This window comes from Osmia bicornis, chromosome 14 (genome assembly GCF_907164935.1).
Source record: "Osmia bicornis bicornis chromosome 14, iOsmBic2.1, whole genome shotgun sequence".
NCBI classification, from domain to species: Eukaryota; Metazoa; Arthropoda; class Insecta; order Hymenoptera; family Megachilidae; genus Osmia; species Osmia bicornis.
Genome location: NC_060229.1, coordinates 4,987,457 through 5,131,635, shown reverse-complemented (window position 1 = coordinate 5,131,635; position 144,179 = coordinate 4,987,457). Strand labels below are relative to the sequence as shown.

The following is a 144,179-nucleotide window of genomic DNA, read 5'->3' as shown; positions in this document are numbered from 1 at the left end:
TATCTGCGGACATATCATTTTTTTCTTCTTCCAACCACTCGAAACCCTTTGCAACTATGAGATTGTTCGTTCCTTTCTTTACTTTGTTGCTTGCGTGTACAATTATCGGTGTCAAAAGAGTGTACAAGGTATAATTTGATGCTGAATAACTGGAAGATGTTCGGCTGAGATCAGCTTATAAATTTGCATCCCATTTTCTAGAATATCTTTCGCGATGATTATCGATAGATAATACCTTGCAAATTTTCTGCAGGCTACTTAAAGCAGATAACAGGATGCTGAATATTAATCATTTCCATTCACCCGGTATCCGCGCTCGTTTCATTCAAGCCGGTGCACGTCCGGCTGCCGATCGGACCCGGCAATAAAATTTTCACGATTCCGTATAAATTATCGAACCCCCGAGGAAGCCGGTCATCGAGGATAGGTGTGTCCATTGTGAGAAAGCCGACGACATTATTCCCGTCGTCTTCATTCAACCGCGTAGTAAAGCGTAATAAAGGGGCCGATAAAACCGTACAGCGAGGGATTCGCGACTAGGCTCAACGGCTCATAAATGCCACAGTTAATAAGCCAGGTTAACGAGCCTAACACAAGTTTACCTGGCTCGAACTCCGCTCCGAGAGAATTCGATACGCGTGCCATTTCTGACCTGTTACGTTTCTTTGTTCGGTAAAAAATTTCAGGACAAATTAATCATATTTTAATTATCCTAAACCGTGTAATTTACAAAAATAATATAGACACTCGATTAGTCCAAGCTTAACACAAGTTTACCTGGCTCGTGCCATTTCTGACCTGTTACGTTTCTTTGTTCGGTAAAAAATTTCAGGAAAAATTAATCAACGTGTAATTTAAAAAAATAATATAGACACTCGATTAGTTGAATTATTCTGAGAAACAATTCCAGCCTTGAACGTTTCAGTTCCCAGAAACTATTAGGACTAGTTTAGAGGTTAAACCTAACGCTATTGGAACGTTAAAACGTCGATTGATCATTGTGGCAAGAGTCGTAAAGAGGCTGATCCAGAGAGAAATAATTCCGTTCCCTGGCGAGGCTCGATATCTTAATTCCTCGAAGGTGGTGAAGGGGTCACGTTACGAGGTAGAAGAGAGCACGAACGCGAATACACCCGGTTCCTGGTTCTTGATCCAGAAGAGGAGAGGCCGGACGTAACTGACAACGACTAATGGTCGAGCTGAGACTCACGAAGGGTACCAGATAAACCTGGACGGACAAGGGTAAGCCAGCTCGTTCCGTTTTCTCGTTTACACGTGGACCACGAGGGCGTTCTGTCCCGCCAATTGATCCGGTACACAAACTCGATGAATTTATACTTCCCTCTAACAATTATTTTCAGGGGTTTCTTTTAACGCGAATGAAATCACGAAGTAAAGAATTATAAGCTATTTGGGATTAATAATTTGGTAACAATGAATAGATTTATTATTAAAAATATTAACCGACGAGGCGATGGTCACAGTGAATCTGCCGTTCTTCGGTACTTTCCCAGGCCTCTTCGCTTTCTCAAAAATGTGCAGAGAAAGTTTTCCCTTAAATATTTTGTTCACCCCCAAGGCTGGCCTCTCAAGAGCCCAAAAGTGATGGTACACGTTCGGTCCAGCTAAATTGAATTCACGATTATTCGGGTGGTTGGAAATGAAAATTACCGCGAAGAGGAGCGAGCCCGTTCGCGAATAAAGACATTAATAAAGGTCCGCGAAGGAACGCAGAACGCAGCCAGAAAGCGGTGGAACACAATACGCAGTCGGACGAGCTGGATAATGGATGCTGCCTCGCGTTGGATGCTGTAACGAATGGTGCTCCAGATGGTGGTGCTATCTTGGGATACTGATGGCTGCTCGGATATACGGGCTATCGGTAAGAGAATCGCGAGGATCGAACAAAAACGTCCGTACTCCGGAAGCTGCGCCCGAGATGACAGGGGGATGTTGTCTTCATACGAAACTTTATGAACTATGTAAGTATACAATTGAACAAAAATATTTTCATATGTAAAATAGCACTAATATATTAGTTTTATATTTCGTTGCTGTTCAGCGAGAATGAGGTCTACTTGTGTCAATCACAGCGAGGATTCGCTTTCACCGTGCTAATTGCATTCGTCGGCCAACGGGAAGCGGGAACGCGATTACAGAAGCAAGAATTCGGGAAATGGGATCGCGTGGGTGGCGACATTAATCAAGCCGACACTACGAGCCGAGGATCCAGCGAGAAGTTTTCACGGTGATTTGAAACGCGAGACAGTTCAGAAGGAAGCGGAGAGGAGGTTCACACCGCGTGCCAAGTGCGATGATGAAAGACCGAATTTTTTAACCAAGCATGCGGAATTCGAGGAAAACAGTGACATGCAGCGATATAAAACAAGGCGTGAATAATGAGATGGTTCATAAATTAGAATACGTGGACAGAGGAATTCAGCTATTGCAATTCTTAATGTGCGTTCTATTATAGCAATTAGTCATCGAATTTTGAAATGTTAATAAAGGAATAAAAATTGCGTTAAAAACAATGGGCAATTTTGCATACCCCTAATAATTCATCTCCTACCGTGCTGCTGATGCAATAGGTGCAACGCTTTGTGCAGCGGTAGGAAAGTGCAGAAGGCACGTTCACCGGGCAATCAATGAGCGATTATCGTAATTACGCTCACGATTAACGGTTCGTGCACGGATTTGCCTCCTTCACGCCCGCAACCGTCAGCTCGTCTTCTCTGTTCAGCTCGAAGCCCGACTTTCTAATACTTCGGTGATCCTAACGCTGAAGTCCTCGAAACCGGAGGATGGGCAAAAATTAAATTTGAATAATTTTAAACTGAATATGATAATTTTCACAACGTTTATCATATCTTCCGGTTCTACTACCCCTGGAACAAGATTAATTCTCTTTTCTTTTATTCCTCGCTGTATTCACAGACGCCTCTATCATTAGGAGCAATAACTTATGTCGCCGTTGCGATGCTAATAAGGACTCGTCGCAGACGCGACAGTCGTTATTTACAACCGCATGTATTTTTACTATCACCCTTCGTGAATCCTTTCTGGTCTCGCCCAGAGTTTCCTGTTTTCACACAGCGAATATCGACCGGCTTTGGACGTCGATCCGACAGCAACCTACACGACGAGCAAATACTAATTGCCACGGCGCGATATTAATTTGCATGTTACACGTGTTACGTTGTAGTGCGATTGCACAACAGCGGAATCTGCAGGGACCATTTGACCGTTTAATACCGGTTGCTTTCCTGGCTACATGACTGGCTAAGACTTTGATATCTGGTCTCCCAGTCATTCAGAAAGAGAAATCTTATTCAGTGAGATTAATAAATGAAGAACGTTAATGGTGATCATTTCGGAAAATGCAAATTAATTATTTATTCAAGGGGAATTCAATTGGGATCAAAATACGATTAAAATTGGATAATTTTTGGATGATTTAATCAATTTACCCACCCCAATCACATCCAATTACCCGGAGGATCCGAAACTCCTCCCAAGGGAAAACGTAGAACACGTGTACTTTTGCTCCACAGCCCGCAGCATAATCTCGTTAGCGCGTGCAATAAATCCATTCCACTCTATATCTCCTCTGAATTAGTCCGGCGAAAGAGTCGTCTGGTTCGCGCCTATTGCGACCACTTCTGATCCAACAATGCCGATAAAGCCAATTACAATCGTGGACCGGAGCTCTGGTGTCGAACTCGCCGCCGGAAACCGGCGAGTTTCGAAGCTGGTTCAACGCGCGCGCCGCACGGAAATAATGAAAAGCCGAGCGATAAATAATGTATTGGAACCGCGGGAGGCGTATAACTCATTCCAGGAGAATATAGCCCTCGCGTTTGCTTCAACTGAAAGCGGTGGTCTTCTTCTTCTTCTTCTCCTCTCGCTTCCTCCCTCCTCGTACGGTAGATTCTCCAGCTGCCATAAATCCGAGCGCTACCATCCGAGGCTCTAATTGCATTATAAATTGTGCATGCGCCTGCACATCCTGGCGAGCGTGGAGCGCAACGCGCTACCCTTGCCTCCGTGTCGAATCGCCGCTTCCAGGATGCTGGCTGGAGAATCGAGCAGCAACGAGAGGTGGCCTACGGCCTCTGCGACCTCGGGAATACGTTTCCACCGGCTTGGAGATTCAATTTCTTGGCATATCGACGTTGCTCGCCAAGCAAATTTACCGACGATGTTAAGCTTGAATGCTGGCCCATCAGTCTGATTGATGCCAGGGGAATATTAAGCTCCGACTTCCGGGTTAACCCGTTCCTCGCTAATGGGCGAGGGTGTAAGGAACGTTGTTTTATCAATTCGATAAATACTCGTACTCCGATTATTTTCGATCTCCAGTTCCTTATTTGAATATTTAAAAAATAGATAGACTGAATCTGAGACTGCCTCTCGCATCTCTCCCACGTTCTAACGAGGTCGGAATAAAAATCACCGCGAACATAACTCCGTCACTGTTGCCGCAAACGGCAGTGATCGGAAAGTACCATATTTTCAAGGGAACCGAAATCGAACGATCTCGAGCACACACCCCGTAATCGTTACACCAAAAGAAGCATTTCTAATCTCCTTTTTCTGTCGGTGATGAATGTTAACGAAAGCGAGGACTCGTTTCGTGACGAAACAACGACTCGGGTCCGCTCCCATAGCTGACAGAGCAATACGGATTGAAATCGTCTAATGACACGCGAATCTATCTCAGTGGATCATCGTCAACTCCTTATTAGGAGACGCGTTGCAGAGAAGTGATCTTTTCGAGCGAAGAAGAAAAGAAGAGCGAGGAATGGATTGTTGGAAAGGTGAACAGAAAGTTTATGACTGCGATGTAATGACAAGTCATCATCAATGACCGCATATGGAAAAACTAATCTAGGTCTGAAGTTGAAATCCACGAATTCTTGGCATATCAAAATCTCAATTATCAATTTTAATTTTATGTATGCAATTATAGATCGCGTATCCGATCTAGAAATAATTCCAAGCTCCATTTATCGCGTACTCGTTAAATCCGTGCCCTACAAATTCCCTCGACCAGCTCGTCGGGGGAAAAAAATCCTCAGGGTGATTTATCGTCGCGGATCAGATAAGACGGCGAACAACCAAATTGCTCGAGCTGGAACCTCGAGATTGCTCGTCCACCTTTGCGAGTTAGTTTTACCAAAGGTCGACAAACCAATCAGCCAGAAACGAGCGGCGAACACCAAACTGAATCTCGATGACCCGAGCGAGCATGAAGGAAACAGAGACTCTGTTCTGTTGCATCGGCTGTTGAATGAATCCGATTGGCGAGGTAGGCTGGGTCCTTGTTGCACTCCTAGGCTGCCTACTCAATGGGCAGATCGTTAGATAGGATCGGTGGCCGGACCAGCTCTATAAATCCTCCGCGGGCACAATTATGTGGGGGATATAAGGATTATTGTTACGGTCCCGACCGGCTACGCAGCGGCTTTCGTATGACCGCGGGGATTACCCTCATAAATATATTCAGAGGCCATTATGCGAGCCGGAGGACGTTGATAACGTAATAATGAGGGCGTGGGCTAATGAGACGCGCGCTGAAAACTCATCCCGTAATCGTGATTGACGTTCGGATCTCGACGTCTGCCTTTATTTGTCTATTTTCTCGATCGAACTGAGTTACTTAAAACTATCTACCCTGAGTGAGTCTTCGATTTAAATTTCACGCTCTCGTTGAAATGCTACGGTATAATATTTACACGATGACATTTTCCATCCCTTTCCTTAACCTTTCTAACGATAAATCCTAACTATCTTAACACGCGTTCGAAATGAACTCACTGACGAATCATTAGAAGTAACGAGCACGCCTATGCTGCAAGCCTAAGAATAATGATCGCTGCTTGTAACGATAATAAATAATCGGTGAAATATCAAGCAACGAAACGCGAAACGATTCGTTCCCCTGATAGCAGAGCTTCTCGAGACAGAGAATCACCGAGACTCTGGTGATGTCTTCATCCCAGGTAATTAGAGGCAAGGATACACACAAACAGGACGTTATTCTCGAGCGAAACGGATGTCTCCGGTCTTTTCCATGTTGTGGACGAGTCGACCGATGGTATTTCTCGAGGTACCGAGCCGAGATACAGGGTGGGAACGAAGATACGATAAAGAGATCTTTGATTCTAAATGGAAAGGAGGATGGGACGATTGGATTGATGGTCGAACTGAGTGAATATATATTGACTGATGCAACGTCGATGGGAATTTCTCTACTGGATGCACTCGTGTAATTAACTAGTCAACTCTTTCCTATAATGTATTAGGCTGTTGAATATCAAATGACTAAATTCAAAATGTGAAAAGGCTGACACGATTTGATAAAATTGACAATTTGAATTAATACAGCATTAAAATTAATAGCAAAAACTTGATATAAATAAATTTTTGCCTGTATAAATGTTATGCAATTTCATAAGGTTTACAGGAATTTTATAAAATATAGGAAATAATATAAAGAAATCATGCAAGTACCAAACTCACCATTGTGAAGTCTGCTTTTGGAGGTGCGTAGGTGTTCGATAATGGAGGTGAGGGGTCTGCGGCCACTACCGCTACCACCCCCACAACTCCAAGGGGAGTCACGCTCCGAGCCGTCCGCCAGGTTGTCACAGTCCTGGAAGGCAGGAAAAAAAAGAAAATTAGAGGAGAACGACGGAAAGACGTCGGTTTCTACAATTTCCCACGCTTCCTCGTGCTCGTCCACCGTATAGTGATTCGAGCAATGGGATTCTCATTGAGCAAAGTAATGAGGGCAAAATAAAGCAACTTTGTAGGAGAATAATGATATTTTAAAAAATGATCAAACTCTATAACGTTGGGTTTTCAATTTCAACTTAATTTAAAAGTACTTGCAATTTTATTTTCTTTCTTTTGCACAAATGATTCCATGAACAAAGAATATCCCCGTAAACCATTACAGGGAACCAGGAATCATATGGTGGAAGTTATGAAAGAAAAGAATCCCATAAAAAAGGCAACGAGTTATGTCCTCTGAGGCGATGGTAATCTTAAATCTCCCCAAATCATTTACGCGTTGGATCACCATAAAAATGCAATTATAGAGCCTCGAGAAACTACAGATACAAGCTGTTATATAGCTTTTCCAGGAGGGATGGATTTAATCAAATTCCAAATCTCGAGATTTTATCCATTTACATATTTTCTTTTTGCTTCTTGAAACAATATTCTCTTGAATAATCTATTAAATACTGAAATTTAAGTCTATGTATCCAATTTCAAATTTAAACGGTTGAATACGACTTTGCCGCGAGCAATAAGACCGCCATAAGGGTAAACTTTTGAACAGACCTTCTTCGGTCAACTGGGCAGTGTCGTGTTTAGAATCCCTGCGAATCGTAATTCCCAAGGGCGACGAAGCGCAGCGGAACCGTTACCAAGAAATCGTTAAGCCTCGTCGTTAAGTCGATTATCCTTAGCCCAGGACGAGGAGGATCGTCGCATCGAGTTTCCTTGCTGCGGGCCGAACCGCGTTTATCGACTGGCTACGTGTCACGGCTGGAAAGCGTTATCCCGGATCCAGTTCTATCGATCGTGTTACGATAAAACGCGTCCCGTCGCGGCGGATCGCGAGCGTTAATCTGTACGCGCCTCGCCATACCTGGGAATTTATGGGGCCGAGGATCGGGAATTTGTCGATCGGTAACGTACGACGAGCGCCGCGAACCCGGTACACGATGTACCCGGATGATTCATGGTGCTCGTTGCTCGCGATCTCGTTGCTTGTTAAGAATCAAAGGAAAATAACAGCTACAAGACCGGTCAAAAATCTTTCGACATTTATTAAGCGTCACGCAAATCCGGGTAAAATTCTACAATCGTTGTACCTTGCTACGATATTGTAAAAGTAGTTCTCCTCGTTGCTAATGGCGTGCAGGGACACTTCAGAAATTCGCTTGCCATTTGTTATAGAATGGCATAAAACGAAGACTCAAGAGAAAGCAGTCTTTAGACCTAATTTTGCTCAACTGCTGTAAGCTTGTCGCTAAAAGTAGCGAAAGCTGCTATCAATATTATGTAGGTAACAGGTACAAATAAATAAAGGAAATTTAAAATAAAACGACAGACGATCCCTGCCTCAGATGCCTATAATCCCGCTTTTTGGAACTCGTGCCGGGGGACCGCTAGCGAGAACAGACTCAATCCCGCTGCCACCTGGTGGTCGCCGATCCAAACTAAGGGCGCCCGGGGAGACACCGCCTTCCCCTTCCACTAAACGCCCACATGTTATAAATTATAGTACTTAAACGGTGGAAGTATTAGGTTTATCAGAAATCTTTTTAAGTGCATTCAGGTGCATTCTCTTATTTAGAGGAAGCATTAGACTTTCCTTTTCCTAAAAACAAGGGCTCAAACTTATCTCTACTGCAAATCAAAGGGTACACTGGCAGGCATCCTAGCAACCTGTACGCTCCGTCATAAATTTTGCAACAGGCGTCAGAGGGAAAAGAAGACTGAAAGCCGACGCGTCGCGTCGTACGGGCTGACGCAGGCTACCAGCTGTCTCTTGCGGTGCCACTCGAGCTGTAATTGCCGACGAGAAGTCGTCGTAATCGTCCCCGTCGCGGACGACAAGGGTCAAGCCTTTTTCGAGGAACCTAAGCACCGCATCAGCAGCTCGTTCGAGTGGCGTCGAGTGTCATCAACGGTTTGCAACGGCGACGACAACGGCCGACAGTTTTCGCGAGAGGCTCGAGTCACGGAGCCGTCGCGACGCGGACGTGGCGTGTTTGCCATTACAAAACGGCATACTCGACGAAGGTTTGTCGAGCTTGTTCCTCGTCCTCTCGAGACATCCTGCCGTTAATAGCCGCGAGGAACGAACGCGAAGGAGGTATGTCGAGCGTAGCCACTCGTGAAAATGATAAAGACGCGAGCAGGACGCGGCTCGAAAGTGCTTTCCAGGAACGATAAACCCGCGAAAGATTTCGTCCGGCTCGATAGAAACAACGAACACCGGTTTTAATGTCTTCATAAGACGGGACTCGTTAATCGTGCTTTTCACGCCAACTTCGTGAAATTCGCCGCGGTTCCTGAACGACCAACAACAAATGAGCGGCGATGCTGCTTTGTGCCGGTGCTAATGCAGAGACACATTCTTGGGCAACATGGTTGACAGATCGTTGGCAACCGAGTGAGAAGCGTCGAGCAACTGTTGTAGCTTTTCTGCGGTGGAATTAGTGTTTTTGTTGTGGGTGAAGTGGAAGTTGCAGAAATGGTATTCGCGGTATTCCTCGTGCTTTCAACATTTTCTAATTATCGATGATGAATACCTTTAACAACGAATTTCCAGGCTTTAATTTAACTTTTGTTGCAACAATCTTAACAGTTGGAAGAAATTGATCGTTCCAAACCTCTGCCTCCTCGTAACGTTGCATGGAAAGGTCTGGTAGGGTACGCTTTAACTATCTATCTGTTGGTACGCGTGTTCATAATTCTTTGCACCGGGAGGAGATGCGCGCTGAAAGTTTTTCGTAGCCGGAGAACACGCTGGATCTACCGGTGGTTCGCAGATGTTACCAGCGGGTGTTCTTCAGCCACGTATTTGAAGAACGACCGGTCATTTGAGGCCAGGTTGGCTCCCACTGCGACGAAAATTCAAATGTTCAGATATGTTTTTCACTGTAAAGATCAAAGACTGCTCGGTCGCTTGTTTGCTTGCCTGGCGCTTGAATTAATCGCGCCTTTTGTTCCCTTCATGAGTTTCCATTTGTCGAAGACGATCCCCTTGCACTTTCCTTTTTATCCTTTTCCAGATATTTCTTTCGGCTATTGTTCGAGGTATTTTAATTCGCATCAATATTTCTGAAGCTAATTTTCTTATTTTTCTCTAAAAGAATCATCCTTCGATCGTCCCGTAGAAGCTTCCGAGCCAATCCTCGAGAAAGTAATTCGCTCCTCTGCTATTTAGTAGGCGATACGTCGCGATAGCATCTCGTGCACGCTCGCTTTCATCTCTCCCCGCAGAAGCGGACGGGTATCGGGCAAGTTTCCATACGAAGCGGCCACGCACGGAGGAACAATCACCGGGACGATTTCGCGGAGGAACGAGAGCCTGCCAGTAAATCGAACGCCAGGAATCGGGCTGCCGTGTTAGCGGTTCTCGAGCGATTAGCTGGCTCGCGGCAGCCACCGTGTAACCGATGAAACCTTTCCGCGAAACTGTGGACGACGGGCTACATGGATGTATCGGTATCGAAGACCCCCCGTGCACCTCGTGCCACCGGTATGTCGACACGGCATTGTGCGGCCGATCCTCCGCAATCGGCATGTAATTAGCTGGCCCAGGCTACCAGCTGGTCGACGAGTGGCGCACGCTAATGTGCCTCTAATGTCCTCGCTCCTCCCTCCTTCACCCTCGCCGGCGTGTTATGCTTTTAAAGTTAGCGCGACAGCCTCTAGCGATTCGAATGGAACTAGTGGGTACATACTCGGTGATGTAGGCAAGGGTTTGTTCGGATACTGGATCGAATATTAAGAAGTTTCTGGTAATTAAAGTAGTACGATATCCGCCATTTATTGTTTATAAAAATTATCTAAAATTCCCTCTGAAACGAAGACTAGTCCCATGTCTCTCAAAATGATGGAATATCAACACGTTTCTGTAAAATTTAATTAATTTCTGATAATATTCGCCATTCGAGAGTATAATAATAAAATTATTGATTATAAAAATCGCCCAAGATTCGCCATCGCCTAAGACCACCTCCGTCTGAAACGGATCATTTTTCATCCGAAGATTAGTCCGATGTCTCTGAAAGAGAGCGTCTTAACTGCTAAAGAAGTCTAGAAGAGATTATGCCTAGCTAGTTTGCTAGCGTAGCGGGCCTCTATAATGCTGTCAGGGGAAGTTAACAACCAGGTGACCCGCAGAGACGATGACGAACGTGATGAGCAAAATAATCGTTCGCATCGATAAACCGGGCAATCCAGGAGGGAGAGAAGGGAGGAACCTCTGGCAAGGTTAGCTCTCATCAAGGACACATTAGGGAAAGGCTCGACAGACGTCCCGTAGGGAAAGGGTGAGAACGTGCGGCTACCGTCGTGGAACAGTAACATCGATCAAGTCCACATTCAGTCTGTCTAAGACTGGTCTCAGAATCCGGTCGGCTTGAATAATTGACAAAAAATCGACGGTAATCCGTTCTCTGGAACTTCTTTATGGGAGTTCTTGCGGGTAACGTAATATGAAGGAGCGAGCTGCTCGGAAATAATGATGATTGGGTAAGTGTCTCTATTGTCAGAGTAGGGGGATGAAGGTATTGCCGGGCGTGTTAATAAAATGACACCGTTGCGATGAACAATACGAGTTTTGAAAGTATCAGCAAAGCACGCAGGAACAAAACGTTACAGAAAGGCGGAAGAGATTTTTCACTTCGGCTTTAATGTATTCTAACAAATCACCGGCGTAGATGGCTGGAATGATGTATCAAATTTTGCCACGCTTTCACCGCCACTTTCTAGAATGTTGCAGCCTTATCTTGATGGCGACGGAAGACGTGAATGTTGAATGATCGACAGTTATCGACCGGAACAATCGTCGGGAAGTGCACCTGCTCTATCGAGGTCATGGTCGGCTGTTCCAGCGAATGGAATTCCACCCTTTCTCTAGACAGCCGAGCTGATTTCCGCTTCCCTTTCGTTCCATCAGCTTGATACTTCGTATTTTTTCTTTAGCCATTTGCAAACTTTCATTGACACCCACCGGAGAAATTTTTAAAAAATTTGAATTCAATTTTGTTAAAAAAGAAACGTTCTCCAACGATGAACCAATAATGGAACATCGACTACCGCAAGAAATTCCACTATTTTTTGTATTCACCACTACTTCCTTGTGGTATCATGCAAAGAGGTCGTGGTTTTCATGGTTCACCGATCCCCATACCGCATCCCAAGATGGCAAACGCAAAAAGCTTGATCATTACGTAAACACCATAAAGAAATATGCGTCTTTTAACGCGCATTAGGTTTGAGAATCGTCAATTTAATTCTGAATAGGGTCTAATTACGTTTATTCCCTAACGACGACCCTGCCATTATTCCTCCACCTCTTAACGAAGGGTAGACAACGGTAGCCAATCAACGAAATGATTGATCGAGCAATCACCGAGTGTAATAATCGATCGTAATCACGAGATTCAGACAATAAAGTACAATAAGGAATGTGACGATAGAAGAATGGAATGATTGAAGTGGTAAAGAAATGGCGAATGATCGATGCAGTCGCGACGAGGCTCTAATTGTCGGTTTGTTCGCAATTAAAAATAATTAAACGGCTGCTTGTGCAACTACAAAACTCAAATTTAAATCGGTCATTAAATAACGATCGCTAATTATTCATCGGTGAACTACAATGTCGAAGGTGAAAGCATTAACGTTCAGATTCTCTCGGCTGCGCGTGCGATTAAACTGGAATTCCAGGAATCAGTTCTTGACATTCAAGTACTCGCGACGCGTTTCTTGCGCCGCGATGCCAGCTGATTATGCGGCCGGGCAATCGATCACCATCATTATGCGTCTCGGTTCTCACCGATACGCGTAACCTTTCGCATTGATGAGGAAAATAGCGTTGTGACTAATAGTAAAAAGTGGCGCAACCCACGATATTAACGACCGGGGTCAGAGTTTACTGGCGCCCTTTAACACCCAGTGCGAATTAAATGGACCGTGATAGGGAAGTTGAGAAACCGGCCGGCTAATGTGGAAAAAAGTGTGAGACTATGGGGGAAAAAGGAATACTCGGGTAATTTGCAGAGCAAAAATAGCCTCGAAGCCTTCGAATGAATTAAAGTCTAGCTGAAAGTTCTCCTTGCGATATGGAAGATCAGAGCGAGCATGATAAATGATTATGGACTTTTTCTATAATACCTTTTACGTTGATATAAGAAACGTTCTGTTCTGAGTAATAATTATATGATCATAATTGCTTCCTTCTACAATTATGACGAAAAAGATTCATATTTTTATCATTTCTGAAGATTCGAATAGTGTCACCGATACTTGACAATATTTATTCAATAATTCAGAAGAAAATAAACAAGTTATTATCTGGAAAATTGTTTCCTGGAAACGGTGATCCTAGAAACAAAGGTGAACAATGAAATTATACGCTAGATCGAATTCCATCGAAGACAGAATTATCATAATACTTTTCCCTGAAACATTAAGTCATCGATTATCGATTCAAATGACTTCTTGAAAGATCCGTGTGTAATTTATGACACCTATAATCGAAACAGCTTGATTCTATGATTTCCCAGACACCACTACTTAATCTATTACAATAATTAACTCGTCATCGAACCTGTTCGTATCTCGATATTACCTAATCAATCTATTCCATCAATAAATTAGCATATACATAATTCTTTAACTATTCATACGTGTCAGTGCAACCATAAGTACACCACAATTAAACAATTAACGAATAAATATTCCGGTAAACGTGAACGATTGCGAATGATAGATAATTTTATACCCTGTATGTAAAAAATATTTCCATGTAAATTGATTCGAAAGGAAGATAATGTAAAATGAAGGTGAATTGTTATCGTCCAGGTACGAGCGATTCAATTGTGTTTCGCGGGGTCAAGTATGTCTTGAGTACTCGGGTGTGTACGGTTCATAAGTTTCACGGTATTCCAGGCTACATTCAGCCGAGCCTTCGAATACGCTCTCGTGTCAAGAGGTGAAGGTCTAACACGGCCTTGAAGAGGATCGTGTACGTTCTGCAACACGTTCTCCACCATTTCCTCATTGCAGCTCGTTATTCTCTTCCGCGAACACCAAATCGGTCGCTTCTCCGCGCGCTCGCCTTTCCGCGGATGCAGAAATTGCATTCGTGCCAATAATAGGGAGAATAATCAGAGATATGCATGCGAGATATAAATTTCGATCTTCAAGGTGAAGTATTTATCGTACATTCAATTCTATTGTGATCCTATATTTCTCTCTAATCATTTTCATATCATTTGTATTTTGATCCAAAGCTCAACCGTAATCGCTCTCCTACGATCACGAAGATTTCATTAACACCTGCTTCACCGAGCAGAACCAGATCGAACGGAGCGTGTCTGATTTCTGTTTTTCAATTCCCGTGTTAACGTCAAAATGTCAGTGAACACGGCTGAATGCTCACAGAAAATGTCCGATAATTACCACGATCGCAGACATACATCTACCTGTGATACGTTCTCTCGTAATCGAGCTCTAATACAGTCGTGGTCACGTACTGATCGGCGAGCTTCACGCGCAATTTCCTTCGCGTTTACAAATGGTATCGTTGCAAAATATACTATGCTTTACTGCCGTTGCTCCGGAGAATTCTTTGTTGATGACATCCGACCAGCAACGCCATTACCCCAGTTTAAACAATTTAATGCGAGGCATCGATCATGAGAAGGAGAACGGGTGACAGGTGGGAATGAAAAATTATCGATGAGAGGAATCGATCGAAGCGAAAATTGAATCTCCCGCGAATTCAACCACCTGGTAACTTCATTCACCGATAATACAGGGACGCGGATGGTCCTGGACTCGGGGGAAACCTGTATGGCAAGATTTACGAGACTCGTGGGTCGTGTGTCGAATCGATTTCACCGATTTCACGAATAGCCAGGATCCAAGCCATTCTATGCGTACCCTTTCTCTACTCTTCTTCTTCTTCTTCTTCTTGGCCGCACGTCAGCCAGGACAGAAGAAAATCCCGTGACGTCCCTGACTGCCGTGTGTGCGCCCCGACGCGGTGCAAAAAAAGGTGGGTTCGGTTCTCTCGATAACTACCGTGCACGCCGGTGGTTACGCCGACAGAAAGGGAAGTGGTGGGTCAGAAAGGGAATCGTGGAACGGAGAGGAAGCCCTACTGGAAATACAGAAGGAGAGGAGGAATCGGTAGGAAGAGGTTGGCGAAAGAAGAAAATAAAGAATGATAGAAGGAGAGGAATGGAACGGAGGAGACCCTTCCTCCTAGTTGGTCCACATTAATTAACCTGCTCTCTTAATTGCGCGGCTTGTTTATTGCATGGCCATGGCCATTTGTCGATGCTTGGCTTGCCCTTGCTGCTGCATAGACGGCTATTATCCAATCTCTACCGTACACTCTCTTTCTCTTTCCCTTTGCTCGATGTGCATCCTGGAGTTCTATAATCTACATATGTACATTGAACTGGTGTATATTGATCCAGGCAGAAGATATTTAATCACCGTCTTCATTTGCACTTTCATTTGATTAATCAGGTTATTGCAGAAAGACAATGGGACCAACATGACTGATTCTACTAAAGATAAACTATCTCGAGAAAACAAACATACCACCTTATCGCGTTTAAAAATGACTCTGAATCAAAGGAAGAAAGAAAGTGGCGGCCGAGGGTCAGGGAGCGCTGATGAGCCGGCGACGTGAACGCTAATTAAGCCACGATGGCAATTAGTAATTACGGTAGCCTCGATCGACGCCGGCTGCTTCAGAGGGGCCAACCAGGCCACGGTTTGCTGGATTCGAGTACCGGCGAAGCTTTCAGACCCGTGGTGTTATCATAAGTCGGGTTTTTCATTGACGCCGGTAGCCGCGGGTCGAAACCGGTCCATGGAGGTCGGACCGCAAACACAGCAGCAACGACAGAGGGAAACGGAAGAAGGGAGATGACAGAGAGGTCTCTGGATCCCACCTTGTTGCACGGCGACTACGAGAACTCGTGGTGCTGGCCAAGCCTCAGCCGATCGCGTCCATAAAATGTTGAAACGCTCAGGGTAGAACGACACGCGATATTCCACGGCAGAAGATTCTTTTCACCTCGGACCAAACTGGTCGATAAGTCGATTGAATCGAGACCGAACACGACTTACGGTTCGCGAAATTGAGAACTGGTTCGTGGAAAATGTTGTTTTCGTACAGCGAACTTGAAGAAGGGGTTTATAATGTTTAACCCTTCTCCAGATTTCCAAATTGTCATATTATAAGTCAACCTTCAACAACAAATACACCCCAAGTCCTTCCTTATATTCTTGATTCATACAAACTCTAGTCGTCATCTTCAAACGTTGACCTCATCACCTCATCCCTTACCTAATCCCGTACCACTGGACTCGCGTGTAGGAAAGGGGAGAAAAAGGGCGTTTCGTCTCGGGATCTACCGCAATTTGAACTGCATGCCAGGCGACCGCCAGCGAGAACACTGATCCACCGATCATCTCGACGCCACCTAGCGGTCCCCGGACTAAAGGCGTCCAGTGAGGCGAAATCCTCTCTCCCCCTCCACTAAACGCCTACACACGATAACTCCCATCTTCCTATTTTTCCGATCCTATAAAATACCCAACACTTTTCCCCCCGGCGCAGATTTTCCCGAACCTACTTTTGTCACGACGAATATTTTATTAAAAACTTCGCTTGTATTTCGCGTTGCGATTAAAATAAATAAATGATTATCTGGTACCAATATTTCGTTCAGGTGCCATTTAAATGAATTGGAAAATGTAAATTAATTTAACCGATAACGATGATAGGTATTTCAAGCTTTTCAGATGAAATGTTTGTTCGCGAACACGTGTGTCAGTGAGATAACTGCAGACGGTGCATCAGAGCTCGTTGGAAAGGTTGCGGAGATCGAATAATACAAAATTCAGCTGCTTATCTGCGTGCTCGCACGAATGGAACCGCCGCCACGCAGCATTTGTTCCAATCTAGGCGGCCTGGGGTAATAAATATGCCTCTCCGGCTGATATAATGCGAGCGTGGGTTGGTACCACTGGAATCAGTCGTCGCAGCTGCTTGATTTACGCCATATGCCGCGATGCATCACGGGACTATCGTTCTGCTTGCATTTTGCGAGGACCGAAAATAGGTTCGCCTCTCGTGACTCGACGCTGTCTCCTTCCGTTTCGCTCCTTTCTTTCTTCCTCTGTCCTTCTCCCTGTCCTTCTTCCTCTCGCGCACCCCGAAGGGATTTGTTTCAGAGCAATCCATTTCCTCCTAAATCCTCTTCTTCTTCATTCTTATCCCTTCCTCGAGACTTTGCTATCGGGCGTCGTTTGTTTCCCGACGTTGTTCGCTCCGCGTTGTTCTCCAAAGATATTGTGCTAACACGTTCGCGGGGTCAACGATGAATACCAGAAATTTCGTTCCTTAAAAATGTTCAATTTATACGTGTACTCTGCACCAAGATCATTGCAAGCACAAACATCGTAAAGTAAACTACCCCTAGTCTAAAAATAATCTTTTGTGTAGTCTGTGAATACCAGCAGAAAATACACATCAATGCCTATTATAATCTTACGTTGTTTCGTAAGAAGTTACAGTGCAAAAAATTGTTAGAAGAAATTTAATTTCCTGTAGACGTACAATCGATTCATAAGAAATCATCCCCATAAAAATCACGAGTAAAACCTACTTCCTTCCAGCATCAATATGATAAACTGGCAATTCATCGCGTTATGAATAAAAAGTATCTCCCCTCGATAGCTCTTCATCATCATCAATTTATCACAATCCCGAATCTGGTACTTTCTCGCGAATCGAACGGGGAAACCCGTTCCCTCGCACGCGACCCTCGACGAACAAGTACCAATAACTAACCGAGGAATATTAATAACTAAATCAATATTTATGCTAGCAGCTAACCAACCGACCAGTCGCTTTCACGTTAATAATACGGTCGCTCGAGGAAGCTTTCTATCCGAGCGAAACCCTTCCTTTTTATCGTTTCTTTTTTCTTCTTCTTCTTCTTCTTCCTCGTGCGGACGACATCAAAGAACGATGGAGAAGAATAGCCAGGCTCGTGTAAGTTTCATACACGCGAACTCATATTGATAATAATGCGTACGGACGGCGAGTGTGCACACGTGCATACGATAAAGCCGTGCCAGCCGGAGGGTACAAGGAAGTCCGGGATTTGTGGTACCAAGAAGCCGTGATTGCAGTGGCCCTCGCTGCCACGTTCATTACCGATCGCGCCATTAATCTGGAACGGTCTGATGGCTCGCAGGCCAGTAAATATCTGGAACGATAACATCTGCGACTTAACATTCGTTCCGTGGATAGCAGAGTGGCTGCTGCCTCTTGGTCCTCGACTTTTCATACCACCGGCAAACTCATTCAACTCGGTGATCAACCTCGGGAGAGAACGATCGGAGAACAGGAAGCGTACGAACGGGAATCTGTTATTTCACTGATGGAACCTCGATCCTTGATAATTTCGGTTTACTCTTGATTTTTCTTCCAGGAATGGTATTTTAAGTTCGCGCTTCTTGGAAATTAATTTATCACTTTGGGTCATCGATGTTCTCAGAAATATTATGCAAATAACAACACTGGTGGAATTAATTCTGGACACTTTTAATTTCATATTTGTGCAGAAAATGTATATTCTGCTATGCTAAATTGATACAGTAATATTTTTATTGTTGATACTTAATATTTTCACATAATTTGGTTTGTAAATGTTTGAAAATTTTAATTAAAAGAAATCTAAACTGTGTTGTTATTTTTGTTTTGACAAGAAAACAAATTTAATAAAAAAACGCCCTAAAATTAGAAAACAATCATTAGAATATAAAATATAAATGATTATATTAAATAATTTGAATCAATTCCACTAGTGTAAGTGTTATACAATAAAATATGTCTAAATAATTTAACAATTAAATGAAAAATAAGATAGAGGAACTGGATAAAAGTGTTAGAACAGTTTCTCCCCTAACATCTGTACCTACAAAGGTGTAGCTTATGTTTCCCCTGGGTACATCGATCGGTGTTGTTCGCGAAAATAGGAAACACCGTTGTCGTGGTGGTCGTGCGCGTGAAGGCATTCAGCCTTAGATCGTTCGAGTAATTAGATATCCCTGGAAATACGTTAAGGAGTGACTAGCTAGCCAGGATACTTCGGTGAGTTTATACGAGAGCACGAGAAGCGTTTCGCACTGTTAGGGAATAAGCGATATTGGCTTACGAGATTGGGAAAGTGATAGCCTCGCAAGTGTACTCCCTTGTGGTTGTTCGCAAAGCGCGATCGTACAGGTAGAACTCGGTGTCGCGAGCCAACGATCGTACGCATAATTCATAACGCGAAACTGTGCCGTTTTCTTTCCACGGATTGAGCCGAGGCCGTTTTGCTTCCACTCTACGTGTATTGTTTAGTCGAATGAAAATGGCATTGGTTAGGTAGCAGATCAGGACGTGTCGCGTTTACCATTAATATCTCAATGACGTTTTACTTAGAAATCATTCAAGAACGCCATTAAGTCAGAAATAAACAAATAAACAAATATAAATTTCAAGCTAATAGGATTGAATAAAATTTGCGGAATTTATCTAACAAAAATATCTTCAGCTGACCTTCTTTATACTCCATCGACGATGTTTGTATCGGGTTTTTTTTAGAAGAGTATAGATTTCTGCCTTGTACCCAACAGGGAAACGAGGTAGCTGCCAACTATAATATTATTGGTAAATATCGATAACTTATACCGAAGATAATTATGGATAATTAAATTTATGATGATGAAAGGAAATTTCAAGTTTTAACGAGTTAACATGAAATTACTCTCGAGACATTTGCACCCGAAACTTGGCGGATTGTTAGCTTATACCAAAACAGAACGGATCGGAGTTAACGCGAAACGACACCTGACCCTAAACCCAGCCCCGTGGAACAGGCACCCAACGCTCTACCTCCAACTATCGTTCGAACAAATATCTACTACATCAACTTGTAACAGATACTGGTGCTACATGCCAGAGAACAGCGTCGATCCAGCTTTCCACGCCACACGCACCGTGTTTACGGTGTCCCCTCCCGTATCCGTGCCTCTCCTCCCCCCCGTAAAAGGAACGGGGTATCGCGATACGCGGGCAATTAAATCCCCTGGACAATAATTAACTCCCGGCGTCGTAGGCGCCCGTGATGCACGGGGAATTGGAAAACGGCCTCTCCGCTTCTCTCCCTTCGCTCGATCAGGGCCGTCACGTGAACGATTACAAGACGGTACGCGAGCAGGGCGACAAGCGGTCGCGACGGCGGAATTATTGGCGAATTTGCATCTTAATGGAACTACCTACCTACCAACCCGTACCGTGCGGCCCACGTCATAATTCCTCCACGCTGCTCGCTACCGTACGCGCCGAAGAAAAGGAAAACGACGCCTATGAAAATGTTTAGAACGTACAGGGTGTCTTGAAAAGATGTCGAAGAATTTTTATTTTATATCGCCAGAATTATCGTCTGAACAGAAGAAAGTTTTCCGAATTTTCAACGGAAATTCAGTTACCGAAGAACGAGGAAACGCGTATTCCAGTCGTCTGGCGCGGTTCTTTCCGAGTGTCCCGTGGTGTGCAAGGGGGGAAAATTCGGAAATAGAAATGCAGAAGAGACGAGCCAGGGAACGAGAGACTATTTCGGGTGAGGTCAGAGGCTGAGGTCAGTCTATAAGGCCTGGTCAGCCTCCCACGAGTCCTGGAACCCTGCCAAGCACGACACCCACGCGAATGCGAGCTAACAGAAAACCTGCGGCAACTCGAGCAGCCTGCGTTTCGTGGATCGTGATCTACGAGATCCGCGAAACGAGAATTCATCTTGCGAGCAGGCACCGTTGCTCACCGGTGTTCACCTATGCAATTTGTCGGAACGTCCACCGGTATTCTATAAATAATCCAACCGCGTACGTCTCTCATTAGAAAATAATCTTGGCCCCTCGCACGCACACCGTGTTCTCCCTTAACGATTACGAATTACGGGGGAAAGTTGAACGTAACACGTTGCAATTGAAACTCGACACCCGCTGTTGAATCGTTCCTGTTACCATTTTCTTTTTCTTTCCCTGTCAAGTACCATTAATTTCAACCCTTTCGCTGTAGAACGAGCAGCGATCTCTGGCAATAACCGGGACAGCGTTAAAGAACAAACAAGTGATAAATTATCGCGAACGAAGATCCACGGTATTTAGCAGCCGACGAAGATTCCGGTAAGTAATTTGTTAGAGATAGCCGATTGATAGCCGAGGTATTTAGTAGATCACGATCTACAAAATACCAGGGGATCCATGAACAGGTAACGCTCGCGTGTCTACCACAGCCACGTGGGAGAGTGCAAAAGGTAAAGTACAACGGAATTCTTCGCCAATGGAACACGACAAAGAACGGAGGAAAGCCGATTGAAACGCCCTGTACGCTCCCACTGGTACGAAAGAATTTATTGCCACGTACCGATGAAATATGGTAATAGCCGTCAACAGAGGAGATATTAGCAGCGATTACCACTCGCGCCACTGGTCGATGGTGTATAGGAAATTTCTATTGACTTCTTTGGGCAACGAGACGTGAATAATGATGATATTTCGAGAATACTCCAGAATAAGACGGCGGTAATGGTCGTGGAAATGGGCTGGCATGGGAAAATGGCCTTACTGTTTACCAAACAAGATTCCTTGTTTGAAAAACCACTTTCAATGATAATCTCTAAACCTTCTTATAAGGATAATGGAAGATAAGGATCCTAAATTTTGTAACGAATTAAAAAAGAAATTAGTGAATACCTCTTCGATTAAATTGCTCCATTTCCCGAATGTCTGGCGCGTGAAACGATCAAAACTTGAAACAGAAGAAGGTATTGGCTCGTGACTGAACCAGCAGAGCAAAGACTTTCCTGCAAGGTATTATCGAACGCGATTCTACCGGGTTTCGAGCACGGAGGCGACGCGATTCGTTGGAGTATCGCCAAGAAAAAAAGGGTGGCGTGGGTGACTCGCGTGAGCAAAGCGAGCTGACCCGAACTCGTCGCATGAGATTCGACCTCGCTCCTCCTCCCCCTCCCTCTCTTCACCCCCACAAGCAACTGACTCCTCTGAAAATAACCTCGCTGCCTCGTTTGACGTCACCGACGATCCGAATCAACCACCCTCCGTCCCGTAGCCGACTTTACGGTGTGATGAAGGCACAATTAACTCGGTGCATCCACGAGATTTCCCGAAATCTGGATTTTCGCGAGAGGTATTTATGGGTCTATTTAGACGAGCTCTTTCCTCGAAACGAACGAGAGCTCACCGAATAATGCGGGTATTTCTGTGAACTCTGTGTGTCACTTGTTGTCCGAGTGCATTGTGCAATTCTATCCATAATTTATTTTTTCATCCTCTGGCACTGTTTTCGAATTCTAAAAGAGTCAAATGCGCTGATATTTTCAGAGAATTATGGATACTTTTTCTTATTTTTCGTTTAAAAATATTTTCAAGGAACTAACAATTTTCGTTCTTAGCAGAGAATCGATGTCACTGAGCAAAGCTGATCGTACAAGTCCCGGAAGCAAGAGCCAGCACAATTTCAGCGAGAAAATAGGACACGAACAAGAGGATCGAGGCGACACGGGCGAACATGTATCCATAGGCAGGAGAGAGGAACGAGATCGACACGACGATCGATCCTGTAGCGGGGTCAAACGGATAGTGCAATTTCAACGTAATGTTCCTACACGACCGGGATCACGATCGATACCGATTTGCTGGAGGAAAGATGGCACGAGATACGCGGCGCTGCTCTTGGCGAATCAAACAACATAGAACTTGGAGAAGGGAGGAAAAGGAAGGCAGAAAGTGTTGGAGAAAATTCTGATAATCGGTTTATAAGGCGAATGGAAATAACAGAAATATTTTCAACAGAAAAATTGTAGAAAAATTTATCCCAAATAGAAATAAAAAAAGAATTTCTCATTAGTCCAACTTTCCTTAACATTTTGACTGCCATGCTAGAACCATTAAAAATTCCATTAAGTATTACTTTTGTCTTCGCAAATCTTATCTATATTATTTTCAAAATACTTCATTATATTTTTATCCATAATTTCAAGTATTTAATAGGAGTATTTCCAATTAAGTAAGTCAAAGAATTCCTAATAATATAAGTGATGAATTCCATATATGGGTGACGTGGGGATTAAAGTGTTAAACGACAGATAATTTTCTAATAATTTCTTTGAACATAAGAAATCCTAGTCTTACGACAATCACCAAGGAGAAGAACGATCAAGAATAAAGACAAGCTCGTTTCCTATTCTCGCCAGACCGGATGCGTCGTTCAGCAACGAGGTAAAACCCAGTTCTCGCGTTAATGTTTCCAAAGTAATAAATTGCTTAGCTTATTGGAAGGTATAGGCAAAAAGCGGCTCCATTTCGTCGATAGAGACATAGAAAATCCGGTGCAATTATGCGAACAAGCAAAGGGGGGGCGAGTGCACGCGAGCACGGCAACGCGTAATTTCCGGAAAAAGCCTCGGAGCAGATTGTTAACGACGCTGGTACACGTTTGTACGTCGTTCGTTCGTCGGCTGGAAGAAGCACGGTCAGCTAAGTGCTTACAGAAAATGCTCTGCCTATGCATGCCAATAAATAATTGCTTTACTAGCACGCGGTGATGGCGCTCGAGTTCCGGCCGGTTAATTAACGAGGCGGTTCGCGACGTATATCGCGAACGTCACTAAAACGTACCTTCATTACCAGCCTGCGGCATATCTGAGCGTGATCTGGACCACGTACGAGCGGATAAAGTCGATACACTGCATTAAAAACCAAAACGAAAAAGATTTGGCTGCATATGGCGTTCGATGCATCACGCCGGAAGCCTGACATCGGATGGCAAGATCTACTGCAACGGTGCATCTCAGCCTGCGGGGGGTTCTTTTTTATTTTCTGCTATTTTTTTTTTAACACGGTGTCGAATAAAGTGGATATTTATTCCGATTGACAATTGAACTCAAATAAAATGAAATAAAATAAAATCTTGCAATAGTGCAACGAATGCAATTACAAAACCTCTGTGACAATTGAACCCAACTACAATAAAATAAAATAAAATCCTACAATAGTGCAACAGATGCAATTATAAATCCTCTGCAACAACTGAATCAAAATAAAATAAAATAAAATAAAATCTTACAATAGTGCAACAGATGCAATTACTAAACCTCTGCGACAATTGAACCCAACTACAATAAAATAAAATCCCACAGTAATGCAACAGATACAATTATAAATCCTCTGCAACAATTGAACCCAAATAAAATAAAATAAAATCCTACAATATTGCAACAGATGCAATTATAAATCCTCTGCGACAATTAAAGCCGAATACAATAAAATAAAATAAAATCCCACAATAGTGCAACAGATGGAATTACAAAATCTCGGTAAGCACATAAATAACCAGAAGTAGCATTGCGTATTGGAGAATCCCAATTAGTATCATTGGAACAGTATATCACCTCGGATTGAGCAACATGAAGCATTACGAGTCGCGCAACACGCGACCGTACGACTGAAACATTAAAGATCGAACAGCCGTGTTATTCGCCATCGATTCGATTAATTAAACAAGATCCACTCTACTTCTCTAGGATCTATGTGTACACCTCTATCGTTCGAGTAACGACAGCTGATCAAGCTACACGATATCACGGCCAGGAACCCGGTGGATTTCTATGAACAAATCTTGCCTACGAAATTAGTTGGATTTTACGTACGGTTCCAAGACAAATTGCCACGGTTGCAGGTAGCTGCCTAATTAATATACCAGAGGGAACATTTTGTCCCGGTTAAGAGTATGTTCTATCACAGCGTAACGGCTCTCGCCAGTGAACATTTCAATTAATTAGATAGCAAACGTGACCACCCACCGGTCTATCTAGCTGCGATCTGAATCATTTAAAAGCGTGCATGTGCATCGAGCGACTTGAAAATCAAAGGTCATAAGAGAGAAGTGCATAGGAGAATTAATGCTCGCTACGAGTGTATATCGCGGCAGACAAATTGTACCGGCGCTCTCGCATCAGATATTCAACTAATACGGGCAACCAGCAATATTTTGCCAATTAAACGATATCGAGAGCCTGTTCCCCCCTAAGCGTTTCCATTAATTCAACTCGAAACATTATCTTAACAAAGTACAAATTTGAACTGATTTGAAGACTTAGGAAGTTAATAAGTAATATCAATAATTGTATTCTGGCTTCGATTTTAATCATTCGAAATTTCACCTGCTTCGAGCGATGTAAAGAAATATTATTCACTGAAATCGGTTAAAAGACAATCGCCTTTCATAGAAATACGTTCTGAGATCGCAATCGTTCTCCAGCACGATCACTGCAACACCGGCAATAATACTTGATACTGTACAGAAAATGCTTTCTACGAAAGAAACTGCATCACAAATACATATCATCGTGTCAAGGAAACAGGATATTCGTACTAGCGCGGTTAGAGCTCTAGTCGGTGATAATCTTATCAAGGTGTAAAAACTAATAGCGGAATACAAAGTATGGTAACGGGCGCGTAAATCGCGTAAACGATCCGAGCGTGGCAAAAACGAAACGTTTATAGTCGGCCACGTCCGGACTGGCAAGGATATTATTAATAAAACTTCGGATTTTTCGATACGATCGACCCGTTCGATCTCGCAATTACGCGGCCGTATGATCAATGATATCGGTACCGTCCACTCTAACCGCTCGAAACACTGAAATCGCCGGCCCTGCAGACCGGTGCAACTGCATTCTTCGTGCACTTTACGCGAAAAGAACGGCGGAGCCAGATGAGAGGCTCCGGTTGATTTTTCACGCGTGGCACTCGAGGTGTCACTTTTGGTTCGACACACTTTCCATCGGGTATTTAAAAGAGGACGTCGACTGATGCCGGAGAGGAAATCGTGGGCGGCGATAGAGTGACCGGCGAGAAATCGAGCACCTCGAGAAGGTGTTTCTAAAGAGTTTAGACGGAAATAGTATCTTAAGAAAATTTAATATCCATTTATTCTAAGTCGATTACAAATTATTTTTAGAAAATAAGGTTTTATAACGAATAACACTGCTCATAAATCTTCTTAGTTTCATCCCATCTTTCATCAAAAAGCAACCGTTCTCTTTGCTCCTCGATGTTCCGATAAAAGGAAACACGATTCTCGATGCTGCCCGTTGATTGAGAGAACGAGAGCGGTTTTTTTCCCTTCTGCCAATATTACCTATAAAAGGAGTTTCCTATCAATTTGTTACCGCATTCGGTTTCGATTTAGCTTTACCATGGATTGCACGCAATCGTGCTCGATTTTCTAAGCCGTGTCCAGATGATCAGACCTACCGTCTCCCCCGTTTATTCCACGGTGGCAGTAATTGGCTATTAAAACGAAATCTGTTATACACCGAAACGACTTGATCCCGAGGTAAAAGAGCTAATTCGATCGTGTAACGATTCTAAACAGGAAACCTTGTTTTCTAAAATAATTTTAAAAAAAAGAATGCAACTTGCCTACAAGTAAAAATTACAAAAATAATAAATTTCAGTAGATTGTAATTTTTAATTATCAAACGAATGCTTTGATCACTGAAGGTACCATCTTTTTAGCGAATTAAAGGACAAATTATGGGTCAATCATCACCCATGGGTTAATCTCTGAGATACGTTTCCATTCCAGTGATGCAAGTCAACGATCGGTGAGTCGCTTTATGGTTCCTTTGATCCCCATCATGTCGCAGGACGAATGATACGAAATGACTAATTATAATTTTATATACCGAAGGGAGGATAATTAGAAACAGGTGTTCGTCCAACTAAATTCCTACCGTCCACGTCAATGTCCTTTCAGTGAAATAAGACAAGCAATTGACAAACAGTCGGACAGAAGGCAGGAGTCAGCGTGCATTCGTTGTATCTAATTAAGCATCGTCGTATAATCAGTAGTGGATATGGACCTCGTATACCAGGAAGGTTTCATCAATTAAAGGATCGATCTTAAATGACAAATGGCTTTCATTTATCAACGATGTTACCAAGCGACTCGAAGTGGTGACATGAAATATCGACGCGATTTTCTGTAATATGATCACACTGAAATCCGTACGCGTACGTAACAAACAGAAAACAACGCTAGCGAAATTAATGATTCCTCGTCGCGGGGAATAAATATACGTGCCGGAACTCGCATACCACCGATATCACTGAAACCACGTATTATAATGTATTTCTTATGGTCGTGAATCAGACAGGAAGCACGAAAACAAATCAATCTGCGTGATGTTTGTACGCGGAACGAGTACGATCCTTTTTCCTTCGGCCACCACTTTGTATCCCGTATTGAATTCCAATGGAGTTTGATAAGTTGATTGATTCGATCGAAACGTAGGAAAAAAAAAAATGAAATACAGAGAAGATACCCGGAAAAATGATTTCATGACGAATTCGATGGTCAGAAGCAATATCCAACATCGTACGTTCGATTAAACGAATGATAATAAATTCGTGTTTATACGACCCACCCTGTACAGAGACTCTAAAGTACCATTAATCAGCCGGCCTCTGACCTACGTTTCCAATCTACTTCCTGCACGATAAATAAACGCCAGGATATTCGGAAGAAATTCGGTGCAAAGGTGAGTGGATGTGGTGCACCTGCAGCGGGAAGGTGACACGGCGACAGGGGACGATCCTCGATCCCTGTCCACGACGCTGGCGTGGCGTAAGGGCACGCGTGGGCAGGCGTGAAATACTGCCGCACGAGGAACATTTTATAGGTGGAAACGAGGCAGAAGGTGGGCCGAGGTCGGGGCCCGGCAGACCGATTAAAAGTACGAACATGAGGCCCACGGGTGATAATTAATTCACGGCGCTGTGCACGCCAGACGGTTTATCCGTGCGATCCGGACGGGGCCCGCTCTTTTTCCTCCTCTGCACACGGCACACGAGCTGCTGCCGACGTTGGCTGCCTGCTGCTGATGCTCCTCCTTTTCGTCGTGTCTCCCTGCTAGCCAGGATTTAAGAGTACGGTTCACCGAGCCGTCGATGGCTCTCTTTTTAATTGCACGGACCGTCGATCTTGATTATGCTCGCGGGGAAGAATGTCGCTCCGGAGGTCGACGTACCGGATCGTTGCTCTTCCAGACGTTTCGTGCCGGCTGCAAAAGCCACGGTATTGTACCTCGAAGTGACGTGCGGCTCGGAGAAGGAGCGTGTGAAGAATTTAATGAATATTTTATATCCTCCCTATCCGAATATTATATGCACGTTTACCACCGGGAGTATTATCCCGGTTTCAATCCAATTTAGACGATCTCAAGTTAGATATGTCACTTCTCCGTTCGCAAGATCCTTAAATAAGTTCCTTCCTCGTAATTAACGAGGCTGGTTTCTTTCTTGCGTACAAGCCGGAGAAAAGCAGATCAATCACAGACCGCACGAATCGACCTTTTTTCTCGCTTCGAAGACGCATCGGTCCACGGTAGAGCGGCTGACCAAATGCAAACGAGGATTCGTCTCGCCTTGCCAATTGGATTCACCGATTCCTTTTCGCTAATGAAGGAATCGTCGGTTCGACTTTGTAATTAACCCGCCATGGCCACGTCAATGAAACTCTCGTTACCGATATACAGAGTATCGTATTATCTTCGTCTTTCTCCCATACTTTGCCCCGCGATCGGCTCATTTCTGTCTCATTCTCATTCTCGTTCGTTTCCTTCCTCGTCCCCTGCCCCTCGTCGCTGTTCCACGGGACCCAGAGATCGTGCCTCTCCGCTTGGCCACGTCGCAGAAAGTAATTACAATAATGAATGTTTATTTTCGCAATCAGCTCGACCGCGGTAGGTAGACTTATACCATTCCGCAAGCGAACTTCTTGACTCTCTTTCTCAACCCCTGCGGCAAGGTGGTCCCTTCCTCACTCTTCGTCGTAGCCATCGACGTGACTCTCGCGCTGATCTCTCTCTCTCTCTCTCTCTTCTTCTCTCTTAATCTGCTTACAGATTTCGTTTTGTCGGCCGCCAATGTTCACGGTGGACCGGAGGGACATTGCGAAACCTGGAGATCGGATTCGCGAAACCGCAATACATTCCCTGTCGCGCATCATAAACGAGTCAGTTTAATATACAGGGTGTCGTGCGAAAGATCATTCCCGTAAGTTGAAAATTATTAGGTGCACAGAGAAATAATAGTCGTTAGCTTTAAGTTGCTATTACTATTTCCTCCGGCAATTTTTCTTCTGTTGGAACAACCTTCCCTGGACTTTCTTTAGGATTTCTCTAAATTTTTTCAAAATTGAAGACAGGCGATGGAATTTAGTAATTCTCTCTGCACGTTTAGTAATTTAAAAAGGGCTTTCGAGATCCAAGAAGACCTTTCCCGGAAATCGTTACCGCGGCAAGGCTCCGGGTAATTTGTAGCTGGGTCAAGATAGATCGCGAAATCAATTTCATGAATGAAATTACGAAATCACTTCACCAAACGAACATCTCCACCCTTCATTAATTCTTTCCTTTTTTTTTTTGCCCACCGGAGATTTACGCGATTACTTATCTGCAGCTTCGTCCCGTTCACGGTGTAGAACGACTTCTGCCCATTTATCCCCGCCGATCGTCGACGTATGTAAATTTACGGAGCCGTTAATTGCGGCGAACTTCTTTCGGCCCTTTCGGACCAGAAAAACCGCCGACGTTGCAACAGGCATGCGCCTCCACTTATGCCCCCGTGTAGCGAGCTACACGCGCTTGTATTCCAGCAACAGCCACCACGTATTTACCTGTATTCGGTTGGCCAGGTTAATGGCACACGGGCCAATGTGTTCGCGAACATGGCTCGAAGGGAACGTAATCGATATTTCGTTGATTAACACGTTTAACCGTGCGTGGGTCAGCGTTGACCTATGGTATTTCATTGCAAGCAAACGGTAACGGTGGAAATATTTCGTTAAAGCGTGTTTCGAATAACTTCGATCGAAGAATAATTCATTTCCGTCTCTAAGCATTCATTATATTCCACTATCGACAGCGTTCAATGCGTGCAGTCGTGTTTCGAGCATCGCCCACGCTCGTTCCAGAAACGCTATCGACTTTATCGTCCTCATCAATGATCAGCCTGCGTGTTTCAAAGTATCCATTACAGATCGTAGTCGTTTTTTGCGTTCGCGGGCCCTTGCAATTGTATCGATAAAACAAAAGGGAGGCTATCGAAGCCACTGGTACCATTAATGGTCACCCGTCCCGTCCTTGCTTCTGTTATGCGATAATCCACAGAAGCGACGCTACCCCGACGTTATCCTTTTGTATCCATTAGCAGTAGAAGGGTAAACTAAGAAACCATAGCGGCGGCGCGATCAGAAAAGTACCATATGTTCCATTGCTCGGCACAGTTAAGAAGGGAAATTTATATCGAGTCCGGACAAAGCTCTTTGTTTGAAAATCTCTGCTAGAACTTCGTATCAACGCGAAATTATCGAGTCTCTTTAATAAGAATATTTCTTTAAATTTCAATTCAGACTCGTTGTAATTGATAGCAACAGGTGATTCGAAGCGTGATACGCAAAAATACATCTTCCAATCGATCTTCCTGCCTTAATCATTTTGCACCGATCAGATGAGCGTTAAAAAAGTGTAACATTCAATCTACCGAGTCACTCGAATCAATCATCGATCCTCGATCGCGTTCACCGTGTCCGAGATCGATGTTTTTCCAGGTCACCAGCGAACAGGTAGTAAATGTCAAAATATATTCCAACGACTTTTGCTAGGACGAGGTACGGCATACTGCAAGCTCCATTAAACGCGAGAGGGGAGAAGGCTACCAGTAGTGCACCTCTACGCTAGGCAATATGCATTTGAACCAGTTGCACCGGGCTGGCGAGGTCGGGGTGAACGGCCAACGCCTTTAAAGAGAGCACGCAGATGCGATACGATGCGCCTTGCCCTGCTTCTTGCATTGCCTCCGGCGTAAGGGTGCGTTTCTATCGGTAAGCAGCGTTTACCTAACATCCTCCTCTGATAAAACCGAATGAATGCACGTTTATCCTGATAGGAGGGCTATGCTTCCAACGATAATGGTAATTGAGAAGCTGATAAACGATTTAAGTGGCAATGGAGAGAAGATATTTTTCAAATATATTATACTTTTCCTGCGATTATCATTTTTATAACGGTTTGGTAATAAAGTAAGTCATAGGATGATCAGTTATCTAGAGTTAAGCAGGATGCACGAACGTGTACAGGTGGACGGTAATAAAATGAATTATAATGATACACGATGGATCAGGATATTACCCACGCGCGTCCACGCGTCGTGGCTGACTGACCAGTGGGAATGTGCCCTAACACGTTGCGTCCAATTCTTCGCGGTCGCCAGGGACACACATCGTGGATCATGGAATGCGATGCACTTGGTCCTGATGCCAAATTAACGAAGGATATCACCGATAAAATTGACGAACGCGTGAAACGTTTAATTTTTTATCGTTTACCTACACGTAAACATTTTTAATAAACGTTTTCCGTCATAGTCAATTGGTCGCAGGAAGTATTGCTGCGAAGCAACGAGGCATAAACATTCTAATCAAGAGGCGACCAACAAATCTCAGATGTGGAGCGCGAAAACCGCACCAGACATCCATAAGTACAGTCCTCGTTACCATATCGCACCGTTGATAAAAGCGTGTTCCTTGATAACGGTGCACGAGTATCGCTCGTTTTGTCGTCGACAGCGAGTGTTGTTGGAACCTAACAACGGCTGGACAAATATCTTTCGGGCATGCGAAGTCGTAAAACCCGGGGAATGTTAAACCGACCTGATCGTTCTTTCCCGTCAGGATCGTGCAACAAATCATACAATAGACGAGACATAAATGTGCAATAAGTTAAATTCAATTATTTTTAAATATCTTAACTAAGAGAAAGATTTAAATGAGATTAGGTAACCCGTACAACTTCGTATATTAAGGAGGGAGAGCCAGGGTGAAAGATTCACTTTTCAACGTCAACAAACTTTCGTTGGAAGCTTGGCGAAGGCGAGTCAGTGGAATCGGCAGAAGCAAAAAGCAGCCGGTTCGAGCTATTTTCTTAAACACGTCTTAAATTCCAGCTAATAATTGAGCAGCTGAACGGCTGGGCGGGGATGCTGGAATTATGCAAATCGCGTCAGATCGGGATCGTGTCCCGAGGGCGCGACGTCCAAGAAGAAGGAGGTGGAGAGTGGTGGACGAAGGAGAAGCGCATCAGGCGAACGAGAAGAGCAAGAAAAGTTGAGAAGAAGAAGAAGGAGCGGACCAAGGAGCAACGAGAGCGTACATCACAGGGAGAAGGAGACTCGCCCCATTGTGATTGCTATACCCAAGGGCAGAATGTTTCTTCGGTGTGCCGTCTCATGCCGACCCGCAACCAAACCCGAACGATTCTCATCCTACCGTTCGTTTCTCTCGTCCCAGCAACGGAGCAACAGGTTGCACAACCTTCCACCTGCCCCTCTTGTTTACCGGCCGCCATACGTATACCAGGATCCACCACCGTCCCCTTTGTAGCAGCACCGAACGAGCTTGGTGACTACCAACCTGCATCAGCTATGTGTAGCACGGTGTACGAAAAGTGTTCGACATGTTCGAGGGGGGAAAAAAAGGCAGCTTCTCGACAACGCACCGTGATATTAAGCGCCATCGTATGACGGATAATGAGAGGACCACGAGGATATCTTAATGTCGGCCAAGAACGTTAAGTGCTTCTATTAATCTCCGTATAATGGAGGATTCCGAGAGGTACCAAGAAAGTTCATTGAATTTTTGGAATTTTATGATTTCGGGTATTTGGGGGAAACGAATGATTCTGGTACGAAGAATTTTGTGAAAGAGGTATACACCGAAAAGCAGTATAGCTAATTAATTATTTTGATATAAATCCATACAAATTCAATTGGATCTGTTCCAATTTTTTATAAAATAATATAGTTTTTATCTTCTATTTTTGGCCGTAACATTGTGGGCCGTAAATCGAAAAAGTGCCATAATTAAAAAAGGCATCCGGTCAGCACCATAATCAACGCAAGCATTTTATGCAATACAAAATAAACCATCATCCTCGACATCCTTTCTAGTAACAGAACACCGATGAATCAGCGTATTTCGCTACATGAAAACACGGATAAAATTCCTAGCATAGTCGGCAACACTATCGACTCCCGATCATTGTAAGCAGTCAGGGACTTCGGCTTCTTCCCTGTATCTCAAACATTTCATCTACTACGTTTCGACAAGTGATTACGTTATCACGAGGAAGAGGTGGACGTAAAGTCACGCGTCACCTTCGCGCATCCGGTGTAAGGAATCGCGACGACTTGTTCGACGAGTGCGAGTCGAACGCGAGTATCTTTTCCCGGCTCGATCGAGCTTTCTCGCGTGTCAATACGCTCCGCGATACACGATAGCAGAAGAGCCACGAAAAAAATAGAAAGAAAGAAGAGCAGCTTAGCGCCATTCGAGACACGATCAAGATACCATTCTCGATTTCCCGGCTGGTATCACGCGGTTCGTTGCATTTCCTGGAAGGCTTCGATAAGCTCTCTTTCTCGATACACGTACGTTGCTATCGAAGTAATGACGCATCGGGATAAGCGTCGCGACGGTCGATAAAAAACTTTACTAGCTACAATGACAGATAGTTTCATGATTCCAAAGCTTTTTCAGATTTTCAATTATCGCATTTGCTACACCTGTATTTTTCTTTCAATCAAGTAAATACAAAATAGATTCTAAACTCCGGTAAAATCACGTCGACACTTTAAGATAGCGAATCAAAACACCAGATCAAAGATTATTATGATCACACTAGGCGTGGCTGCTTCTACTACCTGTCTCGGTAAAATATAATTACAATAAATGCAAAAAACCAGGATAATTTTCTTGAAAACCTAATATCAAGGTTTGAAAGGGGGCTAAAAACGCGTCGATCGAGAAATCCTTGCAAGAGTGCACCTGTCGCCGACCTGTCGCCTCGGTGAAATGAAAATATCGCGTTATCGTGGAAATAACGTACGATCTCCGCTCGAGATCGCGAGCAGAAAAAAAGGCGACCAACGCAGCGAGAATTTACTCGGCCATAAGAAGCGTGCACGACGCGTTGCATCGCGGATCCGGACGCGAGGCACGCATCCTAGATGCAAGAAGAGAAGTAAAAAAAGAAGCGTGGTTATGACGTTCCACCTGAGCAGGAACGATTTTTTGCGACTCGTCGAAGCACGACGAGGAACGCGAACGGTGACGGAAGTCCTTCTAAGCAGAAGTGGAGGATCCCGAGGAGCGAACGAGATTCACCTTGCAAAAGTGTCGAGGGCGCTGGTGGAGGAGAGAGGACGAAGGAACACCACCACCTTGCGCTTACACCGCGCCCTCTCGATTCAAATTTTCTTTTTTCTCTCATATTTTTTCCCCCCTACCTTCGCCACCTATCGCGCGTTCCTCTTCTTCCACGTTGAAATAAGGAGGAACGCGCGACGCACGGCGTTCTCGAAACGAGATCGACGCGAGCTCTGTGTACGCGTCGAAGGCGTGGTCGGTGGACAAGATCGCATCTTCGTGGTACGGGGAGAGAGAAAAGAGCAGGGTGGCGAACGAGAAAGCAGGGGAAAGGTAAGATCTGCATGGCGGGGAATGGGAATAAGACCGAGGTAGGGACGAGGACAGAGAGCCAATCCTGGAAATTGGAACGAGCTAACGTGGATGGTAGGTGGGTCGTCGGTGTATAACACCGTTCCGATGTAGACATTACGGCGTAGCTGTATCGTCGTGAATACTGCCAGACGTCGTTTCGTGTGGTTAAGCGATATCAGACGTGCGACGGCGTACGGAGCAGAGGTCACCGATAAAAGGCCAAGATAAGAACACCTAGGACGCAGGTGAACCGAGCGTAAGCGAGTCGATAACCGGCCGCTATCTTATCTCCTCGCTCCAACGCGATACACCGTGCTAGCACGATAGAACAACGGGGCTAGATTCTATGCCTCCACGCTCGTGTCGAGCTATAACGTCGATCCTTGAAGACTCGGAACGAGGCCCTGTTCAACATGCACGTCGATTCGACTGATCGAACCATCAACGATCCCACGAATGCTAACCATCGGAATAGTGTTAAACTGTTGAAAAAATGTTCGATGAACACTGTTTTCTGTCGGTGATTCGAACGCGATCATTCGCACAGTAGATACAGACGCGTCTGATACTTATGCGACCGCGTTCACTGGCGCAGTGAAAATGGACACGTGTAGTAAGACATATTGGTATTCTAGTTTCATAGTAAGAATATGAATAATTAATTTAATATTTCCCTCCGCATTATGTTCAGTTTTAAAACTACAAAGAGAAACTCAATTACAAGGCTAACACTCCTCGCTGTAGACGATGGTCGATGCAGTTTCTTTTACTTTAGAGCGATTGTTTTTCTTTCATTAGTATTTGTTGCAATTTCGAAGCTAACAAAACATATAGAAATAGAAAGAAATTTGATTTGATTGTAAGAAACGATAGCTAAGTACATAAATCATTTGGCAAACAACGATAGTCTTAATCGTATTTGTAAAACATGCTGGAATATGCTGCGCTAAAAATATATTATTTTTTCCTTTAATATTCATATTACTTGTGCTAGTCAAAGAAATCAATCACTACGAAGAAATTATTTTACTTGGGTCTAAACGGACCCAGGCAGAGCCGTTCTGCGGCCCGTCGTCCGAGTGTTCAAAAAAGCGTGACTAACGCGTCCCAATTTCCAGCTCCGAAAAAAGCCAAGCGTCGCGAAAGAAAAAGAGAATATCGTCTCGAGTAGAGCAAGACCGAAATAACTTTTCCATCAGAATGTACGCAAACTGTGCGGCTACATGTTCACCTCGAGTTCCGCTATCAGCAGCCTGTACTTCCGCCGCCAGCTGCCTCTATCTCTATATAACCTTACAGCACACGTTACATAAAATAACAACACAGAGATTTTCCGCGAACTAACGATGCTCTTTCAACGGCCAATAACGCGTCTCATCAGAACCGATCGTTAAATTACGATAAATAAAAATTGCGATGGGTACACGTGCGCGGTGTTACCACGTAACAGAGGTAGTTGCAGGCCAGAGAGTACACGGCATTCCTGTGCGCGATTCAAATAAGAATTTCCTGACATAGATATCCAACGTCCGAAGGCCGTCGCGTACCTTTCACGCTCCAAAACAATCGCGTCGGCCGTGATTCCGTGAAAACGCGATCAAACGCGCGGCCAAGGAAAGAAGGAAAGGAATACTCACCGGATCGATGCGAAGCGGTGTCCACTCCAGTCGCAGGCTCCTCAGACCGCGTCACTGGCTAAGGATCGTCTCATTTTCCCAGGAACGGAAGGTCACACGCGAGTTCTCACCGCACCGTGCACGCAGCAGGCCCGCGAAAGAGCACGTGAACGGCGATCACAGACCACGGCACACGGATGCACAGAACCGACGAGATCGTACACGTGACGCGACGCGACCAGCACCGCGTTTCCCGTCGCAAGATCGGTGGTCCGGGAAGCGTAACCGACTCGACGATTACGCTTGCACGCGCGAAACTCGACTGTTAACGGACGGACACGCGATTTCGAAGGTGGCGAACGGAGCGACGATACACACCGGGGACGATTATGGGACCGTCCCGGACTGATAGCGTAAACAAAACAGAACTTGCGATCGTGCTTCTTGCGCTTACTAGCTGACGCGACCTCGAGGCCAGGTTACGCACGCTCTTCTATGCGAACGAAGCCGTACGAACACAACCGAACGCCGGAACCGTCGTGCCGCGAATACGTTGAACGTTTCTTTCGACCGTTTGCGCATACCGCACCTCCTCAGCCGACGCTGATTATCAGGTTAATTGCACGGAGAGGTTGCTCCTTTCATGTGTTGACGGAGGAAAGGTGGGCGTGTTGATACACCTCATGATACTTCCAAACGGTGCTTAACACTTTAGCGCCACGCCGAGATTTAGCTACTTCCTCCAGGTGCGCGTTGACGTTCGAAGAAACCGGGGCAAACTTGGAAGATGCTTCCTCGACGATGATGAGGAAAACGGAGTTATTTCAAATTGATACCTTCTTGCTTATCTCTCGAATTCTATCGTCTCGTTATATACAGACTGATCGTTATCGCGGTGCTTCCCATCAGACGTTGATTATCGCGATATCCACGCGAAGGATGCTATTTCTTCGATATTCTTGAAAAAACACGTACACGCTGATGTTCCAGGTTTATCATGCTAATTGATGAGGCGTGTAGGGACATGTCGGTTTAAAAGTCCTATCTCCTTGGTCATCTATCAAATATCAACTCTGCTGCTGATAGACCAGTTAAACGAAATGTTCAACTTGTTACACTTTCCAGGGCGATTCGAAAAATCGGACACGTTTGACGTCCTAGGAAATTGGAGTAATCTTCGCGTCACGTTGTAAGCTCGGTTTATCTATCGAGCGTGATCTGTTACATTCGTTCCGCGCATACGCTAATTAGCATATTAGCTGCGCGAGGCTTTAACGATGATGGAGCAAACTCAGACATGTTGATTCGAAATTGATATCCTCCCTGGTTATCTATCGGATGTTATCTGGCCGATCGGTTCGCACTGGTTCTGACCGAACTCCGATTATCACGTTAGCTATACGAAGGTCGATGCCGCCGGCGTGTGCACGATGATATTTCAGGAAAATGATCCAACGCTGATGTTCCCCAGCGAACTTGATCCCCTTTCGTCCAAGCGAGCAAGGCTGATGTTACCTATCACAATAGTGTAAACGATCTCTGTCAGTCTGATCGGTAACATCGGTCGCGGGGATCGATGGAATGGAATCTTGATAGAAGAGGAACTCGTGTATCGCGCCTGGTCTAGCAGCTACGAGAGGCGTCGAATAGAAGGGATCGGTGGTTCGGTCGGTCTGTATCGGTAGCTGAGCATGATAAACGGCGCCGCGTGTACCGGACGAGACTCGTCGATCGTTCACGCTCGATTCGATCCGCGTTTCGAAATAATGCCGGACAGAATCGCGATCCAGCCGAGGGCCGTGTTCGATTAACGAGCGTCCGTCCCGTTCCCGTCGGTATAAACAAAGCGATTCTGTCGCGCTGACTGCCGCGTCGGTTGTATCCGACTTACGGCCACGGGTCAAACGGGCACACGATGTACCGCTCATACGAAACTTGACGAACTCAACCGAACACCGGGACACGAGTAGCGACGCTCCATTTGATTTCGCACGCGAAGCCAAAACCGGTGTTCAGCGCCACGCGGCAATTACGCTTCGATTCGGCCGAGTTAATGGAATTATTCGGCAGAGAGGGAGCGCGCTTTCGGAGGGAAACGTTTTGAATAGCGGGGAAGCATTTGTTTGATCGTCGCTTTAATTATAGAACCGCGATATGACGCGTGTGCGCGTCGATCCAAGAAACGACGGACGGCGGATTACGAGCCGACGATGCGACGCTCGCGGAAGCGGAACCGCGCGAACGCGACCCGAACCGGGCCGAAATTATTTTCACACCGGCCAGGATTATTTGAACTGTCCAAATAACGGTGATTCATGAATCTGCCGACCTTTGTTATGACTCCTTGCCGTCGCGACGCCTCGCGCCACCGTACCGAGGGCGCGCAACCACGCAGATTATTTATTGGACGACGTTACGATAGAACGTAGAAAATTGGCGGAAACGAATTACCCTTTTGTTCTTTCTTTTAATCTCAAATAAAATTAAACCCTGAATTTCTTTCAAAACCCTCAATGAATACGTTTATTGTCACTAATTCTACACTGAAGATAAAGCTAGAGAGCTTAATGAGATATAAAATCAATATTAGAGCGTAATCTTCAATGTACTGATAAAATATAATTACACCAAGTTTAACTTGTTTGGAACATATAAAATAAATTTGTACATGATCTACCAAAAGTTTTTAATATCTGCAATTACAGAGAAGATTAATGTTTCATTTAATTTATCATCCCTAAAGAAATAATTATTCATTTCTAACAAGAAGCAAGGTGTTCCTATTTCTTTTCGACTATGTTTCATGGCACCTACGAACTAGAAAAATACTCATGATTTGTGGTATACAGACCGAACCAAGGCGTTTACGTTTGTCACGAGGAAAAATTCAAAAATAGATAATTAACAGTTCGGGAGGAGATACGAGGCTGCTCAAGGCAACGCGACAGAAAAAGAAACGAAGAAGGTAAATGAAGAATACGATTTCATAGATTGGAATTTAAAAAATCAAACAGGCTGAGTTTGCGGATCGAAAAGAAAGCAGATCGTCCGCGGGGAGATACAGTATGAAATATATGTGTTGACCATATCGTGATACTGATTAAAGTCATAAAACACCTTTGACGCGGTCGCTGATAGCGTGCAAATGGTAAAATGTAGACCATGTGCAATTTACTAGGGTAAAGCTCGAGCAATAAGTGGAGAGGGAAGTTATAAATTATCGACACGACCGTAACATGTAATTGATTTATCGGATCTACGCAAATAAAGATACTGTTCCATTCGATATTTCCTGATACGTAACGCACCTCCGCCACGCAAACGTACACATTCTTCGATTCTTTCCTGCATTGTACATATACATACGCGAATTTGATCGATTAATCGAGCGTCATTACGTTATAATTACAAATAATAATTTGTAGTTAGCGAGGAGATGGAAGTAGATCGCGGCATCCTATCGAAGCAACTGATAACTCCAAGATCTAGATTCTATTTAGATTCTATAATAACTAAAAGAATAAATCTAACTTGTGAATTAAAAAATTTTTAATTTATCAAATTCTATACGAATATTCTAATCTACTTATTACAGGATGGAAGAACTATCTCCAAACTCTTACCCCGTTCCCTTTACTCGAGCCACCGATTGAATCGCGCGTAACCCTTGACACGGTTAGAAATCACCGTCATAAAATAACGCGTCGAAAAATGAAATTCAAGCCGAGTGAATTGCCATTGAACGAAATAAAAGTGTTCGATGCCTAACGTTGCTCTCGTAAAACTCAACCGTTGAGGCAGCAACCTACGAGAATCCATAATAGCAGCAATAAATTACACGGCATTCAGGTATTTTTCACTCGTACTTTTCCTGCTATCCGCGTGCTCGTTACAAGAATGCCGGCCAGAATCAATTAATCATTGACACGACTGTTAGAAATCTTCATCGCAAGTAGACCAGGTGTGCGTGCCACCAGAAAACGCTCGTCAAGAGTTCATCAGCCGTTTTCACTCTGCAACACATTCTCTTCGGGAACGTTTAACCAAACGAATATTTCGAATAACGATCCAGTGTTTCGCTGAATTGCCCGGCTGTTAATCGGAAATTGCTGGCAAACAACGATTGTCGTGTCAAGAACTTGATACGGTAGTTGGTAGCTGCACCGAGTCACGACTGGTAATGGTCGTTCAATAGATTGCCGCTGGAATATTCAATCGAGTCATTCGGGACGACGGTGGACTGGTATTAGCGGTGGAAAACTTGAGAAATCGTTCGGAAAGGGGAAACAGAGGCGTTAATAGCGACAATTTCGTTTTATTTCCTATCATTCTATACTTCCTCCGTTTCCATGGATTCGCGTAATCGCTTATTTATGCAAACCTGCGCAGAGTATTCAAATGTCACAGAGATGTACTAGAATAATTACAGCAGTATCGCGGAGTTAATTAAAATTTATAATTTACTATGGATTAGATATATTATATTATACTGGAAGTTATTAGCACTTTCTTTTCCGCACCTAATAGAAAATTATTTACAGAATTTATTGAGAAAGGAAAAATACACCATTTACACCCATGGAAATGAAAATTTGCATACCACTCCCATCGATCGTCTAATATACAAAACACATTTGTACTTTGAAGATTGTTCGTTATCTAAGAAAATCTATAGTTCGCGAGGGATATTTTATCGGCATTGTCAAGTGAATCGATCCTCGGTATTCCTGCGATCGCTTTAAGAAACCTATCCCTGTTAAGCGTTCCCCGAGTCCCCGAGGAATTTCCACGATGGATACGAATTGGTTCCAGTCGTACTCGTGTCTATCGTTAAACCGCGAATGAAATGGTCGATCGGGTAATAGTAGTGGTGGCATAGCTATGGGCAGCCATGCGGAATGGTGGCAGAAACGACTTCCACGTTTTCACGTTCTGAACGATGGTAGCGATAGATTGAATCGTAAGGCGCTACTATTGTATGCATTGCTGTGTTCCGTCCTTTTGCAATCACGCTCTCCTCGATACAACGAAAGAAGCAGGATAATTTCGATCGAAAGTTCGCGGAGACGGGGACATACAGAGGGAAAGTTCAAGATAACGATTTAACCGTGACTATTTGCAATATCTTCGAGGCAATCTAGAACGGTTGTCCACTATCGCGACAAGTAATTGCCCGCTTTACAAAGCCAGTTAATTGCTCCTGATGATTATAGATTATGGATCGTGGAGCGTGAAATTTTAGTCCTGCTACGAGATCTCAATTGAACTTTAGAGACCTGGCTCTAAAAGCGTCGAAGTAACTGGAATACCGATCGCTCACCCTCGACAAAATTATTACTCCCTCTGTCCCGTAATAATAGTAGCAAAAGAAAATAAATATAGAACGCAACATTTATTATCAAAAAGCTAGATTAAATTAAACAATAAATTAAAAATATTACTCCTAATTTTTATTTTGAGCGTTCAGATAGTTTCTGGACTTTCCAATAATTTTCCAACAATTGATAAAATTAAAAAAATAATTATAATTCGTAATAATTAGGTTAATCGAAAAAATTGAAAGATGAAACATTGATTTTAATTGAAGGCTTCGCAATTTTGCGCTGCATTCCCGTTTAAATATTCAGTTGCTACTATTATTATGGGACAGGGGGAATATTAAAATTTATTAAAAATTGTCTGCCTTGTGTATAAATACCGAAGATGGTACTGGAACGTAGAAGAAAGAAATATTACACGACTCACGCATCAATTTAGTCAAATATCGCGTGATGTAAGGAGCTGGACAAGCTTGCAGCTCGTTACAGTGTCGCCAACGAGGCTCTCGACTCCTCTGCACAAGCGTGTCCTGCTGTGTACACAGAGACAGGCGGAGAATTTGAAAATCACGTACTTTAGCGGTTGTTGGTTACGTTGTTAAGAACATGCGAGGCGTTGTCGAGGTGTGATGGCCGATCGGAAGAAAGGACTGTCGTTCGCGCCTCGTAAAATGGCCACGATCGGCGTGTAACCGAGGTTAGACCTCCTTTAAAACTGCTTGAATATCGTTATCGACTTCTAACGGTCCCTCCTGCAGCTGCTTTCGAACAACCTCCACAGTGGACGAGAGAATCGGACGCACACGTGTGTAGACCAGAGAACAAATAGAACGTGCGATTCGTTCTTTTGCATATACGGACGTTGCTTGTGAAAACCATAGCCAACACGATACCGATAAGATCTTTGCTACGACCAAAGTATCCGAACAGCTACATCAAGGCGTGCGTTAGGTTCCTACCCTTCTATCGACATTTTTATATTTCTTCTGGTCGGTTCAAGTAAGATGTTTGGGAAAGTTTGAGAAGAGAAGGTGCTTCGAGCATTGGAAAGCCAGATATTAAATATTTCTTAAAATTAAATATGTTTCGCTTTAAGAGCGCCTTGATTTAAATTAGGCATAGTTGCTGCAACGCGGCGACTAATTCATTATCTCTTAACGAATTTAAGTATAATTCACCCTTGCGAACAGTATTTTTATTTAATTTACAGACTATATCCATTAAATTAAAATTAATCATTCGAACATTATTTATTGCACATTCCTTTCCTCTGCTAAGTTTACCGGTGTTATTGCCCAGGGATAAAATAATTCTCTACGCGCAACAAAATGAAAATTGATTGAAAATTTATGAAGATTAAGCGACTCGTTTGCAAATTTTTTCATAAATTTCTTTACCAACGTTTTGATAAAGAATTAAAACCGCGACCTTCGATCGGAATCGAGGAACAGGTTGGGTTTCAAAGGTTGTAACGCGTATTCTGAAGATATCGTCGAAGCTTTCATAAACGAAGACGAGAAAGAAGGTCCTACGTCGCCAAACGAGTTTGAAACTGGACGGTTGAGATGCATAAATAAATATTAACCGGAATGGTCGACGGATATGCGTGGATATATCGATTTATCTCGATGTCAATGCTCCTCTGCTTGCTCTGCTTACATTTATTAGGGTCATTAACATCTGATAGACGTGAAAGATTATCAGACCCTTCGTACGACCTTTCATCCCGACGTTGGACGAGTTTCTGACACGAGTTCGTATCTTCATCAATCGGTATCATTCTCCGAAGTATAAAATCGAAATTGAAGCTCGTTTGCCAATGATCGAAATAACGAGAGCTTCGTAATTTACATAATCACCGTACGTCCATCTTAATCGTTTCTTTGAACCACTTCATAGGACGCCTGAGTACCAAAGAAGAGGTAAAGTAGAAAATATCGGAATCGGTTTAATAAGTAAAATTAACTCGAGTTATGTGCTTTCGTTTCATCATTTTTATAACGCACCCATCGTTTCCTGCAATTTAGATATTTATTCCTTGGACGAAGGAAGAAAATGGACTAACTAATACCTCTTGATAAGACCGACTTCCATTCTCATTTCGTGATTGCAAGAAAGATGAGCTAATAATAGGTGGGAAGAAGAAGAAAGGTAAAAGTTGCCGAGTTTACTTTGATTATCGAGGAAGAGCAAACGGGAAAAATTATCAAAGAAATGCTTTCATGAGATCCCATGGAATTGGAAATTTCCAGTATTCCCGTAAACGGCGCACAAGAGTGGCTCGTTTACCGTACCCTCCTAATTAAGTTCCTCTCGGTCGAAGCGTTATTAGTGGATCGCGCAATGCGTCGCCGCTAAGAGGGTGGCGGACGGTGCACGGGGGAGGACGGCCAGCATTAAAGTCGACGCGTTGCCCCGTGGAAAATATCGCGCGACGTCGCATAAATATCGCCAGCGTAAGAGCCAATAATAAAATCGTAAAAGTGGCTGGGAAGTTCAAAAGGGAGGCGCGGTGCGCCGAGGCCGGGCCTTCGTCCGGTTGAACGGTCGCGCTATTTAAGTCTGGTTCACTTGCTCGCTCGTACTCGCACGCTAATGGCACTGCGGCCGCTTTTGCGCGACCGACTCGTTAACAGTCTGCTCCTCCTCGATCCTCTATTTACCTGAGACCGCGAAGAATGTTTCGGAACGTCTGCGTGTACAGCGGTCCGTGTTATTCGGACAACATGATATTTATGGGACTGGGCCAACGTCTCAAAAAATAAATTTTGGTAAAAGCAGATGCACGAAGAAAACGTCACCTGTATTAATTAATTATTCATTTTTCGAATTTTTCACTATCTGTGTCATTAACCTTTCTAAATCTTGAAATATAATTTCTAAAAATTCATTCAATTGTCAGCACTGCTTAATTAATAAACGATACAGAAGCAATCGCAGCCCTATTATTTCTGTCGTAAAATCTTAATTTCCGGGAAGAACAATAAATATTTTCTTCTTTCGAAGATGAGATTGCAACAGGTCACCCAGTATACCCATAAACATCGAGGAAACACGTGTACGTAACCATACATAGTAAAAGGATGAAGGTGTGTGGGTTTATGCGACCTCGACCGCTCCAATTCGCCGTTAATTGGGCGACATTTTCGCCGTGCACCTTTTTACGCTCCTGGCCTATCTCAACGAGCTTATATCCTGAGCAGCGGGCATAAATTACAGCGATTACCGCGGCCACTGAGCTACTCCTCCCAGCAGCCGATTCGGCTCGCTAATTATCGACTCCGTATAAATTTCCATGGTTCTCTGCCGACGATGGCTCGCAGCTTCCAACGGATACCGCCGATAGAGAAATAAATGCCCGCGTTATGGTACCGACGTTAAATACGCCCCTGGTCAGACGGCTTCACGCTTGCCTCGCTATCTTCGCGACCCTAACTCGTGTATCTTAAAAGAAACATTTCAATTTCATTTTTTTCCTACGTAATTTCAATAATAAAAAAGGATAGCTCACGGGAGCTTGACGAAACAATAAAGTCAGACGTAAGAAGGTTAATATCTTCCGGAAATCTGGCTCGTCCCGTAACAAAGTTAAGAATTTACATGGAGCAAAACCATCTACAGAAGCTGAAAGATTATCCGATCGGCATCTACATTGCTGTAATCGAGTTCGTAGCCCCGTGGAGCTGCAAAAAGCAACGACCGTCTCTCATTCAGAAGATCATGCCTGTCTTCTCCCGTAATCATCAGGCGCGATATCATCCTGATGGAAATAAGAGAAAGATCCTCAGCCTCGACACCGACAAGACAGTCTCGTCCTGGCAAAAACGAAGCTACAAAGTACGGAACGATTTCTCGCCAATCGTCGTAGCCGGCATAGCTGGTCGCGCGCCGGTGTTAGAAATTCCAGACGACGGTGTATCGGGTGGTTTCGTTGAAAGCTTGATAGATTTTCTGTCGTCCTCTGTTAGCCGTACTGTCACCAGCCACGGGGAACGCGGCACAAAAACGGCAACGAACACGGCCGTCCAAGCAGATTCAACGGGGGGGAGATCCTCCAGGGTTGTTTTTTCCGATACACCGCATATACATCTTCGTTGGTACATAAATTTATCGCGGGGCTGATCAGTGCTAATAAGACAGGCACGCGCTGCCAGTTTCCCTCGATATAAACAACATTTTTCCTCGCTCTTCCGGCGATTCCTCTCGTTCCTGAGCGAAGCTTTCGACAAGCCACCCCGATCGCTTGAATGGAAGCCAATGGTAGGTAAATTTCACGTCATCGAATCGTGACAGACTTCCCGCATTTCGGAATCCTCCGTCCTAATAAATCTACCTTCGAGCGGACCTTCAACATTCCTCGCAACACCATTCTTCAGCTCGCGCCGCTCGTCACGACGTCCTTCCGCGGGCGGTGAGCTCGGAGTAGGCGAGAACAGAGCCGCAATTTGCGTAATTGCGATGCCCACCCTTCGAGTCCCTTCTTGCGAAGTAGATGTGACTCTCCGAACCCTCGCGGCGTCCTTTATAAAACGCTTCGGATAGAAATTTCGCAGCTATGCGATTCCCTTGAGCTACCAGTACGCGGCTCGTGCTACGCCAATTAGCCGTATTCGCGCCTTCGATGCCTCTTGACGGCTAATGCCTACCCTGGACGCTGATTTCCGAGCCCCGTCGACTGTAAATTCAGACGACTCGTAAGGGGGAAGAGATCGGCCGCGTTTTTTTCTCGTCGTTCACTCGTGCATCCCGGTATCTGCATAATGACACGCCGTTTTACAAGTCGATCTCGCTTTCTACGCGCACCGAACGAACCCAGCCTACAACGACGCGGTCGGACTTACGTAAATCACCCGGTACTCGATCTTTCGCGAGTGTCGATTCTATTCGACGCTGACTCAACTATGTTGTACACCGGACTGGCAAATGTAAATTACATGGCTAACGAGCGGCCTCGCATGCGTTGTAAATCGTCGATCCGCGTGCCTGTTCTTGAAAAGAAGACGCGTCGAACGAGGGGGATAATTAATTGATCTGAATGGAATTTAGGATATTCTATTTCCTCCTCTTTTCTAACGATCTTAAATTTCATATAAGAATAACAATAGAACACCTTCGTAATGACAGAAGTGAACGCAGATAAATGAAAGAAAATAATAAAAAATTTGAAGCAATTTCCTAGTTACGCAATGTACCTATGAATATCTCGCAAGCATGCCCTACAGGACGTTGCAGAAAGAGTTCCTTGTTCGAGGAAATCGACTGGAACCGAGGTACAACTGGAACACTTTTCTGAGAAAGTTGCCTGACATTTTCCACTCGTAACAAGTACACTATGGATATGTAAGTGACTAGGCTTTCACAGATCACGTTACCGATACTATTATGTCAACGGGTTATTAATCCTTCAATACCAAAGTGTTTTAAACCACATGCCGTTCAGTCATTGACGAAACCGATGAAGTTTGCGACGAAAGTAAACCAGATCCTAAACTTACAACGCATTACAAGAAAATTGAATTTCTAACGGGTGACAAATCCTAAGAATCGTACAGATATCATTTCAAGATGAATCAAAAGTCACCGATAAGATAGCCATTTCCGTGGTCGGTGATGTAATCGTAACCACCCAACGATCCACCCATTCCTCGAAAAGGTGCAACGCGATGTGTTGCACGCGATAAATCGCGCGATACACGGGCACGGAATCAATCAGAATTACCGAGACGGTGCGACACGAAGGCTCAGCCTCTAGGCTAACACCCCTCCTCCGTGTTTCCCTTGCGGGTCGATTATTGAAAATCATTTCTCGGAACACGGTCACGAGCATCGTCCGGCCCTTTGTGTATCGCGTGCGTGCATGTGCAAGCTGCAGCGGCGCACACGCGAGCAGAGCCGTGCCCCTCGGTCAGGCGGAGCGCATCCCTGTGTGTCGGTGCACTGCCGGGATGCGAGATCAGCAAATCTAAGATCGTGCAACTGGTGTCCAGTGGCGTGTCCGCGGCATACGTTGCCAATGTTCGCCACCGAGGAAGAGACGGAGAGAAAATGAAGAAGAAGAAGAAGAAGATGAAGAAGAAAGAGGAGGAGGAGGAGAGACGGGTTGCAGTTGGATGCGAACGAAAAGTGAAGGATGAAGGGGACCGATTGGCGAAGAAGCGAGAGAAGCAGAAGGAAGGAGGTGGAATGCGCGGTTCTCGAAGGAGGAGCTGTCGGCGGTGAAAAATCACGCACCCCGCCACCATTGCCAGCATCTGCTCTACATACCCTGGCTCTCAACCTCTTCGGCTCGTCTTTCGTCGAGAACCCGTTCAAACGATCGTGCCTCGATGCACCTGCGTCTACGTTCAACGATACGTATCCTCTTGTTCGACATCGATTTTCGATGTTTGCCCGCCGGCTAATCTCATTACGCCTCTTTCGAAGAACTGGTTTCCCTATCCGTCGCGGATCCACCATGGAACGGAACTGGTATTAAGATTAAATTAACGCTCGCGATATTCGCAAAACGGATTTTCATGATGTTCGATATCGCATGGAATGGTACGGGACTGGTTTAACCAGGGGCATAAGCCCTTTGCCGGGCGATGAATTAATAATTATACTAATTAAAGAATCCTCCGCTCTAATGCATCCTTTCAAACCACCTACTCAATATTACTGCCCCTTATCTGATCCTCTTCTTAAGAAACTTCGACCGTTCGGGGATGAATAGTAATCGATTTGTAATCATTTATTATTGCTTTCTGTCGAATTGAACTCCACGGATCGCGTGCGTTTGCCGCGCAAAAAAGAGCCAGAGGTCGAGGGCAATTCGATCGGAGGAGAAAACGAATTCATCAATGAGAACCTCGAAGAATCAGCGTGCGGTGTAGCAGAGCAAGATATACGTGCTCTGGCTGGGCTACCGGTCGATCGGGTCGGGTCGCTGTTCTGTGCTTCATCTTTCTCTTTTACTCTGTTTTTCTGTACCTCCTTTTGCCCTCCTCTTTTCACCTTCCCGGAGTATCCCGCTCGCTAACCCTTTCCACCTTCCTCTACCTTTCCTTCTCTTCCGCCGCTACTCTCACTCCGCACAGTTGTTGTCCGACTGTTTTATTACTTTTATAAATGCCGCCGCCGATGTGGCTACCACTGCCACCGCCACCGCCACCGCCGCCACAGTGGCGGGCATTTCCTTTGTTGGGGCACCATGGCCCATTGTTGCTCGCAGAAAGATGCGAATTTTAATTCGATATTGTCTAATATTATTTATGTATGCACGCGCTAGAGAAGTTGACCATTTCAAAGCGTTCCCTTTGCACACCCTTGTCGCCCTACTGCCGCTTCCTCCACGCGAAACCGAACCGTTTGTATCGCGATGAATCGACTGCTGCGCCGCTTTCAGACTTGCGCCCTGAACGCCTGCACGTTTCGTCTAAAGACTGTATTTTATGGAGATATATGCGTTGTTTGGCCCTGGAAAGGCTGAGCAAGCTTGCCGAGGCTACCACTCAGAAAATATATTATTTCTCCCGTCTACCATCTTCCAAAAATTCTATGTGTACCGTACAAACAAATTTCTGTCATTCCAGAAATTGATCATTAATTCGCCTCGAACAAAGCTAATTTATCTGAAAGCCGAGACTCCGGCGAATAAGCTATTATCGCGAATCGACGATGAGGGTTGTTTTAATCCAATTTAAACGACAATTAATTACCGCCAAGTGTTCCCTCGACAGAAGTGGTAGGACTTGCGCGTACGTGGTCGCTCTACCTGGAAATCAATATCAGCCGACATCCAGGTTCACTTGGATCTGCAGTCACAACAGGATGCGCAACAGTTGCGTCCGAACGAAAGAGAGGGAGGGATATAATCGTGGCTGATTTTATTGTTTAACCCGACAACCGATTGTAAACTTCTCGCAACCGTCGTTGTACGGGAAATCATGTAAACAACTGGAGCAAAGCGTATCTAACTTGGAGAAAACCATTCGACCGAGGAATTCGATATGAACGTCCACCAGTCCAGGGAACTGGGTGCTACGAGATGCAACGTATATCCAGGATAAACGTGCTGTGAAGAGAATTCAGTTTGCAATATTTCATCAAGATGTCAGAGAAACGCATTTCATTGGGCATCAACGTCAGCATCCTTGTGATTCTAACGATATTCGGAGTGCTACTGTCTTTGCCACTGCGATTGTTGTTGAACACCAACTACGGTAGAAATCAGACTATCTGTGAGAATAATACGATAGAGGCAACGGAAAATTTAACGAGTATCGAGCCAATAGTTCCATTGGATCATCGAAGATTGAAACGTTGCCCGAAATTGCCGTACGAGGATCGTTTGAAGTCGGTTTTTCGTTGCGATTACGATGGAAACTGTACCTACGTTTCTCTCGCGAAGGATGATTTAAAGGAAATTAATAAACAGAAGACGATCGAGGAAGGCGAGATAACTTCGAAGGTCTCGAAGGAGGTTATCGATGAAAATTTATCGGATAACACGGAGGAAAGTGTGAAAGATCATCGAATGAAATCGGTCCCGGTTGCTGGACACATTCTCGTGACGATGCTTCTAATTTCAGCGATCGCTGCTCTCGTTGAAGTGCTCAGAATACGTTTCGCTAGAGACAAGGTATTTCAGCGGAAACTATTCTTGCTTTTTTATTATCATCTTGATCAACACACGCCTCATGATATCTCGAATTACGCTTTTTCGTGTTAGAGTACACTTGTAATTGAAATTAGAATATGTTTGCCTATTGATTTGTCATATTCCAAATTTTGAAACAAATTAAATTATAGTTAAATTGATTTATATTTTTCTAATCACAGCGTACAAGAAATGAACCTAAGCATTTAGAATAAATATATCTCTACGAAATCACACAACATAACTCTCAGTACCGAATCAACGAAAAGAACTCACTTCACGATGTCCATAATAAATACACCACTTTAACAGATTACATTTTCATAATTACAGTCAAGAAAACAGAAACTATCGTTTCGCAATATTACTAAACCACACAAAAAAGACACTTCTAGAACTAGAGCCCACATGTTACATTAAACAAATACCAAAATAATAATACAACAACCCCTATATTATCAGCCAGAAACATAATCATCAAAACAATTGAAACGTTACACTGATCGACTAACAAAACGATTTCATTCTATGCCACTAAACAACGACACGAGTTATACGAACATGTGAATATATTTTTAAAAAAACGCATAAGGACTCGTCTAAGGCAGGTAGTGCCAGCTCAAGGAAAACGTCCACGGTCGAGCTTCCCGTTCAGAGGCGGTTCATTCCAAGGCAACCAATAAGGAGTCAGAGGTCATTCGAAATACAAGGCATGCATCGATCCGCTTTACGCCTATTAGGTAGCATATAATTAGATCAGCATGATCGTCGAGTACAAGAAACGCACGTAAAACGGATTTACTAAATCGAACCGTAGGTGCGAAACCACCGCCACTTATTCGTCGCTCGTCCTTCCCAACGCAACCCTCTAAGCAAAATTCTGCCTCGTTTAGTGGCACCCCGAACAATTGGATATCACGTCGGCAATCGGCCGAATCCGACGAAGAGATCGGACTTCTTATTAGTGCACTTCATCATCGTACACGTCTGATTCGACGGCATTAAGGTAACGCGAGAATTGTAATCACGTCGTCATAGATAAACAGTCAGAGATGATTTCATGACATAAAAGTTGTACAAAATAGCACTTGTGGCATAGCAAATTGAAGCTTGGAGCTTCATAAAAATGATCGCTTAATTATACTTATTTCAGTAAGGTCAATCAATCGAATTCTTTGAAAATTTATTCGCGTTAGCACTAACAGGGTACCCGTCTGAGACCAACTGGTAAGTGATTTGTACTAAAAATTTTCTATCATTTGCTTTGGAGGATAATTACTATGAAACTATTTGTTAGGTTTTATGCATCGCACAACGATCTTGTTCACGATTTTTTCAAAGATTCTTAGTATTTCGTGAACCTACCATCCAACTGGACTTCCACGAAATCGTTGTTTCTTCCAGTTCGTATTTTTCAACTCTGACAACTTACTAGAGACTTAATTAAGAAAGAACCGTCTAAAAGTTTTCTTGTTACTAAGATATGTAATAAGGCTGTATGCTAAGTTTTCACAGCACTCGTGACTTTAACGATTTCCATCCCCCATATAAGGTAATTTTTATTTCTTATAAAATTAAATCTTCTTAATTAATGTAACGTAACTGTATTTTTTTTCTATTTTAGATAACACGTCCGTAGACTCTACGTGTCATTAGATAATTGCAAAGATTCGTAATAGCAAATGCAACAACAACGCTTGCACATCCTTGCTTCTCCATGTTTCTTTCATAATATAATAATATAAAACGGTCGTGTAAAAGTATCGATAAATGAGTGTATTTTCGGAAGAATTATAAATTCTTTGAAGCGTATTTTCATAAAAGTTCTCACACCGTTTTGAGCAGCGAACACTTTAACACTTCTGTGATCATTATCGTGTGTTATGTGATATGTACAACGTTAATTATAACTTGTGAAATATATATGTACATATATTGATGTTCAATAAATAAATTCTTTCAAACTCAAGCTACTCATTTCATAGACTATATTCTTAGACTGTATGTTTTTCAAAATGTAACGCAAATATTAATTAACACGTTGATTGCCACGGTGAAAATGAACATTTTTTATGAGACATATTGAAGCTCTAATTGTTAAGAATGAGAATAGTCAATTTTCAAATTTCAAGCTTTCTATTTACTGTTTTACATTATTTGTACAGTAGCAATATTATTTGAAATAAATAAATATGCAAATATGAAATAAATATGTATAATTTTGCAACGCCGGTCACCGCTAATATCCATAGCATTCAACGTGTTAAAATATTATAATTCAAGTAAGTACTTACCTTGGGGTACATCTTGGAAGAGTCTAAGGAGAATCAGGAAAACCAGGAATAGCCAGGAAGATCCAGAGAGATACAAGAAGAACCAGGAAGATCCAAGGAGATGTAGGAAAATCCAGGAAGATTCAAGGAAAACCAAATATGGCTGCCAGATTCTTGAAATTAAAACGAATAGGTTGTAAAAAATATGTAGGGTTATGAAATATTGTATTAATTGCAACAACTCAGTAACACGTATATTAAAAGTTTCATAAGTTCTCGTAATATAATGTAACATAAATCATTACTTTTTTCCAATTAAATAATTCAAAACGTGTTCGAAACGAAATTTTCAAATATGGAGTAGCAACGAACGCGAACCTATTATGTATTCAAACATAAGATCGTTCTGTTGCACGAAATTCTTTCGTATATGCAAAAGTTATTAGAAATTACTAAAGTACTTCGAAAGTACTTCAATTTTATACCTTTCCTTCGTAATTCTGTTGCCTCTAAGCTTCTACAATTGTAATTTTTGTTGGATGTTTGTACAGGTTCGCGCCATGCCTCCATTTTCCTTCACTACAAAGTCTAGGGAGCGTTGTATCTTCACGATTGGTAGTGTTGGAGCTTAACGCGCGAACTAAACAGGTGTCGCCACCTTCAAGGCCGCCATCCAACCTTACACGAGAGAAACGCGCAGAAAAGTGGAATCATGAATTAAAGGTATCTCGATAAACGGATCGCTTGTTATATCGCGTTAAAACAGTGCTAGCGGTGTTATATCGTCCACGATCTTGAGCCAAAGAACTGTGCAGTAAGGTGAGAAAGGTGGATATTTGTGAGGAAGTGTTTTGCTTGTTGCACAGTTGCCAAGGCGACTACAGTACGTGCGTGCGTGTGCGTGCGTGCTCCAAAAGTGTGTTATGAGAGAATAACGATTATTCTGACAAAGATTCGACAACTATCTTCGTATTAAACGCGATTCGATGCTTGGGAAACGAACGGCCTGAAAACGGGATTATGGACTACCCGGTTTTAGGCCACTACGACCCATCCGTAGAGGCCACGGCTGAGAGCACCGCTGACGAACAAGAATTGCTTTGTAAGTATTTCCTCTATTGTTATTTAATGTTTCTTCTTTCTTCTAAAGGCATCAGGTATCTCATGGCATTAAATTGCGATCACTTCGAGCGAAAATTCGAAGGCTTGGAAAGGCGCGAAAACCGTTTCGCGAGACTCGTTGCCTGAATCATGGTGCGCGATCTGGTGTCCTATTATCCGTTAGTATCACGATATCTTTTGTCTCATTAATTCTTGTCCGGCTATCCAACGAACTGTTATTGGCTGCTCCCTCTCTTTCCCTTGTTTTCGAAGCCCGATGTTTAGTTTTGATCAGCTGTTCGGTAACGAATGGCCCAGCAAAATTTACGGGTTAGAGACGATAACTAAATCAACCGTGACGTTGCTGTTTTCAACGTGAAAATTCGTCTCCTTTGTTCAAGTACAAGTAGAGTTCATGTAAACAATGATAAGAAACGTTGTCGACGTTGATAATCAGTAACCTGTATACAGTACCATCATGTTATCACAAGTTATGTTTAAACATTTCATCGATTAGCAAGCTTCAAAGATTTTCAATGTCAATTTTTACATTTTTTCTTACAGGGGAAGAATCAAATTATGTCTTACCTGGAGATGAATATGTACCTGCAGCCGAGCAGTTTGGAGAAGACTTTCTTGGAGCTGAATTCCATGAAACGCGTACTCTTCTTGCTGATGGGGGGGATAGATTTGGAGTATCCACTGCCACTTTTGATACTGTCGAAGAACTTATGTGGATGGGGAATCAAGGGGTATTATGATGTTAATTATTATAGAAATATCTAATAAATTATCTGTCCAGTCCTGCTTATTATTTACTTCAAATGGCTTTAGTAATACTTATATGATTCGATGTACCTGATAAATTTATAAGATTGTGAATATGTTTCAATAAAACCAGATTTGAAATAATTATTTAACTGAACAATGCATGGATGAAAATAATGCTTTATAGGGTCACGTAACATCTTATTATGGAGCCGGCTTACAAAAGTACACCTCTTTTCAAGTACACTCTACACAGGAAGTTCGGCATATTCATCCATTAGATGAGGGAATTTTGGTTCTAACGCAAAGTTTGTTGAGATGCCAATTGCGACGTGGCATACCAATATTTACCCATATGTATGTCATTATTGTATTGTTTGTATCAAATAAATGGACACTATCTATAAGTGAAAATATTATAGGTCACCAAATATGATAGACATGCAATGCATGCTTCAAATTTCGCCAACCAGATTACTTATGGGGGGACATCAGGAAAAGATAATCGATTTTAATCTTACCCGCGGAAAAGAGACTGGATTAGTAAGTTTCTTCCTATACTTGACGAGACTACTAATGCTTATGCACATGTTACTATTTTTCCTCTACTTGTAGGTGCACGTAGGGGAAAATGGTTGTGCAATTTTAAGACAGCATAGTAGGCTCATATGTGCTGGAAACCCTGCAGGAAGAATCGATCTCAGGGATCCAAACACGTTATCAATAGAGCATACTTTTGATACCCATAGCGGTTCCCTAAGCGATTTCGATGTTCAGGGAAATTACCTTGTTACTTGTGGTTTTAGTAACAGGTGAGGTTTTAGAATTTAATTAGTATTAAGTACCATGAAATTAATTCTAATCAATTTTATTTATGGGTTTAGCCGCCAAGGCCTATCGGTTGATCGGTTCTTAATGGCATACGATTTGAGACAGATGAGAGCCTTAAGTCCTGTTACAACCCTAGTATATCCTCTCCTATTAAAGTTCCTACCCAGTTATTCCAGTCGTTTAGCGGTCGTATCGCCATTGGGACAGATGCAACTACTTGATACTATCTATGCTAATGTCCAGCCACCTATGACATGCTTGTATCAGGTAAAATATACAGAATGGACTTGGAGAGAGAATTACCAATACATTGTATATATGAACATTTTTGTTCTCATAGGTTGCTACCGGTGGTGCAATGATATTATCATTCGATGTGTCCTCCACGTCTCAATGTCTTTGTTTCGGAGATTCGGCGGGTTCTATACATCTCATGTCTACAAACACGCCTGAGCCTCAGTTCAATACATTTTCTCGGTTAGTAAATACATCGACTTCCAGGAATCAAAATGTATGCAGAATGCAGAAAAATACGATTCTGTTTTTATTTATCTAGACCAACAGAATTCGCTGATCCAGTTGAATCATTTCAATGCATACCGTTTGATGATGATATTACACCATTGAGTTCAATACCTATTATTTATACTGGGCATCCACTATTAAGCGATTGGCCAGAAGAGTATCTGAAAAAGGTCTATAGGTAAATATTTAACCAGAAGAAATAATTAAAAACTACAGTGATGCCTCGAATGGTGAACGTTGCTACTTCCGCTTTCATCTCTCTTGAAAGATGACCACTTCCGGTCCCGAGCCGCCATTAACCTTCAAGGCACTACTGTACAAACGCAATGCCACGATTAATTTTAACTTACTAAAAATTCGATACAAGTATCTTTTACATGATTTTACAGGAAAACACCAGCGATAGATCCGGAAATTCTGCGCACAATGAAGATGCAAGGAACAATAGGTTATGCCCCAAATCCTCAGGCATTTCGCAGAAATCAAGTGAGGAAACAATATTCTCCCACTCTTGTACAATATACTACCCCAGCTCTCCTAAAGCTCTCCTAAAAATCCTCGCTTCCTGTTCTTCCTTTGTATGAGTGTCTCATAATTTCTATTTGATAATTATGTAAAATAAGTTATGCTATTATTGATGTTTAAATTCCTTATTGCTAGTTGGAACACAACGAATCGTCACTGCCAGTCGTTGTGAATCTCCACAGTTTATCTTTGAATTGTTTGAATCGTTCTTGAAGAACTTCAATTTTTTGGTTTCATATGAAATGTACAGTTGTAATTTTTAACTGTACATTTCATATTTATTGGCACACTCAGTGTGTTAATGATATTTTTTACCTAAGAGGTATATTATGCTCATATAGCAATTGATACAATCAGAGTAATGTATTGTAACAAATAAAATTCAACATGGCTGATGCTATTAATTTCGTAGGAAAGCCAAAATAATACGATGTGATTAAGACTGATAACGTTTCGTGATAAACATTGTAGTCCATAAACAACTTGAGAGATCGTGATATATTTTCATAAACTAGTCCACGGTATTCTAATAATTTCTTTTACGATGATGTATGAAAATCTATACTACACACTGAATGTTCTTCTCCTAACTTTAGCGAACATCTTCGGTGATATTATACTATTGTTGTGTTTAGAAAAGTGAAGATACCACAGAAAAACGCGTTTGGTTGATCTCATTAAAGTATAAACGTTTGTAATTCGATTACTTTTTGAATCGTGGAATTTAAAAAAAAAATTGTTCTATCGAATCGAGCATGTTCGTAAGGTTGTACATTATCCAGCATACGTAAACCTATAATTGACCTTTATTTTAAGATTTCATATAATGGCTGTGTAAGTATGCAGTGATTGTATTTGCCTCAACTTCTTCAGAAAGCAATAATTTTCTAACTAACTTTTCATGAATACAGATGTGCCTGTGCGCAAGCAGAAATAATAAACGTGCTCCAATAATGTACATATAACAGCATTGCATAATTTTCAGTATAGTTTAAACATGTTAAATAAGTCTGATTCTGATATATTTTGAGATTTACCCTAAGTACAAGAAACGAAGAGATGTTATAAATAATTTTTGTATTATAAATATATCATTTGCTCGGTGCAAATTTATGAAACTTAATTAAATTCGAGGCTTTAACATTCAAATAATAAAAGTCTCGAATTTAAAAATCCAAGAGAGATATGCATGCATAATTTATCTTTCTTTTTTTTAAATATGCATTTAAATCGTGTTCGTGCAATGAGAATTAATTATTGTTGAATCTCAACCAGCGTGACAAAAAAAAAAAATACCATTACTGCCTTTAATTCCGTTAATGCGTTTCTGTAATCGATGCATTTTTTTGTTCAATGATTTATGCTCAATTGATAGTTTTAGTACACCTAATGCCTATATAGAATATATTTCTCTAAAAATGTAATAATCGAAGTTGTATTTGAGTGAAATAAAGGTTGTAAGACATACTACGTAAGCCTAACTTATTGGCTCGGTCCCACGCGTCTTCAATAGGTATTATTTATTTTTTCACGGGTACAGATTACGTTTGCACTATCCATCGAATTTTATAATGTTTACCGCACCGCGTACAGACCTTCCAATAAAAAAAGAGAGAGTGTACGACAGTTTGAAGAAAAATAAATAATACCTTTTTTACAGATACCTTACAATTTGGAAAAACGACGTGGCGTAGTTGCAAAGCTTTTCGCGGGGGACTCACGGTCCAAAACTGATGACGGCACCTTTGTGGCCATACCTAAACGTTACCGTAAAATCGAGGTGAAATACTCACGTCTCGGTTACGACGAATTTGATTTCGATCAGTATAATCACACCAGCTTCTGTGGCTTGGAAGCCACACTTCCCAACAGTTATTGCAACGGTATGCTACAGGTAAGCAAAATCCAATCCTCAAATTAATTATTCTTTCAGCATCAGATGACACTTAATTATTTTTTTTTTTTTATTTTCCAGTTACTTTATTATTGCGAGTCTGTAAGAATAGCGTTGCTGTCTCATTCGTGCCAAAGAGAATTCTGCCTCTCCTGTGAACTAGGATTTTTATTCCACATGTTGGACACGTCTCGGGGATTGCCTTGTCAAGCTGCTAATTTTCTTCGAGCTTTTAGAACCGTCCCGGAAGCGGCAGCCTTGGGACTTATACTCAGCGACCAACATCCGGAAGCGAAGAGGAAGACGAACTTGATCAGATTGATACAGGTAGAGTTGTCCCTGAAAGAAATATTTCCAAGTTAGTTTGGAGAAATGATATTGAGACTGTGATAATGGTATTTCACAGAAACGTTTGTGTTCGAATGTATTAATCCTTCTTCGCAGAGCTGGAATAGGTTTATTCTTCATCAAATCCATTATGAGATATTGGAGACAAGGAAACGACAGCAGAAGGAGGAGGAAGCTGCTCGGCTTAAATCTAGTTCTCAGTGTCCACCATTCGTCTACAACGAACAGGACTTTCCTAGTATTCTGCAGGATATTGGTTCTCGGTACAGAAGTCACGACGAAGAGAGGAAGAAAAGGAGGAAGAAAGAAGGGGATGGTAAATATATGTGGATCACATCGAAAGGTAAACACAATTCACGTGTAACCTTTTCATTGGGCACTTTTTGTGTTTATTTTTCATTTTGTATGTGATTGTTTATCCAAAGAATATAAAAAGAAATTTTTGTTTAATGTCAAGAAGAAATATATCTTGATTCCTGTGTTCTTGAGATACCTTATTTTAAGATCAATGATAGACCTTCCGGTTGTTTGTTTAAATATTTTTCTTGTTTTAAACTGATTTTTTTACTTTTTTTTTATAGGAAAGGAGTATTGCTTTTCGCGAATGCATGGCCTATTATGTAAAAATTCCACGAGTATCGGCAATGCTTTAATTTACAAAAGAAAAAATTCTTTAGTACACTTCTTTCTAAATCAAAATGTTTTTAAACATTTTGTTCTTTACAGTGCATTGCCGATACAAATAAAAATCCTTTGAAACATAGTTTATTTACCGCAACGCTGGTGAATCCCTGTAGAAGAGTATTACTTATTTTCTTTTATTACATAATTTTGCAAATAAATATAAATCCGTTAATATCGATTTACTCGATAAAACTGACACCACTATTTATCATGGATAGATAAAAACAACAAAAAGTCTATCGAAGAAAACGAGGTACGAGACGAAGAGACAGAGATCAGTCGTCTGTTTGGGTCCGAACAAATGCACATACATCGTTGTCTCAAATGTGGGCAAGAAGCAACGAAACATTCCATCATGTTGCTGTGTAATTTAGTTTATCCAGAATTAAGTCACCCTTGTAAGCCATTTATCAAGTTATACGTGTGCATATCGGTTACCTTCCATCTTTCATCCCCGATTGAAACGAATGAATTTTACCCTTTGTAGCTGAGGAGGTTCCGTTTACGAGTGTTCTTGCCCGCAGTTTAAGACCTGAGAAAATTACACCTGCATGGTGTGACAGTTGTCAGAAATTTACACCCACTCTACAATCTCGACAATTAACTAAACTACCTCAAATACTGGCTCTGAACTGTGGCCTAGATACACAGCAGGTACATGGAACACAAACTTATACATCACTTTATAAACCTGAAAAATAAAAAAATCGCTATAGATTTTCTAATCATTTCAAATGACCAATATTTTAGGATAAAGTGTTTTGGCAAACGCAAATGGACATAGTGGTCCAAAAAGTGTTAAGCGGGAAAGAAAGTAGCCCATCTTCGAGTCCCGTACCTGTTACCGTGAAACCTTGTCGATATGGTAACAACTGCACCCGAATTGGATGCAGATTCAGACACGTTGGTAGAGATTCAGGTACTGTAATTAATTCACACCTGTTAATATTTCAATTAGACAGTGTTCCAGAAACTTTACATTTGTCTGTTCCACAGAAAATGTAACAACCCCACCAGTTACACCACCCACGGTCTCTTCGACACCTGTCGCCACACCACCTAGTCACCTGTACTATTCTCATTCATGGATTCCCCATAACATTGAAATTTCTCTGAATAGTAACGGTGAATTGAACGTAGAAAAGATCAACAGTCCGAGGAACGATTACAATGAAAGTAGTAGCAAACCTTCGGAACAGGTCGTAGTAGAAAATGGTCAAGGCGATGGTAAAGATAAGCAAGATTTGGAGGGTTCTCATCAGAATCCCGAGGAGAAAACGGCTGAAAATCACGTTTCTGCTGGGGCGGACACTGGAGATGCGGAAGGATCGGATACGATCGAAGAAAACTCGGTTAAAACTAGTAAAATTCAGTATAGCCTCAGTGCCGTTATTTGTTACATCGATGATAAGAGTAACGAGGATAGGAGAAACATTGTTGCGTTGCTGCGAGTTTCACCAAGTTATCATGAACGATCTACTGGTAGCGCAGTGTCGCAGTGGTATATTTTTAACGATTTCTGGTACGTAACTTGCTTATTCCACCTTTTGATTAATGGTAATTATAAAATCTATAAGCAGTAAGGTGTTAACATCAAAAGTAAGGCTCAAAGCAAACACCTAAATTTGTGTTTTTAATTCAGTATATCAGCTGTAACACCCCAGGAAGCCGTCTGGTTTAATCTTGACTGGAAAGTCCCTTGTGTTCTTCATTATACCGCTGTACCAGCACCCGAGCCAGTACCTTTCGTCAGTCCCCTTACTTACGACGTATTTGGGGAAGATAAATGTATAGCTCGTAGTGGAGGAACGAGGGGTATCACGTTCACACCATTGACATCCGACGAAATGCCTAAAAAAGGTCTCGAGCAAAAAAAGAAGTTCTTGACAAGCTAATTGAAGCGTGAAATACGTATGATAGTTACTGAAACTTTTATTACAGGGGAGTTAGTAGGTATCGATGCAGAGTTCGTTACATTGAATCAAGAAGAGTCTGAGCTTAGAAGCGATGGGAAAATGTCCACCATAAAACCGAGTCACATGTCTGTTGCTCGGATAACTTGTATACGAGGGTGTGTATAATTATCGATCAGTTTAATTTTAATCAATCAAATTTAATAAAATTTATTTATATTTCTCTCCATTCCTTCTCCCTTTTCCTTACCTTCCATAATCTCTGTTTAATATTTCTGATAAATTTTGAAACAGACAAGGTCCTTTGGAAGGTACTCCCTTCATAGATGACTACATAAGCACTCAAGAGCAAGTGGTCGATTACCTCACAAAATTCAGTGGAATCCAGCCTGGCGATTTGGACGCCAATTTCAGCAGCAAACATTTGACAACTTTGAAATCAACGTATCAGAAACTGCGGTTTCTGGTTGATAACGGAATCATATTCGTTGGTCATGGTCTGAAAAATGACTTTAGGTAACCGTTCAAGGCGTGCACAAAGATGCAACATAAAACCAAGTGTTTTTAATACTTTTTGTATTTGAATAATTAATTTTTCTAGAGTGATCAATTTAGTCGTGCCACCGGAACAGATCGTGGACACGGTACTATTGTTCCACTTACCTCATCATCGCATGGTGTCACTTCGTTTTCTGACATGGCATTTTCTAGGAAAAAAGATTCAATCAGAAACACATGATTCAACTGAAGATGCCAGAGCTGCTCTAGAATTGTATCGTAAATACAAAGAACTAGAGAGTTCTGGTAAACTAGCTGAATCTTTGAAGGAGCTGTACAATATTGGCAGTCAAATGCAATGGAAGGTAAGAGGAATTAAAATACTTCACTTTCTTCTTTTCCTTATCCATAAATTAAAAATAGAAGAAAATCATTATTTATCTCCAGGTGCCGGACAGCTGATACGAGGATAATTCTATCGAGGAGGTACATGATTCAGTCATATTATGTAACGATAATGAAACTTAGATGACTTTGAAGTATAATGTACATTCAATCGCTATACTTCAAAAGACATCATCCGTTCTATCGTTCCGCGACAGAATCATGCGTTACTCCTTTTCAAAACAGGTTTTTCGTGTGTAGAAACTAAGGAAATCCTGAGGGTAAAGTGTGCTGATGTCTCAAGTGTTAAAATGATTACGGGTACAATTGCATTGTCATTCGTGTTTAGTATTCCTGCGACTGTACAACAGAACTCCATTTATTTTTTAGAAATTTCACTGAAACTGTTGTCGAACATCATTGACTTTTTAAATGAGCTCCTATTATTCGAACAGAAAATTATTGTAAAAAAGAAAAATTAGTGAGCTCATTATCCATAACGTCTCGGTTTCTTACACGTGGAGTTCTATTGTACTAGTACGTTAAAAAATCATTCACGGTATAAACGTTAATCACAATTCTTTTAGTTAGATCCCGTGTGATCGGTCATCGTAAATTGTGCAGAGATACCATACGAAAATTCTTGATCACGCTTTTTTCTAGAAACGAGTTCGCCATGTCAGTGGCAACCTTGTACATATTGTCCGATAGCACATTAGCGTTTTGAAGAGCAGTGTCGATCCCAAAAATCTCCATACGACTACACGTATCACATATTTATGTATCTTAATTTTTCCATATTTCCAAACGACAGATAACACACGTGATCCATCCTGGCCGGTAAACTGAGTTAACAGTAAATGTATATAATTAATAGTTAGTGTTTCTAGCAATAATTCTGGATGGGATATTACCTTTACGGAGGTGCACACATTTCATGATTTTTCGTTTTATATATGTATCTTTTCTATAGAGTATCAACTTTTGTACCGTTTTAATCAAACGACAGTTCGCGAGAACGAGACAGAGAGAAAAGAGAAACATTTTTTTTTTTAATAAGATTTACTTCGTCCAATGATGGATTTTCATTTCTGCTCGCGAGATCGTTTTAATTCATTGATCTATTGACGAACAAATCATTGAGAGAACCTAACATTTTTCTAAACGGTCCTTTTCTACGAGACTCTCCAAAACGCAGAATATTTAAACGAAATGCGGTAGTATATTTTACAAAACGATTGTATTCATAGATTATTTTTATATATATTTTATCAATGACAAAAAAAAAATGAAACAAGAGAGAAAGTGTGAGGAAAAATACCGTCAAAAATCTATTGAACGAAACGAGATTATCGAAGCATATATTTTTTTATATATGAACAGATTTTCTTATCGTTTGGTGTATAGCATAACTTACCACATTGACTACAATAGAAGGAAACACAATTTATACAGCTGACGTAAAAAGAACAATGGCACATGTTAATAGTAATTATGCATTTGATTTATGTCCACTACTGTTACGTCATTGTGAATTTTTTAAAATAAACGATAGTATGAACAATTAATCTTCTATTTGTATGATTGAATAAAAAATCCTCCACTTTTTATTTTGTTATAAATTAAACACATATCCAGTTTGAAAATAAAATTTATCAATCTTCGTATTAATAATATTATATATATATTTCTTTTTTCTTTTAATATTACATCTTAAGTCTGTATATACAAGTCAGTTCTACCTTCCCGTTTTTTTTTTTTTTCAGGAATTTTTTTATTCTCTACACAATTATTATTATTCTGCGTTAGCTAGTTTCTCTCTGAACAGTTTTAGTAATACAATTAATAATTTACAAAATTGTACACACATCCGCACGGGGCTTGCCCCGTTCATGTTACGGCGCTCTATCATACGTTACATATACATAAAATAACGTAAAAATTCAATAAATAATCGAAAGTTCCCGTTCTCGAGACGATTTCTGTAAAACACAGAAATTAAAGAAAAATAAAACATTGATCGTCTATCGATGACGACAATGATTGAGATCTGTCAACATAAATCGAATGATTAAGCTTTCCCTGACGAAGATCAAGATCTAAAAGTTGTGGTAAAAATATATTTTCTTAAATATTATTTATGGCAGTTTGAACCGTTCTGTAATGAAATGTTTTTTTAAATTAATTCTATAGATGACCTCATGGGCTGCTAATTAATTTGTCCATTTTCTACTCTAAAATCTTCAAAAACAGATTAACTTCATTATAGAATAAAACTTTAAATCGATGAACGGGCGGTTTAAGTAAGTGTTACAGGTAATTAAAAAAAAGAGATAAAGAAAGTAATAAAGGAAAAAGAAGATGTCTCCTGACTAGAAACTTGCATGGTCGAGCTGCAGGAGCTGGAAGAGTATTCTGTGGCAGTAGAAATAAAAATAATCGCATTAGAATCTCCACAATAATCACTCTAGCAGTTTCTTCGTTCTGGCCTGGGGATCAAGGCACTCGCGAATTGTTAATTGAAATTATGCTTCGTTACTCGCCACATTACAGTTCGACGAGCGTGATGTACATACAGCCAGTGCATGGTTCCGTTTCTTCGCGGAAGTTTAAGGCACTTTCTTGCTCGTTCGTTACGATTAATGTCGTTCGACAATTTTTTTTCTTTTATATTCGATATGGATTCCACTGATTAATCCTTGTCAAATTAAGTTTCAGTGGTCGTCCCCTTGCTGAAAGTGGCCATTTCTGTTAAGGGGTTGTCGCTCTGGGGCGTCGGACGGTCTATTCCTCTTGAAGAACCCGCACTGTGAATAAAAATGAAAATTAATTGTGTATATTTTTATTTTTTCATTTTATAAATAAATTTCAGTAAACAAACCTTGTGAAGCAGGAAGATAAGTAGCAACAGGATGATCGTTCCCGCGCAGGCCGAGAGAACCACAACCCATAGCGGAACGACATCCGGTACGGATGGGGTGACGCTTGGCTCGACGTTTGTTTTGATCTCGTGACTCTTAATCACTTGTTCAGCAGGCGTGCCAATGAACGGCTGCTTGGTAACTCGAGCTACCAGCTTCGTGGAAACGCGGACCTTCTCTTGAAGAGCCACCTTCTTCAACGTCCTCGCGTCTACCCTGTACCTGGCTCCGATCCACACTTCCTGGTCCTTCTTCAGAGGACCCAGTACGCACCTCAGCATCACGCATCTCGCGGTGTCGCAAGGACTGCTGGGTTCCTGCGTCCCGAGATCGTTTTCGTAATCAGTCTTACCATCGAATCCACTTTCCCCTATCAGAGGATCCTTCGCCAGGTCTCTGGGACTTCTATGAAGAGTTTCGAATTTCCTAAACTCCTTCAAGTCCACCATGTCGCTCTCGCGTTTGAACCTGGTTCCATCGTTTGGAACATTAGTCACGGTGTCTTCGTCGAGGCTTTTGCGATTCTCCCTTCCGTAAACCCTACTGGTCACCTTCCTGTCCTCTGTCCTCCTCTCTTCGTGGGAGCTACTGTACCTAGCCTCGTATTCTGCTTCAAGATCAGTATGATTAGATCCCTCGTTCCAGGTCCTGCTGTAGTTATGCGAACTTGTGCCCTGCTGATAACGTGGATCACCTAAGTTAATCGTCCTCTCCTCGGTGTAGCTGAAGGAACCTTGCAGAGGGAACCTGCGGCCATCTTTGAGAACGATGAACCCTTTACCAGTGGAGTCTATCAAGAGTTCACCTTCGATCCTCAAGAATCTACTGTCCCTGTGCTGGCCCTCGGACATGTAGCTCTGCCCTCCGTAGCGATCTTGAAGAGGGAACGTGGAGCCATCCTGGAACTCTATGTATTCTCTATCAGCAGAGTTCCTGAATCTCCCCATAAACTGTACGTAATTTCTACCCTGTCTATTCTGTAACTCGTAACCGACTGACTTCGACAGAGATCCGAATAATTGTTCCAGTTCCTGTTTAGAGCTCACGTTACGTAACTGGAAGCCGAATTCTCCTCCTCTGATGGTCTCCTCCCGGTCACCAGTGACGAATCCCTCCTTGCTACCATAGCTTCCCGAAGAAGTACTAAAGCGTCTCTCTTGCTCGATTTTGTACGCTTCTTCTTCTATCCTTCTTCGTTCATCCTCCTGTCGTCTTCGAATCTCTTCGTCCTGTTTCCTGCGTTCATCTTCCCGTCTTCTCAGCTCCTCCTCGTGCAATCTCCTTCGTTCTTCCTCCTGTCTTTCCTGGTAGTACAGGCGTTCCTCTTCCTCTCGCTGTCGCTGACTAATCAGCTGCTGCTCTTTCTTCCGTTGACGTTCTATCCTCGTTGCTTCCTCTTCTTGCTGACGACGTTGGTGCTCCTGTTGCCTCAGTAACTCTCGGTACCTCTCCTCGCTTTCTGACGAGGAAATGCTGTGACCTCTGGACACGTTGATCTCACCCCATCGGTTTTCACCTGCTTGATTCGTGGAACTACCGTAGGGTCCCTCAGGAACTGGAGTTCTTGAATTCAAGCTATCCTCGCTGCCATGGAGAACGCCCAGAGTTCCGGTTTCTCCGTAGCCACTGGATTCTGTGTGGAAAATCGCGCCTCTGTTAGCAGAGGTCAAGTCTCCAGTGCCGATGGAGCCGGTTCCAGAACTGTTTTGCGTGTACGTCGTGACGAGGACGTCTGGTTTATTTCCACTGTCTGATAACTGTATCCTCCTAGTCTCACTAGTGACGACGTTCGATGATGAAGAAGACGAATGACGAGATTTCTGGATGCTCGAACTGTCTCCAATGTTTATTTCACTTTCTTCTCTTTGACCAGATTTGTTTTTGTCCTGATCGAAGCCTCTTTGCACATTGATCGTTCCGCCTGATTGAGACTCGTCCAGGATCACTCCTGAAGGATCCGAATAATGGGAGTAAATCCTTCTGCGTTGGTCCAACTGAAATAGATGAAAGATTTCAGACATTGTTTAATTACATAGGGTACTCGATGCATACCTTCAGACTAAGATAATTTGCATTCGCAGGTTCGCAGGCGATGGGTCCAGACGTTTCCGGTTGCTCCAGCAGATAGAGCAATTCATTTCCAGCCAGCGTCTGAGCTGGCCAAATGAGGAAGGCTTCCGCTTCGATCACGTCTGATGGTCCCTGATTACGGATCGTGTAATTATGCGTCATGGCTGGTCCGAATTCCGTTTCCGTGGTCGCATTAGTCTCGCTGGTATAATTATCTGGGTTATAATACAAATCCTTTGGTTTGCTTTCACCATCTACTCGCAGATCGGTCTCGATCCATATGGGAAGCTTCATGGTATATTTATTATCTTCAGTGGTCCAGGAATTCTCCGGATTGGTCGTGTTCACGTCCATTTCGAATTCATAGACGGGTTTCATCCCGTGGGAAGTGACTGGTTGCAGAAGGACCTTGAACTTGATCAACCCATTCTTCTGCAACGGATTGCCAATGTCACAGCGAAGGGTGTTGTTGTTGGACTGCTTCGGTGCTGAACATTGCACGGGAACCCCCATGGTCTCGATCTTCTCCACCTTGATGTAATCGATACCGGAGGGTAACTTCAGGTTGTACGACGATTCGAACGCGTCCTCGCCCATGTTCTGCACCAAGACGTTCAGCTCCAGCCGCTTGTTAGATCCCAACAGGTACTTGTGCACGTTCGACGTCACGTTCAGCTGCAAGTCTGGGATGCACACGTTGTCGGGGCCGCAGTTCTTTCTGATAGACAGAGAGTCCTTCCTGGACGTCGTCGAGCCGAGGATCGGGCGCAGGGGGATTCTGGGGTCCCTCGGCCTATTGTCCTTGATACGCTCCTCGTCGAGACTCATACGCATCTCGGCGTCGAGGGACGTCAGTTTGTCGCGAATGTTAGGGGTTACGTACACCTGTATTGAAAGCAATTTTTAATAATTTTCAATTGATGACATTGTTGAAAATAAGAGTACAATTTACCTGAACTGTACGACAGAATTCTCGGTCCTGTTCCACTGTGATGGTGCGATTCAACATGTTGCTTCCCTCCAGCTCCAGGAAGAACAATCTAGGACTCTTCGTCTTCTTCACGTCCAGTACGTATTGGATGTTGAAACTGTGCTTCGGAAAGACACCCTCCCCGCTGTACCTAAAGCAAGCCCTCAATGGAAGACATGTAACCCTGCTTCCATCGGAGAGCGTGCAATTCCTGTCGTCCAAGGAGATCAACTTCGACTCTAATCCAAACGACACGAAGGAATCCATTTTGATGACCGGTCGAGATCTGAAGAAAACTGCTGTGGCAGAATCGTATGCGCCGACTACCAGATCTGGATATTGATTCCCATCGAGATCAAGGCCACCGGATACCGAAAATCCAAAGGTATCCACTGGTATGTCGAGGTTCTCAGCATGGATCACCTGGGAATATTTCTCCAGAACGCCGGTTGATGAACCGTGATAGATGTACACGGCTCCATGACCACGGAGACCACCGTAAGGAGCACCCACCACGAAGTCGCCGTACCCGTCACGGTCGATGTCCCCCAGAGAGGCCAGTGACAAGCCGAATCGTCCGCGGTTGCTCTCCCCGTCCCTGGATAACGATAAGTAATTATCGCGAGAGTTCAACGATCTGTGTGGTCCGTTTTTGTTTGATCGTTAGGATCTTTCTGAATGAAACTTTTGAATGAGAGGGAAATGATGATACTATTTTTTATTGTCTTCAGAGTAGTGCTTAGGATTTTTGTGCACGATGATGCATGAGAGTTTTTTAAAGTTTGAACTACAGATTTAATGATCAAATTTTAGATTTATCTTCTAATAATAATATTGCACTTACATACTTTCTTATACAGAATGTCTGAAAGAATCGATCTACGTAAAGAAAAGTGCATGTGCATCAGGTAAGTGCATCGCAACAGTTGATGTGAAATATTTTTCAAATTATTCTTTTTTCAACATTTTACCCTAATACTTTCTTGTACAGAATGTCTAAAAGAATCGATCTATGTAAAAAAAAGTTCAAATCTCCATTTCTATAAAAAGTGCATGTGCATCGCTGCACTTAATTTGAGATATCTTCCAAACTATTCTATTTTCAACATTTTGCCCTAATACTTTCTTATACAGAATGTCTAAAAGAAACGATATATGTAAAAAAAGTTCAAATCTCCATTTCTAAAAAAAGTGCATGTGCATCGACAAGTGCATCGCTGCACTTGATTTGAGATATTTCAAAAAACTATTCTGTTTTCAACAATTTACCCTAATATGTACATATTGTATTTAAAAATAGGAATGAAATACCTGGTATCAACTTTGCGGAATTTTTCAGGTCCAGTGCCTTGATAGATAACATACACCCTTCCGGTCTCGATGGTCATTTCCGGGTTATCTGGTACAGTGTACATAGGCGCACCAACTATAAGATCGTCCAACCGATCTCCATCGATATCACCGGAAGCGACAGCGTAACCGAAATACGCTCCCATTTGTTCGCCAGTGATATTACGAGGATTCGTCATGTTCGAGGTGAAAAGAATAACCTGCAATTAAATTTTCAATTAAATAATATTCTCCTTAATATAATTTCTGAAGAAACATTATTTTCTTCAAAGTTTCTCTCAGAGAAAGGAACAAAATCTTCCTCGTCACGACATCTTTGATAGAAGAATTAATTTCAACCGGTGGCATTCTCTTTTCTCTATTTTCTTTTACAATAATGTGTTAATATTTCATGAGCATACTTTGCCGAGAAGATCAGAGCCACGAGGTACACCAACCGCGGTGCCGCTGTCACCGTTTCCAGTAAAGTCACCGGTCGTGACGGAGTAACCCATGTAGCTATCGTCCTCTGTGGCTGGCCCTTCCTTCGTGAACATTATTTTCGAACGACTGTTCATCGGCTGTGAAAATGCTTGGCCTGTAAAGCAAGCGGCAATCGATAGAATCCAAGCAACCAGAGTCTTTCGACACATACTTTCCCAAACATAATTCCGTTTCCGACTGCGATCCAGGAAATAGAATTGAAATCATTTCACCGCTATTTTGATTATTAATTTTCAATTAATCTACACCATTTTCGAAATCGCAGTCGGAGAACGTTTGAAACAATTACACGCTGGGTGAATCGTTAAGCCACTTTCTGATTATTAATTAATCTAGCTTCTAAGCGCATCTCTATCCATGAGGTCGCTGGTATTATTCCGTTCAGCGCTACTGCCAGGCAGCTATAAATAAATAGCGTGGCTAGTATAATGTTTTCATTTCAGCTCGATTAGGTATTACTCGTACAGCCTGGCTTCGGTATTATTCTGGCTGTGGCCGCAACGCGAAGCTGCAAGAAGCGGGCCTACACCTGTTAAACACAGCCACCCTCGACTCACCTGGCAGTAATTAACAAACAGTAGCACACGGTGAATTAATCGTCAATCGGATATTAATCACTGAGGTAAGGGAGGCTTCTCGGGCCTCGAACTGTCAAGCATAGAAGAACCACGTAACTTGTTCATTTCTATTATTTTCATTGTTTAAAAATCGAAACAAAGGAACACAGAAAACTATCAACAATGAAAATAATAATAAAATGTTACGTGACGCACTCTGTGTAATAAGCTAATTAGCAAATTAGCCAACGTATCGTACAGAGAATCTCTTCTTGTTTTTACGATGCTTTTTAGCGTGACAGTTGTGCGTGGCTTCGTATTATTAATATCACAGGCGTTTTGTTAATCGCGGTGAAACCGTATGAGTGGAAGCCGGATGAATATGTAATTACTGGAAATTAATCAGGGCCACTGCCAAGCAAGTGTGAGGAAGGTACGAGAATTGCGATGGTGTACGTTTGCTTTGGATGGTATTTAAACACCATCAATGGTGGATCGACATCTTTATTCAGGATGAAGCGTCTAGGAAAATAAACTGAAGTACATTCGTTGCTTTTTAGATTAAAATTGCACGCATTCTAAATGAACGACGCAAAGGATTATCAGAGTCAAAATATTTCAAACGCAAAGAAAGCAATTCTTCAACTAAACTCATCCGTTATAATTACACTTTCGAGCCGTATGATTTAATTCTCGATTATATACTTATCGGTTCATGAAAGCAACGAAGATATTCAAGGCATGAAAAGTATTCGTTATTAGACGCTTCGACCCGTCAAGTTTCATAGGCTTTGATGAGGAAATCGTCTTCGAGCGTCAAGCAACACTTGTTAATGGGCGCCGTCGTTAACAAAATGGCAGCTGATTAGAGGTTTCAAATACGGATGGGGGTACGGTGGGGCTTGTTAAACGACGGCGTTTCTGTTCATTTCTTTTTTTTCTAGCCTGTTTGATTAAGGACGCCTGCAAGTACGCGGTACCTGATGCTTCTGCTTCGGGGTTGGATATCATCGACGCTAAGAACCTCAACCTCATAGCGGTGCTGATCGAGTATATCTGACCTGTAATCGTTTAACGAAACTCTCTAAATTTCATAGAAAAGACCCATAGAACACGGGTGTGTCGCGATATTCGTTTTGGTGTTGCTGTTCCATCGCCCAGGCGTTATGAAAGCTCGAATTCCGTTCGTTCAATTAGCGGCCCAATTTTCACCGTCCAATTAGCGAGGATTGATTTAATCGAATTGCAGTTCTCGCTGAGAATTTTGATAAGCCTGATTTGCATTTGGGGATTTTGATCGTTGCTTGCAATTATTACCAACCTCTCGTGGCTGAAGATTTGTACAGAATTTAGATAAATAGTTGTGAGAATAAAATTTTAATTACCGAATTATCAAAGAATCATTTAGATCTCGAAGAAGCTGATTGAAATTCTTCAGCTTCTTTGAATATTTAAAAATAAGGATAGATACATGTGTATTTATATTTACAAGTGTCTTTTTTAACAAGGTGTCACGTTTTAAGGTATCGTCGATTATGAAATTTTCGACCTGAATCGAAACTCCGAGACGGTGAACCGAGAAGAAATCTTACCTTGCCAGTACCAACTTCCTGGCGCCCCGATGAAGAGCCTCTCACCGTTCTGAAACGAATGGAAAGGTGTGCCATTAGAGAAATTAATCGACGTCAAATAACTAACGGTAGGAAGCACTTTACTATGCACGTTTTTATCAGTGAAATTTATTCGGTTTCTCCTTCGTTTCCGTTCGCCTTTACATTTCTTCCACCTGCAGCCGTATTTCAATTTCAAAAGCAAGGAAATTGAATAAATTTACAAGACGATCTTGAACTGTAGCTATAAATTTTTGAAAATGATTTTAAAAGGAATTTCAACGATACAAGGAACTCGCGATAAAATCGAGTAATAATCAATTTATCAAAGTTAATCGAAAAAACTTTCCTCGGCTCGTTCTTATGCATTGGAAAGTTGCGGCAGGCGCGTGCGGCAAAGCAGCGGAACAACGGTCGGGATTTTTGTCAGCCGCGGGCTGTGCAACGAGGAAACGGACGCACCCACGAAAGTTTAATTTTTCTTTAATTCAGAAGATAATGGCGGAGATAAGGGACGGCAAACTCGCGCCAGTTCGAGACGCGATAAATCAGCCTCTCGTACGTATGCCAGCCGCCGCTTCTATGCGCCGTGTTGAGCGCACAAATGCGTTGAGCATGTTAAATCCTGCCCTCTGCGATCCAGGTCTATGTGGAAAAATCCTGGATCAATCGTGGGATTTTACAAAAAAAAAGGAATAAAAATGCACCCTGAATTATTATTTCACATTATGTCTTACGGGGTTCGAAGTTTTCTTATTCTCAACAATCTTCCTCGAGCATCTTCATAAAAGCAACGTGTAACGAATTGCGCAACGCTATCGACGTCTATTTACGACTATATACCAGCTACACTGTTATTTTAGACCCTACAAGCAACGACGAGCGTGCGCGAGACGAACGGTCAATCAAAGGCCAATAAATTCCTCGGCTGTAACGTTGAATCGGCTCAAGAACCTGTCGCAAAGGCAGCACCGTGATAAAGCAACACTCATCGGCCATGTTCACACACGCTCCATCGACTGTGCACTTAATCGGTGCATGAGTTGCTCGAGTGCCACTCGAAATCATCGACATACCTTTATTGCGGTTAAACCCTTCTATCGTTCGTTCCCATGCGTGGAAGAAACTTTTTCACCAAACTTTTACACGTCCGACGTGTACAGTCTTATACTACTTACGACGATGGAACAGGCAACTTAATGTGGTAGAAAAATGGAATTTCAAATTTCTTTTATTTTTGACTGTAGAATAAAATCGTGTATCTTGAAGAGGAAACCTGATGCAGCATATGTAATGAAACAGAATTGTTACATCCTCTAAATTCTAAACAGCAATTTGGAAAAAATGAAATTTTTTATGAAAACCGCAGTCATGCATTTTTATATTAAATTTCAAATTTCTTTCATTTTTGACTGTAGAATAAAATCGTGTATCTTGAAGAGAAAACCTGATGCAGCATATGTAATGAAACAGAATTGTTACATCCTCTAAATTCTAAACAGTAATTTGGAAAAAAAGCTCGTTTTACCGGCTCGATTCCGCCTTAGTCTCATTCATATTGCATGATATTATCGTGAATCGTGCTCGTGCATTCAGCTTCTTGCGATCATTCACGTACCACGGACCGTTGATTAATATGTATGCAGGACATAATCTCTGCCTACTGTTAGATAAGACTGTAGGAGGTTCACCGTTACAGCCTGTAAAATGTAAACGCATCGTGTGCAAGGAACATGTCTTTACGAGCCTATTGCTCTTACCAACGATGCTGACGAGAGTTGCATTCATCAACAGACGTGTAATGGAACGTTAAGTTTCAATAACCAAGGGTACTTTAATGAAACACTATAAATTAATCGAAGCGATTGCTACCTGGTTCTGGTATTATTTATGGAGTAGAAAATGGAGGATGCGTTAAATTATCAGTAATCTGCTATAATTAATAAAAGGTACTGTTGCAATTTCTGTGTCACTTTATACAAATTCACTAACTTGTGATACTAAATGAAATGCATCGAAAATTAACGAAATTACAGTGACCTTTTACGACACCATTCCCTAAATCGAATCCAGCCAGAAGTCTACGACCAACTTGTTTAAATATCACCGAGATCAAAGTGTTAATCGTGGTGCAATGTTGGTATGCTTACTCGCGATGCACCTAAGCGTGCAGTCCACCGCCCACGCACGCACGTGGTGCATAGAGCGTTTTGCAGCGATAAAAGACACGGATTCCATGGATTAAATGACCAACAAGAAGCATGGAAACGCTGACAGAGATTAGAGGAAGACGCGAGCAAACGAAGGGGAAAGTTATTGCCTGGTTCCAGATGATCGGTGGTTGGATCTGACAGGGACATTTCTTGAGAGAACGATAGATAAATGAACAATTTATTGAATAAAACAAGAACGAAGAATAATCAAATCAATGATTCCACGTTTCACGTACTTAACCCTTTCGTCGTTTTGAAATTTAAACACCGAGCTATCCATAAAACCGGAAACAAAGCAGCAGAAGGAGAGTACATTTCCTACGAAGTAGGACGAGGGTACGGCGATATGGTCGCGAAAATGTGACGTCCCCGACCGGATTCCCGGTTCCGTTGCGGCGAAAGGGCCGTGTCTAGTTTCGTTTTACTCTGCTTATCATGAGAAACGGCGGCCGTTTATAAAACAATGCTGCCGCTAAGGGAGGAGAAGGAAAAGGTGGAGGAGGAACGGCGCGTAGGTGGCCTGCTCGCAAGGCAGGCCGACGGTGAACACGGAACACCGTGACAGAACGAAATGTCCGTGCCTTAAATGGCCACCTGAGACTCCCCTGTCGTTGCTATTGCTGTTCGCCGCTGCCGTGTCGCGAGTGCCCTTTTTCCCCATCCCCTTCGCCCGTCTCTTTCCACGCGTGTAAGCGCCTCGAACAAGCGTGCGACGTCCGGGTGACAAAGGGCCCCCGTGACTTTTCGCCTCGTTGGACCAGGTGCGAATCGATCGTTTCTTAATCGACCGGAAGCCAGCTAATCGACTTTCCGATGGCCGATTATTGACTGAGAAGGGACAGAGACGTTTTGTCGTTTCATGATTGGTAACTCAATCTAGATTTTACCATGGACACATCGTTAAGGAATTTTATATTTTATTATTATAGTATTCGATGTTATGCGTTAGCAAAGAACCTTGAATTCGTAATGTACATTACGCAAGTGCATAGGGAATGCAACGTAAACTGCAGGAAGAATAATAGGAATGCATTTTCACTGCCCTCTGATAAGTAATCTTCGCTCCATTAGAATCCATACGATCCTCGTAACCAGTGCTGTGTTACAGACGACAGGGTTCGCGCTGTAATTCTGTCGGATCGTAGAGTTTATGCTGTTGAGTCACTGCATTTGCATTGGGTGCTCCTTTCCAGCACCCTATGATTCTTGTAATGAAGATTTATATAATTGAAGCGGTTCATGCAGCAATGTTGGAGTTTTATTTTCAGAATTTATTATTTATTTTGAAGATCTCCCGAGCGTCCCATTAATTTTCCAGGCCAAGCAAGAACTATCACGTCCAAGTCCTCGAGGCTATCGGTGGAACATCTCGGTTACGTCAGTGCATCGCAAGCGCATGCAGTCTCTGTATGCAGCGCAGTGGCGCCAGGCCGGTCCACTTTAGGGCCCGCTTTTATATTTATTGTCCCGCAGAAATGTTATTATTTGTGAGCAGGCATGCCGATCCATGCGGCGATTCGCACGGTAAGCGAACAATGGGGCCCCCTCTTCGTTGGCCAACAATGTCAAACGTGCGACCAAGTCACGTGTACGCCCAGCGTCCCGATGCGCTCTGCCTGCATGGGTGCAATAACCGTGACTTCTGTGTTCCGGCGCCATCCGACGAACCATCGAGACCTTTTCTAAGACGGAACACTGGAGGTGCTCTAAACGAAATTGAAGCCATAAATAGGAGTGTTGAAAGTAATTACTGCGGCCAACGATGGGAAATTCCATGGTCATAAAGCAATAAAACGACCTTTTTGCAGATTAGACGTTTTCTTTAAAATTTAGTCAATAATTTGGGAAATGGCACTTATGGCACATCAATTTAGAGCATAAGAATCGATGAAAATGAGTGTGGTAATCAATATTCTTAAAAATTGCCAGTTCCTCGTTGGAATAAACAATGAATCGAGCAATTTAAAGTCTGCAACCCCGTGTCCGGAGGAACGTGATACAGCGAAGGTATTAGCGAGCCAGGTAGCCAAGCAAATACGTGCATTTGTCGAGCGGACTCGTACGACACGGCCGTACACAGAAGCGGTCTGGAACAGGCTTTACAGGAGGAGAAACCGACACGATGTACCCCCTACGGAGTAGCGCTGCCTCGATGCTCCTACACGCGAAAAATTTGCAACCGAGACAATGGCGGTCGTATTCTGGCCGGTCTACACGAAACACGAACGGCACGAGTTGTATTCTGGCGCCGATCGCGAGGCGCAGGAAACGGCCATACGAGATTGAAATATAACCGGTCGCTCAAATATGGATGGGAGCACGTTGAAATTTATGCCATCGGTCCCGTGTATTTACGTATGTATGCATGTACACGCGTATACCGGACCGGCCAATAAGTTCTCCGACGACTTTCGCGACTTCTCAAAGAAATCGGCAAGCATTTATGATGATTCGGTATAATGAAAGTGAAATAAAGGGAGCCTGAGTTCGATAGATGTGAGGTATAGAAGACTATACAAAAATTTGAAAAATTATTTTATTGGGTATTTGATTGTTAAGGAAATTAAAAATTCCACTGTCAGATCCTTTAATCTTATAAGGAGAGACAGATTTTCCTGAAAATTCCAGAAGATGTCTCCAAATTTAATTTGCCAAAGCAGTAGCGCGCGCCTCTCATTATTTTCCAAGAAAATTGCATGAAAATCATTGTACTCCTTTATAAAGAGTTTGCGTAAGGAATAAACAGCGATTCGAATCGCTGAAGGCGTAGGCGTAACGAGGAATACTGTTAAACAGTAGATTGATGGTTCGAGTCTCGCTGTCGATATTTTTTTTTATTTTCTTTAATTGATACCTATCTCAATTTTAAAAATAATACAGAATGTTATATTTTGTTTGTGTTTAGGTGCACCGTTTTTCAGTCGTTTGATCCGTGAGAGCGTGATCAAGCGTGAGAGATAAATTTCTATCAAATTCGAATCTAAAATGATTTCCCGAAACCGGAAACCTCATTGGGGCATTGAGATTTCACGAAAGGACCTCCCCAGAGTTATTTTCGATCCGACGAACGGAGGATACAGGCTCGTCGAAGCAGAATCGATGCGCGTTCCGAGTCGTATAGATCGATATCGCTCGGATATCAATCGATCTTGACTAGATCCTCTGTAGATCGGGGGATAACGCGCGGAACCAGGTACAACAGAGGTAGATACCAGAAGCGGCGGTTTAACGCGAAGATCGATGGTCGATTGCATACTCAATGGCGTCGAGGAGGCTTCTAAATCACTGGCCTCGAGATTTAGTGCACCGGACTGACTCCGGGAGTTGCAGTTTACTTGATCGGTTCGAGAAAATACTTTGTGTCAAGAGGAAATCGAAATTTGCCTAATATCTTCGTCGAGGATTTTAAAACGAAATTAAGGGTAGGAAAATTAAAGGTGCGCCTTTGAAATTAGCATAAAAGTGGAAATGTTTTAATCATGAAACAGAAACGTGTTTGGAAGATAAAATAAAAGTAAAGACACAATTTTATAATTAACGTAATTACGACTAAAAGGCGAAGAATTATTTTATAAAATTCTGAAAGACCTCCGCAGAAATCTTCCTAAAGTCCTGTCATCGAAGAAGGGAGCCGTACGTCTTCATTCAGGGTTAAACGCTCCATTAAAATTCGCCAGCGGTGGCCAGCTGTTGGCGAACGGGAAAGAAAAATGGAAAAAGAGCAAATGGAGGGGGGCAAGGATCGAATTTGCCTAAAATCATTGCGCCAACGTCGTTTCACGACTGACCGTGGGTACCAGTCGACGATTGACCGTTCGTCGGATCGCGGGGGTGGGGTATTAACATTGAATGCTGAAGTTAGAAGCAGCCAACGGGCCGCAGCATGCATTAAACATCTGCCATATAGCCGGACAATTCTGAATTATACATCCCCGGCAAGATAGCCGGCTGAGTGGCCGCGGAATTGTCCCACTATTTCTTTGCCGGCAATCGAACCTGTCCCGCTGCGAGATAACGTTACTCCCCTGTTCGTGGATTGGTGAACAATTCCTTGCGAATGAGTTTCTTGCTAGTATTCGGATTAGATCCGAGTCTCTGGGTCACGCGGTTCAGGAAAAAGGGAGCGAATGATTATTCTGGTCTGGTACCCTCAAAATGAGAACTGACAATTCATTTACAAAAAATTATTGGAATAAATAAGAATAGAAATTCGTCAGTTTATATAAAATATAATTTTACACTCCTACAGATTTCCAACAAAAAAGAAAAAGAAGAAATATATTCTTAAAGACATCTCAGTTTTCCAAAAACCTGCAAGATTAACTCATCCCCAACGAAATCAGAATCTCCCGGTCGATCTTGGACCCTGAAGAACGTATTCTTCATACGTTTCACGTTTACCATGTCCCACTCGTATCTCCGTTGGAACAACAGCGAAATAAAACACAGACGTACCAATTTCGAATTCGTCGTGCCTATTGGCCCTGATACTTATCGGGAGTCAGAGCAAACAGAGGGCAGAGAAGAAGGTATCACCCGAGGATCGCGCAGGTGCATCGAACGTGTTTGCGCCCTTTAGGTGTTCGCCAGCGAGATGCATCTCTCTGTTGGAAGGGAATCGTTTAAGAAAAAAGGAAGGGAAAAAGAAAGTTGGCCGACGCGTACGGTCCATGGGCCATCGGTCCTCAGGATCTGCCGACGGCCAGAAAATCGAGCTTTCGACAAGACAATCGTATAGGAGAGACCGCCGATTGCCTCTTATACCCTCGCATGCACCACGAATACGAATGCGGAGGTGCGTAAGGTAGGAATTCACATTCCTGGCCATATTCGGCTCTCGCCGACCCCTCGTGTCGCCTCTTAACTCTTTCAGGACGTGGCAACCGCCAGGACACGTGGGGGTTACCGTATTTATATCCCCCGTGGGCCTCTGTTTACTCGTCGACTTAAAACAGTTAGACCACGCTAAGGGAAAGCTCGTATTTGGACTCGCTCGTTGACTTCAATAGTTTCGAAGACTGAATTTTAATCCCCTTACCACGACCCTCCTACCTTTCTTGTTCTTTAACTCTCTGGTTCTCTTTGATTGTGGGATTTCTACGGCGTGTGCCGTTTTTGGACAGAGATTCTTTGTAGATTTTTAAGGTAGATCAATTTTGAATATAAATTCCTTACTTGTTTATTAAAAATAATTTTTAAAAAGAAATTAAGGGTAGGAAAACTAAATGATATTTTTCTTTTTCTTTAGACTTACCTTGGACATAGAAGCGCCCAATCCAGCTTGACACGAACCCTGCCTGTGGTATCCCCAGAACCCTGAAACGGAAACACGCAATTATATCGTATCGTCCTTCGCTGCTCGAAACAGAGACATCATATCTCGGTCGTTTCGTTTGAACGGACCCTTGCCCACGTAACGGGTGCCCTCGATAATTGAGAACGTTCCTCGGGCCGACCCTTCGTAACAATTCACGCATAATTGCATTGGATAAATGAAAGATGATTCGGTAGCGATTTAACCTGTTGACCGAATGTCGTGTTCCTTAATCGTTCTGTCAGACGTTGAAGATTTATTTCATTTGTTTTATTATTGAAAGCACTCGGGAGAATAAATTGCACTCCTCAGCTTCTCAAATTCCAATCGATAAATTTCTCTGTAAATATTTTTAAAAATTCAAATCCACGCGCTCGACGCAGGGCCGGAGCTCAGTTGTTTCCAGTTTTTCAAACGTTTCGATCGAAGTTTGTGTAATTTGAACGCGTTTCTGAATTTCTACGCGTTTACCGTCTCGTCTCGTTGGATGAAGTATAGAAGGAAACGAAACCCGCGCGATTTTATCCTTTAAAAGAGAAAAAGAAGGCGGAATTCCGCGAGGGAACTTATGCTGATGTCAGGAAAGGTGAAACATTTAACGCGCGCATTCGCAGGCGTCTTGTACCGTGACACGGAGGTCGTATGTCGAGTTATCGACTAGGAAGTCGAGTTAGGAATCGCTTTAAAGGCCTATCGCCACGCACTCTTGCACATGTTCGAAAGGAATACGTGTATGCATCATTAATCCTGGATCGATCTTGCACCGTGACGCATTCGCGATTCGTTTGCCTCGATTCGAACTATCGATCCATCGGCTTCCCGTTCGAGGCTCTCGTACGGTTTCCGAGAAACTGCCTCGAGCTTCTCCTACTTCGAATAAACTTGGATTTGATTAAAATCAAACTTACCCTCGGGCAAACCTTCGAAGAATAATAGATCCTAACGCGATTGGAAAATTTTAAGAAATTCAATTTTGAAAAATTTAATTTTTAATAAAAGTCCTAGGATTGTTTTTGCGCTCGACGGTACAATTTCATTTTCCGCGTGACGGAGACAGCCCCTGAAATTATTACTGGGAGCCCAAGGCGGCGAAGAAACGCGGATATTTCTACGATTGCAAAAGGGCATTCCTGCAGGCGGAAAGAGCAGATCACCGTGCTGAAGAACAGCTATAATAACCCCTCGGTTTTTCTCGGCGACACGTAATTGCCGCCACGGCACGTGAAATAGCGTATCAGTGGCGGATAAAACGGTCTCTGTCAAACTCGTACAAAGCTGAGCGGCTCGAACTGGTTCAGTTGGTTGAAAAAAAAACGGGAAATTATAGGAAATCTCCGGGCAAACCGGGAACTGCGAGAAAAATCGTCATTGCAGGAACAACGCGCGAAACGCACCGATTGAAAACGAGAGAAATTGATAACCGTGGAAAAAAAGTCCGTCGTGTTCGATGAATTATTTATTGATCGAAGATGGAATACAATGCACTTGGCTGCCGTGACTGTTTTACGGATTAATCTGGATGGGAAACGTGGAGGAACGAGCTACTTTGATGATAATCTACAATGTCGAAGAAACTTGTACGAAACGGTGTAGCTAAAAGTCTAAATTATTTTTTATTTTACCACACGACGTGTCGAGGTGTATCAAACGCAAGTGTTAAACAGAAAGTACACTAGGAATAAAAGTATGAAAGAAAAATTAAAAAATAGGAAACACGAGAATCGCATTTACTTTTATGACAGTTAAAGTTGACGGAAACGATGTAACGCGGTCGTAAATTAACCGTTTGAATACTAAGATGGGCCATAAAATTATAAGACTAAAGTGTCAAGTAATACAGCAGACTCACTCTCAATCAAATTACAGAGATATTCCAGCACTTCGTAATAATAAAAAATAAAACTGATCAACAGTACCGCTGCTAATATTTTTTATTAATCGCCGGGTTAGGCTTATTAATATCCCGATGAATAATAATAAAATATTAGAATTGGCACGCAAGGTGGATCGCACGGTTGCTGCCGGAAAGATTAATCTCGCTCTGACACTTGGCATTAACATCAATAAGCTCCGCACACCCGTCAAAGCTCTGCCAACGTAATCGCAACGAGTTGCTGCCATTAACCGACAATCAGCCATTATCAGTGAGCACGAACAACAAAACCCCCGTTTGCTATTCCACGGCGGATTCACCATTAGCTCATCAAGGTTACGTCCGATAATAACTTGCCATCATTAATCGCAATTTATGGATTATCAATGGAGAAGACACGTTTGAGAGGTTGAGTCAGTGATGTCTCATCTGATCCAAATTTCTTCAACTTTTACAGAAATATATTTCTTGATCAACATTTCAATCGATGATTATTCAAACACCACAGTGTTTTCCATAGTTTCATCTAAATTTAGTTCACTATGAATGAACGATGCAATCAGTGACTTAAATATTAATTGTTGGCTGGTTACAGCAACAGATTAATCACGAGTCAGTGAACCTTTGCCTTGTTTTATTGCCTCAGATTTCCATAGCCAAACAGACGATATCGATTGACTGACAATATTCCTATTCAATTGTATGAAACTCTTTATTCCCTTCTTTTATTTTTCACCTAATTGCAACCTCATTCGAAGCTGTACATTAAAATTGATTGGGATCGGTAATTATCCTTTTTCTTATTACTCGATACGTCGTTACGGTGTTAAAAACTGTCTAAGCTGTTGGTAAAGTGGCGTACAGTGTCAGTCAGCGACGTTCGAAGAGAGTTCGTGAACTGCGAGATCTGTGGTGTGCAAGCCAGTAAGAAAACAACATGTGTATGGGAGAATATCCGGTGGGATCCCCATACACCAGGAGGATGCCTTCTTCTACATGGCCACGTACCACGTACATACGTTATGAGCACGACGAAGGGGTCCCTGACGGTCGATCGGTCACTTTGGACGAGCTGCCAGTCACGCAATTATATACATCAATCGGTCGTTGACGACGATCCAGCCGTGTCGAGCAAGGAAAAAAGGAGTCTCGAAGCCCGCCATCGATTGGCGCCGCCGTTTTCTTCGCGTGCATGCGAATGCGATCTCGGTCGGGAGAAAACTTTTTCGCGCGATTACCATTCCACCTGATTTCCCTTTCACGCCAAATTCGAAGGCGTTTTCAAACTTCTTAATTATCTCATTAAAAATAATTATTAAGAGGGATGAGTTATCCCAGGAAAATGGCACCACTGGATTTTCATGTCATTGACATTTGCGAATGCTCGATTTGCATTACTGCTTTGTTTAGAATCCAAGCACGGTTCGTGCTTCGAGCCACCGGTCGATGTGGAGTTTATTTTCAGCTTAGGGTTTTCCATTTTTAACAAGGGAAAGCTATAACGCGCGAGACGACAAAGGGCAGGTTCGATTAGATAATATCGCCGTCGGTCGATCTATTTATAATCCTTCGTGTCTCGATGCCTTGCAAGGGTGCTATTCTTGTCAGTATGAGAGTGCTCTGCACTTGGATCCGCGACAAGTGCCATGAAAGTGTTTTCGTACTGAAAGTGCTGTTGAAAGTAAGCAAACGAACGCTGTTTTCAGACCCTGTTGCAAACAATTGCATCCTTCTTTCGAATCGCAAACACGAGCTGCTTGAAAATCGCACTTTGTCAGAAACGTTTAAAAATATTTCATATAATATGATTAATTATTTGAAAATGATTTTGGATTTGATTTCGAAGAATGAAATTAGAATGCTACGGTGAACACATTCGCGATCTTCGTGTGATGGTTAATGCAATGAATGGAGCTACTGTGGTTCTGATTCCATGTAAACGTCCAAGCGTATTGACGAGGGAATACTCTCTTTATCAGAGAAAATTTGAAAATTATTTAAATACTTAAAATGTGTAAAAGAAAAGCTGATACCTGCGAAAACAATTTCTCTTTCTTCATAAAATTCATTGCCACAGAAAATATGTGCTGATCCTGAAGAACCTTGCAAGAACGAGGTTGGCAGAGAAGAAATTAAGTTTATTTCGCCGGAGCAATTTCAAACGCGTTGAACGCGCTCGAAGCAATAAAATTGCAATAAACTTGGATCGTTCTGATTGCGACAAAGAATTCAAGATCTTGTCACCAGCATTCTTGCCCCTAATACTTTGCTCCGAGATAAGACATTCGTTATTTTAATTGACCCTCGCATAAAGGGAAATTTTCTAAACAATTCGTGGCGAGGAGGAGATAGAGGAATGGATCGGTAGCGCGATCGTAATTCAAGCAGGATCAAGTGTTAATTGGCCTTGTTAGAACGGTGCTGAGGCCCGAGGCAATGGCGCCTTCTAATTAGAATTTTTTCTCAGACCGCTTTGACGAGTGGGCGGCTTTCATCGAGGAATGCAGTTACTGCAATTCACTGCGACTTTCACCCAACGTCGATGCTTCTGCCACTTGTCGCCATTCTCAAATGCGACAATTTATCTTTTGATTGTTGCCTAACTAACGATGATTCGTTTATCGGCATGATTTAGGAAATATTTCGAAGAAGACTGCTTCGTTTTAACCCTTTATGGTGGACATTAAAGACAGGCTACTTTCTCGACGCAACGTAAACAATTTTAGTTCGATACCAAATTTAGATAAAATCGTAGTTCGTTTAAAAGGAAGTACCAGAGAACTGGATACCGTAATAACAGACCGATTTCCGTGGAATCGCGATCTCAAGAAGGATGGATCGGACACGTTCTGCTCTGTAATCACTGCCTTAACACGTCGAAGGAAACGTACTTATAGACGAGTGTGAATCATAAATGTCGTGCATGCTTCTGCAAGACCTACGTCGTGGCTCTAAAAGCTCTTTTTAGTAGCGCTCAAACGTCCTCGTTTTTTCTCCTTCCAGTACACTTAACACTTTGCAGACCATTAGTCGATTGCTCCATTTTCAGAGTACAGTGTATCGAATGGAAAATCAATAAATAAAAAGTAATGGAAAAGGAATAAAATTTCTCTAAGTAAATGAATTCCAAATCTTATGCGATATCCCCAAAATATTTTTAATTGTAATTAGCATATTTTGGAACGGTGGGTGTTTGAACACCTCGCTGCAAAAATGTGATAATTGCATATTTATGCTGACATAGGTGTTACTGGGAGTACTTCACCACGAGCGGAAACGTACACGTGAGCAAATGTACGGAAATAAAAATTACGTAGTCTCAGATGTTTGTGAACGTCTGCCTTGCAAGTGAAACACGAAGGAACAATGGAACAGAAAATAATACCAAGATCTTACTTTAAAAACAAATATATGTAAAATATTACGCTCTAAATAAAATAATTAAAAAATGTGTTAAAATTAAAATTGGCAATGAAAAACGAATGAGAAAGATTCCAGCTTCTGAAGATTCTCTCGTAATAAGACGACCCTGTCCTCGAATTGGTTAATGGAATGGCTGCAAATACGCAGCTGCGAGAGAGGACAAGGAGAATGATACCTATGACATTGTAAACGCCGACAAATGGGAGACGCAGACGGATAAGAGCGGGCAGAAAGAACGAGCGGAGCAATTCTTGTCCAGAAAAGGCAGCAATGGAACAACGAGCGATAGCTAAGAGAAACGACGTTACACGACCACCAGGACGTGATCATAAGCGATCTAGAGCTAAAAACGCGCTACGATTCTCGAGAAAAGCGACAGCAAAGCGGTTCGTTCGCTTCGCTCTTACAAATTGTTTAATTGCTTGCTCTTGCCGAGGAATTTCTGGACGATGAGCTCACACGTCGGCGATTCTCCACATTTCCGCGTGGATATTAACGTTTTTACTTTAGAAAATTATCAATTTGATCATCTACATTGTAATAAATTGAAAGACCAATATTATTATCCGAAAAGCATTTTTCTGCTCGCGGAAGATGATCGACCGGAATGACTTCCGAAACATCCGAACAATGTGGGAGGCACGATACCGGGTAGACATAAATAACTTCCGAAATCTGCGCTCACTGATAACCGACAGATAATAGAAAAGTGCAGCGCGGTTTCGAGGTAGCTTATCTTTTGACAATGGTACTGCACGAACATTATCGCGGAGAACAGAAGAAAGTGCATTCCTAGCGATGCACTTGGACCACCGAAGATTGCCTACTCTTTTTCTGTAGAAACAAGCCACTTGAACACAGTGTTCTTTGTATCACCGTGAAACAAGCAACCGTGTAGCAGGAAAATCGATACGTCTTTTGTCATTAAAACGCCATGGCAGAGCTGCACGAGCGACAGGAAATATCCTGTTACCGAGCGTATTTATGGTGGCCATGGTTCGAGGACACGGCCACATGTCGCCTCGGATCCTTGTCCTCGTTGGAGGAAATTCGTCCCGTGGGATTCCTCAAAGGACGAACGATTTACCTCTCGAGAAGAAGGAACTTGCTGCTCTTGAAGAAACAGGCGAGCGACAACCGACTTCTTGGATTCAGGATGCTGTTTGTAACTGTTTATAGTGGCGGACTGAGTACAGTCACAAAAGTGTTTCCCTGACTTCCTTTTTTTTTTTTATAAACCGAGCTAAATCGGGAACGAGAGCGAGGCGTACTCCATAAATTTTGGAAGCACGGTTCGATTCAAGTGGCGAAGATACAGAAGCTCGAGAAGTGGTTGAAAAATTATGGATTTCTACTGGTTCAGGGACGCTTTATTTATGTGTTGCGTCTTTTTTTCAAGTGGGATATGAAAGTTAATTTTAAGTGTATTTTGAGAACAGCCGGAGGAGAATTTGAAGAACAATATTTCTCAGAGAGCCAAAGTTACTAACAATTAACGTAAAACTACTCACTTGTTCGGCAGGGTGAAAATTCCTGCGATTCGTTGAAATTGTTGGTAACGACCCAGCAGGTGCCAACGGGTTCCCGTCGATTTCCTACGGTGGATTCCTTGTTCCATCGATTGTCATCGGTATCGTGCTTCGGCTGGGACACGGAGAACCAGATGTACCTTGGCGCGCACGCCTGTAACCATAAAACAGAGAACGTTTAACGTCGCTCACCTCTCATCATCAATGTATTGTTAATCACTGCTCCATCGCAATTACACCTAACGACCATCTTGCCGACTCGTTAAGCGAACTTTCTGCTAACCGACAAATACATCCTTACCGATTGAAATGGTAACATACATGGTCCAACATTTATGTGACGAGAGGATATCAAATTTGTGGCAATTGCTGATTAAAAAATATGATTGTTTCCATTAAAATCATTGGTGTTGAATATTTATTTGCTGAATAAATGTATAAGTTGAACAAAACGAAATGCTGTTCTCAGCTTGAAGGATTACAGAGAACAATAAAAAAATGTCCTCCTCAGGTAATGCTGACTTTTCCAGAGAGGGGCTGCACCAGCGAACACAAATTTTCCGACCATTAGAAATATTCTCAACAATTGGAAACGATGAAAAATGATTAATGGAAAATTCAAGGAAAAGAGACTGGTGATTTCAATGCTTTTAGCTGCATTTAAATGTTTTGAGAGAGCCACTTAGAGGGGCTAAAAGTGGCTGCTTCTGGAGAATGTTTCCAGTGATTAGAAGGGTACTTCGTTTCTACAAACGTATAGTCTACTACTGTAATTTTTAAATAAAGAAACACCGTAACGCAAACATTGTGTCATCTGTTTTCCGCGAACCGGTCGAGTTAATTCGTATTTTTGGCAATGTCGTCGCGGTTAGAACCGTTCGCTCCGTGCCTCTGCTCCCGGGACAAGGTTCTCTCACAATAATCGGTAGATTACGTCAATCATCTGTACTTGACCAGAGAAGCAACAGCAGCTGATGACCTTAATAACGCTACATCGTATAAATATACATATGTAACGACGCACTTCGTGTCGCTCGTCGACGGGAATTGCAATCGGGAAGGATTTCCTCGAAACTCGTTACGTGTCGCTCGTTACAAGGCGTGGTGAACGTTAAAGTGGTAAATTAAATTAATTACGAAATATAAGGACGTTTTGACGACGGTGCCGAGATTAGCGGCGCGTCAATCCTCGTCGGATTAAATATGATAATCAACGGTGGCAGTGATCGTTATCTTTTCATTAATCATTTTCATTTTTCAGCCGTTTCAAATGAAATATCGTAATAAATTTAATGAGCATCTGGTCGAGGTACTTACTAACTTCCTCTTGATATTCATTCTGGATGACAAATAAATTTAAAATCAGATTAATATAATTAAGGGTAATTTAAGATAGGTCAGAACTGTTATTAGTACCAATCACTGTTTATTAACCTTAATAAAAATAATGATTACCTATCCACCGTTGCAAATTACAATATCAAAGTTTAGTTACTCTTAATGGTTACGTATCTAAGGCTTCATTGAACGCAGAAGACCTTAGCAACTGCTAACTGGTGGCTACCAATTTGAACAGTGTTGTAAATCAAAGGCAAAAGGGAACAAGAGGCAAGTTTAACTGCGCGTACATGCAGATTTAAGAGAGAACAAACGCCAGCGAACGCGGTGGACGTGGCCAGGTAACATTTTAATCGCTTTCCAAGGCTTGCCCCGTGTAAACGAGCCCTAACGAGCCGGACGGTGATTCCCCATGCAGGAGGATCGTGTGTTACAGCTGAACCGGTGCACGCAACGTTTTTAATTAATTGCGAGCCAATTAAGCGGCGTTACAACGTTACATGCTTCCACCATGCGAATCGGGATGCTAGCCCAGCGTTAATCGAAAATTAAACGAGCAAAGTCGATTAAGACGTTACTGATCATCAACGGGAACCTATTCCTTTATTTTAACGCTCAGACGATTCTTGATGCGAATCTAAAATTATATATTACAGAGTTTTGTAATTAACGCCAGGATATGAAGATGGAAAATTTGTTTTCTAATACTCAATTTTTAACGATGTACGATTAGTATGTTTAAAATTGAAACGAAGGAAATAAAATAGTAAAACAGCCAGCAGGAACGAGGAACACGAAAAAAGATGAACCGTGTCGACGTGTACCGCAATTTATCCATTGCGCCAGTTTAGCTCAATCGTTCAAGGATCACTGTCTAGAATTACGCGTGTGACTCTTTTGAAATGGAAAGGGTTCTGCTGACAAGCATCGAATCAAGCTTATTGCAACGCTGAATTGAGTTACCAAACCAGCGTTATAAAGTTTACCCATAAAACTGTGAAGCAACGAAAATGTTTCAACAAGAAACCATCAGGAAAGAAAAGAAAAGAGGAAGATCCACAAATTATTAATTAATGATTTTAACCCTCCTATTATTCTATAACAGCACCAAAGGGAGGAAAAAATTTTGATGGATCTTTACCCACCAAACAGAAGTACAATAAACAAGGAAGAAAATAAACGTACCGATGAACCAGCTGCTAGAACGATCCAAAGGAGGGAATAAAAAAAATAGGCCCGAAAATAAATGTATAATGGGGCTGGACAGCAGCTAAGAAATACAAGAATGAGTTTGGTCATCGTACGTTCGAAATAAAGCGGTCTTCAGTGAACCCTTTTGAATGTGGCTCGTTCAAACGAGCACTCGACGAGGAAAGAGAAGGAGGCGCAAATCAAGAGGGAAGTCTGGATTATCACGATTACAGCTGCTCGAACAGCACCGCGAAGAGGAATATCGATCTTGCCACCTTGACACGAGCCTGCAGATGTATCTTGATCGCGATACGCGGCCGAGAATCGACAGCTGATCGACGCGTGGACGATGATCGCGCACGATGAAAAAGCAGATCATCGGCAAGATTTCGACGAAGGTTCGTTCTTTTTTTCAGGGATTAAACGTGACAATGTAAAGGGAAGCTGCTGCGAGGGTGGTTGAAAGATCGCTGACGAGTCACGAAGGTGAGAATCTCGAAAGAATGATCGTAATCCTCGTTTCGTTCTAATCGTCGGCGAAATTAATCATTTAGACCTGTCGTTCAAAAGTGGAAAGTTATGAATTGCACCACGCGTGGTACTTAGCCAATGCAATTTGCTCGTCATCAGAAAGCCCGGAAGACGTTGAACACTTTAAAGCCGGCTAATGACACGTTTCCAACGCGGTTTTCACGACCGTGAGCAACGGAACCGTTGCACTCGAGCCACCGAAAGCCAGGTCGTCCCCTCTAATTAAGAGGAGGAGGGTGAAAGAAAGGAATAATAATTCGAACGATGCCCGTGATTCTTCGAGCGTGATTGCACCGGCTGTATCTTCGTTCGCTCTTCATTAAAAGGACCACTCGAGAGAACTTCGAGCCGACTAATGGCACGGTTCCTTTAATGTCTTCAGCCGACCACTTCGCGGCCTTTCAACGCCCGCGAGTATGGTACAATTTCGTTCCTTTTTTTTTTCTTTCGTTCCTTTCATACGTGTCCAGCAAGAATAACAAGTATATTAATTGAGCTTTTATTCAATTTCGTTGGTAATCGTTATTTTCTAAGGTACTTTTGAAAAATTTCTGTCATACATCATCGAGGAATTAATTTATCCTGAAAACACCCTTTCGTATCCCTTTCCTGGCACGAAAATCCCATAAAACAGTCATATTTTTACTCTCATCTTTGAAAAACGTTTTACCTCGAGGACGAAAGGAAAGAAATAAAAGCGTAATCTTATGCTGGGAAAATACTACCATAGAATACTAAAATAAGGACGTTGGTTGCAGAAGACATTAAGTATCCCACTTGACCGTTTTATAAGCGATTAAAGAGAGTTAAGATCTACTTAAGAACGATAATCCGGAAGGAATGAAAATGAAGGAAATAGAATCCTAGAAAAATCTTCAGGTTTATAGACCGTACAAAAAAAATGATTTACCATTGGGTCATATTTGTATCAGTATTCGTGGTGCGTGTGACTATCGTGCCATCCGTTTTCCAAGGGTTAAAATGGGTGTTTTTATGGACTCTAAAAAATTGTATCCTTTCACTGAACATTCTAATTGTATTCTTATCATAGGGAGATAAATAATATCTTAATATGGCGAAGGATAGAAAAGAGCTTATCTGGAAGACTATAAAATAGTCTAACTACCAACAGGAATTTTTTATTTTTCATTTATTTTCATAAATTGAAGCAAAAGTATTAAAGGTCCTCTTTTGAAAAGTATTATTTCTCAAATTTTCCACTTCTTCTCCCCAAACTAAGTAAATCAATATTTTTCTACGTTCAGAATAAAAAAGAATTAATTGCCAGAAAATTTCCCGCAAACAACCCCGTACTATTGTGGGAGGTACGAAGCTTTTACGATATTCCGTCGAACTTTACGAGGGAGCGATTGGACTCGGGCCAACAAAAGTGGCCTACCGTAAACCCTTTCCGTGTTTGACCTTTATTGTTCGAAACGTGTAACGCACGTGTGCACGCAGGAAATTCCCGTGCTCACGCTGACAAGCGCCGCTATTACAAGAGAATCGTATCTTTCACGTTGGAAACGGGACTGTAAATTAAAACAATGTACCACTATTTTATCCGTCGCAATATTCCCTGCAATACTTAATGCGTTTCCATTGTAAAGCGGCTTGGAGAACACGGTCCCGTTGAAAGCTCGTCCAAGATCGGTTGGAAAATATGAATTCCTTTATCGAGTTTGTTTCTTCTTTCCGTTGGACAATTTACTTTTTTTTTCTTCTCGTGTCCGCTCTTTTCTGTCAGTCGATAAATTTTTCGGGGAAAAAATGGTCAACTCGGTGGTTTCACGAGAGAACGAACAGGCAGGCGTGAGTTATTTTCGAGCCGTGAATGAGGTCATCTCGGGTCGGCTGCGCCCAGACCTAACCACCGAGGATAAATCGGTCGTATTTTCGAGCAGTCGATACGGGAACGGCATCCGTGGAATCGACGTCGCTTTTCGTGGAAGCGGTAGCCCCATTTTTCGGGGACATCGATGTCCCCGAAAATATTCCAATCGAATATATAGGGCGCGAGAAACAAGAAATGAATCTGTTTTGGTACCGTTGGTGGTCTCGTAAGCCGTGTTTGCGTCGTAGAAATAATTATTGCATCGTAAAGCATTTTTCATTTCAAACAAAAACGAACGGACCAGCCTAGGGAGGGAAATAAGAAGATAGAAGGGAAGAAAAAGGTGATGGAGTTGTACAAGGATGAAATATCCCCGCTAAATTTGTCCGCGCGGAACGGCAATATTTTTCACCTGGCTTCACCCTTTTGCCCGCGAACCAGGAGCTCTCTCCTGTGACAGGATAACAGAACGACGCCACGGTCGGATATTTACGTCACCAAGGTGGAGACCGAAAGACGGAGGTGCTTGCACGGAAGACACGTTTGCCTCAGTTTCGTGGTTGACTCACCTCTTGCACACTGACAATGAGTCACTGCCTTATTTATACCGTGTTATACGGACAAACGGTATGATCCTCTAGCAATATGGTACTTTATATGGTGTCAGATTCGAGCGAGAATTGTCGAAACATGGAATTCAACCCTTCTTTTGTTAAAGTTTCACTTTCTTTTTTATTTCTTCATTTCTTTTCCATTGTTTTATCACACCATTATAACACATTTCATTTGATTATAATTAAAATACACAAGAAACAAATTATGTGCGCCCATAGTAGTCAAAGGGTTAATCTTTTACTGAAGAGCTCGTAGCGAAAGGGTTATTTATGGGAATTGCTTTAGAGATGACTTTGGAAATTTTTGCATAACCCAATAAAAGCGAAGATTTGTCAAATGGACGAAGATACCGAGATCCGGTGCAGAGTTCACCCTTCCCTGAATGCGTTTCGATGTTAGGCGACTGGTTAAGAACGCTAGGGGTAATATTTCAGATTCGCGAGGAGAAAGGTGTGAGTTATCGCAACTCCTCCTGCTGCGGCGTGTACAGTTTGATGGTTGAGCGGTGGGCTACATTATGGGGAGCCTTGTAAAAGCTGTTGGTCAATTCTGGCGACAAAGTGGCGCGTTTTAGTTCGTGCCGTTTTGCTGTTATTCCTTCGCCGAAGAGAACGGCGCCTCGGTGTTCTGCTCTTGTAGTTAAGCAGAAATTTGCATACGTTGATGAACGATGCGGTTTTGCTTATGAGGTACTTTGTAATTTCTTCTTCGTGTTGTCGCGAGACAACCAGCTCAATTATAATCAAACTAAGAATAGCATTCCGGAATAACGTTTCGATGATTTTCGTCAAAGTCATCAATCGTAATTAGAATCAGATGAGGTAGCCGGTTCATGCGAATGTCCTTAAAAGCTTGAAAGCCATGCCGCAGGCAAAAAGCGATCGTTTAACGGACATTGCAATTTGTCCCGTCGACAAAACACACGAGCGGAATGCGTATTGTCTACCCATCGGATTATCCTCCTACTTTGGCTCTTTCTTCTTAAAAAAACTCACCCAGAGGACAAAGGAATCATTATACAGGGTGTTCCACTTAACTCTGCCATCATTAATTATTTAGTTATTTTTAAACACAGAGAAAATCCATCAAAGGAAATCAATCTAATTAAAATTTAAGGAACCAGAAACCATTCATTTTGGTTGGTTAAAAATCACAGGTACTATATAAAAGATAAAATTGAAATTTTTTGGAAAGTAACACTGTCGACATAATTTTACATCAAATCACAAGATCCTTAGTAAGAAACAATGCAGAAAAGTGCAAGAATTATTCAACGACGTTCACCATAAAAAAGAAAAGAAGAACGTGGAATTCACACAACCTGAAGTCGAAAGACAGAATGATCAACCGTTTCTCACAGTATCTCTCACACGAGCACGAGAATTTCTCAAACATTGTCCCGTCGATTCCCTCTGACAATGGTATTTCCATTCTGCCAGCCGACAAACGTTCGATCTCCCTTGGTCCCATCGATCCTAACCGTTCCATGGTCTCCAGAACCCTTCCTCTGGTTCCCAAAATGGGCGATCCTGCTCGAAAAAGGACCACGGACGATCGTGGACGGGAAAGGTCGTGGTTGAAATGGAAAAGGAACGCGAATTTTGTATATACAAGAATCTGCTCTCAAGTTGGGTCGTTTAAGTCAAAGTTTTAATTTTATTGAGATTTTTTAAGATCTTGGATTGATTAAAGCATATTTCAACTTTTAATTTCTTTGCCATTCTTTGTAAATATTCCTCGAAAAATAAAGAAAATCTACTGATGCATATTAATGAAGATAGAATTTCCTTTTAAGGAGAAGATTTATTTCCCAAATTTTAGTCACTTTTAGAGAACACCGCAGGAAGAACGAAACGCCAGAGGCAAAGAGACAATGAAAGCGGAGCAAAAAGTCGAAGCCACACGAAAGAAAGTCCGAAGAAGGCAAAAACCATGCACGTACACGGTCCATGGGACCGAGGGAACAATCAGCAACAATAAAATACGGCTGAGTCCTCGCGATAAAGCCACGTCGCGAATCCTCGTGGAGAATCCTCCGGCAAAAACGCATCGATTAAAAGCTAAAAACGTGAACTGACCAGTCTAGAGAACGCTTATAGATATATCATTCACTTTGCACTTCAATAAAGTAATTTAAAATTTCATCCGAATAATTAACAAAGTCAAATTAACAGATTTTGAAAATTTATTTATTATTTTAATTACTGTGTTCTGGAAAATATTCCTTTCTTCTTAGTTTAGATTTTGACATAAAGGAAAGGACGATGCTCTTATTTGGAGAAAGGAGAAAAGGGAGAAAGGTCGGGAACATCTGGCACCAATCAAGTAGCTGTATCTTCGAAATGTCGGCAAATCGTGAAAGAGAGTAGAACTACGATGCGGGAAGAAGAAGATGAAGAAGCATCGCTGAATTGGACAGTAACAAAAAACGATGCAGCGACAGTCCAACAGTGGATGGAAATATGAGACCAATTTATTTTGCAGAAGAAAGAAAGACGGGGATACCAGAATTGATTCGACTAACTTAGCTGTTTTTCTGACAGACTGTAATTTTGTGGAATTGAAACTAAACAAGTGGGCGATAAATCACGTGGCAGCTGAACAAATCGTTTTCAAAGTGATACCCGATCAAGATTTTATACAATCGATAATCGATCTGGTTATTATTATAATCTACTGCTTTTATAATAATCTTATGTCGTCGCATCTTGTCTAATGATTAATAATTTAAACTAAAAGATAGGTGTACTCAAAGCCACTTGAAATAATTTATTTTTCGCACGATCAACGATAATATCGTCGTTTATGTCTAACGAACATAAGCGTGTATTCACGCTAACGTTAATACGAGTTCTTGCATGCGAGCTGATGCATCAAGAGCGAATTACTTGCATCAAGAAAACGATGTCCTGCAGCGATATTGCAGTGATCGAGCTCTGCGATTGACAGACGCTTGAAGAAACTCGTACTACTAGATACTCTGAACGATGCATATTAAACGGGTAATTTGTTCGGTATATTCTACAAAAAGTACCAAGTGCAATGTGTTTAATTGCATCAAGAAGAAATTATTAAGTAAATTATTTAAGTAACAGCAGCCTGCAGATATTTTCTTTGCCAGGAGTATTATTCTGTTAAGCATAAAGCAATATTTCATGGGAAATAATTAAACAACTATCCATATTTAATGTGATTAATGGAGAAATTGGAAGGGAATATCGAAGGAGATATTGATTGAAAATTAGACCGCACAATTTCATTTAATTAATGATCCTCCTCGAGGGTTGATCCTTGTCTTTCGGCACACATCAAACTTCCAAGTAGACGTCACCCGTACGTGACGGGAATAACTTCTTTCCACCATATCGTTTTAGCACCATAGACGATGTGTCGAAGCATTCGGCAGGATTACACATGATGCTCACGTAACAACCTCCGGTCGTAAAAGGAGATAGAACGAAGCTTCTACTTGGTCACACTTTTAATTAACAAAAACTTGAATTTCTATATAAATACCGTTCCCGAAATTCCGAGCATGGTAACTTTATATCGTCTCGAAGAAAATTCTTTAGATTTGTTCTAGATTTCTAAAATGAGAAAATTTCTAAGAAACACGAAAACTTTCCCTAGATTGCAGCTACAGGAACCTATGCATTTAACCGCTTATCTTCATTCCCCATATCACGGTTGTCCGCTGCGGGAAAGCGAGGAAGATTGAGCATGGAAAAAACATGAAACTCGTACTGGCATTCTGGAGCAAGTAGATAATTCCCGCATAGTGCTGCGTCCATGGGGGATGAGAATGCCATGGGGACATTTTGCAATGCGAAAATTACACCAGCCTGAGAATGATGAATTACTAAAACTTCTGAATTCGAGGAACCAATTCTCTGTTAACTGCGTTTAATCATCTTATGCACCTCGTCGGTGTGGTGCAACGATTGCATTGTGAAGTGAAAGTGTGTCGGGTCATGAGAGATTCTGCATTCTCAAAGATTTATTCGAATGCTGCTTAACGAAACGAAATAATTACTCTTTTAGAGGCAATTATAATCAAAGTCGGCAAGTCAGACGAGGCTGAACGAAAAATTGTAGAAACTTCGGCGTCTTTCTCCTTGTCCCTTTCTCGTTTGTTCAATTTTCCCAGCCGACGCACCGCAACCGTGCGTGATGTGCATCCGCACGTGCGCGCAGGATAGATCCGGCCAAGTGCAACGCAGAGAAAGATAAGGGCGGCAGTACATCATAGAGGCCGCATCCCGAAGGAGAAGGGACCGGCCCTTAGGAAAGAGCAGAGATCTTCGCACTAGATTGATATCCGGACCACACTCGGGATGCGTGATTGCGGCTCGCATTTGTGGAGACGGACAGGGTGCTCGAATGAGATTCGTTTGGAATTGAAAGGAGAGTGCGAGAATCTATTACATTGGACGTTGAAACATTGTGTGCATGGAATTCCATATCACTGGGAATTTCAAAGCCAAGAATTACTGGAATTCGTTGAAAATTGCTGAGAGAAAAGTTGCACAATGTTAAAAATTTATGAAAGATTTCATAATTGAGAAAATATAAAGATATCTAATGTGGATGGAAAGAATTTCTTATTAATATTGAATTGAAAAATATTGGAAGCTGCTACTGGGAAATGTTACAAGTCTCTGGTAGATGAAAGGGTAACTATTCATGGTTTAATATAATGGCCAGGACGTTTGGACGTCGCAATGGAAACATTGGACGACTCGACGATTGGTTTGTTTTCGATTCCTGAAATAGAAGGTGCGGTCTTCTGGGAACATACGCCTGTAATTTCTCACGTGACCCCTTCATCTATTCGTAACTACTGCCTTCGTAAAATCCCTCGAAACGCGAGAACAGAGCTTTAAAAGAATTGCCTGTAATAACGTCTCTGTGTATAGCTGCCACTTTTTAATGGACCATTACAAACTTCTTTTCTATTCTGCCTTCATAAATGCATAATGCATACAAACAAATTTGTTGCAATATTTCCATTTAAAAATAGGAAGTAACGTTAAAATTAAGTAATAAAAGATTTCTGATTTACTCACCAGTATAGGTCCACCATCCCTCAAGGAGGATGAAACTGTGGCACCAAACCATTGAAGGGTTTTATTATCAATCTGGCTCAAACCACTCGGTACACTCGGATTTCTGACATGATTGTTCCCTGAAAACGGAAACGATTCTTCATCAGTCACAGTCACATTAGCGATTACTCTATCCTGCAATGATTAATGCTTAGATAAAAGTACAATACATCGTGTTTATTTCTAATTTTCACTGTGTTCCCTTTGTTTTCATTAATTATTTAACATTACCTAAGTTATGGTTTTCAAACATTTATACAGAAAGGAGCAAATGTGTTCAACTAATTTGAAAGGTAATTATAATACCGTGGTCACGAGTATAATAACAAATCAGCTGTCTAGCACTAAACGGGAAACACATTCAGGAAGAAAAAGACTATGACCAGTTGCTATCTAAATATTCCAACGTACGGTCACGCTCGATTACTGGAGGAATGCACAGATTTCCATGGACGAAGCTATTTCAGGGAATAACGTATGCCGTCATTCTTTAGAATCGGTCACTTAATATTGGAATTAAATTCCAGTAAATTGAAGTGGTATTTCTTAAGAATCACCAGCTCTTTCCAGCAATACTCGTCTGACTACGAACAACCTAATATTACAGGTTGTTATATCATGTACTTAATTTTATTTTATGTTATATTATCTGGATAATATAAAATATTTTGGTAGGTCCATTGTAAAGAAAAATAATTTTCTTTGAAACTTCAATAATTCTTGATGTCCCTGTAGCAAGCAAGGTCCGAGCAGGTGTCATTGTAAAGAATTCTCAGCGAGTACGTCTTGCATTTTTCTTTCTCGATTTTACGAATGGAATGAACCCGTTAGCCGTATCGGTCGTGGTTAACCCTTAAACGGAAGTTGTCCTTCGCTTCCTACCCCTTAACTCGTGAACGTTGCTACTGCCACACGAGTATGTCGATACCAGTAAATCGAGAAGTCCTTCAACGACCATATTTCAATCGATCGATGATCCATCGTTAAGAATCAATAGCACAATAGACGATTGTAATAAAAATTAGGCTAATTTCGAGAGAAAATTCAATTTGACAGCATCCAGGCAATTAATTTATAAAATATTAAATCAGATATAGAAAGTCTTTGTTCTAAAATTATACAACCATTTTCTCTATGACAGTCAGCACATTGAACGCCTCGCTAATTCGACCTCGACCCGACTAATTAAAATCGATGATCAACCGAACGGAAAAGGCCAATCCCACAATGGGAGCAATTATGAATTATCGGTGAAACGCGGCTTAATTTATACAGCTCTAATTAAAGGGACATCAATTAAGCAGTCGTTCGGGTTCCAGCATACTGCTCGATACGTCTGACCTTCCCTGAAGATCCTCAGGTGGCATCCTGCAAGAAATGCCGAACCTTCGTCGAGGCAGGGCCGTAGGTAGAACGACCTTACGGTTTTCTGTATTAGGTAGAGTCGGCTTCTTGCGTTGCACGGTTCCTGGTATCCCGGGACTGCCCGCCATGCCACTCTGACACTCTGCAGGGTGTAACCGAGGAGTATCCTCCTCAACGAGGCGCTCGGTCGAGTACCTGACGAAGTGAGTGACCTCCAGAAGCAGCGATTCGCTTCCTCGTACGCACGCGGAATCGAAGATACCAGGGAACAGAGATCTATCGATCAAGGGGCACGAGATCTAGAGCTACGTGACCTTGATGATGTGCTGGATAAGTCGATTTGTGGGAAAGTTTCCTTTGATATGTTGCAATGATGATTTTTTATTAAAGGTGATAATTGGCATTCTCGTAACTGGTGTTATGTATTCGATGCTATTAATAACACGAAGAGGAATTTTAATTATTTCACTCGGTTATTCGCGTTATCTTATCAACCTAATTTTACATTTAGATTCAACAACTCTGAACTAACAAGTATTTTTTTTTTCACAAGCTCGATTTAAAATAGTGATGAGTTAACTTACAGCCGGATTTAGATGGCGTTCGGATCGTCTATTTCAAAAATAGCCAGAGTTAGTATTGGGCAAAGAAGAAAACAATGTTATTATTACACAGGCGAAAGATTTAAAGCTACCGCTAAGGCTGGATTTATTTTTCGAGTTCCAATTTTCTGCGAACTATAGCTGAAAATATTTCAATCATAGGAGGATAAATAATCTCTCGAATATGTTCAAAGAATTTCAACTTGAAGGGTTAAGAAAAAACATTTCTTTTTTTAATTTAACAGCACTTAATTTACTGTAAATTACTGTTAAATTGGACAAACGAAGGGAATAAAATAATTGATGCAATTTTCCACTCAAAAGGAACGAGAAATTCAATGGAAAACAGTACACTGTCAACGTGTGCTCGAACAGCAGAGGTAATAGATGGCCAGGACTATCGAGCACGACTCTAATTGGACAAGATCGAGGCAAGATCGAGCATACTATCACGCTAATTATCGATCAAAGCGAAGTGTCCGGGCGAGCAGCATTGACTAAGGAAGAGGACCGACTAATTGGATGTAACATGGGACCATGATCTTGTGTATGTAGTCTGTGAAAACGTCTCTTTATCAAGCAAGAATACTTATGCAGGCGCAGCGTTCACGAGAAGGGGAGAAATGTGCTCGTTCAGCAAAGAAACAGCGAACCTTTTACTTTCAACGTTCGAAAGAAACACGTATCAATTTTTTATTTAATTAAAGGGTTACTTATTTCTACAATCTGCAAAAGGGATCTTTAAGAATCCTATCTTCTCGATTCAGTCCGCTCGCGATCGCGCGGAATCGGTCCCGGTGATTTCCTACCGATTGCTTTCGCGCAGTCAATTACTTTCCCATCGGCAAATTATGGGTCCGGAATCGTGCTCGATACTCGCGATACGATCGTTACGAGGTGTGTAAGCGCGTCTAATTCGCGCCTGCATGATTCCACTAATTTGCATCGGGGCATTAGCGTCGGTTCTCGCGATACTCGCTTCTCCGCTGAAACGGTAGATCGTATCGTTATGGCGTGATTATTAATTCGAATGGCTGTCTGCTTAGGAATTTATGCTCGCTCGTGGCTTCGATATGGTCGACTGTTCTCTGCTGCTCGCCTTCATGGAATTGAGTCGTTACGATTTTTCCTGAGCTACGATAATAACTTTATTTTTAAGGACGTGGCTCTTTAAATTTCTAAAAATTTGCATAATTCATTTTAAAGAAGAATGGCTGATTTTTGACGTGTGACTTTTTAACGCCCTCTAAGCCTCAAGTTACGGTAGGAAAGGTGATCAAAGAAACGTTGAAGATCAATATTCTCGAGGGTTATAGAACCTTTGATAGCGGAAGGGTGAACGAGAGGGTGGGTGGAAAAGACGCCAAGAATAGAACGTTCTACAGCAACTAAGTCGGCTGGTTTGCGGTTCCTGAGATTACGAAGCTCCTCGAGGGCTACGACAGCGGGTGGAAAGGCAGAATCTGGGTCAACAACTGCGAAACAGCGGAATACGAGATACAAGCCCTCGTTAGTAACACTATGTACACCGAGCTGCTGCCTTTCAAAGCCCACGGCGAGAACCCGAGTGAAAAAAAGAAAGAACCGGAAAACAGATATCGGATTGACTCTGAAGAAACTCCAAGAGTTAATCCTTCCAGAGTTTCCGGTGCACGATGGTACCTTTGTCTTCTTATAATGAAAAGTAGGCAATGTAATTTTCTAATAACTGATCGATCTTCACCTTTGCTGTCGAAATGTATCATCGTGCAACGATCGTCTGCCGCGATGTCGCACTTGTAAACTGCACCCCCTCTGTACACTCCGGTTTGGGGTGTTTCGGCTTCCGGTGCGCCTACGATCGCCCTGTAACAAAAATTAAAAATCCAATTAGAGGTAATTCAATAATTCATTAATCTGATCATTGGTCTTAACAGATCAATATTCATTATCGCGTCGTTAAGGAAAGACGATGATCAGAACGTATTTCCGAGATTGAGGTCAGTGGTCACGAGCTATTTTGAACAGTGGCGCAAGAGTAAGTAACCGATCCGACCGACCAACTAGTTATTAAACCAGGTAACACACTTGCTACCGCAATTTTTATCGGTTTCATGGAACACAAGTAAACTGAACGCGTTATAGTCAGACACGTTAATTTATTTGAGACCTTGCGAAAAAAGAATTCAATTTCTAATGCTTTATAATCAACCTCCTTTTATCAAATCGTTCCAGGTGGACGTAGGCGTGTGCAGACGATCTAAAGATTGTTAGCCATGGTAATAGATCGTATAATTATCTTAAAAGGGTGTGCCTAACCGGGGGTTGTACCTTGAAATCACCCTGACCTATAGCGTGATTAATATTGACTATATGCAGATTAAGTATACGCCTTCGAACGTGATATACTGATTGCTATCTGAATCCTTTAGAAATATTAACATTGCTAAGGCAAAGTCGTTATGAAAATAAACTGGTCGGAGTGTTACATGATTTTTAAGTTATCGACCTTGCTATTATATTCTTGTCTACCTTGGATAATTTTCTTATTGAAATTACTTTATCTTTCTAACGTTTTATAAAAATATTAAGATTAAAGGAATTTAAGAAATTCCAAGAAAATTAGGAAAAATAAAATTCCTAATTTTTAAATTGAAAAAAGATGGAAAAATAGTCTACAGAAATTACGTTTCGGTCGACATCTGTTTGTAATGTTAAATTTTCTGAACCACGCTAGAACACTTGCACTTTACAACCCCTATGTGTAGTAAAATTAGTATTATGGGAAACGGAACCCAGTGACCGCAAACTATACACACGTGTATGTTCAACGATGCCTGTAGGTCCACTTCCTGTCAAATGTATGCCCGTCACGAACGCAACCGAACGGAAGCTGAGGTTCGTGAACCAATAAACGTGATTCATAAATTGCATTGCACACTTCTATCGATAGATGTACATGATATCACATATCGCTATAAATAAATCATTGAATTATCAAGGCTACTTTAAAATCTATATATTTTGTTTCAACGAATCTTGACGTCCAATTGTTTGGCAGATGTGCCGCGTTAATAACAAACGTGGGTTGCAAATGACGCCCACTCTATTTTTTCTTTTTTACTCTTTTTTTTGGAATCGTGAGGAACTATAATCAACGATATGTGACGCATGCACCAGAACGGGATTGCAGGGGCGAACCGGTCCCAGAAATACTAACACTTCTAGAACTCTTTCTTTTTTTCTTACTCTCATTATCCTTTTCTTTCTTTCAATTTTTATAAATTTCTTTCCTGATAAATTTTGTATTTCATATATGATTCAATTTGTGTGTGATAATTCTTGGAGTTATTTTGTTATACCACGACAATGTTTCTAATCTTTATTATATCTATTCTTTGTCCTCTATGTATGTTCCCTTTCTCTACAATTCTTGTACCGTTATTAACTATAAACACGATTCGGTGATAGTTGAGGTGATGTTGTGAATAGCAGTGACAGTAGGCGGCAAAGATGGTCCGTCGCAAGAGGCAGGTTGAGCGAGGACAAGCAACCTGACATCGAGGGAAAGTTGAAACCTTGTTGATTTATACAATGCCAGTCCAGTTTGGAGAACAATTTAGATTCCTTTTTTTATTTGATGGCTACATGAGCCAGTGCGTGTACGGCTGGCTATAAAAATGACAGGTTTTAGACGAATCGCTATTTCTAACCATTGATAGAAGTTTCAGGTCAAAGCATTCAATCTTGTTTTCTCCGTGTCACTACTCATTTTTTATTTAATAAACTTTCAAATCTTTTATTATCTGTATATATAAAGAAAAGATCAGTCTCAAATTTGTAATAACATTTTTAATAACCGTTAATTTGCTTTAATTTGCATATCAACTCGTTAACGAGAACTAGCTTGTGCCACGCACTGACCACTCCACTGATATCCTTGTCTTATCAGACTCTTAAAATAATGTTGCAGAAACCTCAAGATTGCATACTGTTTCATACATCTTTAAGATGCAATAGGACACCAATAAAAATTGAATTAACTAATTAACTACAATTCGTAGTTCAAAGCTCATGTAATCGTGAATTTAATACAAAAAATGATATTGAAAGGGGAAATCATTTTCCATTCGTTTACAATAGCCAGTCAGTTATGTTCGAGTACTTCAGATTTATAGGGTGTTGCATCCATGGAACGTGCTAATGAAGGCCTGCAGCTGCACCTTCCAACGTGCAGGTGCACTGACTTAGCATGTTCTAAATTAGCTCGTGAAATAATTTCTGGATGCATTTTTATCAAAATTTGTATTCTTTATTCTTCAAAATCTCAAAGATCCTCATCTACGTCCCAAATAAAAATTTTTATCGGCAATCAAAGATCCTACAAAATGAGCAGGCATCTAAGTGTTAACGATTACGAAGTTTCGAACGACTCAATAACACCATACAGCCATAATTCGATCGGAATTTCAATGAGGATTCACAAAAAAGCAACAACACCATGCGTGTATATCCACGATGGAAAACGAGTGGTTGAATAAATCAACAGTGAACGTGTAGGCTATGAAAACACCGCATTAGATTACCTGCGGCAATCAGTGTCTGTGAATGCATCAATGGACCGATAAATAAATTCATCACGAGCCTTCGTCGAGATCCAGAAGAAAAACGTTCAACAAATTACGACCGACTATCCTTTTATGTCGTTCGCATTTATTATGAAATCTGTCACGAATTGTGCGCGAGCTTTCTTATCTGAACTGTTCCTTAAACGCCTCAGGAATCTGCAACATCGAAACGCGTAAAATGTACGCTATTTTATAATCGTTGAAAAATCCTTTCGCTGTTCAATCACCATCTTCAAAAGCAACGATTCCCCAAGGATAAATCACGGTTTTTTCACGCGTAACGTGCAATCAACATGGACTAACGCATCAATGGGCCGATAAATAAATCCATCGAGGTATCGTTGGACGAAGAAACATCGCCGGATTACGCGACAGCCTGTGGCCTTTTGCGCGAGCCAACAGGCGGAGAGTTTCGCGTATCGCGCGGTGAAAATCGCGCGCAATGAATTAGAGAATGGCCGCGAGCGGCGGATTCAAGCCTCTTCGTATATAGCCGGACGAATATCGGCGTCCCTTTATTCTTGGCACGCGAGGACGTCGTATTGACTTATATCGCGACGCGACGCCGGACAGACGCGCATTCGTAAGCCCTTATTTGGCGAAATCGGACGGCTCCATTCGCAATCTTCGATGAAACGCGCCTCGATGAAAATCGGCAAACTTACACGCGTAATCGACTGACTAACTGAGTTAAAATGATTATGAGTCAATCTTTCCAGCGTCGAAAGTAAGCTCAAATTTGCTAACTTCCGCCACACAACCGCTGCAATCGTAGTAACTCGTGTACGTGCATCGAGAATGACGATTGTAATGCAGCCTCGGTATTTCAAGCCGGAAATCACGTAACACTTTAAGTCCCTACAAAGGGAAGTGGCTTCTATACGTCCATGGAAAGTGTTACGTATAACCCGACGAGTCACGTAAGTCAGTAAAATCCGATGATGCGTTTTTCTGATCAATCTCGCTCGCAATCGTATGATTTAAACGGAGAACGATTAATCTCTTCGACGAGCTAAAAAATTCACAATGGTGAACGAAAAAATAATAAATCTTTACACACGGTTCCAGTGTAATTTATTTCCACGAGATCAATCGAAAGGTAAAATCTAAAAACATGCTAATGGAAGAGAATATGAAAGGGACAGAAACGATGGAATACAAAATCCTTTCGAACGGTTTCTAATTCCTGATGCATCAATATTTATCAATGGAAAGATCAAACGCAGTTGGGTGCCATCCGTCCGACAGATTTTTGGAGTGAAATTCTCGATTAAGGTACGGAGTTCAGCGAACTCCGGCTTCTTCACGAGGAACGCGCGTATGGTAATGAGCTTGTGCGTGCTAGGAAACTTAAAACCAGGTAGAGCACATCTTCCGCACGATATGCACGTGCAACACGGATGCATTATCACCGGGCATAATGTAATTCCTCTAAAATGGCTAGTCGAAAAATTGCGAAACTTCTTCGAGATTCTATTACATTTATAGTAAAATAATCATAAAAATTTGATATTTTATGCTGTATCCTTCAATTGTTAATAAATTGAAATACGTTTTTACCATTACTTTAGTCTGAAAACGTATCGCGATCATTTCTTATTAATGTATTCCCGATTCGAAATGTCACATGAATATAAAAATATAAACCATTTTATCTGATATTTACTGAAACGAACGTGTCTCGAGGTAGATCTCGTTTCGATTTATCCTCGAAAGAGGAAAAAATTCTAATCGTGGACACGTACTTTCTAAATCGGCAAGTTGAGGACAACCCAGCTGAAAAACGCAAAACGATTCGATATTATTGCACATTTTATTGCTGATACCTCTTTAGCCCTTCACAAAGCAAAAACCGAATTTTAATGAAATAAATGAAAGAAAATGAAAGAAATATTCACGGTTCCAGTGCTAACAGATTATTCCAATGTTTCGTTGTGCAACAAGAATTTAAGGGACACGCAATGTCTGGACGCACGATCAGTCGATGACGCAAGGCGAACGGAGGCGTATCGAGGCTCTGCTACTTTATAAGGAGCACCTCCTCACGCACACCATTTGCTTTCCACTGTACAGCGAAATCGAAGTGTACGCAAGTGCGTGACAGGTAAACTTAGGTACGATTGTCCTGTTAACGCGTCGATCCCTGGAATCTCAATGACGCGAAGGGTGGTATCCCTTCACTGTTAACCTAAGTACTTTCAGCTGAAGTTACCTAAGCGCATAGGAATCAAAGCTCTCGTTTAAGAGGTTTAAATAAGCTATAAATTAATTGAACAATCGAGATGGGATATTGTAAGGTAAACATCGACAGGTGAATGATTGTGAATTCATGCGTTGAAAGCGTGCAGGTAATATTGAAATTATCGGGACGCATCGCCACGCGCGGATTGTATTCTAATTAACAGCCGACAAAGGGAAGATTTCCGGGTGCACAATAATTTTTTGATCCTATCAACAGGAAATCTTCGGGCCAGTCGGAATTTTAATTTTCTTTTTGACGTTCGAGACGAAAAAGAATTCCGAACGCTGCGATCAAAGCTTTTCATTTTCATTTTGTTTTAACATCAATCCAAACACAAATAGCTTCACAGGGAGATCTAATTATTTTCGCTAATTTACATTCCCGTTGCGTACGAACTACGTTCGTTTAATGATCATTAGCACGTTTAAAATTGATCTCGCGTAGAATTGTTGCACGGTAGAAACGACACGGTTGTACCTTCCAGAATCGTAAATTCCACCAGTCTATCTCGGTCACTAGCAATTATAGACTCAATTGAATATTCCACGAGCGTAATTTACATGCGGCTGGTAGCGTAAGCACGCGAGGCGGAGCGTATGAGTGTCTCTTTGAATGAATTCAAGGCCATTCAGCGGGTTCGATTAGCGATCAAGATTAACTGTGCCTCGTTCTTGTGTGAATTTACAATTCACTCGGTGCCGCGAGCTCGCGGTAGCAAAAACAACCGCTCGCAGAAAATTTCCTTTCGTACGTGTGCAGTCGCGAGAATCGCGTGCGATTCGCTCTACGTCACTTTTTATCGAACCTTGAGCTTTAAATCTGTGTACGCGATACAAGTGGCATTTAACAACATCTTCGAGTAACGAAATATCAGACTGTATATTTGTAGACAGATTATGAGCGCATTGAAACGTTAAAACTCAAGGAAATACACGTAGGCGAAGAACGACTTTCGTTTCCAACCTGAACGACTTTTCTAGACAACCACGAATGGACAGAAGACGTCCATGTGGGCGCCAGATTTGGCGAAACTTGGGAAACGAACGGTCCTCGCGTTGGTCCGGCTTGAAACCGTGCAAATTCGTGTATTTCCTTGGCATTGTCCTTATCAGACGAACACGTTTACTCAATTACGTCAACCGCGCAGCTAATAAAAGGTGTCTGCATTCCAAACGTATGAAACTCCTTCGAATTCATTCGCAATTAAATGACTTAACATTTAATCGCTGTGTAAGAACGCAGCAACTGTAATCGAGATCCAAGGATCAAGTACGAAGAATTGGAAAAAAAGGAAACAATAAAATTAACATCGTAAGCTACCGTTGAATAAATAAATAACTGCAATACACACGAGCGAGCATAACGTCAGAGTCGAGATCAATCTGGAAAGTAACTGGGTCTTGACGAGCAGATTAATTGGTCGATTTTAATCGCATTAATGAAAGAGCAAATTAATCAGCATCGTTTCATCTGAGGTTACACGACGCGATGACCCACTTCCATCTATGGTACGGACAATACGACTACAGTTGCATCTTTTATGGTCTTGTTTATCTGCATTATCAGTCATTCGACCAATTAAACGAATAAACTGTCTCGGTACTTTTGTTATTGATTTCGAAGAAACTATTGCACATATCCTGTCTGGCAAACACGATATCTTTCCGCGTTATTAATCCAGCGTTTGATAAATACAAAGGAATGTGCTTGTAATAACTAGCTTTTCAAATTTTATAGAATCATATTCGAGAGTTCACGGGGTGAACTATAAATCTTCAGGACTGTAAAACGTTTTCCCGGTTCTCGAACCGTATTATCCCTCAGCTGCGCTCCAAGGAAACATGTGTCGAACAAGGTCCGTCAGGGTAACAATGCAATTTTGTCAAAGTGAGGCGTAGGTGAGGCGTTTCGTTGCCATATGGTGGACAGAAACGGCAGGGTGGATTCGAGGTACGGAAACAAGAAGTCGATCTGGAGATTCCCCACTGACCATTTGGAAATTCAACAACCTTGAAAACCTCCATGGGTGCCGAAGGGCGTTGGAGGAATCCTCCGATAGAAATAGACACACCTACGCGACGATTACGTTCGCAGTGTTTATCGGATGCGACACGTACGACTGGGATATTCCAGTGTCGACACACGTACTTGCAATTGTGATCTCAAGCATATCGCGAATCAGCCGGTAGCGAGACGTGACAGCGACACGCGATACTCTCTGTCAATTCGCGTTACCACCGCTGTCGATGGCCCTCTCCTGTCTCTGATCTACGAATTGATATAAAAATGCGACGGCCACCGACACGTAGCTGCGCGTCGACCGCCCAAGCGCAATTGCAACGTCTGCAACCCTTCCTCGAGATAAGGAACACGCGAATCCAACCCTCGGCAAGTCGGCACCGAGCCAGATCTGACGTAAGATTATATTTTATATGAATAATGATAGGAAAGATATAAACACACGGTGGTGTGCAATAAATTTCTTCGTTATTATAATCCAATTAATTAGATCTTGAAATGATAAAAACGTTGGTAGCATGCAACGGCAGCCTCGCTATAAATTAGTCGGCTAAGGCGCTTCTAAATTACTTAACGAGCCGTTTCAATTGCACTCTCACGTTGCCAATGCTTAATGACTTTCGCATACGAGTCATTATGTCACTCACGACGCTAGGAAAGCGGCTACGCTGCACGTGACGTAAAAATCACGTAAACACACATCGGGTATCATCTGTTAAGTCACGTTTAGCGGAGTGTCTTGAGGAATAATTATGGGGCGCGAGCAGGCGTCGATTAATTACAGAAATATGCGCTGCTTTCTTGAATTAATGTACCGAGAGAAATACCGGAAATGTAGCTATATGGCGCTTTAAATCATCCGGGGGGAGAAAATATTTGATGAAGATTTTATCTGAAGCTTCGTTAAACATCGGCTGACACGGAAGTGACAAAATCAATCGAACTTCATTTTCATGGTGTTAGCCATCGGAACTGCCAGCTGGCAGTGAAATGAATCATTAAAATTTCACTTCTCGAGCGACATTCGGAGGAGCAAAAAAATCGCACCGCACCGGCGAGACGGTAACTCATTTACCAAAGCTTGTTTTTCTTTTATCTGGCTACCGAACTGCTACCACCTGGCCCCCGTACCTGGGCGCAAACGTGTTCTGCACGTGTGTAAGAGCATTTGCACACGTGTTTGCATGCGTTCAGGTAAAGGTAATAGGCCTGAGGCAGTCGGTCCTCCTCCGGATAATGACACAGGTAGAGCTTCGGGCACGTGCCTCACGCGATCCTCATTATCTCGGCTCTCCTTCTATCCTCTCCTTCTTCCTCCTCGTCAAGGAAGCAGGATACGATTGAAAATGGTCAAATTTCCTGTCTCACCGCGGGTAAACGTTCAGCGCATCACAATTTCTATCATTTTTATTTATAGGTCCTTTATTTTTATTCGAATTCATATCAAGATTCATCCACCCTTCTTTTGAGCGCATGATATAAAACAAGACATATAATCTGATCAAACGTTCCATTCCTCTTCTTGCATCAGCCACAACTCGTTAATTTCACGGCATCGTTAAAGCAAAGAAGAGGAACCCGTCACCCCTCCGATGTAATTAAAAGCGTCCGTGTCTTTCGTGGCATCGTTTACGAAGCAAAAGGAAAAAAATCATCAATCTGCATCGTCAAGATCCATCAGTATCAACGCCGTCTCGACGCGAATCAATAATCGATCGGAAGGTGTGCCAGGCACGCAAAGGTGGGCGGCGAAGACCCATGGAGGAATAAAAAGCGATGAATAACGCGATGTCTTGGAATTACTCTTGTGCTCTTCAAAGAACGATCGCGGCTACCGTTTGAATCTTCTAAGGTTTCGAAAAATTAACCCTTTCGAGGCAGAAGGTATTGCATTTTAATCAACATTGAAAAATAAAAGTAAAGCAATGAGAAATAAAAGAAAAGTTTAGCGTGAGAAAACAAACGTTTACTGTTCGTGACAATTACTTAAAAGCGGAAAGCGAACAACCGATAAACGTCGATCCACCCTAACTTTGTTTCGTTTCGCCGACCGGAAACGAGAAAATTGAATACTCGTTTCCTCTTCCACCGACACGCTCCGTAAGCACCAGTTTCAAAGGAATACAGTGAAACATTTGTAAAATTATACAAAGAAAATATTTATTTTCTAATGTGAATTTTAAGTAATTCTCTTCGTTATGAAACTACAAAGATATCATGGTTTCCGTATTCAGCTATCAACCGATAAGTTTGCTCAGAAATTGAGAAATAAACGACAATTCGCAAACTGTGGCAATGTCCTATCGCTGATAAGAAGCACATGTTTCTCAGAACTTTCAGCGAAAAGTCTAATCGTTTATATTAGAAAGTAAATAGACAAAGAGAAACTAGTTTCGCTTCGTAGAAACGTTCGTCAACAAACGTTTGTAATATCTCTTGAATAATTAATTCCACGAGCAAACAAGACAGTCTTATCTGCAGAGCGTCGTTCGTATGGACGCCTGTAATCGTAGTTTTATCGTCGCGGTGCCGTCTTCGGCTCGTGAAATAATTTTTATATTTAGCGCTCGCTCTGACTCGCCGGTTTCGGCGCGAGTAATCAAATCCGGGAAAAGAACGAGTCATCGAGAAGCTGCAATCAGACGTCATGCCTCGATTAGTACCTGACTGCTTCGTCTTCTTTCTTATTCCTTCGTTCGCGTGGCTGTGTAAACCCGCGCCTTTTAAAGGCTTTCAACTGACTGACTCATAATTGACGATGGTGTCACCGAAATGAATATACGAAAAAATAAGTTGAACTTGTGGAATAAAACTATGAAAATGTATTTCACTTAAAATAATAAATATTTTAATAATTATATAATCAACCAGCAATTATATATATTTCTACGATAAAATCACTCCAGTTTAACCCAGATATAAGAAAGATAATACCGTTCGTCGAAGATGTCTGTGCAGTCTGATGTGGTCACAGATTAGATTGCATCTGAGTGCAACGACGCTTGCAACGGCATGCATAGCAGCATAGCGGGAGGTCGGATCACAATTTCAAATTCCAGGAAGGGCCGATTGGTGGAGGTCGGAAGGGAAGGTAGGTTCATTGAAGAACAGTAAAGGTAGTAATGTAAATAGTAGATCGAACGTGGAGATTAACGAGGTATTAATCAGAGCACAGCGAGAGCGAAGAGCCGCCCACGTAACGGAGCTACGATGACCTAACATCCTGTATCGCAGCGTGCCTCGTGCTCTGAATCTGTCGAACGTGTTTGCTCGTACGGTTTAATACGTAGACCTGTTCGTCCATGGAAGATCTTAAGAAAACGAGAGGGAAAGTGACGATTCCAATTCCCGATGCTCGACGTGCGCCATGTGTGAAATTTTCACGTTTCAAAGTGTAACAAATTAAAATATGAAGTCATAAAGTTCTCAATCTGATTAATTTCAATATATAAATGTTTACGGTTCTCTATTTTTGAAATACACTATGAATCGCGCAAACCACTGTCGAATTCTATTTCGAGAATTAATGCGAGAGCGTACTGGTAACAGTGGCAATCGGGTGCGTTTGCCTCGCATTAGATTAACGAGGACGAACGCTCGTAAAGCTTCCACAGGCTGGCCTAAATATAAGCGCCTACGAAGTTTCTCATAACGAACGATGTAATCCGGACTTCCTGCGGCTTTGGATATCCCGGATACGAGTAAGGTTTATCCCGTATTTTACCCGAGATTCTCCTTGCCCATTGTCTTTCGGGGAAACAATGACAAAAGCTGGTGTACGTTGCTGAAGGAAAGGGAAAGAACGGATTAAGGAAACTACCCCTCGTAATCCTAATTAAGAATATCTAATACCTTGATGATTTTTTATCACTTCAATTCATCCAACATTTTCATAAATCCTTTCAATTATTCAAACTTTAACCATCGGATGAATCAATCCAACGATCAAACTGAACAACCAGATCACGACCGATCGTGTCCATGTAGGTAGAAAAGTTAGAAGGCATCGATTTGAATGTCAAAGCGAGCGAACAAGAATCGGTGGCGTCTCTATCGGTCCGATCCAAGAGCCTCGATATCCGTAGCTAGAATAAATTACGCGGCTAGACCTTGTCGACCTTTCGCGCAAACTTTTCCGCGGATCAACGGCTACATAACCGATGCCATTACCCGCGTTTCCTAGTTCTGTCGACATTATTTATATCCGTCGTCGCCGGAGGAGCTGGAGCAGAAACGTTTATTCGTGGCCGGCGTGACTCACGAGGAGAACGAGCACCTTCTTTCTCGAATCGAACCAATATAAAGTATATAAGGGTTGAAGAAAATAATGGAAACACTTGTTAGGGATAAAAATTCCTTGTATTGAGACCTTTAATGAAAACTGTACCGTTTCTTTCATATGCAAGGCGAGGTGTTAATTAAGTAATTAAATGGAGTAAGGAAGGAATTGATTGACAGATATATTGAACGGTGTTCGAGCATATTTATCGATGACAGATGAAAGTTTATCGACACATAGAGAACAGTTGCGATGAAACGGGAGAACCCACTCGCCTTGGAAGGGAGACATAAAAGGAGAACGGTTCTAAGCTCGTCGAAGCACCTGTCATTAGACCCGCCTTGAAACGTCCTGCCATGCGAGAAGAAATTGATGAAAAGGATGAGGTGCATCTCCCTTAACCCTAGATAAATCAAAACTTTTGTATTTACGAAAATATACTTTTCTATTTCTATCTGAAGCTCGTACGAATGCCACTGATCAAGAGCTTAATGAAAATCCAAGCTTAACTAAGGAAGACAGAAATACTTCCGTCAGAAAATCTTTTATCTATCCGTCAGATAAAGCTGATAAAGATTGTTAAATGAAATAATTGCGTAATTATAACTGAGTGGTAGATAGGAAAAAAAGTTTTAAAAAGAACTTGATTGCTTCAATCTCTCTAATTGTATGATAGCTTATCAACATAATTTGATTACAGTTAAAATTACTTCATTAAAGGATTATCTAAATATTCCACATGAGATGTTTGGCGAATGAATTTTTATTTTTCAATGTTTTGCCAGAATTTGACATTTTTGTAAATAAAATTCCAGGCACGAAACCTGTCCCTGCTTTCAAGGCTCGACTATCCTCTTATAGACGCATAATTAATTTAACGACACCTCTAAACACAAAAGAAAATTAACCACAAGAACGCTATTATTTCGTGTCACGCGTTCAGCAAACAGGACTCAATTTGAATCGCAATTCGAACAGGAAAGCGTAGATTGAACCAAACGTCACATTAGTTGCATGCGTTTGCAAAAGAAGAAATTACAGCATTTCAGTGGTCGTGGGCAAATGAAAGCTGATATTTCATTATCGAAGTGGCAACCAACGCGATGAAACGGTAGAAGCCACTTGCTGTTTACTTTCTGGGACGAGGACTTAAAAGGAGAGCGTGGTCGTCCTAACTCGTAGGAGTACCAGCCACTTAGAGTACCTGAACCCTCAAGTCCGAATTTTCTGGTACACTTTCGAAAAATTCAAAGTTTTAAAATTATTTTTCATTATTTTTGGCATAATGAAAATATCAACGAATTTTTAACAATGGAAGTTTGTTGCGAATCGTCGTAGTACAATTTCAAGTTATTCCTCATTTCAATGTGAATGAAATACGCTTCCGGAAATAACACTTACGTAGCTAGTTTCTTCCGTCAGCGGAATTACATTTCTTCATCGACACAGGACACGTATGACTCAAATGAGCAATTTTGAATAACGATGATTCAGACCCGTCGATTCTTCGGCAATCACACATATTGCTGGAATCGTGTAGGTCACCGTTGACCAAAAAAGCAGATACCAAGAATCCTTAATTATTGTGATGACCAATTTCGGCATTCGTCATTTTGATACTTGATTTCTTTTACGTTGCTCTTGTAATTTTAATTCATGTTTGATAGTAAATACTATGAACAGTTTCATACACTCTTCCTTTTCTTGGAATATTCTGTGTCATCAATTTACACATAGTATTGTTAAAAAATCAATGTTCACACCTAATGATCGATAGCGTATTGAGTCATTCAGAATTTAGATAGATAGTTTCATTATAAATCTATATTTGTATTTTTCCTTATAAACGGAAGTTGTCATTTTTACTGTTTCAAAACTGACATGTTTTTAAGATAAACGTTAATTAAATCTCCAAGCTCTTATTAAGGAATGACTGTTTCAGTGATAAGAAATCATGTTTACAAATTATGTGTTTTTAAAAGACTAACACATAAGAAAATTGGAGTTGTACCAAGCTTGCTGTTATCGTCACCTCAATATCATACTGAAAAATTACCTTTCGAAATGTAATATTTATCTTAGCGCTGAGCAAACTCCACTGCAAATGCAGTACTGAATTGCAGCATATTTCTGTTCAACTTTTTTCATTTTATTTCAATTTTAAATTAAGAAATATTCTTATTCATGAGCTAGACATTACACAATATACTAGTCAAGATAAAAATTCTTCACATTACTCATGATAAATGTAACTTTTTGTCGAATTCAATTGCAAATAAAATTTGAATAAGATTTCTCACATTTCTGCTCATTCACTAAATCTTATGCATATGCAATGCGATTTGCAATACCCAGCGCAAATGCGAAATTCCATAATTCACTTGAAGAACAAAAACCAGAATGCACGATAAAGAAAAAACTTACCATCCTCGACCGTTCCTGTCCCGGTATACCGAAACCGCGAATCCAAACATGGATCTGCTCTCGTTCCTATAAACCGCGTAATGTTTCGTCTCCACGTTGAACGCTTCGGAAAACCAGGATGGCGATCCAACAAAAAATATCAAGCCGATTAGGCCAACGATCATATTCGTGATCCACATATTTCCACGTCTTTTTATCATTTTTCACACACACGTTGGTTCAGTCGTTTCGATACACTGTCCACGCACCAAGTGTCATACGCGCGATCGTGATCGAAGGTAAGACCGATCGTTCGTGATCGACGGGGGTGGTTAGTCAGGGTGCCGGTAGCGATGGGAGCACCGACGACATGTGGCTTCCACGAGACCTTTTTAAGACACTGTGGAACAGAAACAAATGGCAAAGCACAACTGACGAATGGTAGGGTATTGGAGGGGGCAAAGAGTCGTAGACGTATGCTTGACGGACGGTCGCGGACAGACTGAGTTGAAGTCCGTTCTTTCGGTTACTCTTCGCTCTCTTGACTCACGAGGGCTGTAACTCCCACCCACTGCACGCGCTTCCGAAGTTGCGCTCCGCTTCGACTGCGTACCGCCACCGACAATCAGACCGCGCAAGCCTCTGATGTCTATTCTATTAATTTGAATGATACTAATTATTCTTCATTTACAATTTCTTTTTCTAAGAAAAATCAATCCCCTCCCTTTCCCACCATGATTTTTGGAGCACCCTACATACGAGGTGGAGCAATAATTTTGTCCATTTTTAATATTTTCTTTACTTCTGAAAATATGAAAAAATGTTATATAAAAATTTGCATTTTATGAAGAGGAATGCAATGTTTTGTAAATATTGTTTGTATGTATGGAGGGTTAAAACAAATTTTAAGATCATTTTCACTCCTTTAATTAGAAATCTGCATTTTCTTTTAATGTTAGTAGATTTCTTGGAACATTCAGCATAAAAAATGAGAATCGCTTATCCCCTGTTACCATATTGACCCACCTTACGCATGAAGACGTCGGTTAAACAGTATTAAGGAACCCATTTGATCGTACGCAAAGACTGGACATGCCTTTGGTATCACCCAGGATGATGCTCGGGGTCCCTGACACCCCAAGATAATATTACTTCCCTTCACTTCATAAGATTCCCTCTATTGAGGGTGGCATAATCTAGGGACTTGTATCTGTCCCTTTTTACCTAATGAAAAGTTATCGGCCACGCGCATTATCGCGCCATTTTCAATTACATTATTCATGCTATATGCTTTTGTACTTTTAAGTCCACTCATCTTACTCGCTCCTTTACATCCCCCTTTTAGTCGCCTCTTACGACAGGCAGGGGATACCGTGGCCGTATTCTAAGCTCCCCGAGCCACAGGGAGTCAAGATGATATTAGGTCGTTGTGCAGAAGTAGTCACCGGGGTCTCTCACACCCCTAGATGATATTAGGGCGATATACAGAGAGCGCCACCGATATATCGGGGTCTCGGACACCCCGGGTGCCATAATGTCGGTATGCAAATTCAGGTAAGTATCCTACTATATTTTCTTCCGGGTGCTGAAGGAACCTCTTGAAAACAAAGGCACGTTTAGTCTTGTTGGATCTAGAGTCACTGTCTTCAGGGACAGTGCTGGCCAATCTCAGATTACTTTGATATGGCAACGTAGAGCTCGAGACTCAAAGATATGTACCATGCTGTCACTCCAGCTGCCACCTCCTCAGGGATATCATCTTCCTTACCGTTTGTTGCTTATATCACATTCTACTATACCGATTGCGGTTGGAATTCTATCACAGCATTTGTAGTGGCAATAATGAAAACTAAACGCCACTGGTGCACTATAATACCGACAGTCTCAAGTCGGTGACTATAATAGCGCTGTAGTAGAATTCTAGTCGGTTGGTATAACAGGATGTGACAAATGCGACAAATAGTAAGTTAATTTCAACATTTTTATTTAACTCTCAGGCTATTATTTAAATTACAAAGAAGCTACAGAATATTTTGGGTAATGCTAATATAATGCAAAAATTGTTTATTTTACGTAAACGTGCAATTTTTGGTATGTTACTTTCGTCGTTCATTCTTAGGTGGTGCTAATGGTATCATTTGCAAATCCCTAATTGATACATAATTAGGAAACATGCAAATGAGGATTGTGCTATATATTTTTTATCACTTAAGTTAATTTATATGCGAAAATATGATGTTATACATAAATTATATTAGATCCGTGGAAGCAAGTTAGGAAGAGTAAAGCATTTTTTGAAGCATATAACAAACGTACAATATTCAGTGCAATGTTTCTCCATATCTTCATTTTTTTAAATGATCAATATCCAATTTTACACGGCTTGTATACGAACACATGGCAATATGGAGGCTTTTCGAAGCTCAAAGCTTGTTTGCAGACGGTATCGCCGTGACCCAGGAACGGCTTTTCATGTACGTCTCAACTATCGTTATGTAAATTGACTCAATTTTGTGATGTGTGTTCTGCACGGGATGAGCATGAACACGTCGAAGCCTTCGGGGTCTATTGATGCGTGTGCAGGGTATTTCAATCGGGTAAAATCAAGATCCCTTGATCGTCAAATTTTAAGGGAGAAAAAGTATCATATCAAAATAAACCTAAACACGTACAGAAATCCAACACGGTATTTAACTCTGTATATTTTTAAAAAGAAAATAATAAACACGCTTCTTCCACGTTAAAGGAATCTGTGCAAAGATTAATGAGCAATTTCGATGGGTCACGCACGATCGATCTTGGGGTTTATTGCAAAGGGATAAACCGAAGGCGGATTATCGCGAGTGGTCCTGTCGCATCTGTCATACACAACGCGTTATTATTCCATTTCTATACGCGTCTTGCTGTTTCTCTCCCTATTGCCAGGATCATGCTCTGCCGATCCGAATCCTAGTGTAATCTCGCAATCGGATTATCATGCGGAACCGTGAACGAAATCGAATCACCTCGATGGAGATATACAATTCAGCCAATAAATACACCAGCATCTTTCTAATATAGGTGAAAACGAGGTAACGACAAGGGATTAATGAAAGGAGAGTGAAATTCTTGTTTGCCGACAATAATATCCTTAATGTCTCACTTCCTTTCAAGGACACGGTCCAATCTTGATCCTCGAAAAAGCCGCAGACTTGTCGCGCCGTAAGGAGTATAGCACAACACGTTTTTTCCATTTTCATTTGTCGGAACGGTAAAAAGAGACGGGCTTAGGAGCGGAGGAGAGGATGGGAGCATTGGGGGTGCAATTCATATTTGTCCGTAGGCAGCAGCGGAATTGCACCTTTAATCAAGATTTCTACCAATTTGCGAGCGCCGACGGCGCGAAGACAAAGCCTATTGTTGCCGTAACTGGTTGGGGCTTCAAGTGTTCCAACGCAACGGTGAGAGCCCGATGCGCGTATATACCGGGTGTACGTTTCAACGAGTCCAGTTCAATCGTACGATTGATCTGTTGAATACAACAGAAGCCTTAAACTGTTCTCAGGACAGATACAAAATTAACAGGTATTCAAATAAAACACCTTTGCTCTCGAATAAAATTACTGCTATAAACCTTTTAATGCCTTTTAAATCAAACTCTAAGACACTGATCAGAGACTGATACAATTTTTGTAAATGGTCTAAATGACCAGGGTATGCCTAAGGATAAATAAAATCATTGAAATTTATTTAGTTTCACTCGGAGAATTCGTGGATGTTTGAGAAATCGTGGATATCGATAGGCACACCCGTTATCCACAAAGCATACACGCGCCTTCGCCGGTCTGTGTCGGGCCAGGAGTTGAGACGAGTATTCTGGAGCGGAGGCTGACGCTCAGGGACTGCCAAGCTAGTCGCTTCGCATCCCAGAAGTCCCTACCCCACCGTTTGCTTCCGGCTAAGCCCGTTGCCACCGCGTCCCAAGCAACTTGAAGCCACTCGTACTTCTGTTTGTGTTTGCTAATTGTGAATTGTCTACTTCTTGCCGGTGGCCCGCGTGTACGTGGCGCAGATAGACGGAGAAAGATAAAGGAAGAAAGAAGACCGACCGAAGAACGTGTAGCAGAGTGAGACAGAGGGGTAGTAAAGGGGTGAAGAGAAGGGCAGCTCGAATCGGTGGAAAAGGGAGAAGGATATACGTACGCGTGTACGGAAACGTAGAAGCCGCATGCGAACCAAGACGAAGCGAGCATGTCGTCTACGGAATGCTCAGACCGAGGAAAAACCACCCCTTTTCCACCCCTCGGGCAACGTAGCCCGGTTTGCTACTATCCCTTCCTTTCCTTACACCCACTAGCGACGGCCACTCCTCACCCTAAGCCCTCCGTTCTCTCCCTTTACCCCTCAGACACTCGAGTTTACCTCACTAGTCACTGCTTACATGAGTACTACCCACCAAGAGGCACCCGCGAGCAAAAGGGTACCAATTTTTAGTCATCCTCTTTCTGTACCTCCTATCCCTTCAGGTAACGTGACGCTATGGCCTCTTACCTTTCAAACGAGCTACACTATTTCCGACGGAATCGTGTGTGCCTTTTGTTTCTCCTACAAGTGCGCCGGCTAGTTTAAGTATCCTGATAAGTTTTAAGACGGTTGTCGTTTGAGGAAGGTGTTTTAGGGCGAGAATATACAATATGCTACACTCTAATTGCAATTATTCAATGTACAATTTAAGTTTCTCATTTGCTAACTTGCCTAATTAATATAATACTAAATTATAAAACATTGTTATAGTATTAAACAACTGTAAATTACACTCTGTAAAAACCTTTGTATAATCAGTGTATTTATAAGATAGAATTAGTTTTGATGTACGATTTAAAGCAATAAACAATAATAATACTAAATAACCTCGGTATTTTTCAATTCTCGTTGATATTAAACCTTTCTATCCCAGGAATCCCTACACCTCCGGATGAAAAAATTGGACCAGTATAATTGAGCTAACCGGACAAGCTGCAACCCCTTTCGGTCGGCGATAATGAGTCCATTTTTGGCGCCCCGGTGGTAATATCGCTTGGTCACGAAATAAAGCGGAATCGCGGTGTATTGTAAGGAAAATGTGTTGGCACACCCTCCGTCGGATGCTGCCAGGCTGCTCGGTCGAAACATACCCCGGTCTCTCTAGAGACGAGGGACATATTGTTTGGTTCAGTAATTCCTCGCGTTATTTCCCGTGTTTGCTTTTTATCATTGTAAACTGATATATTGTCCGGGGTAACTCCACCCTTCGCAAGTACCCCGGGAAAGAGAAGAACGAAGGGAAGGGAAGAGCGGGCAAGATGTGGACAAGAGGAGAACCAGGTTCTGACCAATGTTCGCTAGTTTAACTTCGTGGACCGAGCGGAAACGAGATTACTCGCGAACACGCCTGACTGTTTCATTGCACGCAAATATACGTGGACATGCATAGACGCGGACGGCAAACAATAAAAGTATACAAAGGACGAGAAATTGAAATTGATTGCCCCGGGAAGCGTGAAACCGTAGTGGAGACACATTATTATAGGTAAATACATTCTATTTTAATATTGTAGCATAATATATTAATATTCGTCGCTTTCAATATTTTGTCACGTCGAACAGTGATATTCGAATCTAAATTTTCCTTTGTCTTTCGAGTATTTGCTAATGACACTGCGTCGCGCACGTTCGTCATATGACACGGCACGTGTGCCAACACCAAACTCGTCGCCAAGCAAACAACGAATTAAGCTTTATATCCCTTAACCACTTGAATCACCGATAAAACCCTATCGAACGTAAGATTTGCAAATAAACCCACTACCATAGGTTCGAGAAGTTAATACCAGAAATTTCTGCTCAAAAGAATTGATTTTCAACATACTTCGGATCGTTCGAAGGCACGAAGATCCAACGGTGCTGCGAGAAACGCGGTACGGAAGAAGCGTATTTCCACCCTTGCATTCAGCACCGAGCTCCATAATCCGTTAATCACAGTGGACGTGGTGGAAGGGTAGGAAACAGGCGCGTAATCTAAGAAAAGGCGTCGGAGCATTGGCGTCGCTAGAAAGTGGTTGTAAGTGAATGAAAGTGGATGCAAAGGTGGAGGTGTGGTTGCTACGAGGTCGTCTGCCTGGCAAAGCTTGGCATGATCCGCCACGGAAGACAGAGGTTTGTCTGTCTTTATCAGCCAGCCCAGGTAGAAACCCCTCGAAGCCCGGCTACGCGTCTCTACCATTGCCACCCCTCAGGAAAAGCCCAGAGGGTGACGGACGTCCCCGATTGGCGTGGCTCCCTCGAACCAGGGAGGACATCGTGCACCCCTATTGGCTCCTCACGAATCCATACTCGGTATTCATTCGTTGGCTCATTCGTCGACCCCACGATCCTTTCTCTATCTCCCTCTCCCTCTCTCTCACTTCGCTAACCCCCGTTGAAAGCTCGATGCAACTCACCCTTCGCATCGTCACGGAAATCTTTTCAATGCATTTCACCGCCAGCTTTCACCGTTCGCCGGATATTTTTAAGCAAATATTGTTTTTAATAAAAACGCACACTGGTCCTCGTTAACGGGGTCTGCTCGATGCCCATGATTCATAGAGGAAACGAAAAAAGATCTTGCATTTTCCTGGAAGCTGTTTGCTGTTTGTCTTGTTAATCGAGTTAGGTATATTTATTCCAGGATTTAGAAGCTCTTAAACACGAAACATTTCATTTATACCTCTGTTCCAAAAGTCTTGCGATTCCATTGGTAACACCTTTGAAAGGTAGCTGCAGCCAGGCGAATCATTGGTATCAAAAGAATCATTCGTTCGATCCTTCTGAAAGGAAAATCCAGAGTGACGAAATTCGTCGATCCTTAATCCGGTGGTAACGAAAAAAGGAAGAGGATCGATGAAAAGTGTCGAACACTCGGAAGGAACTTTCGCCTGCACTTTTAACGTCGCCGCGCTCTCCGTGTCGCCTTCGTCCCAATTGAATGAGGGATAAAAAAAAAGCAGGGTAGGAAAGAAGGTGGCCAGGCTGCACGGAGGAAAAAGACGAACGATAGAAGGTGACAGAGATGGACAGGGATAAAGCGTTCTCCTTGGGGTGTTGCAGCCTATGATCGTGTAACTAGATGGGCGTGTTTTTAGCTTGCTCTTTGCTCCGCCCCTGGTACCGCCCCATTGGTGGTTGCTGCTACCTACAACTCCTGACCTCCCTTCACCCTTCTGCCTGCAGCTGGAACCTTCGTTGGGTCTCGCCAGCAGCCACCGCACACACGTCAGCAGCGGCAAACGGCGCCTCCAACGGACAACGGATCGTTCGTGATCACCGTCGATCATCCTGCTACGATTTAACGTACCCTGCCACGAAATCGTCACGATTTCACGGAGGACCACCTCCTGGTGATCGTGTGTTAGAATTCGCAAGATAAATAAAGTTAGGACGACATCCTCCTATAAAATACGTGAACATTTCATCTGTGCGTTCAACTGACAGTGTTGTTTAATGAAGATCAAGCATCGTAGAAGAAAGTGATGAATTTTCTGAATAATTATTGATAGATCTTATAATGGCTGACTATCGGTGGACCAAGATACTCTAAGACCTTTTTAACGCGTTGACGAATCTTGATTAGAATGAAGAATAAGACTTACAGTTTTAAATGAGAAATTTTGGATATCCTGAAGGATTCAGTTTGACGTGATGAGGGTGAAGCTGGCAGAGGGGGAGGAAGTATCAATTCGTTAAAACGTTCAGTGTGTCAAGCATCAATGGCGAATCGCGGAGGATCGAAGCGACAGGACTGATATGCTGTTTTCGATAATGTCGACGGCCGATCCGAGAGACTTTTTGGAAGTGGTTGCCGACCTGTCGATGGCCGTCGCGTATCGTTATGAAGATCGAAGAAGCCTCCTCGAACCAGTGAAGACGATACTGCTCCTGATGCTGCTAGGTCGCGTTAGTCGAACAAATTGCAGGATCAAGTAGAGTCCTCGCGAGACTTGAACTCTGTCGTTAACTGGGCTTGGTGAAAGTGTTTAGGATTTAATTAGAAGGCCGAGATCAGATCACGGGGGTTGATCGTTCGAACGAGCTGCTGCAACATTCTCACGAGCTTCGTAAGTATTTCATTTGTAAAATAAATCCTTGTTTATTACAGACTTTCCTGAAAGGGAATTTGTTAAATTTGTTTTGGAAAATTCGTTTATCGAGATTCTATTTAGCTTCATTGGTGAAAATTAGTAGATTCACCCGCGTGTTTGAAGATTCAACAGTAGGGGAGGATTACGAGATGAACGACTTGGCACAATTAGCCAGATTTTATGAGCGGATGAAACGGAGAAGCGGCTTCTCCGCAGTCTGCCAACTAAACGGATTAAAACACCCGTCGCGTTCAAATACCCTCGCAAACTAGGTGTAATGCAAGTATCGCGGTCGCGAAACACAAATTTCATCTAGAATTTCCATGCTTCCTTCTCAGTTTATTGCAGACGAAATGACTAATTTAATTATAAACCTTCGATAACAATAATTGTGTCTCAAAAGGCCATTCAGTCATTTTATATTAACATTAATAAAAAGATTAGATAATCAACCTTATCGAACTTTAAGCTTGAAGATCATTTCAAAAATGCACCATGCAAATTTGAGCAACAAGATCGAACGATTCCAAGAAAGAAGGAAAGAATAGCGTGCTCCATTTCTATTCTCAACCAGGATCAGTATTCTAGCGACGGACCGCGGTGAGGTCGGTCGAGATCAAAGACGATTATCGAAACGTTTTCTAAACATCCCTGTCGTAACATGTATCGCAGGGAGAGAGCGACATATGTAAAAGTTTGATCCCTCGTACGACGTGTACCCTGGCGCATTTTAATAGTGAAACGAGCGTACAAGTGGCACTGGAAATTAGCGAACAATTAGCTCGGCCCGTTGATGTTTTATAAACAGCGTGCCTATCGACGGGGCCATTATTTCGAAGCATTCGTGCAACGCGCCAATCAAGGCTGCCTACCTACATCGTACGTGTATATACGCTAGTTACCTAAGTGGTTTGGCTCGAGTGTGTCCGAAGTATCCGAACAGTATTCGAGCGTGGTAGTGCTTAGGCTTTTCGAGTATCACGGCTTGGAAAAGAGGAACACGTTGGAGGGGTTAGAGAAGGGGTTCTTCTAGTGTTTCGTTGCGCTTAAAAGGAGGGGGGTAGGGAGGGATTTTACGGAGAGGGTTTCGCTGCAAGGCAGCTTTGGTGTTGCAGCCTCTTCAAACCTCGTGCAAACACTCGGGGACAGGGCGTTCGCCTGGTACGACGATTAATATCCCAATAAGGCCTCGTTCACAGGCCTCGCTCGACCAAGCTGCTTCGTTCTTTATTCATTGTATCGTAGCTCCTCCCGCGGGATAAACTGCCCGATACCAGGCTGCTTCCGTCACTTTTCTCTTTTCCTTTTTACTCCCTTTTCATTCGCGCAGCGCCTCTTCCTCTATCCTGCGAATGGATTATATTTTCTTCGTTCGCAAGTTTCCAGGAGTTTATTTTTTAAAAATAAAATATCACGTTTGTTTAATTGCCGAATGAAAATTGAATGATTCCGAAACGAAAGCATTCTCGTTCCTCCGTTGATTGCGATGCTTATCGAAATTGCAGACGAATTGATCGCGGTATCACAGAGAGCGAGGTTAATTTCATTCGTTAACGTCGAATTTGTTGCTGATCGTCCAAACGAGCGCAGCTGACGAACAAATTTTACAGCGGGCCCACGCGATTAGCATACCCATCACGGTCGTGCGGTGCGTCATTTATTTGCGAGAGGCCGGTGTCGAAACGCGGCTACACGACCGTGTTAATCGCCGGAGATTCGATCGCGTATATTACCAATGGCCAAGATATCGCTTTATTAGTCGATTTACGAGAGCTGCCCTTCGGCAATCGTTCTGGCTAAACGTCGAATTTTTTTAAATGAGAACTCATCAAAAATTTTCATTACTCCGTTGTGCTGAAGAAGGAAGTCGTTCCGGTTTCACGGAGACGATCGAACAATAAGATATCGTGCCGTAAAACAAGCAAAAATATGGATCTTTTTAATTGATCGTTTTATAATGTTCCTCATTGGCCAGCTCTTTTTAAGGAAATGAAAATTCATGTCGGTTTCGAAACGAAACGGTAGCTCACCAATATTTTTCCACCGTAAATATTTGAGGTAAGACGTCGAAGAGGGGGATGAAACGGCGGAGAATCTCGAATCCAAGGGAGCCACCACGTTTTCCTCTTTTCTCCTTTTTTATTTCCCTCGCTCTGGATGCTGCGAGCAGGCATTATTACGCTACTTGATTTCGCATCGTGCCAGCTGTCTCCGATTATTCGCCATAGAAATTTTCGGGGATTCGAGTTCAAAGGGGACCCCGCGGTCCTCCGCTAATATTTGAGGAGGCTCGCTAGTCCTGGGCCTTACCGGATGTTAAGCTTCTGTTGTGCTCGCTCGAGATTCTTTACCTTTTACTCGAGATTACAAATTTATCGAGCGTCCTCAGACGACAGGGTGTCCCGTTTGAAACAGATCAATTAATTGTCTTTATTTCTGATTACTCCGATGACCGTAAAATACAGTGAAGTTGTATAATATTTTAAGAGACTTCGTTGTATGCACCTTTGTTAGAGTGTCTCCCATCGCAAGATCACGCGAGCCCAAGTATTCCAAGTATCCGAAAGGGGGTTGAAACGCTTCCGGGACGCTCTAAGTTTTCTTCGAGTTGACACGGCCCTTTCCTCCATCCCCTAAACTTTCTACCAGCTGACACTTTGTTTCCTGCTGAGATTCATCGCAAGACACAATAATTCTTGTCCCTAACAAACGCCTTATTTCTCCATCTCCAAAATTGCATTGAAAAAACTACCCTTATAAAATTATATTTTCAAGTAGAATCATTATCAAAAACCCTGAAACGCTGAAACCTTTCTGTGAGTTTTCGAAGAATCGAGGATTCCGCGGGAATATTTCACGGATGCGCAGGAGGTTTCCCATTGCAAGTAGAATTTCAAGCTATCCGTGACTCGCGTAGACCACCCTTTCCGCCTGTTTTCCTTTCTCCGTTCCCCGTGGGCCCGTCTCGCGCCAAGGATCAGCGATAGTTGGCCAGATAGCACTCGCAGCGTTACAGGGCTTGCACCGTGTCTGGTTCTATACACCGGTTCACCGTTTCGTTGGTATTGGTGTCCCCGGTTGGCTTGTAGAAGACCGTAGGTGAACACGTACCACGATACCCGGTGTCCCGAATAGGTTTCTAGCGGTACGAAAACACGTCGGTAGGTGGGTGTGCCACGTTAGTCATTCGGGCCGGTTTTACCCCAACTTGAAACACCCACCTACGTACGAGACGTTATCTAGACCGTTTGCATCGGTGTGCGTCAGTCTACGAGGCCGAGGATGGGGTTGAAGGTGGTTGGTATCTTGTTGGAGGGCGAGAAATACGAGCTGGCCACGAAGCTCTTCCAAACGGGTTGCGTGCCACACCGATCGAGCTGCAACACGAAGAAAGAGCGTCAGAGAGGGAAAACTAAAGGGAGAAAGCGTAGCCAAGGGGGTTGCTCCGCCTGTTCGCACCCCCTTTCCTTTCGCTGTGCTCTTTAAAAAATTAGCTACCCGACGCGAACGAGAACTCGTCGCGACCACGGTTTTTATCTCGTCCCGTTGCCTTCCAGCGCGCTGCCTCGTCGCTTCGTGACTGCATTTTTCCCAGCGAGCTAATTTACGCGCGACGAAACAATCGGGGAATCTATATAATTGCCGAGGAGCAAGGTAATCTTGTAATCTCGCAAAGGAGCTCTCGGTATCTTTTTTTCTCTTTATGAATTCTGAAGTGTGTATTTTATTGAAACTGATTAATTCATAAAATTGCTGTTTCTATTTTCTTACCCTGTGCAAATTTCGTGCAGTACACTAACGAAAAATGTTGCAAGAGTAATCTACTATGATCATATGAATAATTAAATCAATGAATGAATTTTTCCAGTAGTCGAGTTACAAGATTGACGTTCGATCTAGATTTCCACGAGACCGTGGAAGAATCGACGAGATTGCTCGAATTCTTCCTGGCGATTCTTCTTTCCTTCTTTTTTTTCTCTTTTAATTCATGCGCGTGTAAATACGTCAAAGGGAGCGTAGAAACGTGCGCGACTGGCGTTACGAAACGAGCGCGCACCGTGGGTGCAATAAATCAAGATAAAGTTATGATAAACAAATTAGTCGGCGTTCCCGCCCCTCACCGGTGTTATTGTCTATCGTATATCTACCTACAAATTACCAGCCGTTCCGAACACCTCGGGGTAACTGGCTACTCGCTGCGATCCGTTCCCTTGTGGTGGTCACACGTACAGGGGTTGAAGGGAATTCGAAGGGTAACTCGAAATTAATGCACCACTTCCTTTCGGCGTAACCTCCAATTGCAGCGTACCAGCGTGCCCTTTATTTATTCGATGAACAGAACTTTCGGCCAAGGGACTCCGTGAAAGGTGAACTTCGTTCTCTTCCGAAGATCAATCTTCCTTTCTTTGTTCTTCGTACAGGACGATCGTGTACTCCACGAGTTTAATCCGTATAGGGTCTCGCGAGTGCCCTCGAAATATCTCAAGGAAATTCAGAGGGTAGAAATAAAATGTTTAATGTGCTCTTTTGATTGGATTTTTTCAAACAGCAAACGTCGAATGGTAAACCATTTCAACCGGCGTGCTGAAAAATTCATCGAGATGAATTTAATCGGCTTTCCCGTGCGAGGAGGATCAGTAGCCTATCCAATGAACCCGGGAAACAAGAATGGCTGCGGATACGCAGCCGCCTAGCATTGTTCGTTAATCCATGTAAAATTAATCGCCCGCTCCATTTGCCCGTTTAGCCGCGTCTGCAACGTCGAATTCTGCCGAAACAACGCGCGTGTAATTTTTATAAACTACCCTTCGTTAAACGTTTATCCGTCTAAACGTTCGGGTTTGTAACGCAAGGTGCCTTCTTCTCAGTTATTCATATCAGATGGAAGATACCGATTCGTTTCTGGTTCCAGTCGTCATCACGAAAGAACGATGCCATTAATTTCGGCGCGGCTCGAATTTTATAGTGGAAATATACGATTGGTGGGCAGGTGAAGCGGCTCGGCCGATTATCCCGCGTCGTTTACTTTGTCACGCTCGTAAAACACCCCGGCGTGTTCCTCGATGACCGTCGACGATTTTATTCGGAAACGAAAATGGTACTGCCGCGTCTCCGAATGAACAGAAATGGAAACTCGTTACCACGGTACGGCACAATGTAACTGGCCTTTCCATAAACGCGTTCGAAAGATATCGCGTCAAAATATGTATCGCGACCGAGTATCAGCTTGTAAAAACGCGAGCAAGAAATGTCAGTCCATTAAACTTAACAGGAAAAGCATCAACCGTAATAGGTTTTAATGGGAGAGGAAAAAAAGCAGGGTGGAAATAGGAAAGAACATTAAAGGAAATATTTGGGACGAGTGCCGAGGGTTATAAGTGTATAATTAATTTTTATTTGCTCCGTTTAATGTGTATTTAATTTGCGAAAGGGGAAAGAAGATTGCGCACGCTTGGTAAATAAAATTCTCAGAGATTTCTTATGAAAGCTATCGAGTGGACTGTACGATCATTTGTAAAATCCACGAAGAAATAAAAGAAAGGAAATTTGCATTCGTTTCGAGAAACAAACGACGCTGGTTGTTGCTCACTTTGTATTTTAATTATCGATCAAGATGCGAGACAAGAAAGGCACGCTTTCAGGAGACACGGGAAAATAATAAATTCCCATTTATAGGTGTTAACGTGATGTTGCATGGAGGGCACCCGGAGGAGTGTCCAGTCACGCTATGGAAATTATGACGTATTACACGATTGCCTTTTCAACGTCGCACGCGGCTTGCCCGTGCCGTGACTAATAAGCAGATGTAATGCAATTTAACACGCATCGTATTAACGCCTCTGTTCAAAGATGGCCAATTTTCAACCCTATACATATTTCATTCGTCTTCTAACGATTAGAAAATTTCCAGATCACGAAGTTTCTTTCTTGAATAATGATTTCTTCTTCTTTTCCTTTTTTTTTAAACGAGTTACCAGGCCTGCACTTCAGGTTCGCGGAACTATTATCGCGAACAGCAAGCTACTAATTACTCGGCTGCTTGGATTATCTCGATTAACTTTAATTAACCGGCCGGTTTTGAATGGACTTCCACGTGAACGCAGGTTGTTCATGCGGTATGCATTTATGCAAGAGGCGGGTAGAAGCAACGTGTCACCAATTTGCTGTTTTAATTTTTATACGAGCTTCCATTAGCCGATGACTCGGTTCGCGTCACCGTACGATACCTTGCACGCTTGTCGGATTAAAATGGATTAACGATTTCCTATTATTCCCATCGGGCCTATTCTAATTTTCCCTTTTTCCGCAATTACGGATAATTCAAGGAAGAGACTATCGTTTTATTCCACAGACTGTTGCTTCGAATTTCTTATTCGATCGCGGACAATAAGTCGGGTACGATGTAACATAAGTTTCCAGTGGGACCGGAAGTTCATGCTTATTCACTGAGCACCGAAAGGGCGGCCAAGTATAATTTACGTATAAATTAAACCGAATGAATCAACGGCGAACGATTAATAGCAATAGCTTGCGCCTGTGATAATAACAATGGCCGGCTTGTTTACGACCGGTAAACGAATATATTAGCTTTTTCATTATTCCGCCACGTGGACAGCAACGTCTATCGTGGGTTTACGATACCTGGCCACTCCTGGCACGAACGTTTGCCTTTTGTCTTCCGCTATCTGTTCCATGCGGATGGTTCAGAAAAATTCATTTCAAAGGCTCATAAAGAGCACGTGAAAGCGAGAAATGAGATTTGATAGGATTTATCAAAAATGTAATTCTGATGGACAAAGATATACGGGCAAAAAGGGTGGAGAAAGCGTGGAGGGTCGGAGGATGGATCGTACGAAGTAAACAGGTCGTGAAATTACCTTTTAAATATTAGATTATGATTAAATGTGTACCTACCTCGGAGGCACTAAACGTTCAGCATCGACCTCCGCCCACCCCCGTAGACCGGGCTCATAAAGCCGACGATGGGGATGGTTTATGGTGGATGAGACTCGAACCTCCCTCTCGAGGCTATATCGCGATATCAATCAGCTCTCGGCATCAGATAAGATTCGCTGCTCAGGAACTGTGCTTTTCAAAACGTGGATGAGCTTCCTCGTATCCTCGTAGACTATCAGAGGACCAAAAGAGGATCGTTGCACGCTTTGTCGTTCGCAAAATGGCAACTGATCATTATTTTACGTAAGGGTCTTACATTCGAGATACGTGTACCAAAGGTTTGGTAAAATTACAAAATGAATTCCTTCCTCAAAATTGAATATAATATAATCGGAATGAAAAATGTTGAACATCGATGGATTACAGAAGGAAATTACAATTCGTGATGAAGTGCGTGATACCGAGACAATGTCGACTTTTGTTCCCGGCTAATTGGCATCGTTAGTTCACCGAGAATCATAAATGCTCGCTGGTAGCACCTTTGCCAATAAATATCCCGACTCCCCCGTTAAAATTTAAAGGGCCCTTCACACGTGGACGAAGTCCGGCCGTAAAGGCTAGCATGATGGGCAGGTGTTTATATCCGGCCGGTGTTGCATGCGTGTCCATACATATGCATACGTATCCATAAAAAAAAAGCAACGATGCCCAGTGGGCATTCTACACGCCCACGCCCTCGCTGCTTGTCCGAAAACCTTGCGTCGACCATAAGCATATGCATTGCTCACTTAGTAAGATCGATCTAAACCGATATATATCTGCTAGTTGACGATAAACGCGTACGGTTGGGCTACGTGGCTAGCGTGTTTAACGTGTGTGTGTGTTGGGTTAGCTAGGTTGAAGCGTGCGTGTGCATCCGCAATTACGCGCAAGCCGGAATACGCGAAGGATAATTAATGCAAACGAGGTCGAGCCGGGGAAATTTCGGTTCGACGAGGTACCTGCTGCGAAGGTGAGAAGTGGAATGCTTGAAAAACAATATTTACGGGCCTGGCCACGGGGCTCATAATGCTCGCCCTTAGGAGATAAGGAAATTATTCGTGGACAAGTTGCTACGGGCGTGTTAAGGAGACGATATTGATCTGGCGGAGTTCGTGGCAGAAAAAATATCCGTTCGTTGTGCTGTCTGCCACCTTCGAATTCGTGATTCTCTATCTGGGAGAATAACGACCGTGTGTGGATCTGGTGAACGGTGTTCCGTTCGGACCCGCGCTCTCCACGGTCTCGCCTTTTTAATTTCGTGCGTTGAATGCGTGAATCAAGGTAGAACGCAGATTTTATGATTCTTTTCCTCTTTTTAATTGAAACCTGGAAGGATTGAAAAAAAATTATGAAATATTTTCTGATGAACGATTCAAAGAAGTACCAGCCGTTTTTTACTAAAAATATCCATGGGGCATTTATGCAGTTGTAATAATTAAAGATTAAGTTTCAAATTGATGTGCCATAAGTGCCATTTTGCGATACTTTTATGTAATGAAATCGCAGCCAATTGGGAGACACGGTAGGGAGGAGAAAAAATATTTTCACTATGGCAGTCAAGTTGAAAATTGAAAGATAATGGTTCAGAAAAATAGAGTGGTTGGTAGGACAGGAATATTCGAGGATCACAATGGATTTTCTTCAACGACAAACTACGCTCGAGCAGCGAAACGTGGCCACAGCTTTCCATGGTGTTCCCTTGGTATTGGCCAACAAGTAGCTTTCGCTCGAGTCCCCATACCATCGTCCCGTTTAACGGCAACGAGAACTTCCAAGTCTCCGGGGAGAGTTTGCCGACTAAAACCAACCCCTACTGACGATTCGAGGGGTTGCGCCACAATACAAGCAATAACACGTACCGCCTTCCTTCCCCCTCGTACCTCGTGTCCGTCGGCCCCGTTGCACGCACCCTCTCTTACCTTAATCGACGAAGGATGATTTGGTCTTAAATAAACTTCTCACCTCCATCGACGGAACACCGCATCCCCGTTCCTTCCACCCTACCAGCCGTTTATCACATAAATCGTCAAGTGGTCACTTTGATTATGGCCTCATCTCCTCCCCTCTCCATCCATCTTTCTTTATTCGCCTGCTATTTTTCGCCCTCGTCTCGAATTTCGAATTGAATTCGATTACGTAACACAGAGATCGTTCGAACCTCGAGGGTCTTTGCTTTATTGCTGACAGCTGATGTTATTTTATCTCTTATCAACGACACGAGTAGAATTTTTCCTTTTAACACGTTCCATGGTGACTAATTTATTAAATAACTCGTCGAAATTTCAATGCCAAATTGTACCTTCTTATTTAACTTCGGTTAACACAGCTGTAATTCAACGAATGCTGTTCCTTAATACAAAGAAATTAGTGTGATCTCAAATTCCATGTGCACACCTTTGTAGCCTCGTACAGAGGCGGACAAAGGATCGATCGAAAGACGAGCGGCGAGGTAGCAGGCGAGACGGTATTATTCATCAACGAGCGGAAACGCTTGGAAGGTAGACCGACATCCGGCCACGTGTCCCTGGCCGAGATGGACCAATGAGATTCGTGGCACGGAGGAAAGAGGCCAATCTCGTGGCCGATCGAGGCGAAGGTCCGAACGGAGCGTCGGCACGCGCCACCGCGATGGAATTATTCAAATGGAATTCACGAAACGGACCAGCTGCTGGATCAAAATTGGGGGAGTGGGTCGTATGAACCACACGACACTTTTTCTCTCTCGTACGCCTCTTTTCATTTCATTCCCTTCCGTTGTTGCCCGCTCGGTTGTGCGGTGCAGATTTCTGCCCGATTGGCCAGTCGAACAGTGTACCCTTTCGTTGACAAATTGTTTTATGCAAATGTCAAGTACCGGTTGATTTGGTGGAGCCTTAATGTCTTGAGTGTTTTTAAAATTAATTCGAAGGAGAGATTGGAATTAATTTAATAAATTAATTATTTTGTTTAAAATAAACATTTCTTTTTCTCTCTTTGCCTAGTTTGAAGTCAATAATCGTTCCACGAATAAATATAACAGACCGTTCGATGCGGTGTGCCTTTTCTTCCGAGTAAATCGTTTCTTCGAACGTTCAAGAACGGTCTCGATCGTGAAAGACAGCAGAGGGCGGAAAGTGAATTGCGACATTTAATGCGTAATATCCTATATAATCTTGTATGAAAAGCCTCGCGCAATGGTTCGTGGTAGAATAAAGACGAGAGAGAGATAGGGTGAGATGGAGACAGAGAAAGAGAGGGTGGTTTCTCGAGGGTGGCCAAGAGACGGTTAAAGGCATTGAGCCGTCCAAGCCACTCGCGAGAATTCTGAGCTCTCTGCTTCTGCGTCCTCTGGTAGAAAAGCCCCGGGGGTTGGGGGTGGCAGATGGCAGCCGTCCGACTAGTTCTTTCCAACACTTTAACCCGTCAGAATCGGTAGACACTTAACCCTCTAAAAAGGGGATGCGTGGGATCAACGATCGTGTCGAAGAATTTTCTTCCTCAAAATATCAAGTTATCAAATTCATTTATCCTCTGAAATTTCAATAACAATTCCCTCTAAAATAAAATTTCTTAATTTCGCGAGTTGAAAATTCATTTTCCTTACTGTTTAAAAGAAAACCAATATCCCTTTGGATATCGATGTATTTCCAGGGAACGTTGCTATATGTTCTCGATCAGAAATCGTGGAAGAGGTTCATAATTTCGTCGGATTGGAAAAGGGACGAATAAGAGAATGGAAAGGGCGGAGTGATTGAGACGCGTCGTAAGACAGGTTGAATCGAAGCCACTCGAATCGCGCAGGAAGGTCCCGGTAATCGATTCGAGTAGCGAGGAAGTGCGGTTTCGAGGGGCCACGAATGCCGGTTTGCCCGGCTACGAGTGTGTTGTTGGCGGATTTGACGTGCTTATCAATGGATCACCGATGTAATAGGCTGCACGCACCCCAAATCGAGCACATAACTGATATCTGATAAGGAACCAATAGCCGTGACGTGACTTGCGCGTCACTATTCATACCTCCGACGCCACGTGAACGTTCGTGCCGTAGGAAATTTGCTTCCCGGTTCAACGATATCCATGCAGAAAATGTAAAAATGTATTTTTCTTCGAAGGAAAATTGAAATCGATGCTTCTAAAGGTGTTTCGGTTCGAAAGGTTTAACCGACGATCTGGCGTTTCGAAAGAAGGCAGTTCCCGTCATTAGAAGGTTCGTTTTTCATCAAAAGAAAATACGATCCGCGTAGGTTGATCATTTTAGGGGTAGGTCGTTCAGAGGCAGGCTGGCACGCGCCACTCGAGCGTATCCTTCATTCACCATCCGATGATTCTTGAAGACGTGGATAAGTATGTCGTACGAGGCAAATGGCACGCAAGACTTCCGGTATGCCACCCCTATCCATCTTTGCAGTATCCCCAGTCGGTGTCGAGTTTGGTCCATTATTCCTTCGAGAATCGAGATCGCGATTGAATAGCGCGAACGGAAGCGGCGGAAGGGCGGTAGCAGACGCACGCCACCGTTTCTGTATGCGACGTGCCTGACGAAAAAAATCTCTATTGTAATGTACATTGTCTAGAACGGTGGGAGGAGACGGTTGGCAATACGAACTCGGATGTATAGAACTCTAAAAGGCTGGCAAACGCGACTGCGGTTATTTGAAAGCAGAATTATAGACTTCCATCGATGGTTCGTTGACTTTTCAGAAATTTCACGTTAAAATACGAATTTTTAATAAAATATTTTGGCTATGAAACGAAACGTTTAACGTTTCTCCAACGGTGGCTACTATAAAAGGTAGTATAACGTATATTTACCTCGAAGAACTCGAGCAAACCGTACGATCATTGCCTTCAGCGAGCCGATAATAATTTCATTTCCACCATTGTGAACGATTCCCATCGTGGTCCGTGGAGTTTCTACGGGCCAAAACGAACGCAACGCAAACAGGCCTGTGGGGTGGCTGAATGGGCCGCCAAGTGACAATGGCGGTACCAATTGTTTTCCTGACTTTTATCCCACTTATTATTCCGTGAGACTATTATGATCGTCGTTGGCGATCGTCATTATGCCCGACGAAGGCCGGCGATCTCAAGTTACGCGACCCCCATTGTCAGCGGGGTGCAACAACGACGCCGAAAAATGCGAAATGAACGCTCCACAGACGGCGAGCCGTAGAAACGCCCGCTGAGGCGATCGTCAGCTCGCGTTCGCAGAGGGCACGTGTGCGTTCTTATATTTAATTTACCGCGCCCTTTGTTCCTGTTTCTCGATAAACCGACAGCTTGCGAACTCTCTTTGTCTCAATTATTACCACTAATTCTTGTCAAACCCTTACTCTTCTATTTATTAATTTATTCAACAGAGGAGCAAACGCTTAATTTAGAACAAAGAATATTTTTGACGTTCTTCTAGAAATAGGATATTTTTTAATTAACCCTCGAACAGGGGTAGTTCGACTAGAATTAAACACTAGTCGATGGATGGCATACGACGAACACCTGAGACGTTAAAAATAATAAATTCATTTGATATTTTTGCAAATTATGATGGGATTAAATGAGGAACTTAGGGGTATTTCATAAGTTAACGAGGTCAGACGTGTACGACTGGAGGGCAGAAACGTAAAGGACGAATCAGTGATAACGAGGCGTTCCAGCCGGGATTGAAACGCCACAGGGTGAGGGGTAAAAAAAACCCCTGTGGACTGCGCAGCTGTGAACCCCCTGCCAATTCTACTCGACTCGACGATACGTCGAACTACGTGAATTCGAGATGCATCGAGCCCAGCGGGACTCGTTGCCATTTTGGAAAGCCGGCCGTATTCATACGGGCACGCACGTGGGCAACGATCTTTTTTTTTCGACCCTTGCACGCTTGCTCATACGCAGGGCTCCCTGAAATCACTTCGTTTTCGTTTTAAACAATGCCCCTTTTGTCAGTGGCTCTGTTTTCCCGGTGAGATTTTGTAGCCATTCAGCTTTTTCCTCAACGTGCCGCGAATAAAATGGTGAATCCTCCGATAACACAATCGTACCTAATAAATTGCATAGCTTATTAGCGAATATTCAATTTCCAATAAAGTATTTTTTTCTCAAACTGGATTCTATAGATTAAAGCATGCTATAAATTTTTAGAACGGGGCGAATTTAAAACGATTCGATGGGGGGATGGGTATCAGGACAAATCATAGAAAGTTCACGGTGTAACGTTATTCGACGGATAAAATTAAACTTCCGCGGAACGGCTGGGAAAGTTCCTTAAAATTAAGCCATTCCCCCAGAACGATTCGAGAGCAGTCGAGGAGCAAAGTAAACGGCGCACAACTGAGCGACTTAATTCAGAATACACCCGCCGGAATATACCGGTGGGGGCCCCTACTGATTCGCACGAGGCAACTCGCAATTTATTCCTCTTCGCCTCTCTTCACCGCTGCCACCACCGCCATCACTCTTCAATTAACTTTAAATCATCCACTCCGTGAATAGTACTTCTCGTAACGTGAAACTTCGAAATCGACTCATGGTGTACGGTTAAATTCCTAGAAAAAAATATACACTCTTGGTAATCATTTTTCTACCAAACTGATAAAACGGGGGCCATTTGATAGCCATCACAAAAATCGTACCTTGAAAACATTTTTCCCCTTAATTTAGAAAATTCGATGACACGTTACGATCGTACGAAGAGAAGTGGAAATCCTTAAAATTTCGCTGAGAAAGGCGACGAAGCACTTGGGGGCGATTAAGCGGGCTAATTTCGAATCGGCTTACGGGGCTCGTTGGTCGGGACAGAAAGGGCGGGTTTGTGGCCGAGTTATGGGACAGAGGATAACTCGAGGGGGTGTGTATTGTGCCTGCTGTCATCCTCAGTCGAGCTTTCGTTACCCCAAATGCTAATTATATGTCAACCGTTCACGCGCCATATCACGGAAGGCCGGAGAGTGTCAGGGATGGAACAATGAGGGTAGCTCGGCTAATGGGGGCCTCTTCCACACCGAAGACGTCGCACGGACCTCGAGACGTTCTAATAAAAATTACACGATGTCTGGGCAGCTCTCGCGCGAACGACTGCGAAGAGTCGACGCGAAGGAACAGCTTTTAATTCGATGGAAGGAAACGAGCTTCTTCTGTTTCTCCTCTTTGAACGCGTCCGGTGATGTTGAGAGACTGACAAGACAACACGGGTCAAGCAGGCGATGAGTAATAAAGTTAAGCGACAGAATTCGTTCGGGCCAAGCTTATTTTCTTATCGCCCACTTAAACGGGAAAGAACGATGGGCGTGCGACCTCATGAGCAGGTAGATTCACAGAAGGAGCCGGTGATTGATGCACCCTGAACACGCGAAACACCTATACGCCCACTTTTGCTAGCCTGATTGGGGATGTTCACATTGGGGAATAGTCGATTCTAAGTCAGAATACAAATTCTAATTGGATCCTCTGTTGCGGTGATAACGATGAGGTAAGCATAGGAAGAAAACGAAAGGTTGATCGTTAGGCGGTTGAAAGAGGAGATAATTAATGGGCCGACAACGAGACCGGGTAAATTTGCAAAGCCATTTCAAGTTCCTTCGAGGTACTTCAACTTTCTTTAGCTTCAGCTCCTCGCCACCTAATAGTTTACTGGAGGTGATTGAATTCTTCGGACCATTTGTAACCGCATCGGTAAACTTTGCACATTTAACGCCAACCTCACCTGAGAGAATCGCGAGGATCACGATAGGGGGTTGGCCGTGTTCATCGAGTGGGTCACGGAAGCCGGATTTCGTTTCACCCCTCGTATCGACCACTTCTCGGAGAAACAAAAATAGGACGTCCTTCGTTTCAACCAGACGTGTCCAAGAATTCACCCTCTGAGTAAAAATAGATTAGGGTATTTTAAACAGGTTCGCTTTGAAATTTCATAGATTTTAAAGAGAGAGAGAGAGAGGGAAGGTTAATTCCAGCCAATAAAAAAAGAAAACAAAATGATCCCTAGAGTGTACGTCGGCCATGCTTCAGCCGCGATTGAAGCAAATTGGCGGAATTGTCGGGTGCCGCAAGGAGCAATACTGATTACCTCGACCGCTCGTTAAGTACTGTAACAATACTAGCCCCCACCACGTCCCTCGCCACTAACCCCTCTCGTGTCACTTTTCCAAGGGTGATAGAACCAACGACCAATCCTGTCGCCTCGATCCCCACTGAAAACGCCGGGTTCGGTGTCTCTTTCTCTCTGCTTCGAGTGCGACGGGTTAGAAAACGCGAAGCGGTGATAAGCGAGGAAGAGAGAGACAGATACCGAGTGAACCACCTCTGAAAAGTGCTAGGGACAACGAAGGGTAGAAAGAGATGGACTGAAGTGTTCAGTGCAAAAGGGAGAGGATATTTGAATAGTAAAAGAGAAAACAGGGTAGAAGATGGGAATGTAACGCAAAGGGCGAGAAGGGTAGGACTAGGAAAAGTGCAAACAGTGATTGGAGAAACCTGTGAAATAAATAATATTAATTATATGGATCCTATGTCCTTAAAATGTTATTTTTTCGTCATTGGATCACTAAAAAGAGAAGAGCAGGGTTAAGAAACAGAAAGGTGTTGAAAAGAAAGTATGTAAGGAAGACGTTCGATAAGGGTAGAAATCAAAGAAGAGGGGATTGAAGTCGGAGCTTACTTTTACGAGCACTCGAAGGTACATAATCATGTCCTTTGTCATTTTTTCGTTGACAGTTGCGCCGTTCCATGGCGATAAAGCCCGACGTCTACGCTTTTCTATAGGTCATAGGGGCGTTTCGGGGGTGCGCGAGGAGATCGTTTCCCTTCTCCAGTCTCGCTTCTCACACCGGGGTTGCTTTTCCGCTCCTTGTTCCCTTGGTTATTAGGGCTGCCTTTAGCTGCGGGACAATCGAAAGGTACCGGCTAATGGGCGGAGCTTTTGGGCAGGACCACTGCATCATATTCCACCCTGTCGAGGGGTTCGGTGTTTCCATCGTTTCTGAAAGCATGCATTTTTCATCTTGATCAAATACCACGTTCACTCTGACTTCGGATGTTTCGCTGTTTCGTATGAAATTTTGCGTAAGCTCTAAATTCTTCAGGGTGTTAACCCTTTGTTTAATTTACCTTTTAAACAAAAATTTTTATGATATCAATTAAATATCATTCTCAAGTTTTTCACCTACTTTCCTTTCGATATTCTGTGCCCAGGAGAAGCCGTGAACTTTCTTGAAACGGAAACGAGCGTTCCACGAAGCTACCCCCAACCAGTCCTATCCAATTCCAGCCGTCATTCCAAGTCCAAACATAACGCCATTCTTCGGGGCAAACATTTCTACTTTTCCACGTGCAAACCTCCTGTGATACCTCGACGAAGCTTGCTCTTTAACTGTGCTGACCATTTCGCGACTCATTCAACCCCGTCATTCATCCCCCTTTTTCCATGTTACACATGCTTAATGGCTACCTGTATATTCATGCTGTTTTACGCGCGAATCAACATTCAAATTGCGTACGCATAGGTAATTAGCTTGACGCAAAGTATCCCTTGGTCGTCGATAAAATTCATTGACCGCTTGAAAATTTCGGATTTTTCATCGAAACGTGTTTTAGCCGACGTTAACTTAAGGATGAATTCCCTCGTCGTCGTTTGCTAGCCCCCATCGTTCAATGGCGAATGTACTTTTTTTATGTCAACACGAGGGCCAATTGAGTGGATATAATAGCGGTACCACATGTTTCACTCGGATTCGCCGACATGTGGGTTCCGTCCCGGTTGCTCCATAGTCGTGCACTAAAACACTAATAGACTTCTGCGAAGGGAGGATCGAGCGGCCACTAACGACGCTCCTCGAAGTCATCAAATTGATCGCCATGATTTAGGTTCTCCCCCATTGCTCAACCGATGAAGCCTCGTGTACGCCGCTTGTCACGCTAAGAATTAGACTAGTCGTTTCGATTAGGACTATTTTTCAAAACCGACTCGCATAGAAATTCGAGGGTAAAAATGATTAAATTATTGCAAAAGTTGTTCAAGGCGAAAAATAAATTAACCCTTCCATCGTTTTAATTCCAGGCCTCTACCATGCAACCGTTCTCGACCGGCAGCACAATGGCGACTGAAACACCGACCAGCCTCCCGCCAGAAAGGGTTACCTCGCCGGCACCCTGCAAAAACCTGACCTTCTCCATCGCGAAGATCATGGAACCCGACAAACGTCTGACCGAGCAAAGCAATCAACAGACGACACCTCAACCACCGCCACCATCGACGACGACACCGACCATGTCAAGTATCCTCCAACAACCCCCGAGTCTACCCTCGCTGACGTATTCCGTTCACCTGGAATCGGCCTTCAAGAAGTACGTTCCAACGTTGAGGCATCAGAATCTTCTGCAACCCTACTCGCTCCTCTATTACCCGAACTCGTTGCTCAGAGCGTTTCCAGCACCACCACCCGCTGCGCCAACGGTGCCTCAAAATTCACCGTTGCCCACCGCCATTCAGGAAGCCTTCTCGAGGGTGAGCCTGACGGAGACCTCGGCCGAGAGTCAACGGGGTAAGAAGAGTCCCGCGCCTCGGAGCAGCGAGCTCAGCAGCAGCAATAAACAAAAGACTTTCACCTGTCCGGAATGCGGCAAGGTGTTCAACGCCCATTACAACCTGACCAGACACATGCCGGTGCACACAGGGGCGCGTCCGTTCGTCTGCAAGATCTGCGGCAAGGGTTTCCGGCAGGCGAGCACCCTCTGCAGGCACAAGATCATCCACACGGCGGAGAAACCGCATAAATGTCCGACCTGCGACAAAGCTTTCAATCGTAGCTCGACCCTCAACACCCACAGACGTATACACGCGAATTACAAGCCGTTCGTCTGCGAATACTGCAACAAGGGCTTCCATCAGAAGGGCAACTACAAGAATCACAAGCTCACCCACAGCGGCGAAAAGGCGTACAAGTGCACCATCTGCAACAAAGCGTTCCATCAGATCTACAATCTGACCTTCCACATGCACACGCACAACGATAAGAAACCGTTCTCCTGCAAGATCTGTGGGAAAGGATTCTGCAGGAACTTCGATCTGAAGAAACACATGAGGAAGCTTCACGATACGGGACCACCGGTGCTGAACGGTCTGGGTACGTCCGCCCAGAGTCACAACCAACAGTCTGGTTACGCGTCCGTTCATCACGGACCAGCCTCGTTCGTTAGCCCGTTTCTGCTACCACCGCCAGGATCTACTAGTTATCTCAGCAAAATGTTGTGACAGGGTGAGAACATTCATTACCCGAGGAAGAGTCAATGTCCTATGATCCTTGGTCCACCCTGCTACACAGGAGACATCGGCCAGTTGGCGCAACCGTCGAAGTGAAGAGGATCTCGATGATATTCTTAACGATGCTCGTGGTTAATGAGAATTTCAGACGTTTGAAACGAGTTTTCATTGGAACACCATGAATTAGATACCAAAGAGACTATGGGGAATATGCGGCGTGTACGTGTTACTGCACGGTTTTCGAGACAATCAACTACCTCATCTACAGCAAACGAATCGTAGGGACGAAGATTATTCCTGTTTTTATCGTAAGACTAGTCTCCGTTTTCTCAGTGACGCGTACAGAGGGTCCTCGAAATGATTTCTGATCGAGACACGACGGGGGAAATATTTAGAGAGAATATTTCCTGGCGGAGAACGGATGGATACGTTGTATTCCGAGCTCACCAATTCACTGGGAATCGTTGCACCTGTATCGGATCAATCCCTGTCCATCGTTCTTTCATCGCGTACTCGGAAGTTTCGTGGTTTAATCTGTAGCTACGAAAAACCGATGACATCGAGCAAAACCGTTCGATAAATCACACTGTTCACGCTTTGATTAACACGTTCTGAAATTGCGGAAAATCTTTCCACTTGGTAATTCTATCTCCGATAAACCTGCTGCATTATATTTCACGATATTCGATTATTTTTGTTGGAAACATTTTTAAGTTCCAGTAGAAATATTCAAAGTTTATCTCTCTTTCGATACAGGTGTGTTCTTTCAGAAACTATGGTGTGTCTAAAAAGTAATAGGACTAAAATTATTGTTGATTTAAAGCTTGCTTGTTGATTCAAAATTTCACAACTTTTTAGATACACCAGATAGATTCTTAATTTGGAAAATCAAGCAAACGTGACAATGGCGAAACCGTTTGGCAAACAGGACGAATGATCGAATTAGACGACTCCGTCGCGTACAATCACGACGGGACTATGATATTTTAACCGAACGAGCAGTTGCGAGATTGCTGCAAAACATCGAGCAAACATATAACCCCAGAAAGCAAATAATCCGGCAGCATCGAACGAAATAAACCATGTTTGGGAGGTAAATCAACAGAGGAGAGAGTCCAGACACCGTGGTGGCTATTGGTTATTGGAAACCGGTCCCCCATGATATCGGGATTAATCGTCGCATGGAAGCTTAATCGATGGTATTCCGCGAGACACGATTACTTATTTATGTAAATAATTGTAAATATTTGTACCTGCGACAGAGGGACGATTAAATGGAAATTGTACGAGCTTGTTTCACGAGCGTGCCGTTGAAACGAGAAGTAACACATAGATTTTCAACGATCAATTTCTTTGTTCTCGTTAGACGAGTGCTTTAATCTTCGTTCACTCGTGATGAAAAAATAAAGAAGCTCGAAGGTAGGGGCTTTAGAGCAACGTTCTAAAATTTAGTAAATGTATACACTCACCAGTCAATGGATGTAAGATTTTTAACAAAAGTATCGATTAAATATAAAAATGTCTATTATTCCATTTATTAAACGATGCGTACATTTGATATAATTAATTGACTGGTAAGTCTATACATTATCGAATGAACACATACACGTTGATCGCATATTCTATTTATCTTTAGGCGAAATGTATAAAATTCGGTGTGATAGTAGCTTTTAAGTGACGCGTAGACACAACGAGCACAGTGTCGTTGGCCATTAATAAATACCGTGTTGTAATTATTCCGTAGGACACGTTCAGGATCGTTCGTGGCCATTGCGATTTAATAAACGATCGTTTTCACGAGCTTTTGCGATAGAAAGTGTTAAATGTTCGGTTCTATGCATTTTTATTTACGTCTCCAATATTCGACAAGCAATATCGTTTATTTTATTTTTCAATTTATATATCTATTGAAAATTCTTTCCTTCAGTTCGTATCTCGTTTTCCTTTTCTAACGAATTTAGATAAGCGTACCGAGGATGAATTAATTAAGCATGATTAAATGGCGAAGATAAGGGAAAACAAAACGTTATACATGTAGATAATCGGTAGAGTAGATGAAAATGCATATGTATGTGTCCCCTTATTGTAAATATGAGTTGATCCAATGCAATAAAATCATCGATACCAATGAATCGTTTCTACTTTTCTGACCTATTTCTAAATTCCTTCGAAAATAATTGAATTATAATTCAATAAATACCAAAAGTAAATTATATTCTTTACCAAAACCAAGTGTTAACATAATGGCTGTCTAAAATATAAAATTCATAGTCTCTGCTAATCCGAATTTTCAAGTTTATCGAGTTTCTTGGAGCAGAATCGGCAGCCGATTCTGCGAAATCTTCGTAGCATCGATTTGCCGAGGAAAAGAAGACTTAACCCGGGGTATAATGTACGTAACGAGGGTAGGAGAGACCTAATCTCTCGTTCGCATCATCTGTTCGATCCCTAATCTACTGGCTAGCGGAGAAACAGCCGACCCTTGAGCACATCTCGTGCCAAGAGCAGGATAGAGAAGAAAAAGAGTATCGGCAAAGAGGGTGACAACGTGGGTCGCATCATTTGCTATTAAATTCGATGCAATCTGTCGTCCGTTAGAAAGAGGCGTCGTAGAGGCACTATCAATTGCACGGGAGGGAGAGGGTGGAGAAAGTTAGTCAAAGGTTGGAAAAAGAGACGGATCGATGTGTATAGAGGGTGGTAGGAAGGTTGAGGTATCGAAGGACACCTATCAGACCGACAGAGAGGGTGAAACGACGACGTGATTCTGTTCTGATTTGCGAGACAGATATCTCGTCGGCCTTCTGATGTATCTCTGCAGAATCTGTCCTCCATCCATTAAATCGGGCGACTCATCCGACCAACGGCTCACCCTGTAGTCGCGCTCCCTTATCAAACGTTGGTCGTTATGGTGTAGCCTGTCTATAGATAGTATATCTACCTCGACGTACGTGTCAACAAGGAATTTCGTGTTTCCGGGTTGCTGGCTGAAATTGCAGTTCGAATTGCTACCCCTGGATTTGCGTCTTGAATGCAAACTAATCAATACGGGAATAGAAACAGCGATATCAATGAACAAAGAGTAAGTAGATAATTTAAAAAAAGAAATCTGATAAATAAATTTTCTAATCTACTAAGCGTTTATTATTTGAAACTGTTCGAATTCAGCCCTAAAAATTTCACGAATTCACACCTCTTTTCTCGTCGACTCACCGAGGCACGAACGATGCTGAAGAGTGTTTCTTAAAAACGACAGGAAGTCCTTAGTTACCTTTCAAGAAAGGTGTAAAAGAGTCTCTCTCGGATCAGCGGGGGTTGTATACAAACAAGTATTTAGCGGCGTTTAATGGGAATTATCCAGGCCGAGGTGGGACAATTAGGGGAGGATTATTAACACCTGGAGTCGGCATCACGCTGTTTCTTGAGTCGTTCGTTGCCTCCTCGCTTTCATACCGGGGCCATGAGTTACATTCTCGTCGACCAACCAGAAACCACAAAAGTAACCGTCCCTGGGACTGACTCGTTCTACCGCGATTCCGGTTTTTCAATTCGGCCCCGCCAGAAAGGAAAACGCCGCGCCGAAATCGTGGAACCGTGAAATCGTTTGAGAACGACATACCTGAATCTTTCGCGCAATA

General features: G+C 42.5%; 5 protein-coding genes across 14 annotated transcripts; 4 read left to right on the top strand and 1 right to left on the bottom strand.

The window, feature by feature from the left end:
• The first annotated feature begins 21,870 nt into the window (after window positions 1–21,870).
• On the top strand, window positions 21,871–22,669 carry LOC114875905. 2 transcript variants are annotated; one of them, XM_029186742.2, is made up of 2 exons: window positions 21,871–22,042; window positions 22,311–22,669. In XM_029186742.2, exons 1-2 carry the CDS (start codon window positions 21,981–21,983, stop codon window positions 22,606–22,608), a joined length of 360 nt encoding a protein of 119 aa, XP_029042575.1. In that variant the 5' UTR covers window positions 21,871–21,980; the 3' UTR covers window positions 22,609–22,669. The 2 variants fall into 2 exon arrangements, with proteins under 2 accessions (XP_029042575.1, XP_029042574.1); XM_029186741.2 differs by having other exon boundaries at window positions 22,308–22,669.
• Window positions 22,670–47,363: 24,694 nt separating this feature from the next.
• Window positions 47,364–52,021, top strand: LOC114875912. 6 transcript variants are annotated; one of them, XM_046288772.1, is made up of 6 exons: window positions 47,366–47,882; window positions 49,133–50,034; window positions 50,645–50,792; window positions 50,870–51,279; window positions 51,350–51,604; window positions 51,677–52,021. In XM_046288772.1, the coding sequence occupies exons 2-4, from the start codon at window positions 49,504–49,506 to the stop codon at window positions 51,055–51,057; spliced, it is 867 nt and encodes a 288-aa protein (XP_046144728.1). In that variant the 5' UTR covers window positions 47,366–47,882; window positions 49,133–49,503; the 3' UTR covers window positions 51,058–51,279; window positions 51,350–51,604; window positions 51,677–52,021. The 6 variants fall into 6 exon arrangements, with proteins under 6 accessions (XP_046144730.1, XP_046144731.1, XP_046144728.1 ...); XM_029186753.2 differs by having other exon boundaries at window positions 47,366–50,034; window positions 50,870–51,058; window positions 51,206–51,279; XM_046288774.1 differs by having other exon boundaries at window positions 47,364–50,034; window positions 50,645–50,762.
• A 699-nt stretch (window positions 52,022–52,720) lies between these two features.
• On the top strand, window positions 52,721–63,364 carry LOC114875920 (PAN2-PAN3 deadenylation complex catalytic subunit PAN2). 3 transcript variants are annotated; one of them, XM_029186772.2, is made up of 21 exons: window positions 52,721–53,427; window positions 53,991–54,178; window positions 54,382–54,551; window positions 54,617–54,737; window positions 54,810–55,006; window positions 55,079–55,292; window positions 55,366–55,502; window positions 55,582–55,728; window positions 55,940–56,036; window positions 57,736–57,969; window positions 58,051–58,296; window positions 58,414–58,660; window positions 59,220–59,399; window positions 59,489–59,655; window positions 59,752–59,920; window positions 59,998–60,523; window positions 60,644–60,861; window positions 60,943–61,072; window positions 61,209–61,430; window positions 61,516–61,777; window positions 61,860–63,364. In XM_029186772.2, exons 1-21 carry the CDS (start codon window positions 53,346–53,348, stop codon window positions 61,872–61,874), a joined length of 3,969 nt encoding a protein of 1,322 aa, XP_029042605.2. In that variant the 5' UTR covers window positions 52,721–53,345; the 3' UTR covers window positions 61,875–63,364. The 3 variants fall into 3 exon arrangements, with proteins under 3 accessions (XP_029042605.2, XP_029042606.2, XP_029042607.2); XM_029186773.2 differs by having other exon boundaries at window positions 52,722–53,427; window positions 58,414–58,633; XM_029186774.2 differs by lacking the exon at window positions 52,721–53,427 and adding an exon at window positions 53,639–53,917.
• A 93-nt stretch (window positions 63,365–63,457) lies between these two features.
• On the bottom strand, window positions 63,458–114,778 carry LOC114875919 (integrin alpha-PS2). Of its 2 annotated transcripts, XM_029186769.2 has the most exons (13): window positions 114,262–114,778; window positions 100,414–100,535; window positions 96,685–96,803; window positions 86,092–86,263; window positions 79,225–79,286; window positions 71,740–71,788; window positions 71,128–71,208; window positions 69,509–69,684; window positions 69,069–69,307; window positions 67,740–68,355; window positions 66,770–67,672; window positions 64,678–66,711; window positions 63,458–64,603 (listed from the first exon to the last, which is right to left on the bottom strand). In XM_029186769.2, exons 1-13 carry the CDS (start codon window positions 114,459–114,461, stop codon window positions 64,511–64,513), a joined length of 4,866 nt encoding a protein of 1,621 aa, XP_029042602.2. In that variant the 5' UTR covers window positions 114,462–114,778; the 3' UTR covers window positions 63,458–64,510. The 2 variants fall into 2 exon arrangements, with proteins under 2 accessions (XP_029042602.2, XP_029042604.2); XM_029186771.2 differs by lacking the exon at window positions 71,128–71,208.
• Window positions 114,779–121,510: 6,732 nt separating this feature from the next.
• On the top strand, window positions 121,511–142,611 carry LOC114875914 (fez family zinc finger protein erm-like). Its single transcript, XM_029186758.2, has 2 exons — window positions 121,511–122,351; window positions 139,339–142,611. Exon 2 carries the CDS (start codon window positions 139,348–139,350, stop codon window positions 140,530–140,532), a length of 1,185 nt encoding a protein of 394 aa, XP_029042591.1. The 5' UTR covers window positions 121,511–122,351; window positions 139,339–139,347; the 3' UTR covers window positions 140,533–142,611.
• Window positions 142,612–144,179: the final 1,568 nt, after the last annotated feature.

Excerpts from the sequence above, each read along its gene's own strand:
- LOC114875905 (XM_029186741.2), top strand. The coding sequence starts at position 21,981 with ATGAAGGCACAATTAACTCGGTGCATCCACGAGATTTCCCGAAATCTG. Across the intron at positions 22,043-22,307 it reads AATCTGGATTTTCGCGAGAG|CAGAGAATCGATGTCACTGA; the intron begins GTATTTATGGGT and ends TTTCGTTCTTAG.
- LOC114875912 (XM_046288772.1), top strand. The coding sequence starts at position 49,504 with ATGTCAGAGAAACGCATTTCATTGGGCATCAACGTCAGCATCCTTGTG. Across the intron at positions 50,035-50,644 it reads TACGTTTCGCTAGAGACAAG|GACTCGTCTAAGGCAGGTAG; the intron begins GTATTTCAGCGG and ends AAAACGCATAAG. Across the intron at positions 50,793-50,869 it reads ATCCGCTTTACGCCTATTAG|GTGCGAAACCACCGCCACTT; the intron begins GTAGCATATAAT and ends ATCGAACCGTAG.
- LOC114875920 (XM_029186772.2), top strand. The coding sequence starts at position 53,346 with ATGGACTACCCGGTTTTAGGCCACTACGACCCATCCGTAGAGGCCACG. Across the intron at positions 53,428-53,990 it reads TGACGAACAAGAATTGCTTT|GGGAAGAATCAAATTATGTC; the intron begins GTAAGTATTTCC and ends TTTTTCTTACAG. Across the intron at positions 55,729-55,939 it reads TATCTGAAAAAGGTCTATAG|GAAAACACCAGCGATAGATC; the intron begins GTAAATATTTAA and ends ATGATTTTACAG.
- LOC114875919 (XM_029186769.2), bottom strand. The coding sequence starts at position 114,461 with ATGATAAAAAGACGTGGAAATATGTGGATCACGAATATGATCGTTGGC. Across the intron at positions 71,209-71,739 it reads AGGAAGTTGGTACTGGCAAG|GTCAGATATACTCGATCAGC; the intron begins GTAAGATTTCTT and ends AAACGATTACAG. Across the intron at positions 64,604-64,677 it reads TTATCTTCCTGCTTCACAAG|TGCGGGTTCTTCAAGAGGAA; the intron begins GTTTGTTTACTG and ends TTTTATTCACAG.
- LOC114875914 (XM_029186758.2), top strand. The coding sequence starts at position 139,348 with ATGCAACCGTTCTCGACCGGCAGCACAATGGCGACTGAAACACCGACC.